Source organism: Cnephaeus nilssonii (genome assembly GCF_951640355.1).
Source record: "Cnephaeus nilssonii genome assembly, chromosome: 16".
Lineage (NCBI taxonomy): Eukaryota > Metazoa > Chordata > Mammalia > Chiroptera > Vespertilionidae > Cnephaeus > Cnephaeus nilssonii.
In genome coordinates, this window is record NC_137087.1 from 43,640,776 (window position 1) to 43,762,604 (window position 121,829).

At 40.2% G+C, this 121,829-nt stretch overlaps 3 protein-coding genes across 8 annotated transcripts; all 3 read right to left on the bottom strand.

Moving 5' to 3' along the window:
* Window positions 1–3,469: 3,469 nt before the first annotated feature.
* On the bottom strand, window positions 3,470–41,901 carry ERLIN1 (ER lipid raft associated 1). The gene is made up of 12 exons (XM_079793498.1): window positions 41,819–41,901; window positions 41,365–41,487; window positions 39,553–39,634; window positions 35,911–35,957; window positions 32,619–32,680; window positions 29,891–30,016; window positions 27,136–27,209; window positions 20,628–20,686; window positions 17,766–17,857; window positions 9,657–9,746; window positions 8,675–8,754; window positions 3,470–5,836 (listed from the first exon to the last, which is right to left on the bottom strand). Exons 2-12 carry the CDS (start codon window positions 41,475–41,477, stop codon window positions 5,612–5,614), a joined length of 1,050 nt encoding a protein of 349 aa, XP_079649624.1. The 5' UTR covers window positions 41,478–41,487; window positions 41,819–41,901; the 3' UTR covers window positions 3,470–5,611.
* Window positions 41,902–43,694: 1,793 nt separating this feature from the next.
* On the bottom strand, window positions 43,695–83,795 carry CHUK (component of inhibitor of nuclear factor kappa B kinase complex). 3 transcript variants are annotated; one of them, XM_079793157.1, is made up of 21 exons: window positions 83,641–83,795; window positions 75,999–76,093; window positions 74,147–74,261; window positions 72,891–72,960; window positions 72,020–72,108; window positions 70,749–70,838; window positions 70,484–70,608; window positions 70,188–70,295; window positions 68,801–68,936; window positions 64,893–65,087; window positions 63,827–63,929; window positions 55,432–55,555; window positions 54,884–55,035; window positions 52,623–52,684; window positions 51,561–51,670; window positions 50,879–50,928; window positions 48,923–49,019; window positions 48,483–48,630; window positions 47,819–47,938; window positions 45,616–45,715; window positions 43,695–44,881 (listed from the first exon to the last, which is right to left on the bottom strand). In XM_079793157.1, exons 1-20 carry the CDS (start codon window positions 83,743–83,745, stop codon window positions 45,647–45,649), a joined length of 2,163 nt encoding a protein of 720 aa, XP_079649283.1. In that variant the 5' UTR covers window positions 83,746–83,795; the 3' UTR covers window positions 43,695–44,881; window positions 45,616–45,646. The 3 variants fall into 3 exon arrangements, with proteins under 3 accessions (XP_079649283.1, XP_079649282.1, XP_079649284.1); XM_079793156.1 differs by having other exon boundaries at window positions 47,802–47,938; XM_079793158.1 differs by having other exon boundaries at window positions 47,802–47,938; window positions 83,550–83,682.
* A 2,571-nt stretch (window positions 83,796–86,366) lies between these two features.
* On the bottom strand, window positions 86,367–113,145 carry CWF19L1 (CWF19 like cell cycle control factor 1). Of its 4 annotated transcripts, none has more exons than XM_079793807.1 (14): window positions 113,052–113,145; window positions 109,397–109,481; window positions 108,367–108,445; window positions 107,765–107,866; window positions 105,106–105,320; window positions 102,870–102,988; window positions 98,501–98,585; window positions 97,231–97,371; window positions 96,336–96,447; window positions 95,308–95,387; window positions 91,473–91,682; window positions 90,539–90,658; window positions 90,001–90,098; window positions 86,367–86,797 (listed from the first exon to the last, which is right to left on the bottom strand). In XM_079793807.1, the coding sequence occupies exons 1-14, from the start codon at window positions 113,072–113,074 to the stop codon at window positions 86,653–86,655; spliced, it is 1,614 nt and encodes a 537-aa protein (XP_079649933.1). In that variant the 5' UTR covers window positions 113,075–113,145; the 3' UTR covers window positions 86,367–86,652. The 4 variants fall into 4 exon arrangements, with proteins under 4 accessions (XP_079649933.1, XP_079649934.1, XP_079649935.1 ...); XM_079793808.1 differs by having other exon boundaries at window positions 108,367–108,429; window positions 113,052–113,105; XM_079793809.1 differs by having other exon boundaries at window positions 108,367–108,429; window positions 113,025–113,101.
* Window positions 113,146–121,829: the final 8,684 nt, after the last annotated feature.

Consider the following 121,829-nt stretch of genomic DNA (forward strand, 5'->3'; position numbering starts at 1 on the left):
ATTCAAAGACCAGAGACCAGGAGAAAGCTGAGAGGCTGGGCCAGCTTGTTGAGATTTTACTGGAGGGCTGTGGTCAAGGTTTAACCCTTTGCACTCGCTTGCTTTTTTCTCAATTCCTTTATTCTAATGCTAACCGTGTCGAGTTACACTCGACATCCGAGTGCAAAAGGTTAAAATCTAGCTAGCTTACCTCACTGCTGCTGAAGACATCATTCAAAGTCTTTTATGATGCATTCATATATATCAGGTCCTGTGCTCTCTCCACTGCAGAAACTTAAAGTCTACTCAGAGACAGAAACACATGCTGATTCCCATAGAGTGGGTGAACTAACTCACCCAACAATTACCACTATACTAGGTGCATAAACTTGTCTTGCTGAACCCACTGAAGAGCGAGCACTGCAAGGATGGGTCAACAGGTTCAGAGATGTTAGGTAACTGCTCATTGTTCACATTAAGTCCTGACATGGACACTCTAACCTAACTTCTATGTCCTTTTCCCCACTAGTCACTTAACCTGCATTTCACATTCATCCTTTTGTTCTTTCATGCAACACAAAGGAATAACTCATATGGGCCAGGTATTATGTTAGGTATGAGCAATACTACTACCCCAGGGAAGACCATGGTCACAGTCCCTGCACCTGGAGAGCTGAATTATTTGTGGGAAAGACATTAAGCAGGTAATGTGAGGCACGTGAAATGTTACAAAGGGGGAAATGTGGGGTACTGATCTGGGCAAGCATGCAGGGTGACCTGTTTGAAGAAGTGAAGACACCATTAGAAGTTAGCAAAGGCAAGTTGGAGCTTTGGGGAAGAAAAAGTAAGCTGGGCAGATGGAACAATATATGCAGAGACTGAGAGAAGGTATAATCAAGGATCTGGGCAAGCAGGTCAGTGGGGGCAAAATAACAAAAAGCCTTGTATACAAACATTTGAGACTTAATTCTAAAGCAATTAGAAGTCAGTCAAATTCCTTCCCCACAGTAAAAAGAAAAGTCCGACTTAATTTTAATACCTACCAAACACCTATAGGATAATTGGTTCAAATTAAATTTCCCTGGTCTGCAATAGCAGATGTAGGATACTATGGGGTTGGATCCTACAGGAAACCGAGTAAAGTGCTGCTGTCCTCAAAACTCCCAATTACCAAGCCCTGCTGTCCCAACATTACTATGAAATTGTCCCGAGAAGGGAATGTCGAGAGCATGGGAAGGGCAGGTCCAACCTGGTTCCTGGGCTAACATCTGAATTAGTGAAGTTAGTTAGACCACATCATTGCCAGTTATAATGTATACTAGAGGCCCGGTGCACGAAATTCATGCACTTGAGGAGGGGGTCCCTCAGCCTGGCCTGTGCCCTCTCGCAGTCCAGGAGCCTTGCAGGGGATGTCCGACTGACAGAAGCCGTCAGTCGGACATCCTTAGCATTGCCACAGAGGCGGGAGAGGCTCCCACCACTGCCGCTGTGCTCGCCAGCCATGAGCCTGGCTTCTGGCTGAGCGGTGCTCCCCGTGTGAGTGCACTGACCACCAGGGGGCAGCTCCTGCGTTGCCTGCCCCCTGGTGGTCAGCGCACATCACAGTGACCGGTCATTCCACCATTCGGTCATTTGCCTATTAGCCTTTTATTATGTAGGTTAACTTGTCCTTCCTCTGCTTTGAGGTAAGTGCCTTCTCCCTTCCTCCAGCTCTCAGGTAGCCTCTGCAGGGCACACTCCATCCTTCCCCTTCCCCCCTCTGTAGCTGGCTGCATCCCACAATGAATGAGAACATCCTTACTAGGTGTACCGGTTAATAATGCGGATTTTTTTCAACAGATGGAGTTACACATATGTTGATATATATGTGATTTGATGGGGTTACACATATGTTGTATTGGCAGCAAGCTTCAAAACTTCGTATGTCAAATTTTCTGAAGGTGTTAACATCATAGATATTTTTATGCTTAAAAATGTCAAATTTTGTGCCCAAAAAAAGAGCATTTGCGGGAAGTTTTAATTCATTATTTTGAAGAAAAGTGCTGCTGAAAGTTATCATATACTTCAGGAAGCTTATGGTGAACATGCTCCATCTCAAGATACTTGTGAACGCTGGTTTAAACGCTTTAAAAGTGATGATTTCTATGTGAAAGACAAAGAACATCCAGGTCAACTGAAAAAGTTTGAAGACCAACAATTACAATCATTATTGGATGAAGATGCATGTCAAACTCAAAAACAACTTGCAGAAGGATTAAACGTTGCTCAGCAAACAACTGCCGATCGTTTACAAGCAATGGGAAAGATTTTAAAGGAAGGAAAATGGGTGCCACATCAACTGAACAAAAGACAAATGGAAAACTGAAAAGTCATCAGTAAAATGTTGCTTCAACGGCATGAAAGAAAGTCTTTTTTGCATCAAGTTGTGACTGGCGATGAAAAGTGGATTTATTTTGAGAATCTCAAACGCACAAAATCATGGGTTGATCCAGGTCAACCATCAACATCGACTGCAAGGCCAAATCGCTTCAGAAAGAAGACAATGCTCTGCGGGTTTGGTGGGATCAGGAAGGTGTGGTGTATTATGAGCTTCTAAAACCAGGTGAAACCATTAATACTGATCACTACTGACAACAAATAATCAATTTGAACCACGCTTTGATCGTAAAACGACCAGAATGGGCCAGAAGACAGGGCAAAGTAATTTTGCTTCATGACGACACACCATCACACACTTCAAAACCAGTTAAAGACACATTAAAAGATCTTGCCTGGGAAGTATTAACCCACCCACCATATTCACTAGACCTTGCTCCTTCAGATTACCACTTGATCTGATCGATGGCACACGCACTTTCTGAGCAGCACTTCAATCCGTATTAACCGGTTAACAGTTAATCTGCATTATTAACCAGTTAATAGTTAATTCGCATTATTAACCAGTTAATATGGATTTTGTAATCAAAGAAAATACGATAATTTCAAGAGAAACATCAAAAGTGCTTTATTCAAAGTAATGTCCATCGCTAGCTACACATTTCCCCCATCTTTCAGGTAAATTGTGGATACCATCCCAATAGAACTTTTCTTGTTTTGAGGCAGACCATTCAGAGACCTAATTTTCCACTTCTTTGTACATTTTGAAGTGCTGCTCAGAAAGTGCGTGTGCTATCGATCGGAACAAGTGGTAATCTGAAGGAGCAATTCAACAAAATAGCATACATATCAAATTGCATATATATCAACATATGTGTAACTCCATCTATTGAAAAAAATCCGCATTATTAACTGGTACACCTAGTAAATTCCACGAGTCAAGAAAAATGGAAACTGTGCTTTCAAAATTCTTATGCCAGGTACTAGTGATCACTTCATAAGTTATAGAAATGTCTACTCGCTTTTATATAGCTGAAATTAATAAATCAACTGTAATTAAACATATTTTTAAATTATTTAAAAATTCTCATACTAGGGAGGCAGTGTTCTGGGAGGGGTACAAGAAAAGCCTCTGTAGTTAAGTAAAACTACTAAATAAAGTGGCTACCTAGTGAAAGGGGCAAGAAAGCCTTGGAAGCATATTAAGACAACAGAAAAGAATGGAGACATATGGAAAACACAAATCACTGATAGTAAAATAATTTTATTTAGTTTCTTTTTTTAAAAAAAGGTAGCATTTCACATACAAATTTAGACTCAAGATTACAGTATATATTTGCCAAAAGGAACATCCCTGAAGGAGGACTAGACCTAGTGCTCAGTGAGCACAGGGAAGCACACTTCAAGTGGAAGTACTTTCTTTAAAACTTCACCAGGTGATTTCCCTGCTCCTCAACTCTGCCACCAGGGCTTGTGGCTTGTAAGATAACCCACATCCATCACTTTGGGGCAGCAACTTTTAGCTCATGGGAATAGAAAACATCGCTAGTAATGAAAGCACAAAAACCAATGATCCAAGTTTCCCACAACAATCATTATCTGCAGCAACAATATATGACAGGTGAAGAGTTTATTTTTAGTTCAAAAGTTCTTTTGAGGGCTAGAGAACACAAAATTCACTCAAAAAGAGAATGCATACAATTAATGAGCAAAAATGAAAAAATGATTCTCTACATATTACAAATGCTTTTATAGGATAAGGCCCAAGGAAAAGACCCACTCAAATCTGGGATTCCATTCCCATATAAAGTGTTTGGCACAACTCACAACTGTCATGAGACTGAGAGTCAGCTGAGAGGTTGCTGGAAGGATCCCAGGACGTTTCTGTCTGGCTTGAACAAAGTCTACACAAAAGGTCTTAACAAGCTGCACATACTCAGGCCTAACTATGGGGCACACTATTTTAAGAAAGTTAATCTTTAAGGAAAAAAATGTCCAGGTGAAATAGGTCTCTCATAGCCACAGATTAATCTGTCATCCTCTCATGGAAGATTAAATCCACTGGCTGCCCAGGAAGTCAGTGGAATCCTAATCTCCTAGGGAAGGTGAAGCTGGAGAACAACTTTGATTTCAGCATCTCAGGGCCAATAGGGAAGGAGACAAAAATGACCAAGTTACTCTTTGTTCCACACTATGTAGGCTCCTGATGCACAATATTGAGAAGGAGAATTAGTGTGCTAGTAACCATGGCAGCCTAGAATATAGCCTTTAGGCAGAGGTACTAGGGCAAATGAATGTACCCCAAATCCAGTTTAAAAACTTCCTGCAGTTATGATACAATACTGTGCAGTGAATAGCTAGGAATTGTATGATGCTCCTATTTCTGGTAAAGCCCTGTCTTGCTCTTGGCCAGCCAGAGCTGAGAGGTGACTTATAAGGAGTTGTCTGTGACAAGAAACCAAGTACCTTAGTCACACACAGCCTGAGGCAGTGACACAGTCATTACCCAATGGAGGAGAATTCAGGTCCCCAGAACTTTGATTCAAAGCCAACGTTTCATCTCATCCAAAACTTCAAACCAAGCTCTACCTCTGAGCCTACTAATGCAATAAACTAGTGATTAGGAATCTCTACAAGGAATCTGGTTGAGTGGCAAGGTGCATGTCCCAGCAAGCCACCAACTTGACTGTAGGAAAACAAAAAGGTGCAAATTGTATCAAGTAAATGGTTGCTCAACTGGAAGATCATTTCCTGGGGAACTTCAGCAGACTAGATGCTAATCACATGGATGTACACTGCAGACCCTAGAGAGAGCCTGGGTCCCAGGTGTAGTGAGTCTTCTTTACACTTACCACATCCTGGCCGTCTTCTCTCTGGCCTTCTATCTCTTGAGTGGCTGAGCACATATTTCCCCTGGGACCAATGTAAACATTATTCAATAGATCTCAGCTTAGGAAAACACAGCTTGTTATGTATTTAGTGTTTAACATTCCAGTGCAGGCAGTATCTTAGCATTAGACTTTCTTTCGTTCATGAGTACCAGTTTAGCAAGGATCACACACAGCATACTTGATAAAACTGTGGCTGAAAAGACCATTTGGGTGCCAGATAGCTGGCTCTATCCTGGAATCAGCTGATAAGCCAGGACTACCACAGGAGAGGCAGAACACACGAGCACAGGGAGTCGCGTAACCATTATTCCCACTGAACCCCTTGGGCCACATCTTGATATGGGAGAACATTTCCACCTCTTGCATCAACCTATGCTTTCCTTCTTTTGGACAGGGCTCTCTCCAGAGGGTTCAGCAGCATCCTTAGAGAGGAGAGGAGAGCTTTTCCTTCCAGTCCTAACATCTGAATATTTCACAGCACAAGAGGCGTCCACGAACATGCTCGGAATGTTGCTGCCAAAGTAGATCTTACTGTTAGAAGCAATGGCCTGGTACCTTCTGAGCTCCAGATACTCCGGGGTCAATTTGTGCTGTGTGGGGACAAACAGGAGCAGAGGCATCAGGACACTTTGGTGCAATATGCATCCCTCTATTTCCTTACACACATTTCCCTATTGCTCTACTGATATCATTACTCAAATCTGAATTGTTGCAATGACCCTCTCTCACTTTGAAGTGTGGCTATCACATTAATAGCTATATTCCAGACTTGAAGTTCATTCAACAAGCTGTTATAATGTAGGAGAATCTGTTTATTTTTTAATTTTAAAAAAAAAAAAGGTTGGGGGTGATTTTGAGGAACAATGAATGATAACTCACTAAGTAATGATGATAACATTTCCATAATGACTTGTGGCTGCTGAAGTACTTCCATATGTACTTTATCATTTCATCCAGCTGAATCAACCTGGGATCGGTCTGGAATTTCTGCTGGCTCTCCTGATATATGAACAGGTCAATGGATGGGAGTGGCAGAGCTTCACAGGAAGGGCCTGGGCTCAGAACCTTATAATCAATCACCTGTGATTCTGCTTTTCTTGATCACATTTCAGAACTAGAAAATATCTCAAGAAATCACCTGGTCTGGCCTCTTGCCGCTACCCAGAAACTGGATGTTTAATCTGTTTGTGATGGACAGATGTTTGTCAATCATCAGGTTTCTCTCCCTGTCACAGTGTCTTGTTTAAATCGTGATGCTAAGATATATCCAATCACAATCTCTCTGGGTTTGATTAAAACTTATTCATTTCCAATGATCCTTAAAATATACTCCAAAGCCTCTCAGAGCCTTCCCTAGTGATTCTCTCCTCATCTCAAGTCCCAGCCTGTCCTCCAGGCAAAAGCCCATCTTGTTCTTCACAGCCCTCTGACATCTTCCACTCCTGGACCTACACCTTTTCCAGTTGACTCATATCCCCTGCTGAAACTCTGCCATTAAATCTGTTCACCGTGTATAAACTTTCTAAAAGCCTTATTATATATTACTTTCTAAAGCCTTATTATATATATAGGTCAATATGTGGATAGCATTTTTCAAAGTGACATAAAACTACTTGCTGCCCTTTTGGCATAGGCTGATTTCACGACAAGATCTGGGTATTTGTGCCTGGTCAGCCTCTCCCATGACAGATTTGAAATGTTAGTTTTGTAAACTCAAGTTTCTCATCTCGCCTTCATCTTGACCAAACTCCATTCCGTTTCTATAGAGCTGTGTCCTCCAATGTGTTAAGTGTATTTCTAAATTCATACTGAATTTCAAGTCTTATCATTTCTTCTGAATACAGATTATTTTGCTCTTTTCTAAATCAAAAGAGTTTAAGCTCTGTCTCTACCTTCAATCTTTACTACAATCCTGGAAACTATATCCTATACCTTAGCAAACTCTGTCTCCATTCTTTCTGTCCAATCTACTCTACAACTAATAACCTTATAAACCTTGTTCATCTCCTTCCCTTCTCAGAAAGCCATGGGGGTTCTAGCTGCCTCTTAATTAAATAATTTCTGTTAACTAGGCCTGTAGTCTCTAGACCTAAACTTACCCTAGTCCCTACACAAAAATTGGTCACCCATACATCACCCAACCTCCTTTCTCAAGTTATTACACATAAAATGCCTCATGACTAGAACATTTAAAAAGCCCAGTAAACAAGCAATACTCAATTGGTAGCATTTGGAAACACGTGTGTATGGGGAGGGGTGTTGACTATTAAAATAATTGGCAAACACTACTGACATTTAGTAGGCAAGGGCCTGGGGTGCAAAATATCCCATAATGCATGAGATGATCTTCAACAATTAAGTAGTATCTCACTCCAAAATGCCAAGAATGTCTCGGATGAGAAATACTGCTTTAACAAGCTTACTCAAAAAACCTACCTTTTCTGGGAAGCAATTCTAAGTAAACTTTACTCTTCGGTTCTTTTTGTCATTTCAGAAGCCCCTCAATTTTCTTGATTACTGAATTCTTATATAGCAGTACAAATGAATGGCCATATGGCAAGCATGTCAAACTCAAAAGGCTAACACGGGCCAAATAAACAAGATTTAAGTTTGTGTGGGCCGCAACAAACAAAAGCTTCCATTTTCATAGAAACATAAATTTCGATAGAAACATGCTAAATACAAAGGACTGAAATAAATGAGTAATTGTTAACATAAAATAATAGAACATTTTAATAAAAATTAATATTTTTTCTTGAACATTAACTTACCAGACACTGAATAACTACATAAATTAAAAAGCGTAACACAAATTTCTATTTTTCTTGTTTTCTGAAAGTGAACTATTTCCTGTTGCGCACACCAAACAAGTCAGTACAAGACTAATGACATGGCAATCGGCTGCTAAAATATTCACTGCTAGTATTAGTGGAGAGAAATGGTGCGCCTGTGCGTAAGGCATGTAAGGGAAATGAATGCAACACGATTATAGTAATCAGTCAAGAGCGAATGTAGTAGTTCATTATTAATAATTATGTATAACAGGATATTGTAAAAATTAAGTTACAAAATTTTTATTAAAACGTTTCTTGCATACCGTTATATTAGCTGGGCTGCAAAAATATTCGTTGTGGGTCACATGTGGCTCATGGGACGCGAGTTTGACATGCTTGCTATATGGCATGTATTTTTATATATCTGCTTGCCTTTGTCATAGCTCCCCATTTTTTATACGCAAATATACAAAATTCCCTATCTAATAAGTGTATAATATATCTTGCTACGTGATTGGCTGATTCTAGAGGGTGTGACAGTAACTATCCTTTCTTGACACTGGATAAAATCTCCTTTATCACGTTAGAGCCCCCACAAGAGAAACCAAAACCCCAAACTGTATTACTAGGAGAGTGGCACAGAGAGCCAGTCACCTTGTTTGATGTGGCATATTTATGTGCAGCATAATATTCAGCATCTGCTTTTGCCTTCTCTCGGGCCAGGAAAGCGGCATCTAGCAAAACAACATAGGGTATTTAAAACAAAGGAAACTTGTGATCTATTTCCTCAGCTGGGTAACAAGTTCAGACTCTACTTTAGGTAACAGTCCCTTTCTCCACTGCCTGATACTTTGATCACTTACTTTACTTTAAAAGCATATACCAGTAACTCCAGCAGTTTTCAAATCCCAGTCCTCAGATAGCTTCTGAGGACTTAAATGGGAATACTCTTGTCAATGTTGAACAACTCCCAGCTCAGCTGAGCCCACTTCATTTTCCACCTAAAATTGCTCTTTCTCCACCCCCATCATCCAAAGCATTACAACCCACCCCACTCTTGGCTTCAAGTGAAATAATAAAATCCAGACATAAAAGCTCTGCTTTATTTACTGCATTTTCTCCCTCCCCTACCCCCGCATTTGATCCAAACAACAGAAAGCAGCAGTATATAAGCAGAAGAGGTTGAATATTTGGTCTCCAAGACTATGAGCTAAGAACAGCAACATCCCTCTGTGAAATCAAGGAGTTTGAGAGCTCTGTGAAAACCGTGGCTTCTTTTTTCCCAGCTAATTTTTATGGTGTGTTTTTTTTGTTGACAGGTAGGAAAGAAACTGGTTGTGTTGGGGTTTCTCATCTTATACATTCTTTACAACTGATTATGGGTAATTATCATACTGCCTGAGAACAAAGTGGGAGCTAATAAGTCGGAAAAGGAAAGGTTGAGTTAGCCAAAGTCACAAACCAAACCAAGAGCTAAGATATGTAATGGCAATTTTTAAAAAATTTACCTAGAATATCAAGTCAGTCACTTTCTTCAGACTATTCTGTCTATGGCCTTCCCACCCACCACAGAGCCCAACCCCTGGGGCAGAGAGGCAGATTAGGATAGTCAAAGCCTCTTTTTTTCTTGATGTACCTTCAATTTCAGATATGCGTTTTTCAGTTTCTTTCTCCATCACCTTCTGCTGAAACCAAATTTTTGCCACTTGTGCAATCTTCTCTGCTTCTATAATCATACAAAAGAAGACACATTCAAAAACATTTCCCTAGCTCCACAGGTACTTAGAATCGACAGCACACAGTCTAACGTTTACTTACATAAGGTGTTATGGACCGTTTCATTAAGTTTATCTAACCACATAGTAAACAACTCGATGGAAAAAAAGGGAGTCTATTTCCTACTTTACTGTTCTATTTTGACAGTGCTAATTTTGTGGGAAGGGGAATACAAAAGGTAATACTTCCAGTCCTTCAAGGGATTAAATAGCAATGGTCCACAAGCTAATGGGGGGAAAAAGATACTTCACTGAAATACTCAGAACAAAAACAGAGCAACGTAAATGCATGGCAAGGTAGGACAATTAATATAATGTGGCAGGAGAAAGAAAGGTAAGTTACACCAAGGAAGGCCTTCTAGAAGAAATCTTAAAGAAAATAATGGACATGACCTAGGTGGACAAGGCAGAAGGTGTAAACAAAGAAGGTACGAATGAGCAAGTGAGAGGTAATACAGAGTCAGCTGATAAGAGATACAACAAAAAATAAGAATAGAAAGAGGGCTAGAAGATACCTGTCTTGAGTGACAGCCTAAGGAATTTAGGCTTTAATATGCTCAGGATCAACTGTTAAATTGCCATAAAGGAAATAACACGATGAAAATAATATCAGAGAAGGAATATTCTGACTGCCATGGAAGGTAAAAGAGAAAGAAGGATAATTCATCTGAGAATGTAAAAACAGTGCTGGGAGTGAACAAGTTAGCTGCAGCAGGCCGTTACAGGTGGGGAAAATGAGAAACCTTCTTAGTAAACCTCTGGCCCAATCAAAGGATCCAGGACCAAGGGAGAAAGACTCTAATTAAACTTTTATTTCAATCACTGCATTTCTTGAAGAGCGTTCTCAATTCTCCTTTCAGACAAAGAAGGTGAATATTTTAACACATTTTATGCACTTCCCAGGGGAAATGCATAATGTTAAAAAAATTTCCAAGTGTTTTTTTCTTTCTAGAAGACAGTAGCCTTTTTCAACTACTTCAGGGCACATTTCCCTATCAGCCATAAAGTCAATTTATATCATACCACCCCAAAGATAGACTATATTCAACTGGGCTAGAAATTTAGTGATAAGCAGAAACTCAAGATAAAGCTTGAATAAAAGGTGGGGGGATCTGGCATCTGCAGCTAGAACCCCGAGACCGGTGTTTCAACATAAGGGAAGTGCTGCCATAGCCCCATTGAACACCGCTCTTTGATGCGTGTGGATAAAGCCATGAAGAGTATGACTGAACTTCGTCTAGAAAAATGGTGGAGTAGGCTAATGAGAAAAATCCTTCAGCTAACAACACCTTAAAGGAGCAACTTTCAACCTTTTCATCTCATGGCACACATAAACTCATTACTAAAATTCTGCAGCACACCAAAAACTATATTTTTTTGTCAATCTGACAAAAATAGGGTATACTATTGATTCATTCGTATCGGACAACTATTGTTGTGTTCACTGCTGTGATTTTTTTATTGGACAATCTAAGGGACAGAGGTCAGTGCCCTGACTAGTCAGGTATTAAAAATTCTTACAGCACACCAGTGTTCCTGCCTTGGCACACTGGTTGAAAATAACTGCTTTAAAGTGCTAGATAAAATTTAACCAATTTGTTTTTTAACGCATGACTGAGATTCTAAGAAAGAATTTGTTTTTTAACCCAGGGCTGAGATTCTAAGAAAAAAATGGGAGCTCAAGAGACATAAGCAAAGGGAGAGATGAGAGTCTGTATAGTGGCAGCCCAGGGGTGGTTATTAGACAAGTAAGGGAGAAGAACTTGGGTTATTGCCCAGGCAGGGCCAGAAGATGAGGCCCTGAGATGTTGGAACTGAGACGCCTGTATACAACAGAGACAGCTACAGAACTGCAACTCCAGTGAGGCTAAAAAACTCTATCTTGCCCGACCAGTATGGCTCAGTGATTGATCATCAACCTATGATTCAGGAAGTCATGGTTCAATTCACAGTCAGGGCACATGCCCAGGTTGCATGCTCGGTCCCCAAGTAGGGGGCGTGCAGGAAGCCGCCTACCATTGATTCTCTCTCATCACTGATGTTTCTATGTTTCTCTCTCTTCCTCTCTGAAATCAGTAAAACTATAATAATTAAAGAAATTAATTAGTAAAAACTCTTTCTACCAGCCCAGTGAGAAGTAAGCTTTTCTCTACCTGGACACATCATAGTGAAACTGGAGAATACCCAAAGACAAAGAGAAAAATCTTAAAAGTAAAAAGAGAAGAAGAGGCAAAACAAAAATAAAATAATACCACCAAAGTAACAAAGAATAATAATTGAGTTTAGAATTATAGGCTAAATTATCATTCAAGAATGAAACAAAAGCATTTCAGACCAAGAAAAACTGAGCAAGTTTCCACTCTAAGCCTTCACTGAAAAAAACTAGCAGGAAAAAAAAAATGAATTGCCAGAAACAATGGAGAAGAAAAAATTACATAATACATGTAAAAATTGAAATAAATATTTACTGTAAGAATCAACGATGATGATACTTAATGGGGGAATAAAAACAACATGAAACTAAAATACTAGACAACAGTAATATAAAAAATTGGAGGACAGTGATAAGAATTAAAGTATTTTAAGGTATTATTCAAGAAGAGAATAGAATAACTTTAGACTTTGTCAAGTCAGATATGCTTGTTAACATTTTACAGGTCATGACTAGTTATAATTCTAAAAACTAAATGTAAAACTTCCAATCAAGTAAAAGAATAAAGAAAATCCAATCAATTCAATATCCATCAGAAAAGAGGGGGAAAATAAGCAGAGAAAAAGATGCATGATAAATAGCACAAAATTAAATAATATAAATAAACCCAACATAGCAGTAACCACAATAAATATAAAAAGACTAAACTCACCAGTTAAAAGACAGATTCTCACATTGGGTAAGATAACAAAATCCAGCTATATGCTGTTTACAAGAGACACACCTAAAACATAATGACATAGAAAAGTTGAAAGTAAAAGGATGCGAAAAGATACAACAAGAAAATAACTAATCAAAAGAAATCTGGTATAGCTATATTATCATCAGAAAAAATAGACCTTAAGCCAAAAACATGTTTGGGATAAAGAGGGTTACTACATAATGGGTGCAATTTTCCTAGGAGATATAACAATCTAAACCTGAATGCTCGTAATGATATAGCCCCAAAACACATAAAGAAAAAAATTATAAGTTAACAAATCCATAGTCATAGTGGGATTTAACACACCTTTCTCAGTAACTGATAGCTCAAGAAGGGAAAAATTGGAAGAATACAGATGTGAACAACACCAGCCTCACCTAATGGTTATACAGAGAAACCTGCATCCAGCATATAGAGAATGTACATTCAATCTTTGTAAGCAGGCAGAACATTTACCAAAAAAGGACCATGTATTGATAGGCCACAAAGCAAATTTCAACAAATACTTAAGAATTCATATAACAATGATGATATTTTCTGACTATTGGAAATCAACACTGAAAAGGTAGCCCCCTGAAAACCCTTTTAATAATTCATCAGGCAAAGAAATCATAATGAAAATGTTTTTTTAAATTAAAACTGAAAACCAGTAATAAACTACATTTCAAAATTTGAGATATACCTAAAGCAGAACTTAGAAGAAAACATATAAGCTTACATATTTTCATTAGAAAAGACTGAAAACTAAAGAATTAAGTAACTCAGTAAGTTAGAAAAGAACCAATAAGTAAGCTCAAAAAGGTAGAAGGAAAGAAATAATAAAACTAAGTGTGGTATTATTTTTTTAAAAGTGACAATAGAATCAACCAAATTAAAATTCAGTTCTTTGAAAAGATGAGTAAAATAAGACAGACCTCTGGCAAAATTGATTCAGAAAAAAAAAGGCACAGTAAATAATATTAAAAATAAAAAGGGAGCAGCATACCAATTTGGTAGAGGTTTTTAAAAATCAAAAAAGAATTCTACAAATTTATGCCCCCAAATTTGAAATAGCAGATGAAATGGACCATTTTCTAGAAAAATATAACTACCAGAACTCAAAAAGAAACAAATATCTGAGTAGACTTATATGCAATAAAGAAATTAAAACAGTAAGTTAAGTATTACCACAAAAAAAACAAGCATACAAAACAAACACACAAACAAATGCAAACCCCACTGGACCAAGATGGCTTTTACAAGTGAGTTCCATCAAATCTACAAAGAAGAGATAATATGTAGTTTATACAAAATGTTCTAGAAAAGAAGAAATGTTCTGCATCTCATTTTGAGGCTAATGTAACCATGATACAAAAACAAAACAAAACCTGACATTTAAGGATAGAAGGAAAAAATATATAAGCTGATCTCATTTATTAAAATAAAAACACTTTACAGAAATAACCAGCAAACCATATAGAGAAATGTATTGGGGTGAACCTCCTACATTATGACCAAGTGGGTTTATCCCAGGAAGACAAAATAATCCAGTAACAGAAAATCTATTACTATAATTCACCATGTTAACAGCTTTAAAAAGAAAAAGTATATGGTCATTTCAACAGATACATAAAAAATTCTAAAAGTTTTAACAGCCATTCAGGATAAAATCTCTTGGCAAGCAAGAGGCAGAAGGAAACTTCACTAAGCCAATAAAAGTTAAGTACAGCCAACATCATTGGGACTATGTAAAGTTAGGAACAAGACAAGAATGCTTATTACCATCTTTCTTTTCAATAAGGCATAACCTAAAGCAGTAAGATAGAACTAAAAAGTGTGGGACTACAAAGGAAAAAACAGAACTGATTTGAAGACAGTATGATTGCTTAAATGGGAATTCCAAGACTATTAGAAATATCATTTTGAACAAGATTGCTAAGTGAAAAAACCAACAGCATACCTACACAAAAGCAAAAAAGTTAGAAAAAGTACCTTCAAAAAAGGAGCATATTTATAATAGCAAAAAAGTTAACATATAGAAATAAATCTCTAACAAAGAATATGCAAGAACTTTAAGAAGAAAATGACAGTTTTTGAAAGACATTTCTCATAAATGGAGAAATACAACAGATTTATAAGACTCAATATCATAAATATTATAATTCTCTATAAAGTGATATATATAAGTAATACAATTCCAATCAAAACCCCAATACTGTATTTTACAGAACTTGAGGCACTGGTTCTAAAATGTATATGGAGGAATAAAGGGCCTCGGATAGTTTTCAAGCCAATTTTAGGAATAATTAGGGACAGTTAAGAGAAATAGTTAAGGAGAAACTTGCTCTCTCAGATAGAAAGACTTAACATAAAATTTACAATATTTAAAACAGGGTAATATTGGAGAAAGCTAGACCAAGAAATTAAAACAAAATACAGACTCAAGCAACAGAACAAACCATGTATAGAATCTTGTTGTATGACCAATGTGGCATTAGAAACAAGTAGAGGAAATAATGAACTATTTAAGTCCGAAGCCAATTGGTTTGCCATTTGAAAAAAATAAACCTGAATTCCTATGTCACACTAAACACTAATATAAATTCCAAATGGATTCAAGACCTAAATATGAAAAGCAAAACTACAAAACTTTTAGAATAAAATCATTATTTGGGGGCTAAGAAAGAATTCCTAAACAAGATGGGAAAAGCACAAACCAGAAAGGAAAAAATTGATGAATCGAACTAGTTGAAAATTAAATATATATGTCAAAAACATCATAAAGTTCAAAGACAAGCCACAAATTGAGAGAAGATATCTGCAGTGTATAAACATAGGAAAGGATTAAAATCCAGAAGATATAAAGAACTTCTACAAGTCAGTTCAAAAAACGTAATCAAATAATGGACTAATGATATTAACATGCAATTCACATACTACAAAAAAAGGGAAACCTGAATGGTCAATAACAATATTCAACTTTATAGTATTGAGGGAAATTCAACTGAAACTATGTGATACAATGTCCACCATCAAACTGGCATAAATTTTTTAAAGTTTGATAACTCCAAGGGTTGAGGAGGATGTGCAGAAATGAGATTCAATATGGCAACACATATACTGGAACTCAAATACTGCTGAACAGAAGGTGAAATGGAAAAACCACTTCAGAGAGCGATTTGGCAATAGATTATAAATTAGAAGATGTATATACCCTGTGACCCAGCAATTCTGCTTCGAGATATGTATTTGAGAGGAATCTTTGATAAAGCACACTTCTTTTGGGGTATTTCAACCTGTTAGGAATCAATATTTTATAAATTACTAGTAGCCCTACGCACGAATCCGTGCGCCAGTAGCTTACCAGTAGTTCGCTGCCACCCGCCTGTAGCTCTCAGCCTGCTGCCCCGCCCTCCTGTAGCTCCCCCCGCCCCTCCTCATAGCTTGCTGCCCTGCCCCCTCCTGTAGCTCTCCGCCACCCCACCCTCCTGCTGATCCGTGATCTGGTCCTTACTTGGTGGGTCATTACGCTTCAAGGTGTAACGACCATTTGCATATTACATCTTTATTATATTATATAATAAAAATGAAGTACTAAGAAAAATATTCAAAACAAAAGCACAAGCTCAAGTTTTTAATTAGATTCAACAGACATAAAAAAAAAGCTGAAGGAATTTTTAAACACCCATTCTCCATTTCTGTACTCCTCTCATTGTGGATCAGAAACAAAAAGCTGGTGACAGGGCACTGATCCACACCACATGTTGAGTAACACTATTCTAGGAAAATGCTTGCATGTGTTCACAGAGACCTGGATAAGGGCATTACTGCAGCACTCTTTGTAATAAGGAAAAACTAGAAACTACCTAACTATTCATTAGTGATCTATCAGAATAAATCAAGGTTTACTCATGAAAATACACAGTAATTAAAAACCAAGTAGATCATGTATCAATATGAATAAAACTCAAACAATGTTGGTTTAAAAAGGCAAGTTGAGGCCCTGGACAGTTTTGTTCAATGGTTAGAGTGTGGGCCCCAGGACTGAAGGGTCGAGGGTTCGATTCCAGTCAAGGATGCATACCTTGGTTGCAGGCTCGATCCCGGCCCCCGATGGGTGTGTGTGGGAGGCAGCCGATCTCTCACATCCATGTTTCTCTCTCTCTCCCCTCATCCCTTCCACTCTCTCTAAAAGTCAAGGTAAGAAATAACAACAACAACAACAAAAAACAAGTTATGAAATAAAAGGTAGAGTCTGATAGCATTTTTGTAGTTTAAAAGAATCTGTGAATTATCACATTCTTTCAGCGAAAGTATCAAAATATGGGTAGAAAGCTATACATCAACTTCAGAATACAAGCTACTCTGTGAAGACGGGTCAAAAAATAAAACCAGGGAAGGGTCTACAGGAGGCTTCAAACAGATATATAATTTTCTTAAAGCAAATATGATTTGAAGAAAATATGGCAAAAAGTTAAGCCTTCATTATATTGTTCTCTGTATATTCTGCATATTTGAAATATTCAATGAAAAACTCCTTAAGCTTTCAGCATCCAAGAACAAACAACTGGGGGCTTAAAATGGCAATTTAATATACAGTACCCTGGAGTGTTAGGGAAGTCACTGGTTCCTGTAAGCAATCTTGCTGCTTTCGGAGGTGGTATTATTCATCTATCCAGATAAAACTAGTTGCATGCCAACAGCAAGGATACATACTATAATCTTGCGCTTTTGCCTAAAACTTCTCTCTCCTAAATATGTATAAACAAAAACCCTATTCCACAGAGGCTAGACTGCCCCCAAATCCTGTCTACTTTCCCAGTCCTTGAAAAAGACAACAGTCGTGGCAGCCAATGACATGGTGGAGAGCCAAAGAACTTTATTACGTACTGGCCTCATCTGCTTTTAAAGGCTTTAGAAAATCTGACTGTATAAAGAAGTTTCCAGAATTCTAAACTATGTATGATTCAATCTTATTTGAGTCCCATCAATATCTAATATGAAGCTGACAAAGAACAGGACAAACTCACAACACATGTACTCAGAGACAGCCATTTCGGAAATAAATCCAAATACCTATAATAGCCTTTTTCCGCTCTGTCTCAGCTTCTTTCTCCACCACCTTTTGTTTCTGGGTAGCTATAAGAAGTTTTGTCTTCTCAGCCTCCCTGTAGACAAAATATTATAAAAATTAGAAATAACATGCAGTCACAGGAAGTAATTCTGATTCTATAGTGGGTCAGAGAACCATCTTCAACAAGAACTTTTTGAATCATTAAGATAGGCAAAGAGAGGCGTTACCCTATTTTATATACAATGAATCTGAGGTTGAAATGTTAAATGATTTGCCCAAAGTTACCTAGAGATAGGAATCAAATTTAGCACCTTTGAATTTTAATTTGACTTTTTCCTCTAACTGTATGATAGAAAGGCCTGTGATTTGGAAGTATCTGGAGTATATAAATGCTCCTTTGCTGTTAGGCCTCCGTCTAGCCCATACAGCATCTCTGGGCCAATTAGCAAAAGGCACCGACTTCTGGGTAGATGCAGTCCTTAGGTGCATGGTTTTGCAAGCAGAACAGGGCTGGATTTCAGTCCCTCTTCAGGCAGACACCCTTGTGCAGTGGCCTTATTTGCTGTATGAAAGATAAAACTAGATGGCAGTTTACTAGGTGGTGAACCGGGGCTCAATGTAAGAAAAAATTTTCTAAGAATCTGAGTTTTCTAATAATGGAAATGGCTGACATATCACTAAAAGTATGTACAAGTGGCAATTGGGTGACCACATGGCAGGAATGATATTTTAAAAATTACTATTAGGTGAGTGGTTAGCTTGGATGATCTCAAGATGGCTTTAATTCTGGAAATACAATAGTCTATAAAATTAGGAAAGATCCAGAATTATCTGAAAAGTAACTCCAATGATTTCCCCAAAACATTTACCCAAAGCTCTTGCCTTTCCTCCTGCCAACACTAATAAAGACATAAAATGACATACTGGATACTATGAGGAATTTGAGAGCAGAGAACACATAGTATTCATCTTTCCATCACCAGAAGCCAACATATTGAAAGCCTAACACCATAATGAGCCTTCAACAAATACTTTTTTCTATTAATGGATCAGGCCCATGATCTATTCAGCTCCGCATTCTGTGCTTTACAGTTTTTTTGTGTGTGTTTTTCTAAAATATATTTTTATTGATTTCAGAGAGGAAGGGAGAGGGAGAAAAAGACAGAAACATCAACGATGAGAGAGAATCATTGATCAGCTGCCTCCTGAGCCAGCAACCTGGGCATGTGCCCCGACCGGGAATTGAACCATGACCTCCTCGTTCATAGGTTGACGCTCAACCACTGAGCCACACAGGCCGGGCAATGCTTTACAGTTTTTAAAAAGCGTTCCTTTTCTACAATGAAAAAAGGGAAAATAAAACTCTGCATAATAAAAGATAGACTGGGGAACAATAGGACTTAGAAGTATGTCACTCCATAAACTATTAGTATTATTACATGTTGGATCCCTTGTATTTATACATCTGTTGTATCCCTTTTACAAAGTTACTTTTCCAGCATTGCATATTTTTCCTCTTAACATGTCAGCCAAATTTTCTAGACTTTGTTTCTTCTTCTCAGTACTGTCATATGAGAATAATATTGCCATTTTGACTATGGTAAGTATTCCTCTAAAAAGAATCTTCTAAAAACACTTAGAAACTAATTTCATGTCAAGCAAGTAACTTCTCATACCCAGTCAGCCCTGGACACATAAAAAAGAAAATAATCTCAGGAGTCAATTCAGGAAAAGCTTCCCCAGGGGCAAATTGTAAAGACTCAGGTCTAACTTTAGATACGCAACCACATACAAACCAAACCTTATACCAAGAAAGAGTCTATTCTGACCATTATAACACAGTAACAAAATGTAGGCACTCTCTTCAACCTTAACAGCTAGAACTCTTTTTCTCCCCTATTAATATTTAATTCAAGGTATTATTCACAACACAATTACAGCTCCTTAGGCTTCCAACCATAGTTCTACAGCCATCTGCACCCTTAGCCACTGAAGCTGCTCCTGAAATGTCCACAGGGAGAAAACTAGTAAGAGTCTAGTGGGAATTAGGACACTAGAATAGGCAATACGGTAGAACCTCGGTTCTGGAACTTAATTCCTTCCAGAAGGCTGCTCTAGAAGAGATTTATTAGAAAACCAAAATATTTTTTACCATTAGAAATAATGTAAATTGAATTAATCCATTCCAGACCCTCAATGATTCCCTATTTTAATCTTTGTTACAACATACAGTACATGTCTAAGTTACTGTTTAAGCTATCATGAAATACTATAAAAACAAAAAGGATATGAAATGTAAATGAAAATTTAGCAGAAATAAAATGAAATATACAGATCAGACATGCAAACACTTCTATCATGCTTTGCAATTAAGTCTTTTTTAAACTCTATCATGTTCTTACAACTTTCCTTTCACTTTGCCGCTATCACTAAATTTCTTGGTTCCCATGGTGACTTACTGTATGTGTTTAATAATAATAAGCAGCCACAAAAGCAAAACACACGAAAATATTCACAGCACAATTTCCTGAGATGTTAACAGGAGGTTTAGCGGTAAAATGACTCAAATTTACACATTCTCTCCTTTGTTGCCTGAGAGATGAGTAACTGATCATGAAAGGGTTGTTGGGTCGAGAACCCAAATTTTGTTTGACAGTTGAGACATTTTCTGTGAACTGAAATTGTTCAAGATGGGGGACGTTCAAGAACCGAGGTTTGACTGTATTATTAGAATTAAAGTATGGAATACAAACACATAACACACCCCAGAATGTAATATCTCACACAGACATTTCCTTTAGACTGGTATATTAATATGTAGACAGCCCTAAATAAAATATTGGGATCCCATGCACATTACTCACATTAACTCAAAATTTCTTCTTATGGCTTCTGGGATTTTGGGTTTTGTAACACGCACAGCCTAAAAAATAAAAGTGAAAAAAAGCCAAAGTATATTTGAAAAATGAATCTTCAAACTAAATCTTCTATAGAAGAGCTCCTCAAGTGAAACTAACGAAACAACTACGACATGGCTAGCTGCCTACTAACACCTGTGGGGATCCCACGAGAAAAATCTACTTTTCAGCCATCACACCAATAATCAAGGATAAGCTACTTCTTGTTTCCAAAAAAAACACCAAAAAAAACCCTGACTACAAGAAAAACCATTCTACCAGTTGAGGAAATAAACTCCTGTAGGGAACAAGTTCTCTCTTAAAAGACTTTTCACAAAGCTCTTTAGTTGGATATTTTGATTCCTTTACCAATTTTCAAACCAAAGAAATAAAAGACAGGTAAAATTCCCAGATTTAAATTGTTAAGTAGAAAACAACCAAGAACAAATATGAAAACAAAAAACCCAGGTGAGTACATGCAACTTAACAAAGTGAGTAGTAAATGAATTTACCACTTTCTAAACCAGCAATCACTCAGTACTGGCTATAAACAAACAGCCAAAGACAGAAGGAAAACAAATACCAATTAATAGCTTATATTCTTTCTAGAATCTCACTAAGAACAAAGTCTATTTGCCTTTGTAGACACTGTTTGGTAGAAAATTTGTTTTCCTAACCAGTGTACTTTGACATACTTGGGAAGTGTAGTTTTTGAAGGCTGACTTTTCTACATATAGGACTTGATCTCTCACAACATTTTGGTTTTACTAGTTAAACAGCCCTCACTCCCTCCTACATGGCAAGCATACACAAAACACTTTGCTGATCTGAAAGTTAATTTTCCTCTGAAAACTGGTTAAACTTTTATTTTTTAAAAAACTGATTTTTAGAGAGAGAGGGAGAAGGGGAGAGAAACATTGATGTGAGAGCCAAACATCAATTGGCTCCCTCCTGCACGTCCCCTACCGGGGATCAAGTTGGAAACCCAGGCATGTGCAAGAATCAAACCTGCAACCTTTCAGTGCATGGGACAATGCCCAACCAGCTGAGCCACATTGGCTAGGGCTTCTTTCCTCTCCCCTTCCCCTCCCCTTTTCTTCACCTTCCTGCCTTCCCTTCTCTTCCCTTCCTTTTCTTCCTCCCTTCCTCATTCATTCATTCATTCATTCATTCATTCATTCATTCAACTGGCTAAACTTTTAAGCAAGGAAGACTTTAAACACATGCCCTTCTTTTAAGGCATTTGAAAAAAACCTTTTTACAATGTTTAAGCAACATAGCCTTCCTTACGTGAAAGCGAACAGTCAAATCTGCACATAATTTTGAGGACTATCATAACTTATTATAAAAATTAGAGTGAAATGGCTTAAGAAACTGGGGACTGTGGTGAAAACACTCATTACCAGCTGAAGGTGAGGCATGTAAGACCATAAGGAACAATTCCTGGAGATATCCAGAAGACAAAAATTCAGAACCAGAATTGGTGAGAGATGCCATGTGACTATCAGAAATACCAACGATTTCCAATACATTTTAATATGTTTCAAAGAAAAGCATTGTCATATTGCATTTAAGTAAGAGATTAGCCATCTATCTTTTTAGTCTTACAAAAAGAAGAATAAAATAGAACTGCTTTCTATAGATGTTTATCTTGCTATATGAGGCTGAAGAACATACATGTTTGCCAATCTTGGGAAACCTTGTCATTTTCAAATCTGTGAAATTATAAAGACTTGTAATAGATACCATGAATAAGTTGCATTATGACATTTAAGAGAAAAAAAAAATCCCTAGCTGGTTTGAGAGAGCGTCCGCCTGCGGACTGAAGGGTCCCGGGTTCAATTCTGGTCAAGGGCTTGATTGCCAGTAGGGGGCGTGCACAAGATAACAGATCAATGATTCTCATCATTGATGTTTCTACCTCTCTTTCCCTCTCCCTCTCCCTCTCTGAAATAAAGCATATATATATATATATATATATATATATATATATATATATATATATATATCTCTCTCTCCAAAAACACTGACCAAAATGAACATACACATAGAGTAAGGAAAAACAACCCCACAGCCGAAACCGGTTTGGCTCAGTGGATAGAGTGTTGGCCTGCGGACTCAAGGGTCCCAGGTTCGATTCCGGTCGGGGCATGTGCCTTGGTTGCAGGCACATCCCCAGTGGGGGGTGTGCAAGAGGCAGCTGATCTACGTTTCTCTCTCATCGATGTTTCTAACTCTCTATCCCTCTCCCTTCCTCTCTGTAAAAAATCAATAAAATATATTTAAAAAAATTAAAAAAAAAAAAAAAGAAAAACAACCCCACAAACTGATGAAATAAATTTATCTGTTGAAACTGACCCCTGGGTTATAAGCATGTATTTTAAACCAAAAGTCAGCATATAATATAGTCACACCACTAAATAAATATCAAGGATGTTATTTTCACCACTCTAATTTACCATAGTAGTTGTTCAAGAAAAATGAGAAGGGAAAAATTAAAATAGTGATTGTTACAGAGAATATTCATTTAATAAACAAGGCAAGACTGCTCTCATGAAATTTAAAATTTAAGGAGGAGAAAACACATCAGACAACAACAAAAAGCAAATAAATGAACAAGAGAATTTCAGATAGTTAGAATATTATGTAAAGAATTAAAACAGGATGATTTGGGGACTGGGAAATACTAGATTGTGGAAGGTGAAATCAAGATTTTTTTTGGCATAATTATGTAACTAAAAAGATCTAAGGAAATTCATAAAGTTTCAGTCAAGCAAGATAAATAGTTCTTGAGATCTGCTGTACAACATTTTACTTATAGTCAATAATAATGTATTAAAAACTTTTTAAGGAGGTAGATCTCATGTTCAATATTTTAACACACATATACACACACAGCCCACCCTAAGGAAATTAACCAAAAAATTAATAAAGATGGTGAATTCACCAAGAATCATTTGCGTACCTTAATGCTTTAAAAAAGGACTACATATTTAACAGCATTAAGACTCATTAAATTCATGAGTATTAATTTAATTTGGCATATGAGTTTCTAACCTAGGTCAGAAATTCTAAAAGAAACAAAAATGATGTTGTGATTACATAAAAGCCATAAACTATGCTCCCATTTTATTTATTTATTTTTATTGATTTCAGAGACAGGAATGGAGAGGGAGAGAGAGAGAAACATCAATGATGAGAGAGAATCATTGATCAGCTGCCTCCTGCATGCCCTCTACTGGGGATAAAACCTATGGGTCGATGCTCAACCACTGAGACACACTGACTGGGCACTATGCTCCCAATTGAGGTACCTGATATGCCTTAAAAATAACAATAATGAAACTCCTCTGGCAGAAATTTCAGCTAACACTGCTGATGAGAGAGTATAAGCTGCTAGTTTTTCTGAAAGGCAATTTGGCATTATGTATCAAAAAGCACCAAACAGGGCATACACTTTGACCTGTCAACCCTAAACATTAAATCCTACATTTAAGAACTTATCCTAAGAAAAGGATTTTAAAAGATGTATTTATATAGGGAGAGGTGGGGGAGATAAGAGATCAATCAAAGGACTTGTATGCATGCATATAAGCATAACCAATGGATGCAAAACTCTGGGGGGTGGGGGCATATATGGGAGGGGGGTGTGGGGAGGGCAATGGTAAGATATGTACACATATAATACCTTAATAAAAAAATTGAAAAAAAATAAAAAATAAAAATAAAAATAAAAAAATAAAAGATGTATTTATAAGCTTGGTCATTGCAACATACATATAATAGTAAAAATTGGAAGCCATAGAAATTAAATAAAACCATTAAAAGTGATAATGCAGCAAATCTTTATTTTTGACTTGAAAAGATGCTTATATATACTGCTAGTGAAAAAAACAGCTATGGCATAATTCTACTTTAGTTTAACATTATTTATACTTATAAACAATATACTTATTAAGAAGAATCTGGAAAGATACAACAAACTCCTATCTCTGCATAGTAAGATTAGTGGTTAATTTTACTTTGTTATTCATCTTTTTCCTAATATCTAATATTTTACAACATATTGCATAACATATCCAAAATATACAAAGTATTACAAACAAATCAGTAAGAAAAAATCCAACAGATAAATGGGCAATTCAGGGAGGAGAATAGATAGGGATAGCTACAAAAATAAAAACTAGAAAGATGCTCGACCTCATTTAATAACTAAGGAAATGCAAATCAAAGAGAGAGATAATTTCAAATCTATCAGCCATTTAGCAAAAATTAACATCTGATTGCTTCAAATCTGGTGAGTTGTAGACAAACAAGTATTCACACATACTACTGGTAAGAATGTAGAATTGTACAGCCGATTGAAAGATAATTTTTACATACAAGGAGATGTGTCAAGAATGTTCACTACATTATTGCTTACTAACAGCAAAAAAAGAAGTGGGGGAGAACAATAGGGAAATCCTAAATAATAAAACCCTAATATGCAAATCGATGGGATGGTGGAACAACTGGTCACTATGACATGCACTGACCACCAGGGGGCAGACACTCAATGCAGGAACTGCCCCCTGGTGGTCAGTGCGCTCCCACAGGAGGAGCGCCACTCAGCCAGAAGCTGGACTCATGGCTGGCAAGCAACAGGTGGTGGCGGGAGCCTCTCTCACCTCCACGGCAGCGCTAAGGACCCCTCGGGGGATGCCTGCCTGCTGAGGGCACAGGCTGGGCTGAGGGACCGTCATCCACCCTCTCCCCTCCACAGTGCACGAATGTCATGCAACAGGCCTCTAGTGGTTATATAATAATGACAAGGAATTCTAGGCAGCTGTTAAAAAGAATGAGCTACATCTCCAAGTAACAAACTGGGCAGAATCTAAGACTCTGTGATATTCACATTTATTATCTTTAAACCTGAAAAGCTACTCCAGCCACAACTGAATGTACAACCAAGAGAATTTTGCAGTTAATTCTGGACATTTCAAATGACCCCTGAACTTTGGTGGCTCCCCCAGGCACCCATCAGAGATAATGGCACAACATAAATGAGGATAGGAAAAACCCTAGCCATCTTTCCAGTCTTATTTGTACGATAACACACGATCACTCAACAGTGAATGCACACTCTCAGTAGCAATGAGACAGTCACTTGAGACATGTGACACCAAACAAAGCTTTATCTTTAGCTGCAGTAACTTTCACCACAACGATCAATTGGTCTCCTAGTAACTCTGAGAAATGATACTGGAGAAGCCATATTACCACTTCTCAGGTAATCCAGATCCAGAACCATGGCTTTCAAATGTTATTGACCATGATATGACCATAGTAAAAGACACATTTTAGGATGTGAGGGCGATCTGGTTGCGACATCTGTCACCCCATTGATCGCAGGGTTGATTCGGCTGATCTGGCTGGCTAGGCGGGTGTCCCCCTCCTCCCTCACTGATCCATGTGTGTCCCTCCTGAAGCTGTGCGCTCGGTCGAAGAGGACGACCTTCCCCCCAGAGGAGAGGACTGGTCTTCAGTCAAGGGTATACGAGTAACTGTGCTCCCCTGCTAGAACCTCCAAAGAAGCTCTCAAAGACACATTTTACAGTGATTCCCAATATAAAAACCTACCCACATACTTACGTAACACAAAAATTTTACAGAATGACTTCAACTTACTACATGGCATTTACTGATTTATTTTCCTATTTAATTCCAATTTACTTAAAATGCTGGTCATGACCCACTAAAACTGATTTTAGAATCCACTAATGGATTTCAATTCAATCTAAAAAATTATTGACTCAAAAAAGCAGGCATATAGCCTCTCACCATTCTATCTCCCAATGCTGCTGCTGCTGCTGCTGCCATTGCCGCTGCCACTGCCACCACTGTCACCACTGCCGCCACCACCACCATTAATTTCAGCTGCTACCTTGCCTTTCTTTACTCAGGGCATTCCACCCACCTGAAATACCTTCTTTACTCCTTTCCCCCTATAAGTCCTATTAATTCCAGATATAACTAAAATCCCAACTCAATCACAGTCATTTCTAGGCAGACTCTCTTGAAATGTTCTCTTAAACTCTTATAGCAATAACCCAATCAATCTGCCTGTCAATTAATGCTTTAGGACATCTACTTTGTGTAGAATTATTTTCCAAATCTTATACTTGAAATTCCTTTCATAAGGAATACTCTTACACTGATTTATAACCATTATTGTAACTTAGTAATGCCTCACACTAGCAGTATGTATATTTTATTTATTTGTAAGAGCCTCAGCTTATCTGTTCCCTCTAGGGATTCCTGATTAGCTATAAGAGTATTTTATTTTGGCAGAGACCTAAAGTCAAACTGAGAAAGGTATTCTATAACTCACTACAGCACTTCAATTAAATAACTGCAGAATAAACAGTATGATAAAAGGATCTTTAAATTCAAAGCTCTCAAATTTCCAGAGAATTTCTCTAGGAAAAAGGCTTACCTGTATGGTGAGGCCTGGTGCCATGACGTTTAAATCTTTCTGCAGAGCTTGCTTCAGGTTTTCATCTATTTGATCTGTTTTTGAAGCCAAAAACAACTCTCATGACACTCAAAATTTATTTTTACATTGTCTTAATATTGAAACAAAACCAATTATTATTAGACCTAAAGTTCCCATGGTACTATTCTTTCATAGAGCTTATAGTGCTTCACATATATAAACAAATATATGTATACTAGAGGCCCAGTGCATGATTGAATCATGCACGTGTAGGGTCCCCTACACGCTTTTGCTTTTGATCATGGGGAGCTGGGTGCCTGTCCGCTAGTGCACCAGGCCTTTCAGAAGCCTCCAGCATGGCGGAGGCTTCTGAAAGGCCTGGTGTCTGAGCGGACAGGCATCCAGCTGCCACGCTTTCGCTTTTGATCGCTGGTGTCTGAGCGGACAGGCACCCAGCTCCCACGCTTTTGATGGTCCGTGGCCGCTGAGGGGGGCTACCCTGCTGTTGAGAGGCGCTGAGGGGGGCTGCTGCGGACACCTGGCTACCCTGCCGTTGAGAGGCGCAGCTGGGTGTCCGCGCAGGCCCCCTCAGCGGCCGCGGATCTGGCCTCGATCTGGCCGTTGAGAGGCGCAGGGGGCGGGAGTCCTGCCCCCTGCGCCTCTCAACAGCAGCATAGCCCCCCTCAGTGACAGCGGAACTGTGCCTCTCAATGGCCAGATAGGCCACCCTGAGTCCCGCCCCCCAGCCTCCCACCGCCCAATCGTGGGCATAGCGGAGTGATGGTAATTTACATGTTACTCTATTATTAGATAGGATTATATATACCGTATTTTCCGGCGTATAAGATGGCTTTTTAACCCAGGAAAATCTTCTATACGCCCAGTCATCTTATACGCTGGAAAATACGGTATTTAGTTTTCCTTTTGTGTGGGAGAAAGTGTGAAGAATTATCAAAGAAATTAAGTTGATCCAATAAATAGAGAATCTAGGTCTCTAATATCAATTCATTGTTTTTAATTAACACGTTCTGATCCTCATTTAAAAAAAGTTTCTTTCTTCAATCTTTACCCCAAACCTCCAAATAACTATTATTTTGGATTTAAAAACAGAGAGGACAAGATGGGTGGAATGGCTCACAGGAAGGTCTTTGAAGCCCACAAAAACAGACAACAAACATGTCACTTCACTTGGCCTTATAACTCATGAATTTTGGATCCACCTCAACAGTACATTCAGCATTATTATAAAGACTAGAGGCCCGGTGCACATAATTCGTGCACGGGGGGCGGGTCCCTCAGCCTGACATGCACGCTCTCCAATCTGGGAGCCCTCTCCAATCCGGGAGCCGTGATGGCTTAGGCCCACTCCCTGTGGTTCTCTGCTCTCTGCGGGCCTGGCCACTCCGCGCCCGCTGCCCAGAGGCCCTCCACGGCCCAGAGGCCCTCCCCACCCCGGCTGCTCTGCAGGCGCGCGCGCTGCCCAGAGACCCTCCGCAGAGGGTGCCTATATGACCAGCCCCCAATAAAAATCCTGGGCAGTGAATCTCTAATGAGCTTCCCTAAGTAGACAACATTTTCACACATGTCGCAATTCAGTGCTGGAGTAATTAAGTGTATCCTGCTTGACTCCACTGGGAGAACACTCTTGAAAGCTTGTGCCTGGTTTCCTTCAGACTTCACCCATGTGCCTTATCCTTTTGCTGTTAATGCATCTTAGCCGAGAATACAACTATATAATGAGTCCTGTCAGACCTCCTAGCAAATCATCAAACATGGAGGTGGGTCTTGGGACATAGAGAGGATTTATGTCCAGGACAGAGATTTCTAAATTTCCCTAAATTATCTATTAAAATAGCAACAAAGCTATATTGTAGTAAGTTATCATAGTAAAAACAGGATATAGTTATGTATTATGCATTTCAGAAAATGGGTATCCTATATAATAAAACCCTAATATGCAAATTGACTGAACGGCAGAACGACCGGTTGCTATGATGTGTACTGACCACCAGGGGGCAGACGCTCAATGCAGGAGCTGCCCCCCCCTGGTGATCAGTGCACTCCCACAGGGGGAGCGCTGCTCAGCCCCGGCTGGCGAGCACAGAGTGGTGGCGGGAGCCTCTCTGGCCTCCATGGCAGCGCTAAGGAGCAGCAAGCCAGGAGGTAAGGAGAAAGGGATCCCAGACTGCAAGAGGGATGTCCGCCTGCCAGCTTAGGCCTGCTCCCCCCGAGGGGTCCTGGACTGTGAGAGGGCGCAGGCTGGGCTGAGGGACCACCCACCTCAGTGCACTAATTTCATCATTCTTAACCCTTTGCATTCGCTTGCTTTTTTCTCGATTCCTTTATTCTACTCGGGATTTAATTTTTTAAATACCCCAGATTTTACAAAGTGCGGCAGTAGAATAAAAAACTGGAATTTCTTTTCATACAAACTTATTTATTTAGATTTTTTTATATTTCAAATTATTGATACATTCAAAGAGTATAAAAAGAGCTGCTACCGATGCTAACCGTGTCGAGTCACACTTGACATCCGAGTACAAAAGGTTAAAACAGCTTGTCTGAGCAACTAATTAATCTAATCATAAGAAATTTAAGCTTAAGATAAAGAATATTTTAAAGACAATTGCTCTATTTTAAATTCAGAAGGAATGCTCAAATAGCAAGTTTACTAATATTGTTACAGCATCCATAAACGAGTTGACCAAGATTTCCAATTGGTTACTTACATATTCAAAACAAGTAAGACACTTACCAAACAATTCAATGTAAACTTCTTGAAGTGTGTGGGCACTACAAAACTGGTTCAGTTCATGGTGGATTTTATTGAAGATTAAGGTCTTGTCATAGTCTGCAGTGTAGTTCCTCACAATATCAAACACTGAAGAAGAGGTACAATCCATGTTTACTCATGTATCTTCTAATTCAGCCAAGGTAAAAGTTACACTGATATTATAATTCTAGTAGGCAAACTTCAAATCCCATACTAAGAAGAGTATATATATCTTGGAGGTATAGGGAACGGAAGGTTTTCAAGCAAGGGCATGACACAATCAGATTTGTACTTCAGCAGCAGTATGAAGATGAATTGGGAGGCACAAAGATCAGAGGCAGGAAAGTGTAAAGCAATTACTACAAAGCAAAAGTTTAGCTGAGAGGTAATGAGGGCCTTAACTAATTGAGGAACAGTGGGAATAAAAGAAGGAAGCAGCTGCAAAAGACCATTTTTAAAAAGGCAGTTTTTAAAGGCTGTTAAAAAAGAGACCAGGCTAGAAGGGAAAGAAGCAAACATTTATTGGGCCAGGCTTTATGCCAGGCAATTTACATACATTAGCATTTACGGTAATTATCACAAAAAATCTAATGGAGGAAACTGAGAAACAGAGCATTTCAGAAATGTGCTTAAGGGCACCTACTAGACCATACCTGAACCTGTGCTTTAACTATTCAAACATGGGGGTTGAGGGATGAGTGAGAAAGGTGAAAGAATTAAGAAGTACAAATTGGCAATTACAGAATAATCATCAGGATGTAAAGTATAGCATAGGGAATATAGTCAATAATATTTTATTAACTATGTATGATGTAAGATGCGAACTAGATTTACTGGGGTGATCACTTTGTAATATATATAAATGTCTAATCACTGGGTTGTAAACCTGAAACTAACATTGTCCGTTAACTATAACTGAAAAGTAACAAATTAAAAAACAATAACACGTGCTGCTTTCTCTTGTTCAGACCCAAGGACTTGCTCCACTGGCCTTTCCTTGATAGACAGGCCATCAATAAATACTTGTTGATTAATTCATTTGCTTGGTCATTTCTAAGTGAACTGGTGAACCAACAGTTTCCTCTTTATCTTTGGCTAGAGAAAAGCAATCTCCCTTTCTTCTATTTTTCCAATCACAATTCATCCCACTGATTTGTTGCCAGGGAAAGTAGATGAAAAAGGACAATGAAAATACTTACTTACTGAAAAATAGAATACAAATCCACTTGGCAGTAATACAACCTGTTCTCTGGTATGAAATACTTGTGCTATTTGTACCTGATCCAGTGACATGAAATTTAGCATGACCTTACATTCCAATATATATTTGGTATTATGTCTTCTTAAGTAAAATAAAAACTCCTTAGGGCAAAGGTTCTAACATCACCTTTTTAAATTTTTTTCACCAAATACAGTATCCTGTACATACTGGGCATGCCAATTTTAATAATAAGGATAAAGGTAGAATGGCAGATCTTTCCACTAAAAGAGATCAATGTACATCCATGTTCATAGATTATTCACAACAGCAAAAACGTAAAGGCAATCCAAGTGTCCATTGATGGATGAATGGATATACAAAATGTGGTATATACATACAACGGAATATTATTCAACCTTAAAAAGGACATTCTGATATATGTTACAAAAGGGGTCCTCAAACTTTTTAAACGGGGGGCCAGTTCACTGTCCCTCAGACCGTTGGGAGGGCCGGACTATAGTTAAAAAAAACTATGAACAAATTCCTATGCACACTGCACATATCTTATTTTGAAGTAAAAAAACAAAACGGCAAAAACACCCGCATGTGGCCCGCGGGCCGTAGTTTGAGGACGCCTGTGTTACAACATGGATGAACCTTGAGAACATTATGCTAAGTGAAATAAGCCAGTCACAAAAAGACACCGTATGATTCCACTTATATCAGGTACTTAGTGCATTCAGAATCAGAGAGACAGAAAGTAAAATGGTAATTACCAGGGGCTGAAGAGAAGGGGAAATGGGAGTTATTGTTCAATGTTTATAGAGTTTCATTTTACAAGATGAAAAGAGTTATCAAGATAGAGTTGGTGATGGTTGCACAACAATCTGAATGTATTTAATACCACTGAACTGTACACTTAAAAAATGGTTAAGATGATTTATGTTATGTGTATTTTGCTACAAAATATTGGGGGGAGGGATCAAACCAAACAAAGACAGATTTTCTTAAGTTTTTTAACAGTGCCCACTCCATCTCTAGGTTTTCATCTTTTACCAAGAAAATGTTTCCCCCACAATGAGGCTTTCAGATTGCTTTGTAAGTCATAGCATATCTCACAACCAAAAAAGACTTTTCTATGGTCACAAATCAATGTGGCTTAAGACTTAAGCAATTATAGATTTTTTAGCATGCATGGAAATGATCTCTCATCCTGACTAGATAAAATGCTACTTTCTAGAAATTCTAGAAATAATCAATGACAGTCTTGCTCTTTAAAAACAAAGAGTAACCCACACAGTTGCAGAAAAGTCAACTGTCTAGAACTTGTGACCTATTTCTGCCACCATTCTCTCAAAATGGAAACTATTCCAGTGATTATTTTTCTATACATCTAGAAATAAATGAGGTCATAAAACTTTAAAAGTACCTTTCTATTCTTCAGGGAATCTCTCAGTTATAAATACTCTGATTATAACTATAAAACAACAGAACAGATCAGTACCATACCTGCATAAGGAGCCAACATATTAACCACTTCTATCCGATCAATATAGATCATGACCCCACCACTAAAGAAAAAAAAAAAAAAAGGAAAAAGCGTGAGCCAAATACAAATCTATTATAATCCCAGATCATCAAACATATCCCACAAGATAGAAATTTAGAAGAAAAATCTAAAGACATATATTACTGATTAAAACGACTCCACTAATCACTACTCAAATAACCCTACACGCTCACCTAGTTCCTTTCATAACAAAGGTTCACCTCTGTAACTGTTGTGATCAATTCAGCTCACATGAAGACCAAACCTATAACCTAAAGCTACTTAGCACTTTGCTCTAACTGGCCAACAGATAAAGCAGTGCTCTTCTCAAACTCTTCCATCAAGAAACCAAGTAAAGCCCTAACCGGTTTGGTTCAGTGGATAGAGAGTCGGCCTGCGGACTAAATGGTCCCAAGTTTGATTTCGGTCAAGGGCATGTACATTGGCTGCGGGCACATCCCCAGTAGAGGGTGTGCAGGAGGCAGCTGATTGATGTTTCTCTCTCATCGATGTTTCTAACTCTCTATCCCTCTCCCTTCCTCTCTGCAAAAAATCAATAAAATATATTTTTTAAAAAAAAGAAAAAAAGAAACCAAGTAAAGTGGTTCTTCAGGAGGTATGAAGGCCAGCCACACTCTAAAATCCTTTTGGTTTCCTGCTTTATCTTAATAATTAATCAAAGAGTTTTTATGTCTTATCAATATTTACTTTTACATAAAAAAAAATTTGCCCCTCAAGTAAAACTGACACACTAGAAAGACAGGTCTTATTAATTAGTGGTTCCTATACTTCCTGGGCTACCATGAGGGACATGTGAACTTCAACTTGAGGTACATGAAATTATAGAGATTTTGAAACTAAACAACTAAGCCTTCCTACCAACTTACAATAACATTTCCCCGCCCACTCCCCGATAAGAAAAGAGTAATACATGCTCACTAAAAAAAAAAAAAAATCTGAAAAAATTAGGAAAGCAAAAAGATTAACATGAAATTTACCAAAAATCTCACCAGCTGCCAATTTTGAATCATCTCTAAAGGGAATCCATAAAAAAAAGGGACAGACAGACCTAGGGAGAATTTATCAAATAACTTAAAACACAGGAAATTTGCTCCCTTTTAAAAAGCATGTGTCCTTCCACTGATGTCAAAGCCTCTCTTATACAGGCTTGTAATAAATATTTTAGTCATTTAAAAAATACCTTCAATTTTACATTATTCTTTTGATACAATTCAATGTACTGATTATATTCTAGAAATAATATATGCCTTGCTTGCCTTTCTTTCCTTAAAACTCTTTAGCAATTTTCAAAGTAAGGTCCTAAAACCAGAAATAGCATTACCATCACCTGAGAACTTCTGCTGGAAATGCAAATTCTCAGGCCTCATTCCAGACCTACTGAATCAGAAACTCTAGATGGTTTTTATTACTACATATGACAGGTGAGATTATTTCATTTTAAACTGTTATTGAGTACTTACTCTGGATCAAATGCTGGGTTAGGCATTTCATATACACTAATTCTATCCCTTAGTATAACTGCAAGATAGGTCTTATTACCTGACTAGAGGCCCGGTGCATGAAATTCATGCACGGGAGGGGGGGGGAAGGGGGGGTGTCCCTCAGCCCAGCCTGCACCCTCTCCAATCTGGGACATCCCTCTCATAATCCAGGACTGCTGGCTCCCAACTGCTTGCCTGCCTGCCTTCCTGATTGCCCCTAACCGCTTCTGCCTGCCAGCCTGATCACCCCCTAACCACTCCCCTGACAGCCTGATTGATGCCTAACTGCTCCCCTGCCAGCCTGTTTGCCCCTAACTGCTCTCCCCTGCAGGTCTGGTCCCCCCTAACTGCCCTCCCCTGCAGGCCTGGTCCCCCGCAACTGCTCTCCCCTGCAGGCCTGGTCCCCCCCAACTGCTCTCCCCTACAGGCCTGGGTCCCCCCCAACTGCCCTTCCCTGCAGGCCTGGTCACCCCCAAGTTCCCTCCTCTACCGGCCTGGTCACCCCTAACTGCCCTCCTCTACCGGCCTGGTCATCCCCAAGTTCCCTCCTCTACCGGCTTGATCGCCCCCAACTGCCCTCCCTTGCAGGCCTGGTCCCTCCCAACTGCCCTCCCCTGCTGGCCATCTTGTGGCGGCCATCTTGTGTCCACATGGGGGCAGCCATCTTGTGTGTTGGAGTGATGGTCAATTTGCATATTTCTCTTTTATTAGATAAGAGGATAGAGGCCTGCTGCACGGGTGGTTTGCCCTGAAGGGTGTCCCGGATCAGAGTGGGGGTTCCCTTGGGGCGTGGGGCGGCCTGGGCGAGGGGCCTGTGGTGGTTTGCAGGCCGGCCACGCCCCCCCGGCGACCCAAGGAGGCCCTGGTATCTGGGATTTATTTATCTTCTATAATTGAAACTTTGTAGCCTTGAGCGGAGCCAAGCCTCCTGCTTGCTCCGTGGCCGCAGCCATTTTTGTTGGGATTTATTTATCTTCTATAATTGAAACTTTGTAGCGGAGGCCAAGGCAGGCCAGGGCTGCGGGAACTTGGCTTCCTCCAACGCCAGGGGCAACCCAAGCCTCCTGCTCTCTCCAGCTCTGTGGCTGCTGCCATTTTTGTTGGGATTTATTTATCTTCTATAATTGAAACTTTGTAGCATTGACTGGAGGCCTGGGCCTGCCAGGGTGTGCGGAAAGCTTGGCTTCCTCCATTGCTGGGGAAACCCAAGCCTCCTGCTCACTCCGTGGCTGCAGCCATCTTGGTTGGGTTAATTTGCATATTCGCTCCTGATTGGCTGGTGGGCATGGCTTGTGGGTATAGTGGAGTGATGGTTAATTTGCATATTACTCTTTTATTAGCTAGGATTTTTACAAATGAGGGACCTGAGCTTAGCAAAGCCAATAAAGGCATGTGTGGCAGCAAGGAGTATATGGAAACTCTGTTCTTTCTGCTCAATTTAGCTATGAACCTAAAAGTGCACTAAAAAATAAAGTCTAGTTAAAAAAAACCCACAAAACTCAATAAAGCAGATGTGGCAGTGCTGATACACGTATGAAGTTAGGTCTGCTGGTTCTTTTCAATAACACCCTAATGGCTCTTAAGATAAAAAGCTCCTGTTTGGAGACAGGGCTTTTCTCATATAATGCCCAGAAGAGAAAACTCCTGGGGTTACTTTCAAGCCGTTTGAAAGATGTTTAACTGATTACAGCTTATGAACAGAAACTCCATCTGAACTAAAGGGAGGTTGGTAAGTGAGGGGAAAGCTTACCTTGTTCCACAAGGCACATTTTTAACTTCATCAGTTTGTAGTGTTGTCTGGGGAGGAAAAAACATCTCAATACTCAGGACACATATTGTCAAAGAACTACCGGTCCCAGAGGAAAAACCTCTGGAGAAGTACTGAGAGGTAAATATAGGAGAGCTCCATTACAATTTTAGTCACCAAAGATTAGCTATCAAAGCAATTTCTTTTTGTATCCCAGCAGATATGAAAGTTTTGAGACAAAATATTTTACAGTTAATGTTTGAATCAGGATGCACTAGGAAAGTTTCAATGTTCAACCTCTCAGAGTCCCTTATTTGCCTAGAGCTGGCCTGGGATTACAAACTACCTGGCTTACCCACAAGGATACTACTATGAGGACTTGTTCTCTGAACTTTGATTCCACTGCTAATATTACTGCTTATGACGAAGGTAAAAAGATAACTATTATACGCATACAACTCAAAGGTACCCTTGAACTGAAAAGCAATCTTTTTCTCTGAAGCTATAGTCAATATTTTAGTTTAGGCCCTAGTAATTTCTCAAATGGTCTGTTCAATTTCCTTTTTAACAGAAGTGCCACCACCAGCGCTGCTTCTTTCCAACAATCTGGTACTTACTTACTTTGCCCCTTTGTTTGGATAGTGATTCTCTATTGTACTCTAAGGCCTCCAATAGGTGAATACCTAATGAGTATATTCTAGACACACTGTACCTTATTAAGCACTCAGCAACATATTACTTTATGGGATACAAAGGAGAAAGAAAGTATAGTCCCTTTTCCCAAAGAGCTCATTATCCAACACAGGAGATAAAATCCTTACAAAGCAATCTATAACAGGTATAAAATAACAGCGTATAAACTGAATTGTTAGGTATTAAATGGCAGAGAGTAAAATGATAGGTTGAAAAGCTCTCTGAAGTGAAGTATTTATAAGCCAGGTCTACAGGGGGAGAAATAAGAACAGACGAGACAGAGGAACATTTTAGGTTCAATAAATATCCTATTCAAATATACAAAGTTGAGAACAAACAGTACATACTAGTACAAGTGACAGGAAGCAGATTGGCTTGCCTGCAGCAGAAGGGGAGATATAGATGAAAGTTGATTTTCTGAGAAGAGAACATGGTGGTACTAGGTGGAGGGCCCTGCATGTTCGAAGGAGGGAGGGAGGGGCTTGGGCCCTCCCTAATTTATCTTATATACAGCCACAAAAAAACCTTTCAAAAATATGTTTTTCTTTAATTCCTTTGCTCATATGTGGTGCCATTCTCAGTATCCATCATATTTAGAGGCAAGAAAACCAGCTGGAAAGCTATTAATTTATTTAGGCTGATTTAGTAAAGGGCATGGAAATTAAAAACTGTCAGTCCAGGAGTCATAATAGAGAAAGGATTAAAAAACTGGTTGCATGTAAAATTCCAGGAAAGAAGAGAATTGAGTTTAATTCAGAGGTTGAGAAATAGGGTGATGGTAAACATAGTGACAGGTTCTAGGTAGATAGAGAAAAGTTGAAGAGATGAGCTCAATTTATTGTATTTCCTTCAAAACATTTGTCATATTCTACACCAACATAGAAGGCTATATCTTCTAATGTGTTCCAAAATTTCATAAATCTTTCATGTCTCATTTGAATAAGAACAATTTTTAAAAAGGGTTTTATTAATATAATTTTTTCCTAAAATATTACTGCTTCACATATTAAAAAAGAACATTCCTATTAAGTCACACTGGCTCCACCATTTAATTTTTTTGTAAATTCTAAGTATATTGTTGACATGGAAATCTCTTTACTAATTTCATTTCCATTAAGTATGATAGTTTATTGCAATATATAAATATACATGTATACACACTATATATTGTATTTGTTATATGTGCAACTAAACTCTAAAACCTATTTAATGTTTATTATCTGTATCTCTTCTATATATCTCTGCATCAGTATGACTCAACATACTAAGCTCCAAGAAGGCAGAGATAGATTTGCCTGGCTTTGAACAGATCTACAAAATCCCCTAATCTCTAAGGGTGTGATGCTGCCATTGATAACATCATTATAAACTATTGGCTATTGGTGAGGTCATGTAATTAAAACTCCTTTCACAGAGGAATAACTGAAGTCTACAGTAATGAAGTGATTTTTGCAAAGTCATATAATTAATTGGTGTTAGAGCCAGAACTGAAGTCTCCAGGTTTCTGACCCCATGTGTTCACTACACTCTACTGCTCAATTTAACAATTTTCACAAGTAGAAAGGTCAGAAATATAAATGGGTTACAATCCCTGCCTTCAAGAAGCTTGGAGATTTTCTGGAAAGAAAATATACACAAAAACTTAAGAGAACAAACAAGACAATTATTATTAAAAGAAATAAGATCAGGGCCAAAATTTATAGTACAGACATTCAGAGCTATAGATTAAAAGAGGGATTTGCGATAAACCTTAAGGCTGTCAAGATTTAGACAGGAGAGAAGAAATGAAGGAAAAGATGAGGAGAGAAGAGGTGATGGCATGAACCAAGGCAAGTGTGAATAAAATAGAGAAAATATGGAAATCAGTCCAGGTAAAGGAAGAACACATTTCACTTCAACAGATACAAATTCTTGCCCTACGCCATTGAAAAACAACTTGGAAGGAAACCTGGAGGATTTAAGTACTTATAATGAAACTCTCACTTATCAAGAAGACTAGATTTAAATTCCAAGATTAACTATATTACATTTTCCTCAGTCTTAAAAAATTAGCAGGTAGTAGACAAACTTCTGAATCCATAGATTTATGATCATACTGATAAAGCAGTCACAATCTAATCCTATTTTATCATCTTACTAGAGGCCCGGTGCACAGTTTCGTGCACCAGTGGGGTCCCTCAGCCTGGCCTGTGCCCTCTCGCAACCCAGGACCCCTAGGGGGATGTCAGATAGCTGGTTTCGGCCCGATCCTTGTAGGCCCGATCCAGACAGGAGGGAGACCAATCCTGTGCATTGAGCATCTGTCCCTTGGTGGTCAGTATGCACCATAGCAACAGGTCAACCAATGGTTTGGTCATTCAGTCGCTTAGGCTTTTATATATATAGATTTAAAAAGATATTTTACTGTTTCCCACGACCAAGACACTGTTCTCAATGATAAGATGCTACTTCAAATATTCTGAAATGCTATTAGAATAAAACATTCCCTAAGGTTCCACATAATATTGTGCTTCATGTCCCCAGGCAAAAATGTGAGGCAGAAAAGCTGTGTATAAAAATTCAGATCCTCTGCGTTAACAGTAGTCCAGGAGCTTGCCTCTATGGAAACCAAACACTGTTCTAAACCAGTAATCACTGGTTTGTTTTTCTAGTTGTGCGTGGAAGACCTGCTTTTATTTTGACAGCAGCAACAGAAAACCTGCTGCATACCACTATATAGATGTGAGAAGTCAGTTCTTCCAAGTTGCCTAGCTCTTACTTCTAACATACTTCAAGAGAGTGAGGTGGTTCAAAAGCACAAACTGTACTGTGACAACTGTACTCTGTACTTTAACTCCTTCATTTAAGTAAATACCACCATTTGATTAAGCAATAAGGAAATCTATCTCCACCCACACCAGTTCCTGTCACACCTGTTTATCCAGTGTAGGGGCTTCCTTAGAAATCACTTACCTGCACAGATCTGAACGTAGTAATGAAAGGCAACATAATGTGATAGCCCGGTCCACTGGGGGTAGTTAGTAAAGCTCCTCCCCTGCAAAAAGATGTTTCAAATTGACAAAATTATAAAGAGAGAAATTCTCTTTCCAAATCTAAAATGCTGTAATAACTATTCACTCTTACTCATGCTATTGACCTATTAAAACCTCACTAATATGAATTACACATGATGAACAACTGCTAGTCCCTAAAATATCTGCCACAGCTAAGAAGGTGAAAAAAATCACATTAAACTGCTGATGTTACACCTTGTTTCATAAGATGAACCAACTATACCTCTGGGTTTCCAGCACTGCTCACAGGTACAAAGGATTTTCGATGGTTTTTAACTGTCTGAAAAATACTTGTAAAAAGAATTCTAATGGCTCTCAGTTGCTATATTTTGATTGTGCATAACACTAACACTAACCAGTTCAAAACATAATACATTTAATCACCAGGTTAAAAAAGAAGATAATACAAACTTTCAAGGAGAAAATTTCAGAGGCTCAACATTCTTTTAATCTACCTATATAATAAGGCAATGAAAATACTGAGTGCATAAACTTTATTTTTAAAAACACAGAAAAAAGTAGCATGGCAAGATAAAGAGTGAGGGAATAAGATTAAAAGTAGAGAGAATATAACTGTGGACTTCTTCACCAAATTCTGGAATGTGTGAACTATGACAGCACATCTTGGAAATTATTTAAAAAAGGCATTTGAGGGATAAATACTGAAAAGAAGTCCTTTTGTACACAGTGAATAACTTCATAGAACTTAGCTTCCTATTTGAAAATATAAATAGATATGCAAAGGATTAATAACAAATAAGAAAATATGAACTGTTTGAGGTATATCCCTAATTCTTTGAGATCCACACCTTGAAACGCTCTTTCCTTGATTTTACTACCAGGAAGACAATGCTGCACTAGATGGAATTATGAACTAACCTGTTATGCATCTGCCAAGACTTAATCACTGAAATTGCATTTGAAACTAGCGTTTCACAGGTTAAGACTGTTTCTAAGACTCAGGATGGATTTAAAAGTAGAAATATCACTTTTGGGGGATGATGGAAACAAGCAAAAAGTTGAAGTTGAAGCCCTTTCAAATACATTATTGCAATTTCTCCAGATTATCCTCTCTGTGTCTAGGTCAAAAAGAACTGGTGGTACCATGTTGAAGGAAAAGCTATTGGAGCCCAACTAGAGAGCAACACATCCCACACAATTCCTTCCCTCAACCTGAAAGAAAGGGTAAGGTGGGAGGAGGGTGGTCCATCAATGCTGAGTTTCTGTGTCTCGAGGTCCAGGGATATAACAACTGTGATGGTGGTCACGTTTTGGCCTTATCAGCCAAAACCAGACACTAGGTGATTTTAAGGGGGGAGAAGAGAGGATGTAAAGAACCATCACGAATAGGGCCAGCGTTTCTAAACAGCATGTAAAGTTCAAACTGAAAGTCTGTACAGGTGTATGGAATACAACAATTTACCCATCTCTTCAGTTGCAGGTGGAGTGGCCACTGCCTTCCTTCATTCACTTTTTCCTACAAAAATTGAGCTTACAAGGAATACGTAGGGGCTCGACCTCTGCACAAAATACACATAGCACTGAAATTGTCCCAACACCTGCAGGGTGCTCTGCAAAAGCCTGCCTCGGCCCCTAAGAGCCAGGACGGAAGTCACTGCCGAGGACTGGAGAGGGCTCCGCTGACGCTGCAGAGGGAACAACTCTACCGGGCGTCCGCTTTCCACCGGGGCTGACTGCACACGCCGCTCACCTGTAGTACACGGCCAGGTGTCCTTCCTCGATTTTGTGGATGGAGGCATAGAGAAAGGCGACCACCACACCCACCACTGCAGCCACCAGAACCCGGACTTGAGTCATATTCATCCTGTTTCTCCTGAATCAGGGAGGAAAGGACCCCCAGCCCCGTGAGAGACAGGCCTATCCTGCCCGGTTTCCGCCCTCCGCGTCCGCACAACTGGCTCCCTTCCGCACGCCGCGCCGGGAAGTCTGGTGCCCCTTTTTCCTCATTCATTCCTCCTGGCAGAACCCGTTCACACACACACACACACACCCCTCCCTCCGCGCAAAACGGCCCGCGGGCCGCCCCTGCTCAGTTAGCGTCGGGACACCCCCTCTCCCAATGGCCGCTCCCGCGGCAGAAGGTACTAGGTAGGGGGTCCAGCCGCAGAGCCCGAAGGGAGGCCCACCCCTCCACCGCGCCTCACCGATCAGTGACGCATCGCCCCCGCCCCGCACGTGCAGCAGCTTCCTCGCGCCAACCGCCGCCAACAGCCGACCCCGCCCACTCTCTCGGCTCTGCGGCTGCGCGGGCACGCAAGCCGACGCAGAGCTCGCCCCGCGACTAAAGAGACGGGGAGCGGAGGGGACAAAATTCTCCGGCTGCCCGCAGCGCAATTTGGACTCTTTTCTCTGCGCTGCTGGTGTCCTGCTCTGGAAAACAAGTCGGTAATCTCTAGAGTGAGCAGGGATGCCGAATTAGAAGAGGGCCTCTGGAGCAAGGAACTGGTCAGTTCTTGTGCAGAAACCCACTCCCTCACTCAAGTGTTCCGTTTATTGTCTTTTTGTGTCTTTTACCGAAGCCTAGGTGGCAAGCACATGCTTTATGCACGGGTCCTGCACTGAATTCAGGGGCAACCAGACTTGTTGGAAGTGTAAGTTCTGAAGAGGAAGATATTCAATTTCATTGCATATTCATTCATCAAGTATTTTTCTGAGCACCTATTGATGTGCCTGAAGCTAATCTAGTGAGGACTTGATGGCCATCCAAGCAATAGGAACGGGTCCTCTAGAAAAATGAGAAGGAACAGGGAGCATTTGAGCTCCTGTGAAGCCATTATGATGGAAAGGAGTGGGTGGAGGGCTAGTCCCAGATTTTGAAAGGCTCAAAGCACCTTTTCTGTAGGAAGAGGGTACTGGATGGCTAGAAAATAGAGACAGACTTTTTACTGCATATTCTTCTGTTCTTTTAAAATATGCATTATGTGCATATATTACCAAACACAAAAAGGACAAAGTTAAAGAGCAGAGAAAGGAATGAGATGAACGAACACAGGGAAATAAGGGCAGCATATTAGAGTAGGTTGGGCAGTAATGGTTACTGTAAGCCTTCAAAGGCTAGCAGTGGGACCATAACTGTACAAGTAGACTAGGGTAGGAGGACTCTGTAACCTCTTGGGCAGTGCGTCTGCAAAATGGTTTACAGTGGAGAGAGATTGGAGGCAGGGAAGCAAAGTGGTTAGAAACTGCAGGTCCAGTTATAATGGTGATAACTGGAAATGGGAAGGGGCAAGTCATTAAAGCAGACTACTCTTCTCTTCTTTACCTGTATCATACATTTGCCTTTTATTACCTAGGAATGTCTGGGACCTTGTCTGTTCCAGATCAACCAGGGGTGGGGAATGTCTGGCCCACAGGCCATATAAGGCCCACTAAATAATTTGTTCTGGCCCTGCCAAGGCATTAGGGGTGAGTTAAATGTTTGACCAAATATAGCAGGCTAATTTTTAAGTTGGTAATTTTGTGTGGCCCGTGATTGAGGTTATAAATATCCAAATGGCCCTTGGTATGGTGCTGGGAACTCTCGCTCCTCAGGGGGAACTCTGCAGGTGAGATATCCTTCCCAATTTTTATCCATCACACCATTCTGCATCTCTGCTCCTCCTACTGGTCTCCATGTGGCTTCTTTTATTCTTTTATTGGACTTCATTCAATCAGGTTTCAGGTGGTTCTGAATGATGGTGGTTCTACAGTTTAGTTGAAATTTTGATGTGGTTGTGGGAGGAGGCAAGTACGTTTACCTATGCCGCCACCTTGCCCAAAAGTCCTGTACACAGTTTTTTTACAATAAATAGTCACTGTTCTTATTTGGTGGTTTCATGTCTGCAGATTCAACCAGCCATGACTCGAAACAGTATTTTCGCATTCCCAACCTGTTGGCTGAATTCACAGATGTGAAGGGCCAACTATAGAAGCTAAAGTGATACTCAAATTTTTTACTGTGTGGGTATTGATTCCCTAACCCCCACTTCGTTCAAGGGTCAACTATATTCATCTGATTTTAATGAAAAGAGAATCAAAAAGTAATTTAAAAATCATTTAATACACAAAGTGAAAAATTGTCTATAATACAAAAGCATTTCACATTTTTTAAAAACAAGTGTCTTCTAAATTACCTAACAGATAATAGATCCACAATCCTTTATCTGAAATCATTAGAGCCAGATGTTTCAAAATTATTAAATTTTCAGATTTTAGAAAGGTAATTCAGTGCATATACCATACTACATAAACACCCAGCAGGGTCTATGGCAGCAGCCTCCCCCACCAAATAATCAAACATGTCAATATTTTTACAGCAAAATAAATGAAGATTCACACTAGATGGGATAAGTTGATTCAATTGTCAGTTCAAGTTAGATTTGAAAGCAAATGAGTTTTGTCACCAAGCTTATGAAAAACCTTGTTTTCAGAGCTTTTTGGATTTTAGATTTACAGATAAGGGAGTGCAGACCTTTATATTGGTATGACAAGACATGTAAGATTCCTAAAACAAATGACTCATTTTTACAAATGAAAAAAAACCACATGTTTTCAAATACATTATAAATTAACATTTCTTCTTTGATATTACTAAATGTACATCTTAAATACATATACACATAGCACACTTAGGACAGTCCATTGATATTAAAGGCACAGATGCACTGTCCAATGTGTAATAAAACTGAAAAATGGGATTGACCCAACTCCTTATGATGCCAGAAAGAGCACTGTTGAGTGCACCACAAGGAGGTAGGGCTTTTTCTTCGAGAAGTACAATTTTACTTGTAAGCAATCTTTGCCACAGAAACATAGGCAGACAATGTGTACTTGGAACATATTAATTGAGGTTTTCTTCTCTGTACATATTACTTTTGGCCTTATGTCCAAAAGTTAAAGGGTATTTTTAGTCAGTTAAATAAGTAATGTTTTAAAAAGTTTAAAAACAAATAGATTGCCATGATGCGCCTAACTAGCTGTAGTTTTTAAACAAGTTCACCAACATAAAATTATATCTGTTCAGGGGTTAAAATTACCCAAAACCAAAATATAGCCTTTGTAAAACCATGTGTAGTTTTTGATCACAGCCATTTCTTCCATCGAATGGTGTTTGAAGAATGGTTTCATGGGAGAAAACAAATTTCGAACATGTGCAGCAACAACTTCCATTGGTTTGGGCACAGTGAATAAGTGGTAAGTCATTCTGTTAACCAACTCCAATCAAGATTCTAAAATCAGGCATGAAAAATGACAATTAGATGTATGACTATAAATGGTAGGTTTTGGGTGTTCATTTTTGCAAGTTTTCTAAGTATGTTCGTACATTTTATAATCAAAAGTTTAAAAATTAAAAGCATAAATAAGTTGCAATTAGAATTTAGTTTACCTTATTTTCTGCTAACTTAAAAGGTATTCAGAGTTTTCATAAATATTTGAAGCAAATAATTAAAGAGAAAATATAAAGAGTTGACCTTGAGACTAAATGTAAACATTTTATTGTAGTTTCTCCAAGTTTTAAATCAGTAATTCACAATAACTAAATCTTATTAATATAAATAGTTCTATTAATTTCAACTATAATTACAGTATTCATTTGTATGCAACAGTTACTATATTTGAATCATAATATAAATCCTGCCCCATCTTATTGGAGAAAATTGATTGTTGAAGCAGAAAGGTACAAACCATTTAATTTCAGTGATCATATTGCAAAGAAAGCTCACCAATCATTTAATTTGACCAAAAATGCTACTGTTGAAGATTATTGATGACATAATCCTAGAATATGCACGAGTACGAGAAGATGGGGATTTGAGGTCAAGGATATTCCTCAAATGCTCTTTCTCTTTCCTCTCAATTCTGTTCCTCATATGCATCCCAAATGCCAGTTAAGGCTAGCATGGAAAGTTGAAACCCTTTGCAAAATACCTAAAACACACATCCATGTCCATATAAAACTTACCATCATTCTACTGCTCTGCTCCTCATTTACTTCATGAATAATAGTGCTTAAATGGCCAAGACAGTTCACATTTTCTTCTATGATTTGTGCTAAAGTCTCCCTGTGAAATGAAAAAAAAAAAAAAAAAAAAAAAAAGCCTTTTCAAATTCAGCAAAAGAACATATGAATTTCCTCTACTTTTTGGTCTTCAGGGTCAGGATGATCAATGCCCTTCCTGCACCCCTGCACCCCAATGCAGCTGCTTCCTGTAGGCTTCAGTTTCCTCATCCTTCCTACCCAGAGGCATAGTCCTGCCTATTACTCCAACTGTTGCCTCCGCCCAGCTTTAACAATAAGTCCACTATAATTCCAATCTGATTTTCCTCTGAAATAAAAGTGACACTTATATACCACACACACACACACACACACACACACACACACACACACACACACCACCCCAGAAATGCTAATGGGGGTGTGGGGGTAGGTCTTTGTGGCACAGATAGATGAAAGATCTCTTTTTGTTTTTGAAATATTTCCCTTTCATTACAATTAGGAAGAACATCACCATGCTGACTTTTCAGACACACAAATGCAGGGGAGAAGATACAAAAGTATAATCTGTTCTGCAAAGATCAGAGAAGGTGAAAAGCTGGTTGGAAACTACAGATGACAGCAATGAAAAAATGAAACAAGCAAGCTGATTCCTGAGGAGAGCAGAAGAAAACAGTGTGATGGGAGCTGACCAGAACCGAGAAGATTCCTGGAAGTTTACATCTGAAGGAAATCCTGATTCTGGTTTCCACCTTCTACCTTCCATGCTTTCCTCTTCCATATGGCCCCTATTCTCGCCTTTTACCACCCCTCAGAGTTCCTACCCTATTAGAATCAGTTTGAGGCTATGGATGATAGCCACTATTAGCTTAGAACTAAATTCTAATTCAGCTCCTTTTCAACAGATGGAAAAATTGAGGCCAACAGTTCCCAATCCCCAGTGGTTAAATACCACATAATAACTGATATCAGATTTTCTTTATAATGTATTCCTACTGAAAAGTATATTTAAAATTCCTGTCGGATACAGGAATTTTGTTTTGCAAATAACCACAAGCTCAAATCTGAAATTCACTGTATAAAGGTGACATCTGCAACCATTAGCATCCCCTAACAAAATTACATGCCTTTAATGAAAGCAAAAAGGTTTGTAATGTATTAAAATTTACTTGATTTAACTCTGATTACTGGGATTATTTCCTAAAGTCTATATAATTGATTATAGCCTGTGCTATAGCTGTGGATGTATTATATACCGGGTCAAATCTACAATGACCCCAAGATATAACCTGGAACTTGCTTTCTTTAAAAAAATAAAATACCTGTTATCAGCTTGCCTTCCTCTATGTGCTTTTCTCTCATATAAGTAGAGTACAGAATATGCAAACTGCATGACCTCCTGAGCAGTGATGTAACATGGCTGCACTTCTGCAAAACTAATTATGGGCAGAGCTTCCAGGAAATGCTGGTGCTGTAGAGGTCTCCATGAGTTGTGAGAAAAGCGACAACACACAAGCTAGCAAAGAGCCACTGGCTCTGGGTACGGCACATCTTATGCTGAGAAAAATAACAGAAATGGATAGTCATTCAGCTTTTAGCAGAAGAGTAGAAATTAATAAAAGAAAATATAGGGCTTCAAACTTCAGTTCTTATTTGCAAAACTGATTTAAGGCATTAAAAAAGTCTGTTAGAAATACTAAGTTATAAAATAGAATAGATTAAACTCAAAATTTATCAGAAGGGTGATCAACACCCCGAAATGACAAATGCAAAAGGACAGCAAAATTTCTCAGAGAGAAATGATTATGGGAAGAATAAAGTTTGGGTAAAAGAACTGATAAGCCAAAAACAGAGAGAGAACTTAGAACGTGAATTGAACTAATAAGTAACATTTGCTAAATACATATTTACTTCCCAGTACTTTACATTTGTTGTCTAATTGACTTTTCACAGCAATTCCCATTTTGCAGGTGAGGAAATGTGAACACTAAAAGAGTCAAGTTAATTGCACAAGGTTATTACAAAAGGACAGTCAGGATTCAACCCTAGTCTATAGGGCACTGAAGACTATGCCTTAACCACTATGCTCTACTGCCTCATTCCTATCACTGCTTATAAAAACAACTATCTATTGTTACAAAGTGACCCACCCATCTTGAGGAGTTACCACGCATGACAGAGGATGTTCACGTTCTGCTGAAGTCGGAGGCAGCCATGCTGATGCCTGAGGGGTAGTTACTGTACCGTCTAGACTGGACCCTACAAGGGACCGAGCTGAACTCTGTGTCTGAAGGAAAAAAAAAAAAGATTATAGGCAAGCATCTCCGCTAATTTAAACAATTTCCTACCATATTCCTAAGACTTACATTTCTATCACAACTTATATGTACACCCAGAGTATTTCTGCACAAAACTATTTCCAGTAGTGGGTATTACATGCCACTATCCTGTCCCCAGGCCCAGTCTTCATTGACTAAAACCAAATGTATCTACTCATCTAATTCCACTTTAGTTGGAAGGATAAAAAAACCATTTGAATAAAAGTGGGTTTTTTTATTAACTAGCCAGGCATGTCTATCCCCAAATCAGGTTTGGATACCACAGTGGTCTAGGGCTTGAAGGAGTATAAAAACAGGAGACTGGAAAGATAATGAAGGGGGATCATGAAGTCCTTCATCTGAACTGCTGTCAGACACCAAGCAAAGAACACAAGCATCAACCCAACACAATATCCCATTCAAGAGGACCCAGGTCATGCTGACAAAAATTCCTTTTGCAGGGAATAAGAGCATATCAATGTCACATTAAATAATTCACTAAAAGTTACTTACACAGGCAATTTTAAGGAGATGCCATATTTCTTTCTGCCTCTTCCCCTGCATAAACATGACAGTATTGTCAGCTTCTTTGATGTTACTGAGGGCCATTTCCACCTTGGGCAGTAGATCAATAATCTTCTGCTTACAGCCCAACAACTTGCTAGAGAGATGAAATCAGAGTCAGACCCTTACATATCCCCCAAGACTGTACACCATACTCCCAAACCCAGCTGAGTAAATAAACCACAATCAGAGGTATATTTAATGTCTGATCTCCAAAGCAATGCACAAAGACAGGACACCTAAATGTACACAGCGGTGGTCAAGATACCCAAGATACTGCCAGAACTCTTCCTGAATCTAATGTATTTACCAAAAGGAGTATTATACTTTAAAAGAAATCTGATAAAAATACGCTGGCTTCTGAATAGGAAATAAAATTATTTTTCTACCTCAGATGACCAAACAGCTCCTTCAGAACCCGGTCCTGACTCTGCACAGTATGCACAATGATCTTCACCATCTCCGTGCTGTCACTGTAGGAGTGATCTATAAAACACTTCAGTCAGTGGGTATAACCTCTCTTCTGCATGAACATGTCAGCCTCCAAACAAAAATTCCTAAAAATCTGAAACTAGTTTTAATTGATAACATCTCCACTTAAATTCAAAACTGAATTGAGATGATTTTAAAATTATACTAATAAAAGGGTAATATGCCAATTAGACTGGGAGACCTTCCAGGAGACCTTCCAGACGTCCTTCCGGACAAAGCCATGGTGGCAGGGCCAAGGCAGAGGTGGTTAGGGGCAATCAGGCCAGGATGGGAGGGCAGTTGGGGGTGATCAGGCTGGCGGGGGGGGGGGGCAGTTGGGGGCGAGCAGGCCGGCAGCAGGGGCCAGTCAGGGGTGAGCAGGCCAGCGGGGGCGGGGGGGCAGTTGGGGGCGAGCAGGCCAGTAGGGGAGGGCAGTTGGGGGCAATAAGGCTGGCAGGGGGGGCAGTTGGGGTGAGCGGCCGGTGAGGGGGGGCAGTTGGGGGCGAGCAGGCCAGCAAGGGGGGCAGTTGGGGGCAAGAAGGCCGAGGGGGGGGCAGTTGGGGGTGAGCAGGCTGGTAGGCAGAGTGGTTAGGGGCGATCAGGCAGGCAGGCAGGTGAGCGGTTAGGAGCCAGCAGTCCTGGATTGCGAGAGGGATGTCCGACTGCCGGTTTAGGCCCGATCCCTGATGACATCCCCTGGTCAGGGTCCCAGATTGGAGAGGGTGCAGTCTGGGCTGAGGGACACCCCACCCCCACCCCCCGTGAATAAATTTCGTGCACCGGGCCACTAGTATATCTATAATTATATACCTAAAAGTATGTGTTTGTGCATACATAGATATATACATTTGTCATTGTATCCTCAGCTATCTTTAACCCATACTAACCCAAGCCTCAGACACATGCAGCCTTCTAGCCAAAAGATCAATCTTTCTTGGATAATAAACATCATTGATTTAGCAACAGTAGGATAATTCATCTAACTTTCACTGCCTCAAAGGAAGGAGACTCTTGCTCCAACTAGATTGCTTGGATTTTCATGTTTATTCATCTGTTCACAGCCCATAAAAACTTAGAAAAAGCTAACTGACTTAAGCCAAATCTCATACACTAATGAAAGGACCCATAGATACCCTTCAAAACAAATCAGTTTTTAACTGAAGGTTAATATCTTGCAGGTACATAATACTTTATAGTTTCTAAAGCATTATACAATACCACTCACTGAGTTAGTAAAGCTAGGTTTCAACCCCATATTGCAGAAAAGGGAAAGGAGATGGAGAGAGATTAGGTAATTTGCCCAAAGTTACTTGGCCAGGAAAATGCCCAATCTAGAATTCAAGCTTTCCAATTCCCAATCCTATATTCTTTCCAATAGCCTATGCTCTGTATTCAATAGATGTTCAAAAAGAATTGTTTTGCCAATGAAGCAAGCAACCAGTGACCAGGTTAGATGAAAGCCTCATTTTCAAAGTAAATTGCTTTGGCCCAGCACATGAGCCTTCCCTCTGACCATTCCACACCTGAACCTGCAGCATCAACTCCCTACCAACCTCTCTAATCTTAAGCTGCACTTATTTTTTTCCAACTTCCCCACATTTTCTTGCTTCCTCCTCCTCTTTGAATTCCCCTTTTCCTCTTTTATTCCTTCCTTTCAGTTTTCTTAAAATTTTTCTATCTCAATTTTCTTATAACTTTGCCTTCCTAATCTCTTTAATTCTCACAAACTAAAAGCTGTTACATATACATATCTCAATTGAAATACCAAAACTGGAACTTATTCTGCAGCTTGTTTAAAATCCAATCCCTAGAAATTGTTAGGCTGGGGATGGTTTCTTAAAATGCCTTTGTGTACTGTGATGAAAGTGTCTTACCTGAAGGTCTGTGCTTTAACTGCTTATACAGATCAATGGCACGCTGTTCTCTACAAAAGAGAAAATGTTTCTATGTGAAGATAATTTAATGACTCTTATAATCCACAACTTAAAATGAACAATATTATTTGAAGAGAATAATGATACAATTTTAAAGTAAGTATATATTGCCAATGAATATTTTACAGAGAATTCCACTGAGTGCTAAGCAAGATCTTAAAATGCAAAGTGTAATACACTTCTTATCTGCTGTGGTCTACCAGCACATATTTGATCCTTGCACCAGAAACACTTGCAAAAATTATGGCTTCTGATTAGAGACAAATATGTGAAGTTTCTAATCCAAACATTTTGGAAGTTAACCTCATTTAGGGCATTTAATAGACAATACCTATGGTAAGTAGGGAAATAGTTTGTAACTTAGAATACTTGAAAAATTCTTAACAGTCACATGAAAAGATTCTTTGATTAAAATAGCAGAAGTCAACCCTAAGAGTTATTTCCAAAATTTCCAATGATGAAGAAAAAACTTCCTTTTTAAAAATGATGCCAAGATATTTGGGGAAAGGAAAACTATAGAAAATAACCACACACAGGCTTAATATGCCAGAAGTACATAGAAAGAGTGATCTGCTACAAAAAATTATAAATACCAATACCAACAACATGAGTATGTCCTTACAGAGATTCCATCAAATCTCCCTGCCGTCTTCCATAAGGGCTTTTCTGTAGCTCCATGATTTCAGTGTGCAGGCACATGATCTGATCCTCCAGGTATCCAATGACACCTACCTACAATATGATGAAACGTAAAAGAAATGACAGGCTCACCACCACACAATACAGAGAAGAACTCAGACAAAGAATGACTTACTCCTGCAGAGGAGAACTAAATGATTTAATATGAAATATTGATTTTATGTAAGTCTTTTATCTTTCAGATTCTGACAATCTTTCACACGAGAACATACTTATTCCTAGCTTCTCATTTTTCTCTCCTAACAACAGTAAACTACTTACATCTGCTTTCTCATCCTGAGAAGTAAAAGAATATGTGTCACTAACAACACAGAGAGAAAATGACCATCAAAACCACTTCATCTCAGTTCTATGATTTTCATTGCTTCTTTTTCCCAACTGCCTTAAAATAAGAATAATAAAGACATTGGATTTCCCACCCCAGGATACTAACTGTCCCACCCATGTCCTTAGGGTAAGTTTTCACTCCAAGGACAGCAACAATTTAGTAGGACCATAGATAAATGTAAGGAAGGAATCTGTCACCTAGAGAATAACCTATACCTAATGTGACCATTATTGTCCAAACCTGCATAACTTTGACAATGAAAGTACCATTGATAATTATGGCAAGACAGGTGCAAATGGACTGACCTAGGTAAACCAGGATGTGCAGCCATCCTATCTAAACCAGTTGTGTATCACTGTTGTTTTACAGTGATAACTGCCACTTATCATTTATTACCATTCAATCTGCATAACCTTACTAGAAAAGGTATATATAGTCCCCATAATATAATATGGAAACTGAAGCTCATGGAGGCTTTAGTTTACTAGTAGTTTCATTTGTCCAACACCTTTATTTTTATCCACTATATACACAAAATATCTACTAGATAGTTAATATTCAGAAATGACATGAAAGATACTCTACATATCAAAACCAAAGAAAGTTTCTAAGGGAGACCTCAGAAATAAACACACAGAACAAGCTCAATGATTTTACCTCAGCGTAGTGGATAGCCTTTTCTTCCATTTCCTTCCATGCTTTTAACATTTTTTCAGAGGCTAAAAAAAAAGTTTTAATTGGTTATCTCAGAAACAGCCATAGTTTTAATTACTGACCTACCCACCTCCATGACTATCAACATAAAAAATGGTGTTATGGGTTGAGTTGTACCCCCAAAAGTTATGCTGAAACCCTAACTCAGTACATCAGAATGTGTCCTTATTTAGAAATAGGGTCAGTGCAGATAGTTGGCTAAATTAACATGAGGTCAATCTGGAGTAGGTGGACTGTTATTCCAGTATAACTAGGGTCCTTAAGAGAAGAGACATGAAGATGCAGATGTATGAAGGGAGAGTTCCATTTGATTCAATTTAGCAGAGACTAAAGTGCTACAGCTGCAAGCCGAGGAATGCCAAGGATTGCTGATAAACATCCCAGAAGCTAGGAAGAAGGAAGGAAGGATTCCTCTCCACAGGTTTCAGAGGGATCACGGTCATGCCAACACCTTGAGAGTAGACTTTTAGCCTCTGGAACTGTCAGATGATAAATTTCTGTTTTTTAAAAAATATTTTTTTATTGATTTCAGAGAGGAAGGGAGAGGGAGAGACAGAAATATCAGTGATGAGAGAGAATCACTGATTGGCTGCCTCTTGCACACTTCCCAGGCATATGCCCTGACTGTGAATCGAACAGGTGACCTCCTGGTTCCTGGGTCAATACTTAACAGCTAAGCCATACCCGGCTGGGCAATTTCTGTTGTTTTATGCCACCCAATTTGTAGTAATTTGTTATGGACACTAATTTGTATTAGGACACTAATACAGATGGTTTTCTCTTTCAAAAAAAGAAAGAAAATTATTTAAATGACACATGAAAATGACTTTTTAAAAATCAAACATTATAAAAGGATATAAAAAAGAAAACTCTTTCTCCTCTCCACACTCCATCCTATGGGATCTTAATTTAATCATGCTATACAGACCCATACCCTTTCCTTCACAAGTGAGACTATCTATACATGTCTGCCTTTCTTTGCTTTTATTCCCCAAATTAAAACATCACTGCCATTAAAGATCCAAGTGATCTTTTAATATCAGCACACGTAGGTCTACCTCACTCGTTGTTTTTGTGTTTTTTTTAGCAATACCTATGTATTTAATCTTATATAGAGCTGATATAGATTCTTTCTACCTCATTCTCTTTTAACCGCTGTATCAGATATACAACTTACAAGATAAGTCAAGCTAATTTGATGAAATAATGTTTTGCCATTAACCAGAATACCTGTAATACATAACTATAAATAAAACACCAATCATAACCAGCTCTAGTGGGTAAATTTATTCACCCACCTGGACACTGCTGATCACTTATTCTAAGATACCCACACCTTATTCAAGACAAGTATACAAACCGGATAAAAAAAGGATTTGTTTCGATGGAAAAAAACAAACAGAAATTCTGGTGGTGACCTCTTCAGTTTATTATTTGATTTTAACTCTGCTCTTTATATTTCCTTAGTATATCTGAAGGGAGATAAGCTTGAAGTCAAATACTGAAAAATAAAAAAGTGGGACCTGTACAGTAGGTGGTTTGGGGAAAAACACAGAATTATTTGTGTTGTTATTTACAGAAAGATAAGTAGTTTAGGATTTCCCTGGCTAAGAAGTCACTCCAATATGGATTTTGTATCTACCTATCTAATAAAAGCCTAAGCGACTGTCTGGCTGGTAGCTATCATGCACAGGGAGCAGACGCTCAACGTAGGAGCTGCAGAGCTGCGGTGACTTGGCAGCTACGGTTCTTGGGTGATGCACCCGGAACCAGAGAGAAGGGAGCCCGATTCTGGGGTGCGTCACCCGAGAATTGCCCTCTCACAATCCAGGACCCCTCAGGGGATGTTAGAGAGCCGGTTTTGGCCTGATCCTCGCAGGCCAGGCCGAGGGATCCCAAGTGCACGAATCTGTGCACTGGGACTCTATAGTTTTTTATATTGAGCTTGAAAATCATAAATTCTTAAATCACTTTTGTATTTTTCAGGAGCTAAACAACTTAACTTTAGTCCAATTGGGGGAGGGGAAGATTCCTGTTAAATTGTTCAACTAAACGTTAAAATAAAAGCTAATATCCAAAACAAACATGCCTCTTGTTCTAATGTTGAATGCAAGAGAAACAATTGGTACAAGGCAAGAAGGCAAAATAGCAGACAGCTTCAAAAGACTAGACCCTTCTTTCAAATACATTACCCCAAAACTTACATATCCCATAAGTCATCTGCTCACTATATCTTTCCAAGTCAAGCTGAATGCTTTTGTGAAAAAACTCCAGTTTAGCTTTCAGTTGCTGAGATGCTGAGATCAAAGCGTTCTTCATTTTTGTCAAGTTAGTATTATATCTAAGAAGACTTAACCTAAACCATAGCCAAAAAAAATTTAAAATTAACATTTCATAAATATTGAACAAAAATTTTAAAAATTATATTGCCATAAGCCCATTGCCTAAGTTTCTATTATCAATCTATGAGAAATAGCTGATCTGTAGAATCTAGTCTTTAAAGACTTTCTGTTGGTGGCAACACAATTTCTTTTATACTAGGACGTTCTGCTCAAAAACTACTCTCAAGCCATTGCAACTGAAGGGTTTCATACCATTAGTAAGAAGTCTACAAGTCTGATCAGAAAATTACATTTCAAATTGGTCCAATATTTTAGTATTGCATGGAAAATTATTTGTGAAAACTGGCAAGATTAATTCTTGAACGTTAATGTGCATGACGCTGTCACTGTAAACAACAGAATCCACTTACATTGCTGCTCTTTGTCCCTGAAAGAGCCTGCTGTAGTCCTCTTTTAGCCCAGACACATAGTGCACTGCTTCAGCCCATACTTTACGCAGCTGTATAATTGGAAGCTGTATTTTGCTGTCCTGTACTATATGTAAGAAGATGAGAAAAAGAAGACAAGAGTTACTTTTTAAGATTTTAGAGTTCATTAATCATTCTTTGATTTCCTGTCCTTACAAATATCATTCCCATGGATGCTAGAAAGAACCACTTGTCACTGTTTCATTCAGTTCAATATACATTTACTGAGCACCTGTAATAAACAAACCCTGCTCCTGATACAAGGGAAAATAAAGATAAGAAATAATCACAAAGCCTGAGATTATTCCTATAATCTGTTTCTTTTTCTTTCTTTCCTTCAACCTGGAATACTGTTTTTTCTTTTGCTAATATAAATTCTTTATTCTTTCAATTTTTAAATCAAGTCCCATCTCTTCCACAATCTTCTATGGTCTTTTCTGCCTCTGAATAATAAATTGTTAGCTCCTGAACTACCAACTCAGCTTCAGGAAAACATAGAGTGTAACGAGCAGCTTAATAAGATATGCTTTCTTATCCTATATAATGAAGAGGTAATATGCAAATTGACTCTCACGCCCTCGCACAAGATGGCCGCCCCCATGTGGTCAAAGATGGTCACCCCCATGTGGTCAAAGATGGCCGCCACAAGATGCCAAGCAGGGGAGGGCAGTTGGGGGGCAACCAGGCTGGCAGGGAAGGGCAGTTGGGGGCAACCGGGCCTGCAAGGGAGGGAGGGCAGTTGGAGGGGACTAGGCCTGCAGGGGAGGGCAGTTGGGGGGGACCAGACTGGCAGGTGAGGGCAGTTAGGGACAACCAGGCTGGCAGGGGATGGCAGTTGGGGATACCAGGCCAGAAGGGGAGGGCAGTTAGGGGCGACCAGGCCAGCAGGGGAGGGCAGTTGGGGGCGACTGGGCTTGCAAGGGAGGGAGGAAGTTGGGGGGGACCAGGCCTGCAGGGGAGGGCAGTTAGGGGTGACCAGGCCAGCAGGGGAGGGCAGTTGAGAGGGACAAGGCCGGCAGGGGAGGGCAGTTGGGGATGACCGGGCCGGCAGGGGAGGGCAGTTGGGGGTAAACGGGCCAGCAGGGGAGGGCAGGTGGGGGTTACCGGGCCAGCAGGGGAGGGCACTTGGGGGAAATCAGACCAGCAGGGGAGCAGTTAGGTGTGGATCAGGCTGGCAGGGGAGTGGCTAAGGGGTGATAAAGCTGGCAGGCAGGTGAATAGTTGGGAGCCAGCAGTCCAGGATTGTGAGAGGGATGTCCGACTGCCAGCAGTCGGACATCCCCCAAGGTGTCCCAGATTGGAGAGGGTGCAGGCTGGGCTGAGGGAACCCCCGCAGTTCACGAATTTTGTGCACAGGGCCTCTAGTCTATATTAATAAGAGAGAAATATGGTAATTGACCATTACTCCGCGACGCCCACAGCCAATCAGAAGGAAATATACAAATTAGCAGGCAAAGATGGCAGCGGCCACGGAGCCAGCTGGAGTGGGTGGGAGGCTTGGGTTGCCCCTGGCGACAAAGGAAGCCAAGCTTCGTGCCTAACTGGGCCGGCCACCGAAGGAGGGGCCTGTGGGCGGCAGCCATGGAGCTGGCCGGAGCGAGCGGAAGGCTTGGGTCACCCCAGGCCACAGAGGAAGCCAAGCTTCTCACCTGCCCTAGCTGGTCGCTGAATGAGGGACCTGTGGGCGGTGGCCATGGAGCCAGCCTGAGAGCATAGGAGGCTTGGGTCGCCCGGGATGGCTGCTGAGGGAGGGGCCTGCAAATGGCCCTCAGCCCCTCACCCAGGCTGGCCATGCCACCACCGGGTTGAGGGTCCCCTCTGGAGGGCGTGGCCAGCCTGCAAACAGCCATCAGCCCTTCACCCAAGCCCGTACCAACCCCAGTGGGGACCCCCACCCCAATGGAGGCATGGCTGGCCTGCAAAACACCACAGGCCCCTCACCCAGGCCGCCCTGTCCCCCAAGGGAACCCCCACCCTGATCAAGGACACCCTTCAGGGAAAACCAGCCAGCCCCCACCCATGCACCAGACCTCTATCTATACTAATAAAAGGGTAATATGCATATTAGACTGGGAGACCTTCCAGGAGACCTTCTGGACGTTCTTCTGGACAAAGCCATGGTGGCGGGGCTGAGGTAGAGGTGGTTAGGGGCCAAGAGGGGAGGGTAGTTGTGGGTGATCAGGCCAGGATGGGATGGCAGTTGGGGGTGATCAGGCCAGTGGGGGGGGGCGTTGGGGGTGATCAGGCCAGCAGTGGGGGGCCAATTGGAGGCGAGCAGACCATCAGTGGGGGTCAGTTGGGGGCGATCAGGCTGGCAGGAAGGGCAGGTAGGGATGAGCAGGCTGTCAGGGGGGAGGAGTTGGCGGTGATCAGGCTGGCAGGGGGGGGCAGTTGGGGGTGAGCAGGTCGGCGGGGGGGGGGCAGTTGGGGGCAAGCAGGAGGGCAGACAGAGTGGTTAGGGGCAATCAGGCAGGCAGGCAGGTGAGCGGTTAGGAGCCAGCAGTCCCGGATTGCGAGAGGGATGCCTGACTGCCAGTTTAGGCCCGATCCCACAGGCAGTCAGACATCCCCCGAGGGGTCCCAGATTGGAGAGGGTGCAGGCCGGGCTGAGCGACACCCCCGCCATGTGCATGAATTTTGTGCACCAGGCCACTAGTCTATTTATAATTCTCTTGCTCTTTCTTTGGTAAAGGGAATACTACTTTCTAAAATCATGGCAGGTGTGGATGTTTGTTAAGTTCAATGAAATCACATTTTCTTTTATTTTTTTTTAAAATATATTTTATTGATTTTTTACAGAGAGGAAGAGAGAGGGATAGAGAGTTAGAAACATCGATGAGAGAGAAACATCGATCAGCTGCCTCTTGCACACCCCCTACTGGGGATGTGCCTGCAACCAAGGTACATGCCCTTGACCGGAATCGAACCTGGGACCCTTGAGTCCGCAGGCCGATGCTCTATCCACTAAGCCAAACCGGTTTCGGCTGAAATCGCATTTTAATGTTATGAAATTATGTAGATGTGAAAGAGTCATCCTGTACTCTAAGATGGCAATTATATTGTTATTCTTTTCAAATAAAAACCTTCAGAGAAAGGTTGCTACACTAGGGTTCATGATGAAAAAACATATTATCTGAAGCAGACTTCAAAAATATAAAGTTCCACCCTGGCCGGTTTGGCTCAGAGGATAGAACGTCAGCCTGCGGACTGAAGGGTCCCAGGTTCAATTCCGGTCAAGGGCATGTACCGTGGTTGCGGGCACATCCCCAGTGGGAGGTGTGCAGGAGGCAGCTGATCCATGTTTCTCTCTCATCGATGTTTCTAACTCTCTATCCCTCTCCCTTCCTCTCTGTAAAAAAAAAAAAAAAAAAAAAGTTCTATATCTAGAAATACCTTTGCCTCCCTAATAATTATTAATAGCCTCGATTAATCTTTTTTCTTATATGACCACTCTTATTGCTGAGGTTTCCTACAGTAAACATAACACTTTTTTAAAAAGAGTCTTGACGGGAAGCCTGGCCAAAATAAACAATTTCAATCTCTCTCTCTCTCTCAAGTCTGAAAGGACCTAAGAAATCATACCCAGTAGCCAGAAATGCACCTAGTGTCCAGATATTGTTGTCCAATACTGTTCTCCAATAAAGGAACCAAAATGGCTGATTCTAGCCCTGGGGCAGGAAATATACAAGTTGAGCCTGGAATACATTGTGTAGTGCCAGGAAGTAAGGAAGTACTAAAAAAAGAAAACTCTCATTGATGAGGCAAGTAAAAAAGGCAAGGAAGCCAATTAAAAGAGCTTCTCACCCAGCCAGCATAGCTCAGTGATTTGAGTGTTGACTTATGAACCAGGAGGTCATGGTTCCATTCCTGGTCAGGGCACATGCCCGAGTTACAGGCTCAATCCCCAGTGTGGGGCATGTAGGAGTCAGCTAATCAATGATTATTTCTCATCATTTATGTTTCTATCTCTCCCTCCCGCTCCCTTCCTCTCTGAAATCAATCCTATCTAATAAAGAGGGAACTAGAAGCCTGATGCACCAACATTCGTGCAAGAATAGGCCTTCCTTCTCCTGGCTGCTGGCACCCCACAGGCTCGCTCAGGCAGCCTGTGCCTCGGCGGTGGTGGCACTGTGCACTGCGGGGATGCTTCCTCCTCGCCCTCCTTCTCCGGAGAGTTCCTCTGTGCAGCGCTGGCACTCCCAGGGAGGCGCAGAGGGGAAGAGGTGGGGGGAGTGAGGCAGGTGGGGAGGATTGGAGAGGTTGGGTGAGCTAGTGTGTTTCACTTTCCCATTGTGAAAGTAGGATGCAACTGGCCCCCTTCCTCATCCTCTTCCTCCTCTGCCTCCTGCCCGCCCACCGTCCCTCCACACCCATCGCCCCTCCCCTCTGGATTTGGCGAGATAGGGAGGAGGGAGATCTGATAATTTGGGTTACTGTGTAGGTGGCCTCTTTCATCTATTCAAAACAATGCTGAGCCATCACCATAGCTGGCCCGGGGCTCCTGGGGCACGCTAACTGTGCACCCAGCGAGCCCCCGTGTGTGTCTGTACCCCCGGGGCTGCTCGCAAGGGTTTTGTTTACCAGAGCAGCGGAGCAGGGGTGGGGTAGAGGGAGACGCCAGACCCTGGGAGCTACGACCTCAGGCACCAGAGGGTTGCCTCTGAGGCCGGGGGCCGGGCCACAGGGAGGCTGCAAGGATGGTTGACAGGTATGGAGCGCGGCAGGGAGGCCCTGAGGAGGCTCACTGCCCAGAGACCCAGAGCAGACGGGGGGTGGGGCCGCTGCCATCTTTGTTGGGTTAATTTGCATACTCACACCTGACTGGCTGTGGGCATTGCGAAGTGACAGTCAATTTACATGTTTCTCTTTTATTGGTATAGATATGCTAATTGATCCTTACGCCGTCACAAAGCTGGCGGCACCCATAGCCAAGAGGGAATATGCTAATTGACTTCCCCGCCCTCAAAGATGGCGGCGCCCACAGCCAATAAGGAGGGAATATGCTGAGTGCCACACCCTCAAATATGGCAGTGCCCAGTCCCCTCAGCCCCGCCGGGGCAGCAGGTGGGCCCAGCCACTCCGCACACCTGCCTCCAGAGTCTCCCAGTCCCCTCAGTGCCCCAGCCACCTAGGACTGCCCGAGGCGCAGGTAACCAGGGCCGGCCAAGGCTTGCGCTGCCGGCAGTGGCAGCAGCAGAGGTGTTATGGGGCGTCGCTTTCCCCTGTTCACCACATCGCCTCCCGCCCCTGAGGGCTCCCAGACTGTGAGAAGGCGCAGGCTGGGCTGAGGGACGCCCCCTCCAGTGCATGCATTTTCATGCACCGGGCCTCTAGTAAAAATATATTTAAAAAAAAATAAAAGAACTCCTAATGGCCAAAGTTATGATAATTTGAATAAAATAAATAAACTAGTATTAGATTAGTATAAAATAAATTTCCATGAATCTATTCTCCTAGATAAAAAAAGGCTAATATGCAAATAGACCGAACAGCAGAACAACCGAACAACCAGTTGCTATGATGTGCACTGACCACCAGGGGGTGTGCACAGAACATAGTGGGCGTTGGCCGCAGCAGGATGGTGGAGCAGGTGAGAGGGGGCACCATATCAAGGTGGGGCGTTGGTCGCTGTCATTAGGGCAAGCCTCTGGTGGTTACTGAAAATTCTTTGCTCCCGTGCACCGCAGTCCCGCCCGGCACTTGCACCTGCTGCTGGCGCCAGTCCACTCACACCCACTGCTGGTGCGGGAGCTGCCACTCACACCACTGATGGCACCGGCCCCACTCACACCCGCTGCTGGCGCTGGCCCCAATCGCTCCTCACTGTCAGCAGGTGTAAACGGGGCTGGTGCCGTCAGCGTGTGGAAACGGTGACGGTGGAAGTGGGGCTGCTGCCAGACAGGGGGCCGGGGGCCATGGCGGGAGGGGCCAGGCAGTGGCGCGGAGGATGGGCTGAGACCCACCCCTGTGCCTACCGCAGCCTCACAGCCCACAGTTCCTTTCAAGGTGCATGAGTTAGTGCACTGGACCCCTAGTATTGATAGCCTATCTAATAAAGAGGGAATATGCTAATTGACCATCACTCCATCACAAAGATGGCTGCACCCACAGCTGAGGCCAAGTTCCCATAAGGAGCCTTAACGAGCAATCAGCAGGGACCTGAGGCTACGCCCTCCCCTGCCCCTGTGGGGCTTGACAGGGGACCTCAGGCTGTGTTCCCCACCTGGCAGGGTTTGACAGGTGACCTCAGGCTGCACCCCCTACCCGGCAGGGCTTGACAGGGGACCTCAAGGTGCGCTTCCCGTCCTGGTGCTGGGCTAGGGGACCTCAGGCCACGCCCCCCCACCCCAGCACCAGGCCAGGGGACCTCAGACTGCACCCCCTGCCCGGCAGGGCTTGACAGGGGACCTCAGGCTGTGCCTCCCGCCTCAGCACCGGGCCAGGAGACCTGAGGCTGTGCCCTGCTGCCTGGCTGGGCTTGACAGGGGACCTCAGGCCCCCCATCCAGCGGGGCTTGACAGGGGACCTCAAGGCATGCCCCCCGCCCTGGTCTGGGCTGGGGGACCTCAGGCCACGCACCCTGTCCTGGCGCCGGGCCAGGAGACCTGAGGCTATGCCCCCTGCCCGGCAGGACTTGACAAGGGTGGGACTGGCCGGGTTTGGATCTAGCCCAATGGAGGGGGGGGGCGCGGCCGGGTCTGGGTCTCACGCAATTTTGAGGTGCATGTGGGTGGGTGGGGACTTGACTCTGGGTCCCGTGGTGAGCCCCAGACTCTGACAAGAGGAAGGTTTTCATATACATTTTACTAATTTTCTTTCATCTCTGACACTTCTATTATAGAGAAAGGGCAAGTAGCAATATTAAATTATTTCCTCTAATTAATCCCCTTTTAATGTGCACGAATTTCGTGCACCGGGTCACTAGTAATTGAATAAATTAATAAATGGAAGAGAAGAAACAAATCTTGTATGTAGAAGAATTCCAAATAAATTATGTAAGTGTCCTACCTTAAAGAAAGGGGAGTATAACTTCCCACTCCTTAAATGTGGGTTCTGCATAGTGACTTCCTTCCAAAGAGTAATGCATTGGCAGGGGTTTGGGGGAGACTAAACTACACAGTGGAAAATCCTGATGAACACTACTTTAGCCAGATGATCAAGGAACACAACAATAGTCATACATAATGCTGATGGTATGTACCCTTTATATAATGTGACTAGAGACCTGATGCATGAAATTCATGCAAGAGTAGGCCTTCCCTTCCCCAGCTGCTGGCACTGGCTTCCCTCTGGCACCCGAGACCCAGGCTTCCCTCTGGCTGCCGGCAGACACCGGGGACCTGGGATTCCATCGCAGCTCCAGCTTTGTCTGGAAGGTTGTCCGGTCTACTTAGCATATTACGCTTTTATTATTATAGATAAGAATGGTACTTCTGTGATCTTTCTCTCAAAAACCCATAATCTTAGTCTAATCATGAGGGGGGGGAAATTAAACAAATTGCAACAGAGGGGCATCCTACAAAATACTTGACCAGAACTCCTCACAACAGTCAAAGTCATAAAAAACAAGGCAAGTCTGAGAAACTGTCACAGCCAAGGAGAGCCTAAGGAGAATGACAACTAAATGCAATGTGGTACCCTGGATGAGATCCTAGAACAGATAAAGGATAGCAGATAAAAACCAAGGAAAGCTGAATAAAGTATGGGCTTAATAATAAATACTGGCTCATTTATTGTAACACTAATGTAAGATGTTACAAATGGGGAGAGGGATAACATGAGAACTCTGTACTACTATCTGATCATTTTTTTCTGTAAATTTGTCCTTTAAAAACTAATTAAAAGGTAACAGAAGAAAGATTAAATAATTTTAGCCCTTATGCACAATTTTGTTCTTAATTTTACAATTTTGTGCTTGATTTTAGTTTGGGGTAGACAGAAACTGACAGCTATCTTCTTCAAAAGAAAAGAATAATTCTCACAGAATCAACGAAAAAAATTGAACATTAAGCAGTATTCACAGAATAAAATGAAATATTTGAACATGCTTAAATAATGAAAAACAAACTAAAAAGTAGGCTTAATGAATAATGGAGATTCATTCATCTGTGAGAGGGTTATCCTGAGGAAAGTAAGTCTTTTCCCAAATGACGGATCTGGTGGTGATTTAAAACCTACCTTTTCACATTCCAAACTATAGAAAATTTTCACCACAAATAGTAAGCTAAAGTATGAGATACAAAACAAAAACACCAAAAACCATTTCTACTAATCATGTTCAATCAAAATGACAGCATTTCAGGTTTAAATCTCAGTCAGTAAATGGACTAGGACTTACCAATATAATTTACAGAGTCAGATAAACTTCTGGAAGCAAATGGTCCTTCATATACAGTTTTACTTTTATCAAACAAGTAAACCATATAGCTATCACAGCCTCTCTGAAAAACAAAGAAACAATTTTTTAAAAGACACTTGATAACCATAGGTTCTCCAAGTACCAGTGAAATGCAAATGAACAAAGTCAATGTTCATTAGCATACATCTTACAGATTTAAGGTCTAAACTTTTGTTTAGGAAAAATAAATAACTTTAGTATGGGTTAAAGTTAAAACAATCACCAGACCCAAAAGGACAGAAGCAAAAAAAGTCATAACAACATATACCTATATAATAGGAACATTATTCAGTAATAGAAAGGAATGAAGTACAGATTCATACTATGACAAGAATGAACCTCAAAAAGTCTGACACTAGAGACTACAGGTTGTATGGTTCATTTATATGAAATGTTCAGAAAAGGCAAATCTATAGATATATAAAGTAAATTAGTGATTGCCTTGGGTGGGCAGAATGGAGATTAACAGTTAATGGACATGAAGAATCTTACTGAGATGGAAATGTTTTAAGGCTGATTCATAGTGATGGCTACACAATTAAGTAAATTTGCTAAAACAAAAACCCAAAAAAAACTAAATTATATACTTGAAATGGGTAAGTTATATAATATTTAAATATGCCTCAATAAAGTCAAATAAAATGAAAAAAGAGTCATGACCACAATCATATTTTACCATCTACCTATCCTCTGGCAGGACCTACAAGAAAGACTGCTGGTATAATTTTAAGATTCTAGGTTTCAATTACAAAAAGAGGAAAAAAGAGGGAGGAGAGAGCTAGCACCAAAGAAAAAGTCATAGCACATTCAAAATACCAAATGTTTCACTTCTATCTTGTTCACCTTGCAAAGCACTAAGAGAAATGAATGGGATAAAAGTAAAAGAATTATGAAATGTGCATAATCCCCCAAAGGATTTTACACATCCAAAAATGCAGGGCATGCAATCCCTCTATGCAAACAGATTGCTTATATTAGAATTTTAGATATATTAGAATTTTCTTACTACTCCATCTAGAACACATTGAGAGGCTGGTTTCCGCGGATCAAGAGAAATTCCCGTCTCTGAAAGAAGCTCTTGAGAAGCAGTATTTATTCCAGTTTCACGCTCAATACGTGACTGCAGTGAATGAAGACTTTCATCAGGTGGTAACAGAAAAGAAATTATCTTTGCAGAAGTCATATTTAGGATGTGTACTATCTGTATATATAGGAAGAAAGAAAAACGATTATTAACTACCTGCTACATAAAAAAATTCAGTGCAAGATAATAAAGGGAATATGAGCAAAAGGCATTATCTTTGTTCTATGCAAGGTTCAATCATTTTCCAAAGTGTAATCTCCTTCTATAATTATAAAATGACATGTGAAAACTCAAGAATTTACTTTTCTACTACAACAAATGTTAGTTCTAAGGAATAAAATTTCAAAGTTCTAGGGATGTACAAAGTCCTAGGAATGCACAAAAACCCCAATTTTAAAAGGCAACACTTACTTATTCTGAGAAACATATCACAGACCTGGAAGGAAACATTCCCATTTATGAAGTACCTAATAGATGCCAACCACAGAGTTAAGTGCTTTATGCTTAACATAACATCCCCTTAATTAGCTAAGTTATATTTAACATAACACCATGAATTAGATCTTCTAATCTCCATTTTGGCAGGGAAAAAACCACAGAACTCTGAGGGATCACACAGCTGATAACTGACTACCTTACATTGTCTTAAGAAATAATTATGATAGAAGAGATAGGCCTCTCTTTAAACAGGAAGAAGTATTATTAGTCTTATTTTTCAGACTAGAGGCCCGGTGCACGGATTTGTCCAGTGCGTGTCCAGCCATCTTGCCCAGTTTCAATTGGCCAGATCCCAGCAGCAAGCTAACTTACCAGTCGGACCCCTGGTGGTCAGTGCGAGTCATAATGACTGGTCGAATGAAGGGTCAGACACTTAGCATATTAGGCTTTTATTATACAGGATAAGAAAACCAAATCCCATAGCAGTGATTTATCTTAAAGGGCCCAAAGTTAGATAAGAAAATACTCTTACCTAAAGACCCATTGAAAGTAGGGGTAGCCTAATACAGGCCAACTATGTGTGAAACTGAGTTAGGTGAGATAACCAAGAGTTAGGGGCCACAGTTAGAGGTCAGTTTTTTGAACAACATGATTTTAAATCCTCTTCCTTGCACTGTCCTTAGATAAGCTATACAAAGTAATAGCTTTGTTTCTCCAATGCTTTACATTGACAGTGTACAGGGGTGGGAAAAAGGGTTAATAACAATAACAATAATTAGAAGTATAATAATTAATAAGAAAATAATATTACAAGAATAAACTCTGTTTCACGTACTCACAATTGTGAACTTATTTTTGCCCACCCCTGTATACAAATGATTAAAATTATATCTGCTGGAAATGCTTATTACATCGGTAAAGCATTAACTTCCCTTTAATATATAATAACCCTTTATGTTTAAAAAAGGTAGAAAAGGGAAGAGAAGGGAATCTTCAAAGTTGGCATGGATGTACAATACAAGTGTGAAAACCCTACAGTGAACATTTACTTTTATACAGGATATATGTCTAAAACTAGGGTAAGTGATCATAGCATCCTACTACCAAAGCTGAGACAGAAGGGGGCAAAAAAAGAAAAAGAAAATATAACTTAAATTTATCCTTTTGTTCACTCAAACATTTAATGAGTAACTACTATGGTACATACTATTAACTGTGTTGTAGTGACAGTGGGTAAGCAAACTGAGTAATTTATGATCCTTGCCCTCCATAGGATAATAGTAAAAAATAAGATATTAGAAACATTAAGAGAACTAAAATACAAGGCAAAATGCAATAGGTGCTATAATAAGGTATTTTGCAGATTCCAAAGGAGATTACTTGAAAGGGGTGTTTTTATAAAAGAGGCACTATTTGAGCTAAACTTTGAAAAGGAAGATTAGAATGAGAAAAAAATTAAAGAAACCTCTCTGATTATGCTCATATTCTCTGACTATGTTTTCTTGAAAACAAGGTAGGCAGAGAGGTAGAAAGGGATGAACGTAATCAGAGAATATAAATAATCCAGTTCAAAGGTACTTAAAACAGTGCTGGCATAGGGCTTAATATGAAATAAGGCTGGAAGTGTAGGATGAAATGAGATCAACATAGATTCTGAATACCAATGTTAGGATTTGGACTTTATTCAATAAGCAAAAAGGAACTATGGAAAACTTTCTAAATTAAGAATCTGACAAGTTCAGAATTGTTAAAACATTCAAAAGATAAGTCTGACAAAATAATTGAATATGTAGATTGAAGGAGAAGAAACAGTAAGACAACTCAAGTTTCCAACTGAGTTGTTAATCTTTCCCCCTGCCCATTTCCCCTGATGAACTCTTAATTATCCTTCAAAATTCAGTCCCATTATCATGTATAGAAAACATCCCTGAACTACTTGAATAGTACCCTACGCATACTTTATACTAAACAACCTCACAATAACATTGATCCTTTAAAGAAGCTATTACTGAATCTGAGCTATAAACAAACAAACAAATAATTGCCTAGATTCACAGATAGGTACATAGTAATGCTACAAACTGAACTAAAGTCTAGAGACCACAAACACCTAGGGAGGACTCTTTTCCCACACTCTATGACAAGCAGATGACCACAGATCCCTTCAAAGTAGAAATAATGTTACAATTACCATGACAAGTCTGAAAAAAGCCTGAGATAAAAAACAAAATTTACTGGAGGTAAGAGAACTAAAAGGTATCACCAAGTCCTAGTTGGCTAACACATTGAGAGGTGATTTATTCCTTGACACAGTAGAAGAAAACCAAGTCAAAAAGCCAGATATCTTTTCAATGTAAGTCACAAATGGCATCAATATATGATTTTCATTCTCATTTAATTTGAGAAACCCTGTCTACCTCAAGCAACCAACAAATACAGAAAGACTGCAGATTGCAGATGAGAGTTGTTTCTGGGTAAACAGCATAAAACAACCTCTCATTCATATCAATGAAGATTTACTGAGAACCTGTTACAGGCCTGCTTTATATAGAATGCCAGGGAAGGGCTGGCATAGTGGTAGACTGGGCAATTGTTAATAAAAATAATAAAAACTATCCCAGCATTGAGGAAGAGGACAATCTACAAGGAGAGGAATAAGTGGAAGATGAAAAACAAGTAGACAATATAGTAAATATGACTAAATGACAAACTGTGGCCGAGACCATTAAGAAAAAAGGAGAGTTGAATATGTACCAGTGTAGGTAAGGAGATACACAGAGATAGAGATCATTCTGGGCAGAGAATAGTATCTATTCAAACACAAACATGAAAGAGAAGCTTGATGGCATGAGAAGCAGTCACAAGCTGGTCCTGAGTGAAATAAAGGGTAAGAGAAGCAGGTATGAGGCAAGAACTTGGTTGGGATGGACCTGCAATAGGAAAGCCCCCAGACCAAGGCAGATCAGCTTAGACTTGACTTAGTAGGCAAGGAAGAACTATGTTGGTTTCTTGGACAGGGAAATAAAAACGTATTTTTAGAAGATGAGATGGGCAGTTCATGCTGCATGGATTATAAAATGGGTAGAACTATAGAGGCATGTAAGGCAGGTAGAAACCTTTCTCACCAAACCAAATCCAGACCTAAATGAATGAGGCATCAATCTGAGGAAGGGGAAAATCCAAAAGATGCTTCAAAGCAAAGACCACTTAAAAGTAAAACTGAGAAGGCTTACTAAAAAAATAAAAACACATCCACTCTAAAAAAATAATTTTCTTTTTCAAATAAGCATCAAGAAAAGACTATTAAAATATATTTAATACTAATTTTCCAAATAAAGTTGTTAAGTTCAATGCAAGTCTTCTGAAATAGATCCCATTCATAAGAAACTAACCTTCAAATTCAGAATGTGATCCATTAATACAAAACATGTTGGCTGCTTCAAAGTTGGATCAATAGGTCCTCCTCTCTGCTGAGGATCCCAATTCAGCATCAACTGTAGCCAATTTTCCATGGGTTCTACTATTAAACTAGAAAACATACAAAAATGGGTGAAAATCCTTGTTCCAATATTACTTTAATACTGTAAAAAAGGTAATTTTATAGGTTGTCCATTTCCTTTCTCATTACTTGTCTGTACCATTTTGTATCTTACTTTCAAATAATTCATGAAATGGCCCAGCCAGAGTGGGTCAGTTGGTTGAACATCATCCTGGGCACCAAAAGGTTGCCAATTCAAATTCCGGTCAGGGCACATGCCTGGGTTGTGGGTTCAATCCCTGGTTGGGATGCATGCAGAAGGCAACTGATCAATGTTTTTCTCTCTCATTTCCTTGGGTGAGGCTAAAAAATAAACAAATAAAAATAGCCCTGGCTGGCATGGCTCAATGATGAGAGCGCTGGCCCATGGACCAGAGGGTCGCGGGTTCGATTCCCAGTCAAGGGCACATACCTGGGTTGCAGGTTCTTCCTGGCTCCATTTGGGACATTTGCGAAGGCAACCAATCGATGTGTCTCTCTCACATCAATGTTTCTCTCTCTCTCTCTCTCTCTCTCCTTTCTCCCTCCCTTCTCTCTCTCCCTCCCATCTTCCCTCTCCGCCTCCCTTCCACTGTGAAAATCAATGGAAAAAATATCCTTGGGTAAAAATAACAATAAAAATAAATAATTTATGAAATGATAGGGGACAAACTTTTTCCATAAAAAAACAACCCAGCCTTGACATTGTGGCTCAGTTGGTTGGAATGTTGTCCCGTCCAGGTTTGATTCCTGGTCAGGGCACATATTCAAATTGCAGGTTCAATCCCCAGTCAGGGTGCATATGGGAGGCAAATGAATGTTTCTCTCTCACATCAATGTTTCTCTCTCTCTCTAAGAAAAAACAACAACCCCAAACCCACATATGTAAGTTAGCTGCTGGCAACTCCAGAGGCAAGTCCAGTTCCATTCTCCAAGGAACACATTTACTTCAGTATCCCAAGAGTCTTCTTAGCACCTAAGCCAATCAACTGAATGGCAGCAGTTGTTTTCACTAGACTTGCGCTGTCCAATATGGGAGCCACTAGTCACAAGTGGCTATTTGCATTTACACAGAAGTTAATTAAAATTAAATAAAATTTAAAATTCAGTTCTTCAATCATATCATTCACCTTTCAGGGCTCAAGAACCTAATGTGGTCATAATATAAAACATTCCCATCATAGCAGAAAGTTCTACTGGATTATAATACTTGAAAAAGACAACTCTATTGAAGAAACTGAGATGAACTGAAATATACTTACCTACAAAGGCTATTTGGTTGAGGTAAATGACTACTAAACCGAACTTCTCCTGTCATCTCTTCACATGCAAATATACACTTTGGATCCTTCTTCTTAATCTTCTCATGCCTATAAAAAACAAAAGCTACCTTAGTAGACAACCTGACTCACAAAAAAACTCTAAGATTTTTGCCATTTAATTTTATTCAACTATGTGTTTTAAAGGAAATTATACCACTTAAAGAGAGGAGAAAAGAGCATGTTACTGAAAATTTTCATTCACATTAAGCACACTGAAGTACTCTTCCATTTCTTACCAAGTAAATGGCTGCAGATGATGTAAAAAAGGCCTATATCCAGCAATACACTCAAACACCATGGTCCCAAAGCTCCAATAATCAACAGTAGCTGTATAAGGTTTATTCTCAAAGAGCTCTGGGGCCTTAAAAAGAAAAGAAATGCTTTAAATGTCATACTGTAAGAGAAAAGGTACTTTATTTTTGAACTACTATGTACATTTATGACCTTCATAAATAAGAGAATTTGGAACACTTAAATTCAAAGAAACAATACATGTCTTACCAAATACTGCAATGTTCCCACAAAAGATGTACACAGACTTCCTTGATCAACATCTTTGGCATATCCCAGATCAATTATTTTATGTATAATCTACAAAATGATAAGCATTAAATGGTTGAGAAATTTGAAATGGAAAGGCAACAATGTCCTGATAAGGTTCTGGAGAGGGTGATGGTGAAGAGCTTGAGCTCTGGAATAACACAAATGTGACTCAAGCCTGAGCTCCACCACTTAACTAGCCTTATGATCTTGGTCAAGTTACTTAAACTTCTCTTGACTTCCTATATAATATTACTAACAATCCCTACTTCACAGAACTGTTATTAGGATTCAAAGAAACAGCCCCCCAAAATAATTTAACACAGTGCCTGTACATGGTAAAAACTAAATCTAGATTGGCTATCGATTTTTATTTTGGTGTATTCAAAATAAACTTGATCCATTATAGTGAAAGGCAAAGGTAAAGGTGACTTCCAAAGGAAGAAGCAGCATACCGTCTTAGAGGGGATCAGTGGATTACATACCCATCTAACCTCAAAAATATGCTGAAGTCTTTGGATTCAAAAGAAGGGAGAGATAGTTGGTGCCAAGCACACATGAAAGCCTCCTAAGGGAAGAAGCATCATCGAGGTTTCATCACTTCCAGCTGACCACCATCTTAACTAACTACAAGACCACACAATCCAATTCAAAGTTTAGTCTTGGCTTTACATCTTTACTGGGATGGAACTTCAGTGCTAACAGCAAACAAACTGCTCAAATTATTCTGATAAAAACAAATATTTCAGGAATCAATTCACAATTTTTGGTTCCTCTCAAGATGACTCATTTAAGAATCTGAGAAATCAAGTTTTGATTTTTAATTAAATAAAGAACTTAGGAGGAGAATGAGTTTTTAAAGAATATATAAAACACATACTTAAGTAAATGTGCTTTTTTTTTCTCTTTAAGTAATGCAGACCCAGGATGCATGTGTGTGTTTTTTAGTGTGCCTTGTAAGGATTAATAAATTATTTACTCACTGCCTACCATTTCTGCTAGATACTGCGCTGGAAAAACAGAAGTGAACAAGACAGGTGCAGTTCCTTCTCTAATGGAGCTACTGTGGCAGCAGAGGAGACAAACAACTAAACACAAAACCGCAGTCCAGTATAGTGAGGGCTGAGTAGAAAAAGTAAGAGTGTTATGGAAGGGCACCAAACCTCAAAGACTAACTACCACAAGGATACTGTATTCAACTGTCATGGAAAATTTCTTCAGTTTTCACCTACCTTTCCACCAACATCCTGAAGAACTATGTTTTCAGGTTTTAAATCACGATGTATAATTTTGTTTTCATGTAAATATCGGATCCCAGACCCTAAGTAAAATTTAAAATGTATTTTGAGGTAAGAGAAAATACTGAATTTAAAAAAAAATAATCTCACATTTTGTACTTCTCTAATGCTCAAATTTATAGGGACCATCATAACTACTCAATTAATATTACAGCAGTTAAGATTTTCTCCACAGAAAATCCAGTAACACTTAAAAAATACTACAGAAATATATGTTCATTTAATTTATGAAAATTAACATTAAAAAGAAATGGAAAAAGCAATTTAGAAAAATCCTATACTTATCCTTGTAGCCTTTCCCTCCCGTTTCAACTAAGCTTTGGCCTCCATGACCCAGGAAAAGAAACAAGATGGAAATACATAGGGAAACATATTCTTGGCTTTTGAGCTTGCTTTAAGGCCCTATGTACTGATTATTTTAGGGATTTTTCAGGAATTATTCTGATTAAAAAGAGATTTTACCCTAAGAGTTGACTTGAGGACCTATCTAACAGATATAATGCCACTGTTAAATGAAATTACTATGTTAATTAAGGAGGGAGGAAGAGTAAAATTAAATTAGGTCATTTAACACCATTTTTTGTCAGCAACTGGAGCATCTATTAGCCAAAAATTGACTCCTAGCCAAAAACAAAACAAAAAATAACAAAATATCCTAGTTTTAATTTAGCATCAACAATAACAATTAAATTTTTCTGATAATTTCTTGTAGATGCTAAAATCTATGCTTTATAGTAGCATACAGAATCTTTTATGAACCAAGGTGGCATTAAATCATGATGGTATTTTCAAATTGATTACATACCTATATCACTCAGTAAAGAAAGTATCTGGCTTTCTTTAAGTCCGCAGCAATTTTCTGGTTTGTTGAGTAGCTAAAGAAAATAAAAAAAGACTAAAAATGTATACTGCCAATGCTGCTGGGCAGTAACAGTGACACATTAATCACTATACTGTAAGAGAATATTCAAATAATAAGTCATGATTAAGTAAATATAAGAGGGGGAAAATTACCAAATCCACACAGAGAACATGTAAATTTCATGACAAGGCTTACATGTAAAGATAAAGTATTTGAAATTGAAAAGTCTGAAAAATCTCACAGATATATACATAAAAAATCCATATGGCAGATTTAAAAGAAGATGGGAAAGAAAGATTTGCAATACAAAAGAATAATGTTTTTGAGGAGAGGTGTTGGGGCACTGGGAGAAAGAAGTGAAAGGATTAAGAAGTACAGATTGGTAATTATAAAATAGTCACAGGGATGTAAAGTAAAGCCTAGGGAATAGAGTTAATAATATTGTGATAACTATGCATGATGGCAGTTGGGTACTGGAAATATCGAAGGGATTGTAAAGTATATAATTGTCTAACCATTATACTGTACATCTGAAACCATATAAAATAATATTGAAAGTAAACTGTAATTGAAAAAAAACACACCTCTATTTTTATTTAAATTTTCTATTGTTGACACTACTGCAGATGTCCCCCATTTTCTCCCCTTTGCCTCTGCCCCCTACTCCCTTAGCCCTCATCACACTACTGTCTGTGTCCAAGGGCTATGCATATATATTCTTTAGCCAATCCAATCACCTCCCTTTATCCAGTCCTCTCCACCACCACCCCCTCTCTGACGTTTGTCAGTCTGTTCCATGTATCCATGCCTCTGGTTCTATAGCAACATTATTTATAATAGACAAGATGGGGGGGAGGAGACTTTTTTATAAACACCTTAAACATTGATATTTTAATCTAAAACCACGAATATAGTCCCACCCTGAAAACACCACCACTAACAAAAGAATGCATGTTCTAAGTCAGGGGTCAGCAAACATTCCCTGTAAAGAGACAGACAATAAATAGTTTAGGCTTTGAAGGCCAGTGGTATCTGTCACAACTACTCAACACTGCCACTGTAATAAAAGAGCAGCCATAAAAACAGGTTAACAGGCCATAGTTTACGGAACCTTATTCTAGATTATCATGTTGAATGTGATTCAAACACTGTTAAAGTTCATGATTTACTATCTCATCATCTCAAAACATCCACACTACCTTCCGGAGATCTCCTCCAGAACAGTATTCCATTGCTAGAAGAGGTACATCGTTAATCAAAAAATTCAGTTCCTCGGGAACATCACAGGCCTTTACAACGTTGGAGTGGTTCAACCTAACAAAAAGGGGGGAAAATTATAATCAACATTTTTTTTCCAACGAAAAGGGACTGGGTTTGAAATGGCAGTTAACTGAGGGGCAGTGAGGAAAGTAAGGTTGGCATCATTTGTATAATTAAAAATTAGTAAATAAAAATACTGTCACTATTACTACAATTATACTTCTATATGCCAAGTAGTAAGCACCTTAATATACATTAACTCACTTATTTGTCATATAATTCTACTGTGTGTAGAGTTATTAATAGTCTCATCACACAGGAGAAAACTGAAGCACAAATTAGCTAAGTAACATAAGATGACACAGCAAGTAGGTGGTCAAATAACGATTAAAATCTGGCAGTCTGACTCCAAAGCCTATATATATATATATATATATATACACACACACACCATACTGCCTCTCCCATAATCACAGAATTACCTAGAGGTGAACACTATAAAAAATTTGACAAATTGCCTTCCAGATTTTAAACTGTTGTGCACAAATAAATTTTTTCAATAAATACTGCATCACACTATACATAGTTTTCTGACATCTTTTTTTAACTTAAAATATATCATCCCGGCCGCCATCATCATCATCATTATCATCATCATGCAGTGGATCTCAAAACTGCAATAGATTCCTAGGTCTTAGGGACCTAAAGAAACAGAATCTCTCTATGTAGAACCTGAAAGTTTATCTTTTTACCAAGCTTTCCTGGCAATTCTGAGTCTGAGAAGCATTAAAGTGAATTGAGAACAGATACCGAAGTCAGAAAGTACTTATTTCAAAGCCAGAATCTCTTACCTACCAATTTTATGACTCTTTGAGCTTCAACTTCCTCATCTATAAAATAGTAATAATACCTAAATACAGGGGTTTCTGTGGTAACTAGAAGAATTATTTATGAAGTAGCTGGCATACTACCCATGAAGGTTTTAAAATATGTCCACTTCTCCCTTTAAGAGTTTAATTCTCCTCCTCTTGAGTGTGAACAGTATTTAGTGACTCATGTCTAACAAATAGAAAGTGGCACAAAGCATGGAGTACAACTTCTGAGGAAAGATCTTAAGAGATAGGTCAGCTTTCATCTTGCTCTCTCTCAGATCATTCACTTTGGAGAAAGCTAGCTGCCATGTCATGAAGACATTTAAGCTTCCCTATAAAGAAGCCCATATAGTGAAAAACGGATGCCTCTAACCAATAGCCATATACAGTAAATGAGCCTGGATGTGGATACTCCTGCCCCACTCAAGCCTTTGGATGACTAAAGCTCCACTCAACATTCTGGCATGTTTCAGGAAAGATCTGCATTATGATCTGCATTAAAACATCCCCAAATTCCTAAACCACACAAATTGTGAAATTCTAAATGTTTGTTGTTTGAAGCTACTAAATTTTGGGGTAATTTTTACAAAGCAATAGATACACTATTTATCAAAACTAGGTGAAAGTAAGAAATGAGAATAGTTATTGTTATTTAACTAGAAAGTTAAATAGATAAGCACTGCCCAGGATCCAGAAGAAACATATTCTGTACTCATAGAGCTGAATCTGATAATACCTAGCTGACTTTTTAAACTAAATTAGTCATAATGTGATGTTATTATTTGAAATAGAACACATCTATTTAATGAAAAATATACTCCTAAAAAGATCCTATGAAGAATGGATTCCTGGCCTTCTTCTCTATGATGTTCTCTGGCTGGGCTGCAGAACTCGAGAAATGTAAGTCCAGTATACTTACTTTTTCATGATCTGGATTTCATGGCACCACCGTTCTCTGTTTTTGGTACTCAGCTCTAGGCGACAAGACTTAATTGCTATTTTGAGATCAAGTTCCTACCAAAATAGAAAATGAACAGAAAATAATACAAATTAGGTTCTTGTGCAGATTTACTTGCTATCAAAGAAATACCAACCTGGGGAAACAAAATTGTTTAGCTTAGCTCTCGTGAATCAATGCTTTTACTAGGTAAAACATGAGAACCAATGCTTTAAAACTGAGCAAACACACCAAAGCATACAAGCAAAGTGACTGAGGGTGATCCTATAACAGGTCTCTTCAGAACACTGTCTCATAATATATTGCTAGAAAATACAAAGACCCTGTCTCCCCATCAAACCCCTCTTTGAGCTTAGTCAAGACAGCTAACAAGGGCACCAGCCTCTAGCAGAACTAGAATGAAGAGGATAATTCAGGGCTTCCTGGCCTCCATACCAGGTTTTAATATGACCAAACCTAATACAAAAAACTCCAAATTAGTTCCTGCTTTCTTTACATTTCAAATGACATAAAAAATCCTAACAATAGCTGTACTTCTATTTCATATTTATAAAATGAACCTAACAGCTCTTGCTTATGGTTAGTAATTTACCCAAGTCAGACTGAAATTAAACCCAACCTAATGTGCATTACAGGAAATAGCCAGACTTCATCACATTCTGGCAACAGAAATAATGCAGCCCAGGAACAGCAGTCGGGACCAAACAGGAGGAAAGAAAATATATAGGAAGCAAGACATAACTTGTACGGGATAGTCTAAACGGGGGTGAGGAGTGGAAGGTGGGAGGAAGAAGCTAGAGATAAGATAGTAGATGTATGGAGAGAGAAGAAAGGAACTAAAACTAGTCTAACCCAGTGGTTCCCAACGTGGGGCACACGCCCCACAGGGGGGCAATTTGATTTTTAAGGGGGGCAATTCGAGAATGAGTTATTAACAGTGTTTTTTTGCATTTCTTATGGTTCTAGGGGCCTCACATACAGTATACAAATATATATTGTGACATATTTATGCATTTCAGTTCTCTATTGTTTTAAAACTTTACTTGCTATTTTTTCACATCCCTTCAGATTATTTTTTAAACAATTTCTTAGTGAATTCTTCCTCGGCACTTCAACTGACCTTTTGTACTTTTATTTTTCTCTTTCAAGGATGCCATGTTCTTTGTTTAGATCAAGTTAATGGCCGAAACCGGTTTGGCTCAGTGGATAGAGTGTCGATCTGCAGACTGAGAGGTCCCAGGTTCGATTCCGGTCAAGGGCATGTACATTGGTTGTGGGCACATCCCCGGTGGGGGGTGTGCAGGAGGCAGCTGGTCGATGTTTCTCTCTCATCAATGTTTCTGGCTCTCTGTCCCTCTCCCTTCCTCTTTGTGAGAGAATCAATAAATTATATATTTTTTAAAAAATAGATCAAGTTAATGGCCTTTTAGGCTTCTTCCACATGAACAGGAGTTCACTTTTTGAATAATAAAAATTATATGTCATGGGGAGGGGGGCATCAGGATTTTAGAGATGCTTATGTAGGGCATGGCCAAAAAAAAGGTTGGGAACCACTGGTCTAGACTAACCACAGTCCTCATGCCCTTCAATCTTTCTTTTGTTTTAATCAGGTACCTTATTGCAGCTACGTCCCAAGTAAGCTTTTACCACCATGGAAACAATTTGGTACAAACATAAACATTAAACCCAGATTCTCATGTGACTGAGGCAGGAAGCTATCTATTTCAAAAAGATCTCATTCTGTAAGACCCTTCAACTCCTAAGTTTCTATTTCACCTACTCTTTTGTTTTGTTTCTGAAAACATTTTTTATTTAAATAAGGGTTTAAATACATAACATAACATTAAAACTGAAGGAGGGAAGAAAAAAAACCCACCCCAAAAATCTTTTTTTTTTTTTTTTTTTTACTTCACATGGCATTGGGCAGCTGTTGCTAGTAAGTTGGAAGCTCTATAGCTAGCTACATGACTGACACTTCAGTTTGAAATTTGTTCCCTTGTCAAAAGTTTAACTCTGATAGAAGATTGGCCTCAGATTATGGTGTTTGGACAACAATGAGCTAGGATGAGTCGGGTCAAAAAGACCTTGGTGGCAAGCCTGAAGTCCTTACACCTCCCTGGAGGGACGGTGGTGGCGGGCTGCTCTAAGCTCCATCCACCTGTCAGGTGGAGATCTTTGACTATGGAAGGCTCCCTCTAGTGGTACACATGCCGCTGCTGCCTGACCCCTCTCCTCTCAGCTTCACGGAAGGCTGTTCAGGCGGTGACATTCTCTGAGGGCAGGGAACTCTGGTGAGGAGCTTTGGCCAGACATGGGCTTGGCTGAAACATCATGGTATTGCTGTTTCAGGCTGTACTGCTTGACCTCTGTTTAAATGAGGAACTTCAAGACTAGACAGCATGGCTCTTTTCAGTTTATTGCATGAAGGAGTTATACTAGTTCAAGTTAAAAGCAGACCCCAAATGGTTACATTATACAAGCTGTGAGGTTTTTAAACTTGTGACAAGGGACAGAAGGGAAATTCTACTCATTGCAAAGAAATCCTCACTTAAGCTTCAGTGAGCCAAAAGCACTTAAAACCCATGAACCTTAGCTGGTCGTCCTTAGCCAGTCCAATCTCGACGAGGAACTGGCATATGTTCTAGCGCTGGTCACCCTGCGGGTGAATTACTTCTCCACATTCCGGATGCTCAATTACAGTACCATTGCAGGCAAATTTCTTCTTAAAGGCCTTCACTAGTTTCTTTTTATCGTAATCATCAGCGATCCCTGGGACAGTAGTAAGGAAGGGTCTTCCTGCCATTTCTCTGTTGAATTCTTATCTGGATACTAGAGGCCTGGTGCACGAAATTCGTGCACGGGGGAGGGGGAGGGGTCCCCTCAGCCCAACCTGCACCCTCTCCAATCCGGGACCCTTCGGGGGATGGCCAACTGCCGGTTTAGGCCAGATCCCGGGGATCGGGCCTAAACTGGCAGTCAGACATCCCTCTCACAATCCTGGATGACTGGTTCCTAACTGCTCACCTGCCTGCCTGCCTGATTGCCCCTAACTGCCCCCCCCCTGCCAGCCTGATCACCCCTAACTGCCCCCCTGCCGGCCTGATCACCCCTAAATGCCTTTGCCTGTCGGCCTGATCGCCTCCAACTGCCCCCCCCCCCCCCGCCGGCCTGGTTGCCCCCAACTGCCCCCCCCCCCCCGTGCCGGTCTGGTTGCCCCACGCAGCCTGCTGCTCGGTCATTTGGTCACCCCTCACTAACCCCCCTGCCAGCCTGGTTGCCCCATGCAGCCTGTTCAGTCATCCGTTCGGTTGCGACGGTCGCTTAGCCTTTTATATAGATAATCCTCAGTGCCAGCGGGAAGCAGATCATCACCCTTACTTGCATCAGCAAAGGGGTCGGAAGAGTGGAGATTCTGGTTAGCGGACATACGATACAATTCCTTTTCCTCGGTGGAAACAACCTGCGGAAGGCTGCGGCGGGAGAAGGTGGGCAGGGGGGACAGAGCGTTGGGAAGCGAGGGGGGCTCAAGGGGGAGGCTGCTGAGTCCTCAGTGGCGGCTCAGTCACTGGGCTATTTCACCTACTCTTAAAGGCCTTCCTCACTCTACTTTTCACAAAGAATGTTCTGTGGAAAGTTTACAGATATCCAGCAAAAAAATTTAAAAAGTTCTTTTTAAAAAAATGGGAATATTCCAGAGACAGATAGTGATGGTTGCACAACAATGTAAATGTATTTAATGCCACAGAATTGTATACTTAAAAAGGGTTAAAATGGTAAGTGTTACGTATATTTTACCACAATAAAAAATGGAAAATACTAAATTAAGTTAGTTTCTTTACTATAGGAGTTCTCAGAACTTGTAATATGCTAATGTGGATTATGATGCTCCAAATGAAGGGATCCTCGCGTGACACTGCGACGTCGTCACAAGATGGCAGCCACAAGATGGCTGCCACAAGATGGCCACCCTCACGTCATCACAAGATGGCCAGCAGGGGAGGGCAGTTGTGGGAGATCAGGCCAGCAGGGGAGGGCAGTTGGGGGCGAGATCAGGCCGGCAGGGGAGGGCAGTTGGGAGCGACCAGGCTGGCACGGGAGGGCAGTTGGGAGTGACCAGGCCTGCAGGGGAGGGCAGTTGGTGGCGATCGGGCTGGCAGGGGAACACAGTTGGGGCAATCGGGCTGGCAGGGGAGGGCAATTGGGGGCGATTGGGCCGGCAGAGGAGCAGTTAGGCGTCAATCAGGTTGGCAGGGGAGTGGTTAGGGGGTGATCAGGCTGGCAGGCAGAAGTGGTTAGGGGCAATCAGGCAGGCAGGCAGGCGAGTGGTTAGGAGCCAGCAGTCCCAGATTGTGAGAGGGATGTCTGACTGCCAGCAGTCGGACATCCCCCGAGGGGTCCCAGATTGGAGAGGGTGCAGGCCAGGCTGAGGGACATTCCCCCCCCCCCACCCCGCCCAACCCGTGCAAAAATTTCATGCACCGGGCCTCTAGTATTATATATGCAGCATTTATCCAACTATTTGACCATAGTACCAAATAGTTTCAAAGTGTTTCATGGGATTAGTTTTTCCAAACACACTTGAGAAGTGTTACCCTATTCCCTAGCAAATGTTCTTTGATTACTTTGCCATTCTCCCATTATTACATCGTTAATAGGTAACCACAATGTACTTAAAAGTGTTTCTGTGTCTACCATTTCCACTAGACTGGAAATCTCCTTGAGGGAAGAAAATGCTGTTTTTGTTGACTTGGGCACCAGCAGCCTCCAGCACAGTAATCAGCTAAATAAATTATCTCACATCCTTTTCTCTTCCTCATTGTGATTTAAGAGGTGTAGATGAAATACTGAGATGTGGCTTCTACTAAAACACAAGGATCTTGAAAGTTGTAAATGCAAATTGTAAGTCAGGCTTGGAAAAGCAATGATGCTGCTTCCACATCTTATGACAGGGTATTTATTCTTCTTTTTTAAAAGAAATATTTTTATTGATTTTTTTTTTAGAGAGAGAGGAAGGGAGAGGGATAGAGAGATAAGAAACATCGAAGAGAGAGAAACATCATTGATCGGCTGCCTCCTGCACACCCCCCACAGGGGATGGAGTCGGCAACCCAGGCATGTGCCCTGACCATGACCAAGGAATTAAACCAGCAGCCTCTTGGTTCCTGGGTTGATGTTCAACTGCTGAGCTAAACCAGCCAGGCTCTTCTCTTTTTAATACATGTTCAGCTGTCAAATGTCCCAGTTTGGGGGAAGTCCACTCTGGACACCTAGACAGTTCCTGAAAAATTTCTAAGATTTTAGAGGACTCAAATCTCTTCCATTTAAAAAGTGATAAATTCCATAGAGACAGAAAGTAGAATGTTGGTTAACAGGGGTTCCAGGAAGGAGGAAATGGGTGGTTACTGTTTAATGGTACAGAGTTTCAGTTTCAGAAGATGAAAAAGTTCTGAAAATGAATGGTGGTGATGATTGCACAACAATGTCCTTAATGCCACTGAGCTGTACACTTAAAATGGTTAAAATGGCAAACTTTATGTCATATATACTTTTTAAAATTTTAAGTGATATATTCATCCACCCCCAGCCAAGGACCAAGAAAAGCAGCAACGAAGCATGCCAGCATGCATACAATTTTTTCTGATGGTCAGGCTTTGATAAAAAGGCCACAGGCAACATCCACTGGAAGTACTTGGCTTCCCCCTCTTTTCTCTTTGAGTGCCTTTATGTCCTCTCTGATGGTGAGAATTGCTAAATTTACTAGTTAGTTGTCTGACTGTCAAAGTCCTTAATGTCTTAGTCCTCACCTTCCATTCTCCCTCTCTCCAAGATTTCCTCCTATGCTCTATCTGGAAACCAGTCTCACAAAATTTTCTCAGTTCTATCAGTGACATTTGTCATTGTAACTGTCACACAAACGTGCCTATTCCTACCAGATACACTCCCATCTCCCCTACTTCCCACCCTATATTATGGGCTCTCTACCCACAACCATATTTCTTAAGACAACAAATCATTAGACTCCAAGAAAAAAAAAAAAGCAATCAATCATGATTTGTTCTCTTGAATTCACTTCTCCATTCATAGGCCAATTGCAAGCATTTTAGTAATATCTTAACTGCTCATCTTGTGCCATATATTTTTCCACTCAGATTATCTTTCACACAAAAAAATCTTCTGAGAACACCACTTTTATCTTGGCATTTCCTTTTTTAATGTCAATTAATAATGATGATGATACCAACAACAAAGCAGCAGCAGGAGCTAACATCTAAGGGCTTATCATGGGCCAGATACTGTACTTAGCTTTACACACATTATCTCACTTAACTCTCAAACAGACTCATATACATAGTTGTAACCATTTTTACGGATGCCCAAACAAAGGGTATATGGCAGGGGTCATTAGTCCAGGGTCTATATATCAAAAAGGTCTGTGAATGTCTTTCAGGAAAGCATGAACTTCCTCAAATGGCAATGCATAAGGTTGCGTGGATGTGCCTCTGTACATTTTTTCTGAGAAAATGGTTCTGTTTTTATAGGTGCATCAAAAGGTCAAACATGCCCTGGCCGGTTTGGCTCAGTGGATAGAGCGTCGGCCTACGAACTGAAGGGTCCCAGGTTCGATTCCGGTCAAGGGCATGTACCTTGGTTGCGGGCACATCCCCAGTAGGAGGTGTGCAGGAGGCAGCTGATCGATGTTTCTCTCTCATCGATGTTTCTAACTCTCTCTCTCTCTCCCTTCCTCTCTGTAAAAAGTCAATAAAATATATATATTTTTTAAAAAAAGGTCAAACATGATTATTAACTGCTGCTACATTGGTTAAACATTTTTTATTAAATCAATGCAAAATTCCCAAGTGGGATGTTAGCTGTCTTCCATCCACTAGACTAGAGCATCTCACCCCCAATCTATCTCCTTTACCTGGTGAAACCATGATCATGTTCAACAGTGGCTCCTCATACTGTTCCCCACCTGGAACCCATTCCCAATTCCAAAGCCTATCTGTGTTTCCAAAAGCTTAACGGTGGCCCCGCCATGAAACCTTCTTTGTCCACTCCAGCCCCACTGACATCACATGGTCTCCAAGCACACACAAGTACACACCCATTCCAACAGGAAGCCCCCTCTTCAGCCCCATTTTCTCATCCCCTCGTGCACACTCTTGATGTGCATCTGCTTCACCCACCCTGACACTCTACATTCACGGGGACACATGCACAGTACACTGTCACACTCGTAAACACCTTGTCTCATCTTGACACTTACACTGTGAATTCTTCCTAATAGTTCTCACACACGCACACCTGGGACCTCAATCACCTGGCTCACAATCTCTCACTCACACACTCACACTCACACACTCACACTCACACACACACACGCTCACAATCTCTCTCTCTCTCTCTCTCTCTCTCTCTCTCTCTCTCTCTCTCACACACACACACACACACACACACACGCACACACACACGCGCGCGCTTCCTGGCCCCCAATACCGCCCAAGGTCTCACCGACAATCTTTCCCAAACTGACAGCCGCGGGGTTCCACAGACGCTCAAACAAACCCCCGCCGCCGCCGCTCCCTCGCGCGCACCGCCTCACCCGATGCTGGTACAGGCAGACGTTTCCGAAGCCGCCGGTGCCCAGCCGCTCCCGCATCTCCCAGGGCCCGCCCGCGCCCGGCCGCAGCCCCGGGGGCCGCTCCATGGGGCGGGAGGGCGAGCGGCCTCGGATTCTACCCGCTGTTCCAAGGCCGGTTCCGGGCCGCGGAGGCTCGCGCGTCTTTCTTCTCGCGATATCTAGGCGTCACTTCCGGTGACTGCCACAGGGAAAGCCCCGCCCACGTTTTCCCCGGGAGTCGCCGCGACCCAGCGGGAGTGAAGGTGGGCAGAAAAGGTGGGCGCTTTGCACCCGGTGAGTATCCCGGACATTTTCCTAGCTGAGAGAACCCACTTGTTTTTTTCCAGTCTCCAAAAGTGTAAGATCTCTCCAGGCCGTACGTTCCCTTCCAATCACTTTCCAAACCAGCCTGTCCGTATTGGTCTCCTAACCTCACACGTCTCCACCCTATCACCTTCACACCTCTGCCGTCTATTCGTCAACCCGTCACCCGCTGAGCTGGCACTGGCCAAGGCCGTCAATGATTTAAATATTGAGGAATCTGAAGAACTAGAAAGAATCCTGCGCTAACAGGCCCACTGATGCATTAGCCTTCATAGTTCGCCTTTTTTAAATTAAGTGATTAATCATCTTCCATACACTAGTCAGGCTCAGCTCTTCTGCTTGACTTTTATACACGGTCCCAGGATAGCCCCTGTAAACCCAAACGACTCAAGGATGTGATGCTGTTCCAGAGAAAAGAATGTTGCTTCTGGCTTCGGGAGCTTTTCCCCAAATGCCTCACAGAGCTTGCTGTCAAGTTATGCGTTTGCCAGTGCCCTAGTTTCTCATTGTGGGGATTGTGTCATGCGTGATCCAGGGTGCAGAAGAAAGGTTCGGGAATACTGTTGGTGCAAAAGGAAGTCCTTCCAGTGGCGGATTGCTTTAGCTTAGGGGAACCAGCTCCCCATTTTTGCTTTGAGTGGGTCATACACTCCCATAATTGGGGCATCTCCTAAATCACTTCAGGTATGACAATCAGCATGGACTCAAATTCTCTGATGAAATGTATCAGTTGCGTTAAGCTGGTCATTTGAGTGTCCTTTGAGATCATGTACACTTGGACCATCATTTGCACATCTTGGCCTATGAACTCCGTACTTGGAATTCCTACTAACACTTCGTGACACACCCGATGTAACATGTAAGATGTTTAAAGGTGGGTACATTGTTTGCACCACAGTGCTTTGAAAGCACTGAATCTGCGTCTGGTAGAGCAAACGTGTCTCATCACCAAAATCCTTGAATAGTGCAATCAGATTTTTGAGCAGTGCATGATACAAAGCGAGTCATGTTATAGTTCAACAGTAATGTGTGTGGTATTGGAAATTCTGATTTCCCATATGTGCTTGGTAGCCATGGAGCTGGAGTATCAGACTTGGAGGTGATTGCAAATGGCACCTCTAAGAATACGTACCTTAGAGCTGGGCAGCCTGCACTGATGACTGATGTAGATTGTACTATCATTTGCTAGGTGTACAGCGTATCTAGCACTGGAGTGTCCGATCTCCACAGGTGTGGCTGAAATCTAATTATCACTTGGGAGAGCCAGGGAGACATGCTGAGGACCTGAGGATTCTGATGATTGGACTGACCCTGATCTTTGCAGGAACCTGGTTTCCTATAGCTCACTCTTTGCACATCCCATTCATTCACATGAATATTGCATAGGTTTGGGTTTTTTTAATCCTGGGCTGACTGATGGGCTCCATAAATTCAAGTTGGCCAATCTGTTTTTTCATGCATAAAATGGAGGTAATAGTACCTACCTCACAGATATTTTGTGAGGATTAAATGAAATAGTGTCTAGGCCACAAGTGCCCAATATATAGGAGCAATTCCTTTTCTTTTGGCTTTCAAGATATGGCATTCTCCTGTAAAGTCTATCTCTGCTTCTTCTCCATATACTTGTTGGGTCACTCTACTTCCAGCTTAGGACTATATTCACTATATCTTATTTTCATCCATTCTCATCATTTCACTTGTGGCCAATACCCTGATGAGCCCCAAAGCCCTATCACCAATCTAGATCTCCATGAGTTTATAACTATCTAACAGCACACCAAAACTCGCCCTAACCGGTGTGGCTCAGTGGATAGAGCATCGGCCTGCGGACTGAAGGGTCCCGGGTTCGATTCCGGTCAAGGGCATGTACCTTGGTTGCGGGCACATCCCCAGTAGGGGACGTGCAGGAGGCAGCTGATCGATGTTTCTCTCTCATCGATGTTTCTAACTCTCTATCCCTCTCCCTTCCTCTCTGTAAAAAATCAATAAAATATATTTTAAAAAAAACACAAACTCAACATATCTAAAGTAGAACTCTTCTTAAATCTGTTCTTTATCTTCCTAATTAGACTATAAATTCTGGGACAACAGAGACCATGTTAGGACATGGCTATACTCCTAGAGCTTAGAAAAATGCCTGGCATATAGCCATCAAGTATATGCTGTAAGACTGAATAAGCTTTTTTATATCAATAAAATGAATGCTATAAGAAAAATGGCAAAGGCCCTGGGTCCCTTCTCCGTCCTAAGTTGCTTAGGGAGAAGCCACCTGTGAGATCCTGGGATAACAGCTGGGCCTAAAGCCCTGATTCCTCCTATTAGACACACACCCTACTTCATTTCAATGGTTATAGATAACATCAGGATAAGGTACCTCCCAAGCATAGAAAAGTATCTGGATTTTACTTGATAATTTCAGTGTTTTTGAAAATATTGATAAACAAAAGCTGTACTTGGAGCTGGATGACAAACATGTTTTTTAACATAAATTTTCATCCTCAAATGTGACTTTTTCTGAAAAATATTCCATCTTAGGCCTCTTGCTGCAGACAGGTTCCATGGGAATGCACCAAAAAGAGGCAGGGAAACAGTCCCCATGGGAGACTAGTTTCTTTAAAACACAGGCTGCTACTACTTCCTGTGAAGTTCATAAAGTGCCTGTCCCTTTGCTTAGTCATCCACAGTGAAGTCAAAAGGCTCAAAGTCTTTGCGGAAGCGGCGAGCCAGGGTCTCCTCCTCTTCCTTGCTGATCTGACACTGCCTCCAGTCAGACTTGTCAGGAATATTAAGGATGGCTTCACTTGCCAGGACCTCCCTGCAAAAAGAGCACAAAGAAGTCATAATAGAATCAATTTAAACCACCCCTGCCCCCCTCCTCTCCTGCCGGAGAGCTTTCCTCAGCATCACCCAAAGAAGGCATGCAAATTCCTCTGACTTTACTCATACCATTTTCTCTTGTCCTGAGTGCCATCTCTGCCATTCTGTCAAAATCTTACCCATTTTAAGTGACCAGCTCAGGTCCTACCTCATTCTTAACCCCTCAAATCCCATTTACTTCTCTGAACAACTTGGTACTACATTCATTGGTACTTAGAGAAGCAACATGGCACAGGAGAATGAGGGCAGACCCTGGTGCCAGAAATATCAGAGACAATCCATTCCTAGTTCTGCCACTTGCTGTCTATGACTTGAACAAATTATTTCATCCCTGAGTCTTGATTTTCTCACCTATGAAATGCAAAATAAGGGTTTTGTGAGGTATAGAGATAACACAATCAAAGCACCAAACTAGCTGTGATTATTACATCCAGCCTTAAACTCTAGTTTTGTCATCTGAATTAGACCATGAGTTTGCTAAGGGCATGCTGCAGAGTCAAGCACCTAGTACCATAACCCACTCTGACTTTATGTCTCCTTTTAGAGGATGCAAGCCTACATAGGCACAATAGCACAGGCTCAATAAAACAAACAAACAAAAAAACCCACAACAATTTGTCTTGGTTCTTAGAATTAAAAAATAATTACTTTCAGACACATATACAAGATAGCTTTTAATTGCCACTGCTTTATATTTATTTTTATTTATTTTGCTATATTAGAATAACTTGGTATTTGTGCATTTATATGGTTTATTTTTCACTTTGAAGCTACAATAAATAGAAGAGCTGAAAACAAATCACATGAATCTTCTAATTATGTTCAAAGGACGTGAGCATAATTTCTACCTGCCTATGCAAACCTTGAACCTACTTCTTCATCTGTAAAATTAATATAGAACCAGCTTTATTGTACAACTAGTGGCTCGGTGCACGAATTCGTGCACACTGAAAGGAAATTAATTAGAAGAAAAATGTTAATATTGCTATTCACCCTTTCTCTATAATAGAAGTGTCAACCAAATTCACAATCGACAATGACAGATGGAAACACACCGTGCGATTGATGCCAGCGAGAGCTTTATATGTATCGCGCATGTGCAAATCAACTTAGCCTTATATATATATAGAATAACTTGCTTAATTAGACCTGCTTTCTGATTTAACTAAACTTTTTCCAGCCCAGTGAAGCACCCCAACTTCTCTTTCAGGTAATTGTCAGCAACACAGCAGTAAATATCAACACAAGCCAGATTATTATTATTATAGATCACACAGGGAGAACAAACGGTAAAGTATTTAACTGCAGCAGTGTTTGACTATATTCTGCGCAGTGAGAAAACCTGAATTCATTTTAAGGTCCACCATTTCTTACTTCTTTTCAGAAAGTTTCTAAGCTTTCTAAATCTCCATTTTCCAGCTAATGAAAAGAAAATAGGATTCCACTGAGTCTCCTATCTACCTACTCCAGGACTTCTGTGAGGATCAAATGAGATGAGGCATGGGAAAATGCTTCACAGACATTTGATTAAAGTGTAAAATGTTTCCACCTGGCTATAAAGCAAGTCATGTTCCTGGGCTGAAGAAACTGCAAGGAGGCTAGTCACTAGGGAGAGGAAGCTGGGCGTTGCTATGTGGCGTCATTACCAAGACGGACACTTAGCATATTAGCCTTTTAGATAGATAGATAGATAGATAGATAGATAGATAGGTAGATAGGGGGAAAATGTGTTTTCATAAATATTTTTTAACTATAAAATGCTATATAACTGTAAGTTTGCATTTTTTAAAATACTCCATACAACTACCATGAGCGTAAAATTAGAAAATCTCTCTTGTAGGCTTATGTGCCTGTATCTGCCATCATGTACCTATGTCATCACTGTCCACATATGCATCTGTTGCTGAGGCAACAGCAAAAAGATAATGTCAAATGTTTGAAGCTTTTAACATACTTGTTTATTAGTCAATTATCTTTTTGAAAATGCAGACAATTACATTTACTGGACTTTTCCAATGGTGGCAATCTCTTGGAGGCTTTCCAAATTAGACCAAGAGGGCTCAAGGTTGACTCAAAGCTCAGTTTTAATTAGGGAAGGAAAACAGCTGCAAATCAGATACCAGCATCAGATAATCTGTTCTTCACATTTTCGACTCCTCTCAATACTCCATATCTTCTGGTCAGCAAATTCCTGTCTTTAGTCTTTGTCTAATTCATACCACTCACTGTATGATTTTGCAGTCATGTTCTACCTTGATATGAGAAGAAATGAAGTCCCATCCCAACCTTCAGGACAGTACAGAATAATGAGGTTAAGACCTCATATTTTGTGGTCCAACAGGCCTGGATTTGAACCTACCAGTGACCATGGACAAGCTACTAACCACTCTAGAGCCATGCTGTCCATTATAGGAGCCAGTACTCAAATACAGACATTTAAATTTTAATCCCAATTAATTTAAATTAAATTAAAAATGCAGTTCCTCAGTCACATTAGCCACATTTCAAGTGCTCAGTGGCCACTTGTGGCTAGTGATTACTACATAGGGCAGTGCAGATTTGCAAAGTATTTCCATTATGTAGAAAGTCTGTTGGGTACTGCTCTAAAGCCTCATTTTCCATAGTGGTAAACTGAGATGCCACTACCTACCTTACAGAATTGGGAAGATTAAATGAGACAATGCATGTAAAGTTCTTGGCACAATGCCTGACCCAGAGCATGTGTTCAATTAATGGAGGCATTTATTCCCTCAGGCTAGAATTTTGACAGTCCAAAGTTTACCCTCTCAATCTCTCTCTCAGTCTCAGCCTCAACCCTTTCATGAAGCCTTTCACCTATTAGACATGAGCTCACTGTCTCTGAATTTCTGAAATACATTGTTCCTAAAAGGTACTTTTCACATTACTGTCATATATGTAAATATCTGACTTGCTCTAAGACTATTACTTCCTTGGGGCAAGAATTCTTTCTTATTTGGCTTTTTATTTAACTGTCCATGCAGCCCACTACTTTGTTCAGAGTAGGTCTAGTGAAAATACATTTAAAATAAGAAAACTTAATGGTAAGATATGAACACATATAATACCTTATTTAAAAAAAGTATTACTGTGAAAAAAATAAAATAAGAAAACTATACAAACCTTCCAAACTGCAAAGGAAAATTCTTTTTAATTCTGTGGAAAAGCTTCTCTCCTGTGTCAAGTTCAACATAAAAATATGCTGCTCCTGGCTGTGCAATCTAAAGTAAACAGAGTTGCATGAGGACATACAATAGTGCTTTAAAAATCGAAAACCTGGCTCATCTCTTGGAAGTTTTAATTTGGCAAAGAATTCAGTCTAGAAGTACAAAGGATGTAAGCAGCTATAGATCCCAAGTCATTCAGTGGAACTTGAGTTTAAAAAGCCAAACTAGCAGATATTGCAAGACCCTCCCAGTGGCACTCATCTTTCTAAGTTCCTGCCTTAGGAAGTTTCTCGTTTCTTGTTTTTCCCAGGAAAGCACTGAGGCATGGCTGTACTGCCATATTTGTCTCCAGTCTAATCAATTCTCCAAGCTCTTGTTCCAAATTGTCACCTGTCTTTAACCTTTTTGGAATGCCTTGATGGTACCTCAGGCTCAGAGTGTCAGAAACCAGGTTTTCACTTCTCCCTGAACATCACCTTGCCCTTCTGTTTTACCTGCTTGATGTCAGAGTGCTCTGGGATTTCCAACAGCTCTATCTGTTGCTCTTGTGCCTGGGTAATGAAGGCGTCTTTAATGTCATCAGTAGCACAGCGGCTGAGTGGCACAGGAACGACCTGGGGTGGGGGTGGGGGCGGATAGGAAAAAGTTTTCATACAGGTCCCAGAGAGGTCATGCCTCCTGCAGTTCCTGAGAAATAGCAAATCCATCACAGGGGTGGAGAAACACCCCTCAGCAGAGATTCTCCTCAGGCCAGACAGGTCCATGTCAGCCTGTCTGTAAGGACTTAAACTTATGAGATAGCCTGCACATGTGGGAGCCAGTCTCTGATGCAGGAAAGGCTAGAGAGAGATCTCTTTGTCATCAAGCCTTTCCCAGCTCCTATATAATATATGTGGCAGAGTCAGGCCCATTTGAAAACTTAACAAATGTGCCAGAAAGAAAACCACCACAACTACAAACAAATTATCCATAACAATCTCCAAATGACTGAGCTGCTAGCCCAACAGGCTCTGAGACTGTTTCCTACCTCTGAGCAGTCACTCACGTTAGGCTTCACATAAAATACCTAACCTCTTCCAAACTCTACCTATCAAGGCCCAGATTTTTCTTGGAACCTTCCTCAAATACCCATTCCTTTTCTAAACAAGGTACTTACTGTCTGTGCAGTTCACTTATACTGACCATGCACTTCCCTGTGAATTCTCTGGAGTTATCACCAGAGACTCTTTAACCTTTTAAATGAACATTACCTAAATATTAATATGAAAATTCATGTTAAAATTTTAAATATAAAATATTTAGTTTTACATTGAAATCAAATATTTAAATATTAATCAAAATAATTATTAAAATTAGCATTACTTAAATATTTATCAATATCTAGGCCCCCATATGGTCCTTCCAAGTTCTGGGGCAGAGACCACCTACCTGTAGCTGGAGGTGATGGCTCTTATAATTTCTCTCAAATAGAATACATCGTTTCCCTCGACTCTTAAAAAACTTTCTCAATGTAGCCTTATACTTCTCCACCTCTTCCACCACCTCTGCTGAAAGCTCCACCACTGACTGGTAGTGTCCAATAGGCAGGATAAGGACATGATCATCAGATAAGCCTCCTTTGGCCAGAGCAAGGTAGCACTGCAGATGAAGCACACAGAAGTGAGAAATCAATACTGCATGTATGATTCTTCAGGGAGAAATCAATACTGCATGTATGGTTCTTCAGGGAGAAATCAATACTGCATGTATGGTTCTTCAGGGAGAAAGCCGATACAAAGAGTGAGCCTGGGGGGGGGGGGGGGGTGGAAAAACAGCTCAAGAGGCTATTAATAGAAATTCTCCAACTTTTAAAAATCTGATTTTAGAGATTACAACAATAATGTTCCAAGTACCTACTGAAGAATGAGATTGGATGCAACAAATTTCTATGCAAATATCAAATGAATTGGGGGCAAATGAGCAGCACACAAACAGACTTTTGGCTTCAAACACACCAGAGCCCAAAAGGACCAGAACGAACAGTTGGTTTTCCTTTCCAGGCTCCAAACGTAAAAACATAAGGTACTTTTTCAGTTACTGTTACCTTCCGCCACAGAAAGAGCCCGCCCACTTCTGCTTTCAAATGACCACTCTCCTCACAGTAACATCCATCCTACCGCAAATACACGCCCAGGCTCACAAAAAGAGCTCAGATGACATGATTAGCATCCAATGTCCTACAGCCTTAAGCTGCTGACTAACCTCTACAAAATGAAAGCAAACATGACCTAATGGGTTGGAGGAAGAATGAGAAACTTCAAAGTCAAGTGCATCCAAAAAGGTAGAAAACTATTGTTCCAACAATGGATGCTGGCAGCTAAAAAGCAACTAAAAATATATCTGTCAAAACCAAAACATCTAAGACCTCTCTACACTCATTCTTTGAAAGGAAAACAACACAGTGAATAGAGAAAAGCCAATGCATACCAATGCAGGCAAATGGAGGTACCAGAGCTTTAGAAAGAACAATCCAAAGTATACTTTTAGTGTGGCGGGTTCAAAGTTAAGGCTGAAGGTAGGAGTCATTTATTTTTCATTTACTGAGAAAGTCCAATAGAATGACAGTATAGGTAGTGGAAACAAACTAAAGTATGATCATCCTTGATCTACTTGGCATAGAGAATTGAGTACATCTACAGTTAACTTTCCAGATGACTAAAATTCATCAAAACCTCATAAGCACTAATGCATTTTCTTAATTTTTACAATAGCGGTTATTGTAAAAATTAAGAAAATGCATTAGTGCTTATGGTTCTTTTTAAAGCTTACTTACTCCAGAAGCCTGAATCTTCTAGACTTTTCTTTATATCAAAGGGTCACTGTCATAAATAACAGTTTTTATATTGTGATGTGAATTGAGGCTACTGAAGCTTTCTAGTTTACACTAACTACCAACCCCCAATGCAGTACCTTCCAGTTCTTGTGAATAGTTTAATACTTGCCCAATCTCCTTCCTCCTTTTCAAACTCTCACCTTCTACTCTGTTCTATACTGAATTATCTCTGAATGTATCTCAGATGTATAACCAGGACCTAAATGAATGCTTCCCCCATAGCAAAATGTATGGACTTTGAAGGAGTTATTTTGGACTTTTCGCAGCTTCCCCTCCTTTTACCAGTTGTGGCCATGGGCCATTAGCATAAGTGTATGTGTGTTTCTTGAGGAAGGCATGGCAAAGACAGAAAGCCAGAGGGGAAAAGTAATGAAAGGAGATTATTGCAAACCCTCTGCCAGACACCAAAGGTCACCAAAGGTTCCCAAGAGGTTCCCACCAGACAAAGGACAGTATAGGTAAGTGTAGACTTGATTACTAGGTAGGTGCTAGAATCCTCATGTGGCCTCCGACTTGGGGTGCAGGGCCACAATCAAGGCATAGGATGCTTTTTGCCCCTTCTGCCTTCAAGCCCAGATGAAAAACAAACAGGTTTCCTCAATTATCCCCTAAGTTAACATTACAAATCTCTTTTTCCCTGCATGCATTTTGAGCCTAATGAAGCCTCCAAAATAGAAAAGCAGTGTCAAGCCTGCCTTATCATTCAATGTGTGAGGGAGAGAAGAATGTCATAAACTAATCCAAAGAGGAAGGGCATTCTTGTAAAAAGCGAGAGCTTTTCAAGTTTGCTCTTCTCACCGACGGGTTCATCCACAGGCTCCATGGTCCAATGGTGTCACAGGCTTTGACCCCATCAATGCTCCCCCTAGAGAGAGGAGCGTGCTAATACTAAAGACATAAAAATTAAATGTAAAAGACTGGGACTATTCAGTCTGAAACAACAAAGGCAGGAAAGGGATGTAGCTTAAAGTGTAAGACGAAATTGAGATTCTAGTCTGTCTGTCTATAGGAGGCCACAATAAAGGGCCCTCAGATTGTCAGGATTAAGTTGAGGAAAAGATCACATTCAGAAACCAAAATTAGAATAAATTAATGGAAAACAGATGAAAGTATCTGTCTGCAGAAGCACCACACATTAACAAATGCTTTGTAAATATTTCTTTCAGGAGCCTCAGGAAACAGCCAATTCTAGTCAGGCGTGACAAGGGTGTAACTATAACCCTGAAAATAAGCTTTTTTCATTCAAAGCAGGTGAAAGGGATAATGGTCTATATGGTTCCCAGTGAAATGAGGGTCAAAGACTGGTATTATTCAATACCTAATGGAGCCCTGCCCAAGGACAAGGAACTGGGGAAATGTGAAATAGGATGAGGCACACATACTTCATTAGCGTTTTCCACAGCCTAAGTAACATTATCTTTAAGGTCATAGTCTGATTCAGTACTCACCAAGCAACCTTATAAGTATTACTAGGGTTCCCAGATGCCCACGCCAGGAATGTGGATATGGAGATTCCTGTCATTAGGAAGCTATAGCCTCTACTACTAGACAACATTGAGAATTTACCACTTTTTAGTAGTATGGAATAAAAATAGAGTTTGAAAAGTATATAGGAGATCCATACCTATTTATCAGAGAGGGAGGAAGGTGGGGAGCAACCTTGTGCAACTGGCACTACAAAACCCCAAGAGAACTGCTATAATAAAAAAAGACAAACAATAACAAATGTTGGCAAGGATGTGAGAAAATATTTTGCTGGTGGGAATCTAAGATGGTATAGTCTTTTTGGAAAATAGTTTGGCAGTTTCTTAAAAGGTTAAATATAAATTCCATTCCTGGGTGTCTCTCCAAAAGAAATGAATACAAATGTCCACACATGCCTGCACATGTTCACAGCAGCATTATTCCTAATAGCCATAAAGTGCAAACAACCCAAATATCAATCTATTAACAAATATATAGACCAAATGTAGTATACAATGGGATACTATTTGAAAAGGAATACTGATCAATGCTACAACATGGATGAGCCTCAAGAATATTATGCTAAGAAGCCAGACACAAAGATCACATATTCTATGATTCCATTTGTATGAACTGTCCAGGAAAGGTACACCCATGGAAACAGAAACTAGACTAGTGTTTGCCTGGGGATGAGGTGGAAATGGGGATTAACTGTACTGTAAATGGGCATGTGGGATCTTCCTGGAGTGATGGACATGTTCTAAAACTGTATTACGTGATGGTTGCACAACTTGGTAAGCTTACTAAAAAATGTTGAATTGTACACTTAAAGTGGGTAAATTTTACAATATGTTTATGGACTCAATAAAGTGATACAAAACAAACAGATGTCGCCTTCTCTGTAAAAGATCCAAGAAAGTAACTTACGTGTGTGCCAATGTTGACTACCAAATGCTTCTCCACTTCGGGGCTGGCGAGACAAAACCAGCAGGGTCCTAGAGGCTGAGCTTTATGCGGAAGAAAGCCGAATGTTACTGTGGTCCAAACACTCCAGCATATAACCACCCTTGTCTGATCTTTATATCCTGCAAAGACTGGTATTCAGCACTGCCACAATGGGCTGGGCCTGTTGTGCTCCCACTATGACCACTACCCCATCACCACTATCGATGAAACAACCTCTATGACAAAAATTCTGAATTTGTAACCATTCCACAGGTAGGTAATCCATAATTGATAACCACATATTGACTAAAGAAGCATGTGACTGGAAACAGGCTGCAATGAAAGAACATTGAACTGGGTGTCAGGAACCCCAATTTTAGCCCCACCTTTGCCACTAGCTAGCCACATGACCCTGGGCACTAAGCTTTCCCAAGGTCAGCTTCTTCATCTTTGAAATGAGGGGGTGGATAAAAAGGATCTCACCTGGCCGGTATGGCTCAGTGGTTGAGCATTGACCCACAAACCAAGAGTTCACAGGTTCAATTCCCAGTCAGGGCACATGCCTGCTGGGAGCATGCAGGAAGGGGCCAATCGATGTTTCTCATCAACGTTTCTACCTTTCTATCCCTCTCCCTCCCTCTAAAGTCAATAAAAACATACTTAAAAAAAATTTTAAAGCAATAAAAAGAGGATCTCAAACAGCCTTAAAGTCTCTTTTATCATTTTGATTATCTTATTATTTTATGAACCTACATTAGTTTTTATAGGCTCTTTAGCTCATGTTTTACAGACATGAAGGAAAGGAGCAGTTTCCATAGTTCTCATAGGAACAGTCTCAGCCTCAAAGTCATGCCATTTTTGCATTATTTCATTTTTTATTATTGGTCCTAATGACTCGTTATACAGTTTCCTTTGCCAGAAGAGGCTCTCTTAGCAATGCTGCTCCCCAAACAAGACCCACAATAACAATTATTGCTCACAGAGGAGACCTCCGGAACTGAGGTACTCACGAGGTTTGCGAGGCTGCTTTGGGTGAGGAGACTTGCTATCTCTGCCTGTAGATGAACGCTTCCTTCCCTGCCTTTCATTTAAATCAAAGAAAAACTGACAGGCTGACTCTTCCTGGAATGGCCAAAGGTAGAAAAGTATATGTTATTTATAGACAAGTGCCAACTATTCACATACAAAGGAATATTCCTGCCATGTAATGTCTACCTTTTCTCCCAGCCCTTTCTGCCTATTCTAGAGAAGTGTCTGGACTCAGTCATATTTCTCAGCATTTATCCCAGCTGCCACCAAATCCATCACTTTGGAAAGGCAAGTTAAAATCCAAGTTATAGAGCAATTCTTGCCTAAAACAATATGAACTCATCCTAATTCCTTTCCCTTTCTCTCTCAATGCAGTCCTACACTCCCCAGGTCAAAGAACTCTAATTGAGATTTAATTAAAAAGATAAGGTTGCTCATAAAGAAAAAATGTCTGAGAAAGCATACTAATTTTCCTCTCATTTGACATTCCTTGCTGTAGTGAGGAGAAATTAATTTCAGGAGAGTTTGCTATTTAGAAATTTCTTCATATTGAATCTTATTTACCTCCTAGCACTCATAAAGTCACGAATTACATTGCTACCAAGCAGTTGTTGGATCCTTGCCTAAAAAGTTAAGAATAGATAATCAACTAGATTTAAAAAAAAAAGTTAAACTATGGAAAGTTAAGCTCAAATTAAAACAACAACAACAACACTGAGCTTACTTAAAAGCTAAAGCTTTCTAAACACCACCATGATTTCCCAACAGGAAATGAAAATTTCAATTCTAAGGATTAAACTTATCTTATAAATTAAACTATAACACAAGTAAGGGGAAATCCTGTCCAGAAAATGCCGCCTCTCAATCAGAACATACCTCAGGGGCAGGAATTTGCTTTCCTATGGATGCTTCCTTCCCGCATTTCCTGTAAGGGTTTTCAGTGACATCTGGAGGCTGTTTTACCAGTTCTGCTGCATCCATTAGTTTCATGGGGACGATGCTGAATGCGTAAAGATACTTTGGAGAAAAACAACATAATAACATTAAGGGAAATACTGTTCATCCAAATGTAGTCAATCTATTTTATTGTGAAGATTTCACAGAGGCTTCTGAAACTAACTAAAATTTGAAAAGCAGCAATTGATCCATCTGTGGCTAGGAGAATACTTAGTAAATCAAATGCCAATTCAGTGATCTCTGCAGGGCTAACCAAGGGCTGACAAGTAATGAGCAACAAGTCAAAGTCCCCGCCCTTACACAAAACCACCATCACTACAAAGCCCAGCAGGATTTGCTCCATAAACTTGGAAGACATACTGCTTCTGTCTCTAAGTCCTGAATCTTTGTGTTCTTCGTCAACAGAACCATGGCACTGCCATTCTTTTTTCTAACGAAAACTAAATTGGACAAATTAGTGTTCGCTCTGACATTACACCATTTCTGCTGTATATGCTGATACATTCTCTTAGTAGCAAAGAGGTAAATATTCATACGGATACCTAGAATTTCAGACTAACTGCACAGTTATTGAGAACTTTAGATGAGATAGGAATAGATGCTTAGCCTCACTACTGATCACGGAACTCTAATTAACAATGATACACCATCTTCATCTATCAGAATGGCAAAAACTAATAAAAATGTGGCACTACCCAGTAAGAATGTGGATAGCAAACAAACTCATACACTGCTGCTGAGGTGTAAATGGGAACAAAATTTTGAGGTGAATTTAATAATGCCTCCCAAATTTAAAAATGTGCATATTCTCTGACTGATAGTCTCAATAAAGTTCTCAATAACTGCGCAGAAGTATGAGTTGCTTAGGGCTGAGGCTAACACATCCCTGAGAGTAAAGCAATAGACTGAAAATACTATGAATGATACTTGGTCTTTATAAGGCAGCAAAAAATTTTAGCTATCTAAACTTGGTAAGAATGCACTGGGCTTAAAAGCTTAAGATGTTATGGAAAAGACAAAATATATATTCGCTTATCTTTTGCATGTACACTGCATATGGCATGTTATAGTTACTGAGGTGCTGGGACACTGCGATTGGGGAGGAGAGAAGACATGAAAGCTAAACAGGGAAAGAGAGACATTTATCAGGCAGACAATGATTATTACCAACAAATACTAAAATCTTTACCTTTTTCTTTTCTGGATTTCCAACATTTGCCAGTGCTATGAACCTGGTGGCATGCTGCGCATTTTCCTGCAGAACGATGTGGTTTCTATAATATATTAGAGAGATGAAAGGTTACCAAAAAACTTAAAATATGTAGACTCCCTGGGGCCATGAAAAGAGTCCTAAGTCCATCACAACCAATAACATAATCTCAGATGTTACCTGTCCATCTAACAGGAAAATCACTCCTACCTCCCAGGGCTGTTGGGGAAGAATAACATCACAAATCTAAAAAGCATAAAACTCCAACTTTTGGTTTTAAAAGAGTTGTCAAATTAGAAAAAGGTTGATAATTGATAAAACTACGTGATAGGTATAGGAGGGTTCATTATACTATTCTCTCTAGTGTAATAAAAAGCTATAATGAAAATCAAAAGGAAATGAGTTTTAAGTGGAAAAAAACATGTTTCAAATAGTAATATATAGGATCATTTCATTTTCCTAGACAAAATATAAAAACACATGAATGTCTATTTTTCATAGAAAAAATATGGGAATCGCATATACCAAAATATTTTTTTAGCTTTTCTATATTTATAAGCATTCTACATTAAGCAATTTATTATTTTTAATTTTTTAAAAAGTTATGGCATTATACATATTTTTTATTTTTAGTGAGTTAATTGACTATTAATATAGATGCCAATACTGAGAGTTCTTTACTTTCCTCATGCCTCAGAAATTTCCTGAATCTGTCAAAAAATGTAATTTTATTTAAAAATCTGGTATAGCAGTCCTAGATGGTTTGGTTCAGTGGATAGAGCTTCGGCCTGCGGACTGAATGGTCCTGGGTTCAATTCCAGTCAAGGGCACATGCCCGGGTTGCAGGCTTGGTCCCCAGTAGGGGGTGTGCAGGAGGCGGCCAATCAATGATTCTCATCATTGATATTTCTATCTCTCTCTCTCTGGTTCTCTTCCTCTCTGAAATCAATAAAAATATATATATATATTAAAAATCTAGTTAGTATACCAAAGCCTTATATGCATTGTGGGGGACTTAGAAATGACAATGTAGTTATTCTTATCCCAAGGATATGAATTGTATGCATATCCATTAAAAATAGAGTCCCTTTTTTAATCCCATCAATAAATATTAAAAACAAAACAAAAGAAAAAAAAACTGCACTAACTATCAGTGTTGTTTTAGCTAGTTCCTAGATTGCTGTGAGGCTAATGTTGTTCATCTGATTTTTAGAAGTAGAATCCATGATTCATGTTAACCAAATTTAGATTGAAAACAGTCATCTACTCTTCTAATATCTAATTACACTAATTTCATCAGATTCTTGAAAGGTGTTCTCTGGAGCCAATCAATGGGAAAAGAGTTGTAATTATAAAATAAAAGTTATGCTGTATTTTATCTGGGAGGCTTATTCTATTTATTCTAGCAGAGATTAATACATGCTATGAAGCAGTATATCTTCGGGATTTTAAAAATTACATCAATAAGACATTGTAAAGCACTTCTCCAGTGAATGTTTGAGTAATAATGTTTCAAAATTTTGTATTGATTTTTTAAGTATTTAAATGTACCTTTAAGCATTTAAAAAAGATATTCCTGGGTTTAAATCAAGGAGTATAAAGCAAGTTTAACTTCAATTACTAAAATGCTGTATTTATTTTTATTTCTTCATGGAAGAAATAGAACCTTGCTTCAAAAGAAAATAATATCAGAAATAAAATTCCCATTTAAAACATAAAAAAAAAAAATCTAGTATACCATCTATCTATATAAAACCCTAATATGCAAATTGACCGAACGGCAGAACGACCGGTCGCTATGACGCACACTGACCACCAGGGGGCAGCCGCTCAACGCAGGAGCTGCCCCCAACCCGCAGGCCCCAACTGGCATTGGTGGCGGGGGGGCAGGGCCAGCGAGCAGGCAGTGCCAGGCCAGCCAGGTGGGTGCGAGCAGGGCCCCTCAATCGCCCTGCAGGTCGGCCCTGATCGCCAGCCAGGCCTATGGACCCTACCCCTGCACGAATTTCGCACACCGGGACTCTAGTTTTATATAAATAAATCCATAAATACATGTTTCATATTCACATTATTGAAAGAAATAAACCAAAATATAGTCTGTCTGCTACAACTTTTTTTTTTAATAAGTACATTCATAATTGATAAATGGGAATGATGTCAGTTTAAGGTGAAAGTCATGCTATTTCATATGCAACTTTCTCCAACTATTTTAAATGATTAGAACAAGTTTACTCATAATTAAATGGAAGCTTTAAAAATACATGAAGACATTAAGAAATATCCTGAGAAATGTATTTTTTTAGTGGACGTAGTGCAGTGAGCTCAAGAACTGCTAATACTTTCCACTGTTAAGCTATCCAGGTGTAGTATGCAAAATAGTGGCCCCCAAAGGTGTCAATGTCCTAATCCCATAACCTGTGAATATTAGCTTACATAGCAAAGGGAAATTAAGATGACAGATAGATTTAATAACTTGCTAATCAACTGGCCTTAACATAGGAAGATGATCCTGGATAAGCTGGGTAGACCCAACATAACCACAAAGGCCCTTAACAGTAGAAGAGGGAAGCAGAAAAGAGTCAGAGGGAAGTGGCTGCTGAACCAGGTAAGAGTAGTAAGAAGGATTCAACCAGAGTTGCTGGCTTTATAAGATGGAGCAAAGGGGCCATGAGCCAAGGAGTGTAGGTAGGTGGCCTCTAGAAGCTGAAAAAGGCAAGGAAACAGACTCCCACTAGGGCCTCTAGAAACGAATACAACTTGGTCAACACTTGATTTTAGCCCAAAGAGACCTGTGTCAAACTTCTGACCTATAGGACTGTATGATAATAATTGTATTGTTTTAAGCTATAAAGTTTGTGGTAATTTGTTATAGTAGCAATAGAAAACTAATACCACAGGCAAACTGCAAGTACATATAAAAAAGTTGGGAAGATGTTTCCCTCATTACTTTAAAATAAAAATGACTGATGCAGACGGGCCAGCATGGCTCAGTGGTTGAGTGTCAACCTAGGAACCAGGAGGTCACAGGTTCAATTCCTGGTCAGGGCACATGCCTGAGATGCGGGCTCAGTCCCCAGTAGGGGGAGTGCAGGAGGCAGCCAATCAGTGATTCTCTTTCATCATTGCCGTTTCTATCTCTCTCCCTTTCGCTTCCTCCCTGAAATCAATAAAAATATATTAATAAAAAGCCGAAACCGGTTTGGCTCAGTGGATAGAGCGTCGGCCTGCGGACTGAAAGGTCCCAGGTTCGATTCCGGTCAGGGGCATGTACCTTGGTTGCGGGCACATCCCCAGTGGGGGGTGTGCAAGAGGCAGCTGATCGATGTTTCTCTATCATTGATGTTTCTAACTCTCTATCCCTCTCTCTTCCTCTCTGTAAAAAATCAATAAAATATATTAAAAAAATAAAAAAATGATTGATGCAGAATGCTACCCCTGAATGGTGTTTTTAATCATAATAGCTCCTCAAAGGAATACAGGGATGCAAAGCATGGACTGACATAATTCTAGGTGCAAATGTTAGTGGAGATTTAGCTATATTAGTATTTGTATTATGATAATTATATGGGTTTTTGTTACAACTCTGGCTAAAAAAATTAAGTTTTATTAAGATTTAATTAAAATACTATATTATTTAAAGTATACAATTTAATAATTTTTAGTATATTCACAGAGGAATGCAAATATGGAGATATAATACAAAAACCTGTATTACCCATGGTTATGTCTTATGCTGTGCTACTCTGGGAAAAGGCAGGTTATTTTCTTCTTTTCACTCAGCTCTATTTTTTGAACTTTCAACAACATATACGTATATTACTTTTGTGTAAAAAATTATTTTAGGGATTACCCATGCCTACAGTGAAGATGATTCAGAGTTAACTTTACTTAGCTCTACCACTTATAAATCAATGGGCTTATTTTCTCTGCAATACATCCTTAAAAATTTTCACCTTTAAACTCAAACTAAAAGCATAAATAAATTGAAGCAAGTTCTTGATTCTCAAATTGAAATACTTCTAAAGTGATATACTGAGATTAAGATTATACAAAGAGTACAGTTTGACCTGATCAAAATAGGAATTACTGTTACATCAAGCTATGATGATTACACAACATTGTTATTTCAGACCCTCAGACCTTTAAAGGGCTCTATAAAGTGCAATCCCTTATGTTTAAAATTAGGAAACAAACTCAGAAAAGTTGAATACTTTGAGAGTCACTCATTCAGTGCCCGAGTAACTAAAAACCCCCAAGATGTTATAAGGCTGAAATGAACATGAGAAGTTAACAGAAAAGATCCAAGGTAAATTCTTCAAAAAGTCAAAAAGAATGAAATGCTACTCACCGATATGGAAGCCTCTCGTAATAGGTCTTTTCCAAAGCAGCAAAATGGTATCTTGGTTTCAAGCCTGTGGCAAGACTGGAGACCAAAGCAGAGCCACATTTTTTGGTATCCACTTCTCCCTAGTAAACAGAAATTCAGTCATCTTAACAGACCTAAGAGTAACCAAGAAATGCAAAGAAATAACAAGACACTTTGAAATTTGTACGTGGATACAAATGTGGGCAGTAGAATTTGCATAGTAAATTCCATACTATGGAAGTCAATGAAATCTCAAACATACAAATGGAACTGAGTTACTATGAATGCAGAAACAGAAACAACTGCTGGAAGCTAGAGGTTAAAAAGCAAGTTCTCCAGACTAATACCCAAAACAGGGTTTATTAAACGTCTTAAAATATTTTGGGGGCCTGGCCGATGTGGCTCAGTGGGTAAAGCATCAGCCCATGGACCAAACGGTCAGGGTTCAATTCCTGGTCAAGGGCATATATCTTGGTGGCAGGCTCGATCCCTGGCCTGGGTCAGGATGTGTGGGTAGCAAACAATCAATGTTTCTTCCTCTCCCCCTCATCCCTCCCCTCCACTCTCTCTCTAAAAATCAATGGAAAAATATCGAGTGAGGATTAAAAACAAAAAATCTTTTTTGGAAAGTAAGCTCTCTGTCTTAAGTCCACAGACTATACTTCTATGATTTGCTTTGTTGTGCACCTATAGTTATGACAATGCAGATAGTTAGTCAATTCACAAAATAGAACTAAAGCTAGCTTTCAGAACCCCCTAGAACTTAGAGAATACTTGGGATGAAATATTCAAGGACTTCATCATATAAGCATGCAATCCTTTATTTTGCTTCAGTTAAGGAATGTGTAGTTTGTGGAAGAGCACATCATGCCATAGTTATAAAGTCTGCCAAAAGTTAGACTCGTTCCCAGAAAATCCCTAGCTTCAAATAATAACAAATTATGTGATCTCTCATCCATAATGTGGAGATATTAGCTGGAAATCAGTCACCAAAGTTAATTTTCCACTAAGTAAAGCAAGAACTCCCTGTTGTTTGATGCTTGCTTCCTTCAGGTTTCTACTGAGGGGCAGGGAATTGGCCTTGAGGTTAGCTGTGGTATCTTAGGGACTGGTGAACTACATTTTCTTCCCTGTAAGTATCTTGTGTGGTTATTTATAAACTTGAATCAAAATCTTGGTTAGCACCCCAAAAATGAAGGAGCCTCTTTCTTCTCCTTCCTTACAGAGCATCACACATGTCTTTCTCCCTTCTATCATCAGCTTAATAGTCCTCTGGATCCTCCCTCGCTTCGCTGTATCTTCTCTATGCTGCAATCAGCACTGCCCCTTGAATTCCAGGAGAATAGCCCTGGATTTGTGGAAGGGGAAGAGAGCATTGTCCTTCTGCCTTTCAGCATCCTTCCTGACAATACCTGGTATCTTGTTGGCCTTTTTGGTCATAGACCCATTGAGCTAAAGTGGCAGAGAGTGCTCGACAAGACCCTTTTCTGGATCATTTCCCTTCACTGAAGCTCAGCTGATCATTTCTGTCCTCACACACAACCTTCCGGGTCTTCCTTAGGCTGATTTCCACCAATACAGTATTTCCCGGTAGCTGTCATTCACCAACCCAATGTACACCCTCTTTTAGACTGCTTACAAAAATGCTATGGTGAGCTCCAGTGCATCCCAACATTAAAGCTTTCACATAAAATAAAATAGAATAAATTTTAAAAGCTTTCACTTTAGAGAAGTACTAAGTTTTTAACACATCTTTTCCTATCTTTAGGTCTTCAGATCACTACCTTTGATCCATAATGATTCCATCTAAAAAAATATTTTGATAGCCAAAAAGCTATAACCTGGAATGGAAGGGAAGAAAAGACAACTGCTGAGCTGCCACTTGTTATAAATCTTTTCATTGAAAATTAGTGAACCCTCAAAACAAAATAAGAGGAAGCCTGAAAGAGGGCACCTGAAGCAGAGAATATAATTTAAAGAACCATTCATTTATAATTAAGATTTCAGCAATCTCAACTGTGAATCAAACTTTCATAAGATCGACTTTTGCTTTGGTCAGTTAATATAGCTTTAAGTATCATGAAAAAATTCACAAAAAAATTAAGAGTCATATTAAGAGATTATATTAAGAGTTAAAACAATATAAAGAACAGAAAAAGCCCAAATTAAGCCAGTGCCATTTGCTTTTAGAAATTCCAACTGAACAAGCACTACTCACAGAAGAATTCCCAAAGTTCCCCACATACTTGGGCCATGGGGATGTGAGCAAGATATCAACACCCTTAAACTGGGGTGTCGAACACAGCATTGTTCTCAGGGAAGAGACATCCTTGGGACTAAAACTGTAACCTGGGACTGGCTCATTTAAGGACTCTGTCCCACTGAGGTACACAATCTGCAGCCCCGAGGTTCCAGTGAAGACACCTTTCCGCCCTGGGTTCAAAGAAAAATGGACAAGTTTTAGTCAAAACTGCAAAATGAAATGTCATTACGGGGATAAATCTCTCTCCCCACGCCACGATTCTGCTACCTCCCTGCCTTTGTGTGTCTACTGTAAAGCCCTAGCGGCCCTTCTGGCTGCTAGGCCTCTGTGTCGGACGGCTACAACGTACCCCTGTTCAGGGAGACCAGCTGCTGGAGCCCACTGGTCAGTCTGTTTACCCCAGGTGCTAATGAAAAAAGGTGGGAAGCAAAAGGCTTTCTGCCTTCTACTGGAGATTCTGCATAGATTAAAAGAAAGCCAGACACCTGGACATAATGAGAGGTGATAAAAAGAAAAAGATATCTGCAGTTCTGAGGAAGGTATAATCTAGAACAGATCGCCGAAACCGGTTTGGCTCAGTGGATAGAGCGTCGGTCTGCGGACTGAAAGGTCCCAGGTTCGATTCCGGTCAAGGGCATGTACATTGGTTGCGGGCACATCCCCCGTAGGGGGTGTGCAGGAGGCAGCTGGTCGATGTTTCTCTCTCATCGATGTTTCTAGCTCTCTATCCCTCTCCCTTCCTCTCTAAAAAATCAATAAAATATATTTTTTTTAAAATAGAACAGATGTACTCTTCATGCAGGCAGCAGCTGCCAATTGAAGGAAAACGTTTCAAAAGAGCAGCTATTTGGGAAAAATTAGCGACTCTTCTAACTTTCTTCCTTGGTTGTGCCTTTAAGACCTTGCTCCATCAGTTTTCACCTTCCTTTCATCTACTAAGTCTCTTCTTCTCAACTGGCTCTTTCCATTCAGGAAACAGAATATTAAACATACTAATATACATACTAATAAAGACATACTAATTAATAAATACACATGCTAACTGATAAAGAAACCTTTTCCTCTTCAGTTTCACATTTTTCAAAAGAGTAGTCCGTCCTAAGTGCTTTACCTCTTAATTAGCTGCTTAACCGACTGCAATCTAGTTTCCCTCTCCCACCATTCTCTTAAAGGTCACTAATCACCAATTGTCTCTACTCCTGAACTATTCTCTCTTCACTTACCCCATGAAAGATAATATCTTTACCTCTCCCAACACACCTGTAATTACTTTCACCTCTGCCTGCCTTCTAGGTGAAGATATATGCCCCAAACCACAAGATACTACCATCTGCCTGCTTCCTTTCTCATATTTCTTACTTAACAATTTGATCCTCTTCTCAGCTTTATTGCTCATCTTTGTGGGACCAGCTGCCCAAAACCTATACTCTCCAACACTGACCTCATTTATAAACTCAAGAAAAATCACGTCCCACTATAAGTTGGATGTTCTGCCAGCACTTCAAGTTCAGTATCACATGCTCACTATTAAGTTCATTGTTTGCTCCGCCTACTGGATCTCAAAAATTCTCTTCCACAGAAATAACCTAAATACCTCAGCTGCTCTTTCCACTCTTGGCACTAACTTCATATGGTAAAATGGCTGTCATAAATATGTTCAGCAGTGGTCTTAACCCAAATCTAATAACTACAGTGAGAACTGCCATAAGTCAGGCCCACAGTAAGAGCTACAACAAAAGGATCTCAAAATGTATTTCTCACAATGATGATTAAAAACAACAAATAAAAATCTGTTCCTCAATTTTTTGCCTAAAATAATCTCAATATGGTTGAAACAAGATGAGATTCAGGAGGGCCATAGTCAGATGTAGGGAATCAAATAAAGGCCAAGATGGATTATGGTGGGGAGGGAGACGAAGGGTATTTACAACAGAGAAAATGTGGAAGAGAAATGAGAGACCAAGAAAGAGAAAATGTGAAGAGCATTGAGCTATTTTAGGGGGGGAAATGAGCTGAATGATCCAAGAGGTTGTGAACTGACAAGTGAAGAGAAAACAAAATGGCCAGACACTGAGAAAGCCACTAAATGAGATGCAGGGGAGTGGGAGGAAACAACTTTAAGCTGGAACTGAAGAGTGGACCTGGAACCAGAAAAAGGACACAGGAAGTGAAAAACCCAAGGATCGGCACTAAAAACTTCAGTTTCAAAAAGCTCAGTGAGACCTAGAGCTATAGCTAGGCAGGAATCTATTAAGTAAGCTGTATGTTATATGGTGAGACCACATACATAGATTTTAAACATAATCTATACTTTAAATACTCTATACATAGTCAAGTAATTTATTCCTCTGTTTGGCTGAAAGAGTATGTATTTGGTTATGGGAACACATGATTTGAGGGAGGTGGAACAGACCACAAAGGTCTGAACTAGCTAATACCCTTACCTCTCCCAACATTCCTGTAATTACTATAGTCTTAAGGGTATAGACACAGACTTTGGGAAAGAACCCCCGTGATCCCCATTCTGTCTGGCAGTAATGGCAGAAGAATCTAGCCACAAATTTCCTAGAAGACTTTATTATGTTCACTACAAACACAAAAAATATCAACTTACCCAGGTAAGTAATGTTCTCAGCTAATTCACACCCATCAGCATCTTGGAAATATTTTACTGTTTCCTGGTTATTGGCACCTAGCACGTATGTCTGAATAGGAGCTAGTGAGAGAAACAGACATGACACCATAGTTACCAGATCTGCTTTGGAACTTGAGCAATGCTTCCACATAGGAAAAATAATCATAGCAAAAGTACAGAGTCTGCAATCCTACATGTGGAATATGATCACCAGTTAGCATATCCTACACCCAGCCTTGTGGCCTGATTATTAAATGGTATCACTAGGATGATGAAGTGATATATTAAAGAGGATGGTCAATGTATAATTAGGAAAAAGTAGTCCCTAAAAAGCTTTAAAAAAAAAACCCACACTGATACTGGAAAAAAGGAAAGAACACATACGATTTCATTTATTCAATTCTTGCCTACTTAAAAAAGAAATGATTTTTCTGGAACTAATTCCAAATGTGAATCAGCTCAATACAGAGCTCAAAGGGAGTTTCTTAAGTAACTAACATTTGTGAAAACAACCCAAAAAAGACTGTGTAGTCTTGAAACTTTGTTAGAAATCATTTGATAAATAAAAAGAATTTCTATACCTTTTTTGATGCCAGTTTTATACTCCTCCCATTCAGCATCTGGAGTGGAGCCAAAGAAATTTCCTATACACAACAGCAGCTAAAATGAGTTTTTTAAACAGATATGAGTTTTTTTTATATCAAATGGTACATAATTGATAGTAACATTACTCAGCTAATTATCCTAAGTAATGGTCTCAAACCAGTTTTTTTTCCTTAATCAACTTGCAGAATTTCAATACATAATTCTTTAGTAACAGTTGTATAAATTACAACATTTTGTCTTACTGACTGTCAAATTCAAGTTGGGAATGGGGAAGAGGGGGTCCAAGGAAAGATGGAGAAATCAACCTTGAAGAATCCTCTGTGAAAAATAAAACTTTAAATATTAGACACCTTGAGAAATACAGGGCATAAAAAACATGTGTGCTGCCTGTTGTCTTTACTCAACCTTTAACCCAATGAGCATATAATCCCCATACCTAGAATACTCTCCTGTACTCCAGGAGTTTACAGTCTAGTTGGCAACCACACATAACATTTAAGGCTCTTTGGTTTGTGAAGCACTTGCTCATGTTATCTGACTTAATCTACACCATATGCTCATGAAATACATCTGTGCTTCCCAACCCAGTGGTTAGAATTACTTAGGTCAGGGAGATAAATGGTGATGGATGGAGACCTCACTTGGGGTGGTAAACACACAATACAGTTTACAGATGATGTGTTGTGAAATTGTATACCTGAAACCTGTATAATTCTGTTAATAAATTCAATATAAAGGAAAAAAGAATCATTTAGGGATGTTCTGCTAGTCTGTTTTCACATTTGTGTACATTAATAAAGTAAGATTGAAATTTTAAAAGTATAAAAAGGTAAACAGGTCTCCTTCCCCCACTGCTCTGCAGCTACTAAGTTTCTATGCTCACAAAAGGTACCCAATCTAACAAAAAAAGGAGTATGTGTTAAATCAAGAAATGAATAAAGGAGCCCATACTTTATTTTTGTATGTTGACAGTAAAATTAAATTCAGAAAAAGGAAACATCTTACGTCAAAGTTTCCACTTTTCTTCTGAATTGCTCGAACTCGATTGAATAAAACATCAAACTTTCCTTCAACATCTCCACAAGCCAAGCTGCAAACAAGAGATAAACATTAAGGCAATTCAGGCAACATGAACAGGCCTGCCAGGTCTTCCTCGATCACACAGACATGTGATCAAGTCTTCCTGAGGCTACCTGACAGGTTCAGTGCATGTGAACTATTACTGACCAGGGGCAACTTCACCTAAAAGTCTCACCAACACCTTCAACTCACCCTACCTAAAGTTTACCTTATCTTTTCCTCCAAAATTGAACCAACTTCTCCGCACTTCCCAAATATTGTGCATCGGCCATTCACCAACCTGGTCACTAAGAATCAAAAATCTCCCCTCCAATCATCAAGTCTCATCAATCCCTTTTTCAAAACATCTTACACATCCATCCTGTCCTTTTTATTTCCATTGTCATTATCTTGGTCCAGAGCTTGAATCATCCATTCAATAAATACATACTGAACACCTATAATATGCTAAATGCAATATGCCAAGTCCTATGCTAAGAACGTATTAGGAGTACAAAGAGGGGTAAGACAGTTCAAACCTCAGAGTTTACAATCAGGGAAGGGAAGATACTCTCGTAGTCATAAATTTACACAGGGTGGATCAAAAGTAGGCTTACAGCTGTCTGTATGGAAACTACAATAATTAATAAATAACAATACAAAAATAAACTGTGTTTCACATACTCACCCTGTATAAAAAGGGCTTCAACAGCCCTGGCTGGTGTGACTCAGTTGGTTGGAGCATCATCAAATACACCAACAGGTAGAAGGTTCGATTCCCAGTCAGGGCACATACCCAGGTTGTGGGTTCAATCCTGAGTCGGGATGTGTGTAGAAGGTAACCGACTGATGTTTATCTCTCACATAGATGTTTCTATCTCTCTAAATTTCTATAGAAATGTATCCTCAGGTGAGGAATAAAAAAAGGGGGGGAGACTACAATAGGAAGTATGTGTAAAGTGCTATGGGGCAGGGAGGTAGAAAGTGGCAAGAGCTAAGGTTTGTAAGGCAGACTGGCCCTAAGTTGTGAACTAACTTGTTCTATCATATCATTTCTGAATTTTCATAATTCTGATTTACATGGTTTTCCCACTTCTCATATTTTTTTTAAATAAATTTTATTGATTTTTTACAGAGAGGAAGAGAGAGGGATAGAGAGTTAGAAACATCGAGAGAGAAACATCGATCACCTGCCTCCTGCACGCCCCCTACTGGGGATGTGTCCGCAACCAGGGTACATGCCCTTGACCGGAATCGAACCTGGGACCTTTCAGTCCGCAGGCCGACGCTCTATCCACCGAGCCAAACCGGTTTTGGCACCACTTCTCATATTTTATGAATGTCTTAACATATCTTGAAATATATTTCTTATTGTTTTGTCATTATCTCTTTCTGTTGTGCTTTTACTGTCCACATCACCAAACATTTTTTTTAATATATTTTATTGATTTTTGTTTTTTACAGAGAGGAAGGGAGAGGAATAGAGAGTTAGAAACATCAATGAGAGAGAAACATTGATCAGCTGCCTCCTGCACCACCACCACCCTCCCCACCCCCACCCCCCGCAACTGGGGATGTGCCCGCAACCAAGGTACATGCCCTTGACCAGAATCGAACCTGGGACCCTTCAGTCTGCAGGCTGATGCTCTATCTACCGAGCCAAACCAGCTAGGGCATCACCAAACATTTCAAGCTGGGTAGTGACATAAGCATATCTGTTTTAGAAAGATCTTTTCAGTAACAGAGTGAAAGATGGTCTGGAGAAAATTACCAGTGTAAAGGGCAATGTTAAATGAAGATGGGGAAGAGAGAAACAGATGGGAAATTTAGAATTCTGAGGACCTAAACACAATTTGAAGTGGAGAAGTAGCATGGGAAATGGGGGAGAAGGAAGAATGGAGGACAACTGCAAGGCTGAGCCACTGAGAGTCCTGTGATATGGCAGGGGCAGCAGAGAAATATAATGAATCTGGTATTGGATACAAAGTAGAGAATACCCTTACATTTCTTCTAATGCCTGATCTTCTTCCCATCCATCCTACATACAGCCAACAGTTTAATGTTCTTTCCTCAAGAAACGTCAAGAGAACTCCACTGCGTGCAGAGCCACGGCCTTCCACAAGTCCCTCATCTCTCTTCCTAGAGACTTCTCCAAGTTTCCCTAACAGAAACCTTCCCTACTGTCAATCTGATCACTCTCTCCCTCTGCCATTCCCTGGGATGGTTAGTTCTCCTATTAGTCCCACCCTACCCAGCCTGAGTCTAAATTTTTCTCATGCTTCAAATCCTGGCACATCTCTACAGTCTTCCTGACCAGGTCAGAAAGTCACTCTCAAAACTTCAGAAATCCAAAGCAAGCTCTGTAATAACCTACGAAGCATTTTTCCCTTCTGAGCAACACCTCTTCTCGGGAGCCCTCTGGTCCCTATCAGTTACCAATTCTTGGTGCTGCCACAAGACCCTGCACTTCCTCTATCATGGTAGCAGTCACATGGAATTGTAATTATTTCTGGGAGAGCCATGGTTCAGTTTGTACATCATAGGAACCTCAAAATTCATCATCTCCTCGTGTGAGCCCGTTCCCAGTGTCTCCTAGCCCACTGAAGAAAGAAAAAAAAATCTAGGACCCCAAGAGTGCTGACTCCTTCTTAAACTCGGTTATTGCATCTCCTCCATAAGCCATGAATCCCTGCACTTTTCTCCTGCTGTCGCTCTATCTAATCCTAGCTGCTGTCCTCTATTTTGGCTCTAATTTGTTCTCCACATAGCAACTAGAATCACTTTCCAAAATGAAAATTTGATCATGCCAAGTGGTTCTTAAACAGTTCAATGACTTTCTTCCTTAGGATAAAGACAAAACCATTAAGGCTCAATCCTCACTTCTCCTATCCCTCACATTAAGCCAAATACTCCTATTATACACCCTCCCGGAACTGTGAACCTTTTCTTCCTGACATTGACCACTACCTTAACTTTGCATGTATCTGGATTCACTGATTACTGTCCGTCTGTTTCTCTTCACTATGCGTTCCATTACGGCAGTCACTCCATCCGTCCTAGTGCAGTGCCTGGCACACTGCAATTGCTCAGTAAATATGGGCTGAGTGAGCGGATGAATGGAAGTCCTCTCTTTATGGTCCCAGCCTCCCGCCCCCTCCACCTCCCTCAGAAAGTGAGCCAGGGCAGGGTACCTATCCATCCACCCACCTCGGCCCAGGGCCCCTCCCCCGGCCGCAAACCCAGACATCCTGGCTTAGTAACGGGGGTGCGGGAGGAAAGGGGTAAATGAGGCGTCAGAGGCCGGAGTGGCCTCACCAGGAAGAGGCCCGAGGACGCTGCTCTCGGCGACTATCGCCAACAGTCCCCGCCTGGAAGCGAAACCGCGGGGGAAAGAGGCCGCCCCGCCGGACGAAGATGGGATCGGAGCTCCCAACTCGCAAAGATGTGACAGGAGCTCCCATTGCTAGCTGCCTCGCTCCCATCCCCGCCTCTCAGTCTTCCCTTCCCGTCTGAGCCCACCCCACCGCCGCAGGCAGCCGCGCACACGCACACGCACACGCACACGCACACGCACAGAGGCTTCCGATTCAGGGTCACTCACAGGCGCAGCGGTTTCTGGGCCATCGGTCCCCAAAGCCCGGGCTGGGGCCGCCACCACCACCCAGGACCCGGCACCCGCTCTCCTCCGGAAAATGCGGTCGCAGCGCAGTAAGACGTCAGGGCATCCCAGCCAATGAGGGCTCTCCGACCTACGGAGAGCGCCGAGGGACAGAAGCCTCTTGCAGGTCCATTCGCCTCAAGAAGAAATTGAGTCAAGAGGGAGAAAAGGGAAATAGCATTTTAAAAATCCCATTATGATTTTGTATTTCCGGGCAACTGGAGTTAAGTGTCTGAGCCGCTAGAAAGGTCCCAGCACAATGTTGGACCCTAGCCTATCCTAACGTAACCACATCACGCTGGAGAGCAGGACGCTCCCTCCATACCCACTTTTCATAGGTTTTGAACCTTTTGAAAAATTAAAAGAATGGCCATCGCCTTCAAGGTGCACAATCACTTTTATTCTCATTGAATCATCTGAATGTAAATTCCAGACATCAAGAATGCCTCTGCGTGCATTTCCCAAGGACCACCCTCTTACATAACCATAACATCATTAACACCTAAGAAAATTAACATTAACTCAATATCACCTAGCACATCCATATTTAAAGTTCTTCGTTTGCCCCCATCCCCATTTATTTTATACCTTTATTTGTTTTCAGTCAGGATCCAATCAAGTTTCACACTTACATTCAATTCTATCTCTAGTCTCCTTTAATCTCCCATAGCCCACCTACCTTTTTGGTTTTGTTTTTTATGACATTGACTTTTTGGAGAGTTCAGGCCAGTTGGTAGGAGATAGCAATGTTTAAAGAAATGGAAACAAAGGTCAGAGTTCCTGACAATTGAAGGACATGGAAAACTCATCAAGGGCAGCCAAACAATTCAAAATTAACTAAAATGTAAAATAAGTTTAAGAAAGAACAACAAAGTTCTGGTTTTCCTTACAATTTCTGCAGTGCTTTTTGGGGCAATATCAAGTTCCCTGCCTCATAAATATTGATGCCCCAGTTTCGCTTGGCAAACTACACATGTGTTTTTCCACTTTGGGGTAATGCAGCACTGCCCCGTCCCGCGGGGCAACAACGCAGACACCAGAGACGAACCTAAGAGAACTAGACAAACAAGGGACGCGAAGAATGGAGGCAAGACAAATGGGTTCTGATCAAGCCTCAAATTTTTATTCTTACAGCGGTGCCTTATATCCAAGTCAGGGAGTGGGAGGTGGGGCGCGGGGAGTGAACTGTGGACCTATCAGTGCTTGCCAGCAGGGGCTGCAGGCAGGGAAGGGGGTATGAGGAAGTAGCCGTGGGTGCAGGTGGTTTCTAGAAGGGGAGATGTCTAGGAGGGATGGGGGCTGAGCGGGTCATGTGGGTCCAGGTAATTGACTAGGGTCGTGAGGGGTGCTGACTTATAGATAAAGGATGTGATGGTTGGAGGGCAGGTGTGGTGGTTAGAGGGTAGTTATGCGAAGAATGCTTTGTCCTTAGGCATGAGGAAGTAGGCCTATGGTGAGGACCAGTTTTCCATGAGGTTCTGTTTCATTAGCTTACTGAAATAATGTTAGAATTAATTTGTCATTGACTCTTGGCTCCTGACATCTCCTCCCTCTCTGTTTAAGAGAAGGGAGTGGGCCTTAACCAACCGGGGAGACATTGACCTGGTTCCTCCCGTGGGCTTTGTATGCCCACCGTGTGTGGCTCTTGACATCTTTTGGGGAGGAGAGGCAGAGCCATTATTTTTATTGATGTCAACCTCTATGCAAACCAGGTGTACTCTCAGGGAAATCCAGAGGAGGTTGGAAAAAATGTCCCGATCTTCCCTTGCAATGCTTTGCTCTGCACTCGGTTTGATACCCATACCTCTGGCTCTGGCTAGAGCGTAGGTAAGCATCCCTCTGGTTAAGATGCTGTCCCCGTAGGGAAGGAGCGAGTCTGGGTCTGGAGGTTTTCTCGCTCTTGGTAAACCGAGCCCCACCTATCGGCCATTTCCAGGCATTGATAATGAATCTGAATGGGTTTTGCTAAAGCTGAATCTATTTGCTGTTTTACGAGGTCGGTTATTTTTCTAAATGCCCAAGGGCCAAATGTCTTCATGGCTGGAGCATTCCTGTTAATTCCTCTCTGTTGCAGGAATCCACATGGTCTAGGAGTTGTTTTCTGAAAATATACAAACACATTCTCGACCAAAGGTTAATAGAGGAATCTTTTCTATAAATTTTACTTGGGATCCTTTATTTTTCGCCCAAACAATTTTCCTTTGGCTTATTTTGACACCATATATGTTTTTCATGGGTGTCCTGTATGAAAATTAATTTTCAAAGTAAAAAATTTTTTCTAGATGTAATTTACTTACAGGATATTTTTTCTTACATGGTATTTTTCCACTATCCCCCTTTTTTATTTAATTTTTAGGAGGCTTTGGAAGATTTTTATAATGCAGTCTTGATAACTTTAAATTTTAATTTTTGCACAAAATATGACTGCTTTAGGTTCATTGCATGTTAAGTAATTTTACCATGAAATGAACTATCAATAGAAATTTTGGTTAATACTTTAGGAACAGCTTTTGTACAATTACATTTTCTTGAATATTTACTTATTTTCAATTAGCCAATTTAAATTAATCTGAAAACTTGACTATTTTACTGTCAAATTTAATACTCATTAAATAACAACAATCTTAGTTTACCCTGTAAATATTAATGGAAAGGATTATTTTGCATCCTTGAGAAAGCCCTGAGCATTCCTGGATTTACATATAGGGCAGCTGCCATCAGCCAACTCTCTGTTGCCTGGGTCTCAATCCAAGCTGGGCCAAGTCTCTGTACGTTGCCTGGGTCCCGATTTGAGCTGGCATGGGAAGCGCGAAGCAGCCATGGGGCAGGAGACCTCCTTCAGAAGGGGCGAGTGTTCAAACCCCTGCAATGTTGGGGGGGTGAGGTTCTGTGCCCCACCTCTGTTGACCCCCAAGTTCTCTCCTGATGGCCCCTCTGCGACTGTGCCTGTCTTAGGTTGTTCCTCCCTTGAGGAATCTTACCCGTCTTTGACTAACCAGCCATCCTCCGGGGCCAAGCAGGGTGATGTGAGGTTCAGTTCTGTCTCCTTGGTAGCCTATGCCCCTATGGCCTCCATGCCCAGCACCTGCCTTGGGATCCCCTCGCCTGCTGGTGGGGCCCTGGCATTGATCACAGATCTTGGGGTACCCAGGTTTTTCCATGGAGGGCCCAGCTCACGCCATTGTGCCAGAGACAGATTCATGGTACCAGCCATTATAAGGCTTCAACCTCAGCATGAACTGAAAACTCAGGCAACAGCTGTGGGCAATTGGATTGTGAGAAGAGGGTCCCTCTTGGCAAAAAGAGCAAGAAGGGTCAATATAGAATGCTCAAATGCTTTCCCAGGGGGCCTTCCACACCGTGGAAGGGATTAAATTCTTTCATGTCCTTTTTAAATTGCTGCCAAACATTCAAAGAATTAATTTGTAAGTTTGGGATAATTGTACAATGTGCTGTTGTAAAATATCAAAAATTATAATGAAATTTTAAAGTATCATGTAAGAATATTCTTTGTTCTAGGCCATGGCAATTCAATCTCAAACTGGCTATCAATTTCTTTTGTACACAAAAGGTTTTAACCAGTTAAAGTCTCCTAATAATTTCTAAAAGTCATTTAATCTTTTCTTATCTACACCTTCTGAGGTCTGATGCATTGATTATCAATTACAATCTCTGATGTTTGAAGGAAAACTCTATTTTCTCCCAAAATAATCTGCAGGCTATAGAGAGTTTCATTTAAGGATCTTTGTCTTTCTTTTTACAACAAGCAACCTGTATGGTTACAGCTTGAAAGGCAAGCCTCAGGCGACTAGCTAGCTATATTACAAGTATTCTTACAGTAAGGCTGACTACTAATTTACTTTCAGATTTAACATTTTAATAACAATTTTCAGTTTATACTGTAAATGTTAGTGAAATAGAATTTAAAATCTTAACATTTCTTTTTTATAAATTTATAATTATATTTTTAAAGTATCCTCTTAGGCTTATTTGAATATACAGAGGAATCATGGGAAGCCTTCAGTAACCCTTTTAGAAAACTTATTTAAATTGCTTACAAAGACATTGGCTTATTTAAAGGAAGGGGACTGGCCTTTGTTATTTCAAGATGGTGGCCAAAAGCCACATGGCCAGAGGGGCAGGCAAGATGGCAGCTGTCTCACAAGTGGCAAATGTTGCCCCGCCTCTAGCTTAATTAAGAATGCAGGCGGCTACGAGTCAGGATTCAACTACTTATAAAAACATTGGCTTCTCATGTAACTTAATTTATATGAGACATTGATTATATTTTAAAAATCCAATTTATAAAGTAACTTAAGTAGATATCTTTAATTTAAAAAGCAAAGAAACCTATTCAGTAAAACTTATTTGATACTTTATTGTTCTGATCCAAAAGTATAAACACTGTCCCACCTCCAGCCGATCCAAAAATGCAGGCTGCTTGAGGCTTTTGTCTTTTTAGAAATTTTACTGCTGTTGAAAATGTTGGCTATATTTAAATATATTGTTTTTGCCCTCCTTACAGGCAAAAACTTTCATTATTTTATAAAGCTTTCCATGAAGAGAGAATAGACTTTTGAAATACATTTAAGGGCCTGTGAAATGTCTTAAAAGCTATTCTCAAAACCTTGAAATACCTTGGAAAGGCCAAACATATAATATATATATATGTATATATATGATTTAAAGATTATATACTTAAATTATCTTAAAGAATATCAATTAAATTTAAACTGTATCGCAGAATTAATTCTCTTTTTTAAATCAGACCAAGAAGTAACATGTTTTGAATTCCTAATTATTTAAGAGAAAACACATTTTATTTTCTCAAAAATTAAGTTGCTATACTCTAGGCATTTAGTTATCACAATTCTATAATTTCTTACAATTCAATCTGAACCTTAAACTTCCAGAGTTTGTAAGTCAAATATTTAGCAGTTCTTTATTAATAACCCTTTATATTTTTAAGAATAAATTTTAAAATCTAATAGTTAACTTTAAATCATGTTTTTTTTTCTGGCTGGGTTTGGCCTAGCCACTTGACCTTTTCTGGGAAGGTCGGCTAGCAAAAGGTGTAGCCATTGAAATGCAAATTAACATTCTTCTAAGATGGCTGCTGGGGGGAACCAGCCTACCTGCATGCTAGGGGAAGGGCGTGTCCACCCCTCCCTCCATAAAAAAAGGGTGTAGCTTTAAAACCTTTTAATGGAGAGTAAAGAGACCTTAAACTTTCAGAGCTTTAAATCCTAGGTAGCAAAATTAAATACTTAGCATTTCTCAAATCAATAATACTTTTACATTTTTAAGGATACATTTCAAATAAAATATAAGGCATATTCAATTAATAGATTAACTTCTATCATCTAGACTTCATACTAGGCATACTCAGATCAACATTTCAGTATTATTAATTTCAATACATTTAGATAATTTAAATTTATCATTTGATTTAGTAAACTTCCAAGTTCTTTTAAATTTCCATTCTTTCCCCGGTTCATCTTCGCCATTTTTAAGGCCAAAATAGTCTCGGGTTTTTATTCTGTACACAGAAAAAGGTCAAGTCCAGCTCAAAACTATGCGCACTCGTTTTTAAACTGGCCTTTTTCCTTGCATGTGCACAGAAATCCCGGATGCATTTATAAATTTGTAAAAGCTTTAAGTCATTAGCTGGAAAATAAATAAAGATGGTGAAGATGAGGCCTTTCAAATTGGCTGTCTTGGGGAGTGGCGTCCATATTGGATCACCTCGTGTCTCCCTTCCCCCACCTCCTTCTTTCTTAGGGGGAAGATTCAGTAATGGTCTGGCATCTACTGTTTTTATTTTATTTACTTTTTTCAATTTTTATTTATTTTTATTTTTAAGGAAAGAAAAGATTTTTAAGATAAAGAATTATTGGCCGTTGCTGAAAAGTTCCTTTTATTCTTTTTTACTTGGTTACAAGTAGTTTACACGTGGAGGCAGAAGAGGTGCAGATGGTATTCTTAGAGACTTGCACCCTTCCATTGCAGGCTGTAACCCACTTAGACATTCTTAAACTCTCCTGTGCTGAATCAAGGCCATCAACAATTAAAATAGGAATTTTCTCTGGACCAAAAGTCTCATAATAATCCTGAAGGGCGTGTGGAAGGGGGACGGGAGTTTTCTTTAAGAATTTCCTCCCCCGTTTTAATAACTTCCTGAACATCAGGGCCATGTGAGTGGATTTTCAGCATGTAAATTCCAGTAGGAAAAAGTAGTTACAGGAATCTTTTCAGGGCCAAAGGCTCGATAAAAATCTTGTAAAGCATCTCCTACTCTAGCCCATCGTCTATGATTGATGGTTCCTTCTAGGGGGAACCAGGGAAGGGTATCATGGATAAAGTCAAAAAACTTTTTGGGATCCTTCTTTTTAACCCTTACTCCTCGCGTCCTGAGGGATTTCTTGAGGCTATCAAGGAACATTTCATGACTACTCAGTGAATGCCCCATTCCTGGTCGGCTGGATGGCTTTCTAGGTACTTATCCTCTCCCACGTAAGCCTCCGGGCTGTATAAACCCCGCGCCAGGTCAGCCTGACTTTTTTCGCCTACTGTGAAATCAAAGCGGAACTCTCTCCTTTCAATATTGCTCTTTACTCCCTTGCTTGCGTGAGCAAGCTCAAGGTTTGGAGAGCAAATTTACTCAGTGAGGAATTCACGACAGAGAAATCAAGCAGGGATACTAGGCCAGGTGATTCAGAGTTGTCACTACCGAGACTGGGTACCCTTCACTCTTCCCCAGTACGGTGAGGTGACTGCTTATTAGTGGGCTAGAGGAATTGACCCGAAAAGCCAATAATAACAGCCGAGCAAAGAGGGGTGAAATGTCCGAAAATGCTTGTTTGTAAAATTATCCACTTACCTCACTCCGATCTGACTCGCGGCGGGTGCGCGGCGATCTAGGGGGGAATGCAATCCGAAGGTGCGAGATCAGGGGGAATGCAATCCGAAGGGTCGCCTGGCCAGGCCTTTTCAGTGGATGTTCCCGTCGGAGGGTCTCTAGACCACGTTGGGCGCCATCTTTGCCCCGTCCCGCGGGGCAACAACGCAGACACCAGAGACGAACCTAAGAGAACTAGACAAACAAGGGACGCGAAGAATGGAGGCAAGACAAATGGGTTCTGATCAAGCCTCAAATTTTTATTCTTACAGCGGTGCCTTATATCCAAGTCAGGGAGTGGGAGGTGGGGCGCGGGGAGTGAACTGTGGACCTATCAGTGCTTGCCAGCAGGGGCTGCAGGCAGGGAAGGGGGTATGAGGAAGTAGCCGTGGGTGCAGGTGGTTTCTAGAAGGGGAGATGTCTAGGAGGGATGGGGGCTGAGCGGGTCATGTGGGTCCAGGTAATTGACTAGGGTCGTGAGGGGTGCTGACTTATAGATAAAGGATGTGATGGTTGGAGGGCAGGTGTGGTGGTTAGAGGGTAGTTATGCGAAGAATGCTTTGTCCTTAGGCATGAGGAAGTAGGCCTATGGTGAGGACCAGTTTTCCATGAGGTTCTGTTTCATTAGCTTACTGAAATAATGTTAGAATTAATTTGTCATTGACTCTTGGCTCCTGACACAGCACAGCCCAGGACTGGAGATCAAGACTGAATTTTGAAGAAGAGTAGAAGTTTGCCAAACATGGACGGATAATAATTTCAGAAAGAGGAAACAACAGTAAGAAATGAAAACTCATCCACGGAATTCTGCATTATCTTCAAAACTTTTTTGCAAATCTAAAACTATTCTAAAGTAGAAAGTTTATGAAAACTCATCCATGGGAATTAAGGTAGATCAAGACAGTTAAACACAATGCAAGTGTAACAAAAAATGAAATTTAAAAAAGGGAAAAAACCAGGAGCCTTGTATGCATGCCAAGTTTGGCTTTAGAATACACATTTTTCCCAAGTGCACTTGGAACATTCTCCAGAATAGGTTAGGCCACAAAACAAGTCTCAACAAATTCAAGAAGACAGAAATTATATCAAGTATCTTTTCCAACCACTAAGGTGTAAAATTAGAATTCAATAACAGGAGGAAAACTAGAAAATTTATGAATATGTGGAAATTAAGCAACACACTCCTAAACAACCAATGGACCAAAAAAGAAATTAAAAGGAATATAAAAGGATATCTTGAGACAAACGAAAATGGAAACACAACATACCAAAACTTATGGATGTAGCAAAAGCAGTTCTAAGAGGAAAGTTTATAGCTATAAATGTCTTTATTAAGAGACACTATCTCAAACAACCTAACATTACACCTCAAGGAACTAGAAAAAGAGTAAACTAAGCCTGAAGTTAGAAGGCAGGGAATAATTAAGACTAGAGCAGAATAAAAGAAATAGTCCAGAGGAACAAAGTATAAATAGAGGTGGTCTGGAACACAGATAGTGGGAAATGATGGAAACAAAGTTAAGAACTATTTTTGGAGATGGAATTGGGGACCTCAGCCACCTTCTTAGCTGCTAACACGCAACTATGGATAAGATTGCCTGTCTTCTAAACTACACTGGTCAGTCAATATTCTCCACCTACTGATGTTTAGTCTGGGAGGAAGATGATCAGGTCCTCAGGAGCCCCCCTCATCCTGCAAACACAAGTAGGAAGATATTTTATAAAATGCTTTATTTTATGAATGGCAGCTCCACCTGCCCCACCCCCACATCATACATACATACACATACACATTCTGTCTTTGTCTTTATCGCATTTCCAAA

What these genes read in the sequence shown, in the direction of transcription:
- ERLIN1 (XM_079793498.1), bottom strand. Translation starts at nt 41,477, where the DNA reads ATGAATATGACTCAAGTCCGGGTTCTGGTGGCTGCAGTGGTGGGTGTG. An exon ending in CTACGTTCAGATCTGTGCAG is followed by an intron (nt 35,958 to 39,552) that starts GTAAGTGATTTC and finishes TTTCCTCCCCAG; the next exon opens with ACAACACTACAAACTGATGA. An exon ending in ACGCATATCTGAAATTGAAG is followed by an intron (nt 8,755 to 9,656) that starts GTACATCAAGAA and finishes TTGTTTTGCTAG; the next exon opens with ATGCCGCTTTCCTGGCCCGA.
- CHUK (XM_079793156.1), bottom strand. Translation starts at nt 83,745, where the DNA reads ATGGAGCGGCCCCCGGGGCTGCGGCCGGGCGCGGGCGGGCCCTGGGAG. An exon ending in TTCTTTACTGAGTGATATAG is followed by an intron (nt 72,109 to 72,890) that starts GTATGTAATCAA and finishes AATTTTACTTAG; the next exon opens with GGTCTGGGATCCGATATTTA. An exon ending in AGCAGAGCAGTAGAATGATG is followed by an intron (nt 44,882 to 45,615) that starts GTAAGTTTTATA and finishes GCCTGATTTTAG; the next exon opens with AATCTTGATTGGAGTTGGTT.
- CWF19L1 (XM_079793807.1), bottom strand. Translation starts at nt 113,074, where the DNA reads ATGGCCCAGAAACCGCTGCGCCT. An exon ending in TGAGAACATTACTTACCTGG is followed by an intron (nt 105,321 to 107,764) that starts GTAAGTTGATAT and finishes CTTTGAACCCAG; the next exon opens with GGCGGAAAGGTGTCTTCACT. An exon ending in AGCACTCTGACATCAAGCAG is followed by an intron (nt 90,099 to 90,538) that starts GTAAAACAGAAG and finishes TGTTTACTTTAG; the next exon opens with ATTGCACAGCCAGGAGCAGC.